At 37.7% G+C, this 126,351-nt stretch overlaps 10 protein-coding genes, 3 non-coding genes and 4 pseudogenes across 17 annotated transcripts; 10 read left to right on the top strand and 7 right to left on the bottom strand.

Moving 5' to 3' along the window:
- Window positions 1–2,300: 2,300 nt before the first annotated feature.
- LOC149017771 (putative polyol transporter 2) lies at window positions 2,301–4,281 on the top strand. The gene is made up of 2 exons (XM_089152099.1): window positions 2,301–2,621; window positions 2,724–4,281. The coding sequence occupies exons 1-2, from the start codon at window positions 2,465–2,467 to the stop codon at window positions 4,184–4,186; spliced, it is 1,620 nt and encodes a 539-aa protein (XP_089008225.1). The 5' UTR covers window positions 2,301–2,464; the 3' UTR covers window positions 4,187–4,281.
- Window positions 4,282–11,282: 7,001 nt separating this feature from the next.
- Window positions 11,283–13,291, top strand: LOC149017770 (polyol transporter 5-like). Its single transcript, XM_089152098.1, has 2 exons — window positions 11,283–11,574; window positions 11,685–13,291. The coding sequence occupies exons 1-2, from the start codon at window positions 11,436–11,438 to the stop codon at window positions 13,118–13,120; spliced, it is 1,575 nt and encodes a 524-aa protein (XP_089008224.1). The 5' UTR covers window positions 11,283–11,435; the 3' UTR covers window positions 13,121–13,291.
- A 3,446-nt stretch (window positions 13,292–16,737) lies between these two features.
- On the top strand, window positions 16,738–18,391 carry LOC149017769 (polyol transporter 5-like). The gene is made up of 2 exons (XM_089154221.1): window positions 16,738–16,871; window positions 16,952–18,391. Exons 1-2 carry the CDS (start codon window positions 16,739–16,741, stop codon window positions 18,358–18,360), a joined length of 1,542 nt encoding a protein of 513 aa, XP_089010347.1. The 5' UTR covers window position 16,738; the 3' UTR covers window positions 18,361–18,391.
- A 5,075-nt stretch (window positions 18,392–23,466) lies between these two features.
- On the top strand, window positions 23,467–25,056 carry LOC149017768 (polyol transporter 5 pseudogene; annotated as a pseudogene).
- Window positions 25,057–33,158: 8,102 nt separating this feature from the next.
- On the top strand, window positions 33,159–33,241 carry LOC149017767 (small nucleolar RNA R16). Its single transcript, XR_016173269.1, has one exon. It is a non-coding gene; the product is annotated as a small nucleolar RNA R16 (small nucleolar RNA).
- A 308-nt stretch (window positions 33,242–33,549) lies between these two features.
- Window positions 33,550–33,631, top strand: LOC149017766 (small nucleolar RNA R16). The gene has a single exon (XR_016173270.1). It is a non-coding gene; the product is annotated as a small nucleolar RNA R16 (small nucleolar RNA).
- Window positions 33,632–37,181: 3,550 nt separating this feature from the next.
- On the bottom strand, window positions 37,182–37,919 carry LOC149017765 (cytochrome b561 and DOMON domain-containing protein At4g12980-like). Its single transcript, XM_089153809.1, has one exon. The coding sequence runs from the start codon at window positions 37,917–37,919 to the stop codon at window positions 37,182–37,184; it is 738 nt and encodes a 245-aa protein (XP_089009935.1).
- A 6,625-nt stretch (window positions 37,920–44,544) lies between these two features.
- LOC149017764 (auxin-induced in root cultures protein 12 pseudogene) lies at window positions 44,545–45,219 on the bottom strand (annotated as a pseudogene).
- A 2,687-nt stretch (window positions 45,220–47,906) lies between these two features.
- LOC149017763 (auxin-induced in root cultures protein 12 pseudogene) lies at window positions 47,907–48,581 on the bottom strand (annotated as a pseudogene).
- Window positions 48,582–52,418: 3,837 nt separating this feature from the next.
- Window positions 52,419–53,093, bottom strand: LOC149017762 (auxin-induced in root cultures protein 12 pseudogene; annotated as a pseudogene).
- Window positions 53,094–59,243: 6,150 nt separating this feature from the next.
- On the bottom strand, window positions 59,244–59,918 carry LOC149017761 (auxin-induced in root cultures protein 12-like). Its single transcript, XM_089153094.1, has one exon. The coding sequence runs from the start codon at window positions 59,916–59,918 to the stop codon at window positions 59,244–59,246; it is 675 nt and encodes a 224-aa protein (XP_089009220.1).
- Window positions 59,919–63,727: 3,809 nt separating this feature from the next.
- On the top strand, window positions 63,728–80,685 carry LOC149017760 (uncharacterized). Of its 4 annotated transcripts, none has more exons than XM_089152093.1 (8): window positions 63,728–64,129; window positions 64,693–64,744; window positions 67,338–67,626; window positions 67,731–67,795; window positions 70,771–70,975; window positions 71,085–71,181; window positions 73,821–73,903; window positions 79,872–80,685. In XM_089152093.1, the coding sequence occupies exons 1-8, from the start codon at window positions 64,011–64,013 to the stop codon at window positions 79,877–79,879; spliced, it is 918 nt and encodes a 305-aa protein (XP_089008219.1). In that variant the 5' UTR covers window positions 63,728–64,010; the 3' UTR covers window positions 79,880–80,685. The 4 variants fall into 4 exon arrangements, with proteins under 4 accessions (XP_089008219.1, XP_089008218.1, XP_089008221.1 ...); XM_089152092.1 differs by having other exon boundaries at window positions 63,729–64,129; window positions 64,693–64,783; XM_089152095.1 differs by lacking the exon at window positions 63,728–64,129 and adding an exon at window positions 64,148–64,465.
- On the bottom strand, window positions 80,642–80,715 carry TRNAT-AGU (transfer RNA threonine (anticodon AGU)). The gene has a single exon. It is a non-coding gene; the product is annotated as a tRNA-Thr (tRNA).
- Window positions 80,716–85,837: 5,122 nt separating this feature from the next.
- LOC149017758 (Leucine-rich repeat (LRR) family protein) lies at window positions 85,838–91,649 on the top strand. Its single transcript, XM_089152089.1, has 3 exons — window positions 85,838–87,324; window positions 89,202–90,620; window positions 90,751–91,649. The coding sequence occupies exons 1-2, from the start codon at window positions 86,236–86,238 to the stop codon at window positions 89,463–89,465; spliced, it is 1,353 nt and encodes a 450-aa protein (XP_089008215.1). The 5' UTR covers window positions 85,838–86,235; the 3' UTR covers window positions 89,466–90,620; window positions 90,751–91,649.
- Window positions 91,650–91,737: 88 nt separating this feature from the next.
- On the bottom strand, window positions 91,738–98,304 carry LOC149017757 (ras-related protein RABG3f-like). Of its 2 annotated transcripts, XM_089152090.1 has the most exons (8): window positions 98,117–98,304; window positions 97,458–97,484; window positions 97,087–97,186; window positions 94,949–95,095; window positions 94,587–94,667; window positions 94,364–94,506; window positions 92,704–92,795; window positions 91,738–92,578 (listed from the first exon to the last, which is right to left on the bottom strand). In XM_089152090.1, the coding sequence occupies exons 1-7, from the start codon at window positions 98,167–98,169 to the stop codon at window positions 92,729–92,731; spliced, it is 618 nt and encodes a 205-aa protein (XP_089008216.1). In that variant the 5' UTR covers window positions 98,170–98,304; the 3' UTR covers window positions 91,738–92,578; window positions 92,704–92,728. The 2 variants fall into 2 exon arrangements, with proteins under 2 accessions (XP_089008216.1, XP_089008217.1); XM_089152091.1 differs by lacking the exon at window positions 91,738–92,578 and having other exon boundaries at window positions 92,703–92,795.
- A 2,401-nt stretch (window positions 98,305–100,705) lies between these two features.
- Window positions 100,706–104,599, top strand: LOC149017756 (proline-rich receptor-like protein kinase PERK5). The gene is made up of 9 exons (XM_089153089.1): window positions 100,706–100,762; window positions 101,294–102,146; window positions 102,249–102,791; window positions 102,884–102,970; window positions 103,048–103,118; window positions 103,435–103,511; window positions 103,628–103,775; window positions 103,883–104,044; window positions 104,333–104,599. Exons 1-9 carry the CDS (start codon window positions 100,706–100,708, stop codon window positions 104,597–104,599), a joined length of 2,265 nt encoding a protein of 754 aa, XP_089009215.1.
- A 1,948-nt stretch (window positions 104,600–106,547) lies between these two features.
- Window positions 106,548–124,979, top strand: LOC149017755 (coatomer subunit gamma-2). Its single transcript, XM_089152088.1, has 18 exons — window positions 106,548–106,751; window positions 107,250–107,347; window positions 107,482–107,532; window positions 107,650–107,763; window positions 107,845–108,045; window positions 108,125–108,226; window positions 111,388–111,495; window positions 111,594–111,827; window positions 114,919–115,169; window positions 115,265–115,436; window positions 115,564–115,719; window positions 115,809–115,859; window positions 121,705–121,854; window positions 121,966–122,163; window positions 122,265–122,396; window positions 122,494–122,667; window positions 123,931–124,170; window positions 124,613–124,979. The coding sequence occupies exons 1-18, from the start codon at window positions 106,706–106,708 to the stop codon at window positions 124,805–124,807; spliced, it is 2,673 nt and encodes an 890-aa protein (XP_089008214.1). The 5' UTR covers window positions 106,548–106,705; the 3' UTR covers window positions 124,808–124,979.
- The last annotated feature ends 1,372 nt before the right edge of the window (window positions 124,980–126,351 follow it).

Below are 126,351 nucleotides of genomic sequence, written 5' to 3'. Positions count from 1 at the left end.
TTATAATCCAATTTGGGTCTGCATTAAGTAGCAATAATTCTGGATGAGTATGAATGAGGAATTGATCTTCACCTAATATAGGTATGACATTCATCTTTAATTTTTTTGAGACGTAATTTCTCATGCAATAAAGAACAATGAGAGCAAGAAAGAGAAAGGAAATGCAAAGTTTACGTGGCTTAGCTTCTGTAGAGAACCTATGTTCACAATATAAAAGCTCTTATCTCATCAAGTTAACAATGAGGGTATCTCATTATTTGTATACAACCAATACAATTTAGAGATACCTCAGACCCAGAATCAAATACTAACTACATTTGTTTTGTTTTAGGAAATTGAGTTCTAATAAAACTTTCTTGAACTATAGTCTATCAAACAAATTTGAACCGTAAAGATTCATGCCTTTAATTTAGTGAACAAATGTGTAGCCAATATTGGAGATGAGTAGTAAATAAGTATAATCAACTTATATACAGTATTAAAATTTGTAGTGGGAAGGTATTATCAATTTTATACTATCTACTTTTTCATTCCTAATCGAATTGAACAAACTTTCTCTTTTCTATTCTTCATAGTATTTATTTATTGTTAATGATACTTTGATTCGACATCCACCATTTTGCGGAAGAAGAGATCTATATTGCTTAATTAGGTGAAGGAAGGTAAGATGTTTTTAAATTAATTAAGTGATCTACCTCAAGGAATCTGGATCTCATACGGTACGTATTTGTATTCAAATCATGTAGAAAATCATTAATTAAAATTAAAGTTAAAATAATTTAATATAATAAAAGAATGGTAGTGAAAAAGTCATTGATCGGTCATCAGACCATTAGACTAGTTTTTTGGGTCAAAAACAAGACCATACATGCGACAAAAATGGATAGGAAATATTAATTTAGGCCCATAATTTTATGTGTAAAAAACACGCAATTCAACCATATAATTATTTTCCCCTAGGAAATGCACTGTTTGTTTTGATATGATTACACCTATTATTATATGCATTTCACAAGAATCAATTATCATTATACTGTTTTAAATTCTATTATTTATCTGGAACCTTGTTCAAGTGTGCGTATAAAATGTTAGAAAATTCCTAGTTCGAAACAAAAAAAATAAAAAATTATAAGAAAATAATAATAATAATAATTATTACATCTACAATATCAATGAGGGTATCATTTCTATCAAAAAAAAAATCAATGAAGGTATCATTTATTCATATTTTTCCTTTTGGGTAGGTAGGGATCCTTAATCTAATTTAAATTAGAGAATCTTTTGTATTTTTCTAGAAAAAAAAAACTATGAGCAAGGTCTACTTTAAGAATTGAATAGAACTGTCCAGTTCAACTGGTCCTAGCAGACAGTCGTCGGTGTATATGTTATTTTAATTTTTCATAATTGAGTGCAAGAATCAATTTTTTGTTTCTTTGAAAAAATAAACAAAATGAATCATCCAAGAAATGGATTGAGATGGGCAAAAGAAGAGTTGCAACTTGTAAAAGAGTGAGGACCATAAAAGTAGTTTGTTATCCCTTGGATATTTTTTTATATGGTTTTCATATCATGTGGTCTTTTAAAAATTCAATGACTAAATTTTTTTTCCTTTTCCTTGTAATCACAATTGTTGAATTTTTTAAAACTCCAAACACTTCAATATGAAGACCGCGTAAAAGATACTATCTGTATGCTTAGAATCTTCTGAAACTCACACATGTATAGTTATAATGTGATCGCTACAAGACTAGAGAGGACCAGCCTACAACAAAAAAACCCAAATCAAACTCCTACAAAAAAGGGAGAATATCATCAACTAGCTAAGTGGTAATTGAAAAATAACGGATACGACACAACATTGAGCTGTTTACAGTAAGGATGGAATGAGTGGTCGAGGTCAAAATTTCGACCACTCATTTCATGTTTTTTTTTCAATCATATATGCCTGAAACAAAAAAATATATAAAATGATTGGTCGAGATTTTGACCTCAAGTCCTCGATTTGATCATGGTCATATGCAGCATTGAAGTTGAACCTGTAAACAACAGATAAGAGATGATCAGTTGTGTAAAAGCTCGACTTCAGTGCTATCAATTAATGCACAACACTCTCAACGACACAATCGAGATTTGAGATTTCGATCTCAACCACTCAATCTTGACTGAGATTTCGATCTTGACCATTGGTTTAATTGCAGAGCAATTTTAGTTGTCTAACGCTCTCATAGATTCACAGATAACTCATAGACAAGTTTATGAGGCTTGGCTAGAAGCTGACGTCTGATCTTTGATATTGTGACGTCATCAAATAGTCTCGGCCAGTCCAGCGCCCCTCATAATTGCTCTATTTAAACACTTCGCGTTGATCAGAATATTGTAAGTGCTTCACTGCCGGCGGAGAGCTGATCAGAGTGGAGTTCCTCCAGACTCACTTCACCTCTCTCAGGCTCTGCTGCCCTAAAAAATGGCAGAACCCAAAGATAGTCAAAATGGAGTTGCAACACATGAACTACCAGAAAATCCAGCGCCGGCGAACAAGTTGCCGATAAACCGTGGTGCTCGCAGATATGCTCTCAGCTGTGCAACCTTAGCTTCCATGTGTTCAATTTTACTGGGTTATGGTAGGTATTTAATTTAATGTTCTTGGTTTAAGAATCTTCAGCAGCAGTTGAGCAACCGTTAAATGAGTTTCTTTCCTAGTTTAACCAATTTGTGTTGTTCAGATTATGGGGTAATGACTGGAGCAGCAATATCCATCAAAGATGACCTTCACTTATCTGATACACAAGTAGAACTCCTAGTTGGAACCCTCGCTTTCTACTCTCTTATTGGATCTGGAGCAGCTGGAAGAACATCTGATTGGATCGGACGTCGCTACACCATCATCTTCGCTGCTGTGATATTCTTCATCGGAGCCCTAATGATGGGTTTCGCCACCAATTATGCCTTTCTCATGGCAGGCCGATTCGTCGCCGGAATCGGCGTTGGCTACGCTCTCATGATTGCTCCTGTCTACACCGCCGAAGTCTCACCAGCTTCTTGTCGAGGCTTCTTAACATCCTTCCCTGAAGTTTTCATCAACTTTGGAATCCTGCTTGGCTACATTTCCAGCTACGCCTTCGCTAGGCTTCCAGACTATTTAAGCTGGCGTTTCATGCTCGGAGTCGGAGCGATTCCGCCTGTGTTTTTGGGTCTCTCTGTACTCGCCATGCCAGAGTCGCCTCGTTGGCTCGTTATGCAGGGTCGACTCGGCGACGCCAAGCGCGTGCTCTATAAAACCTCCGATTCCGAAGAGGAAGCCGAGCTCAGACTCGCTGACATCAAGGAAGCAGCAAAGATTCCACCAGAATGCGACGACGAGATCGTGAAAGTGTCGAAAAAAAGCCACGGCGAAGGTGTATGGCGAGAGCTCCTGCGCCCTACGCCAGCGGTGCGGCGTGTCATAATCGCCGGCGTAGGAATTCATTTCTTCCAAGCAGCTACAGGAATGGGGCCCGTGGTGTTGTACAGTCCACGGATCTTCGAGAAAGCTGGGATCACGGGCAACAACAAGAAACTCGCAGCAACGATGGCCGTTGGATTCGTGAAGACGATCTTCATCTTGGTGGCTACTTTCTTCTTAGACAAGGTTGGACGGCGACCGTTGCTTCTCAGCAGCGTTGGAGGAATGATCATCTCCTTGTTTGGTCTCGGGTTCGGGTTGAGAATCGTTGATACCCACCCAAATGAGAAATTAATGTGGGCCATGGTGTTGTGTATAACGACGGTTTTATCTAACGTGGCTTTCTTCTCGATCGGGTTAGGACCCGTTACGTGGGTTTACAATTCGGAAATCTTTCCTTTGAAGCTGCGGGCGCAGGGTGCGAGTATCGGCGTAGCTGCAAATCTGGTGACGGGTGGAATTATATCGATGACCTTCATTTCTCTTTACGAAGCCATCACCATTAGTGGAAGCTTCTTCTTGTTCGCCGGAATAGCAGTGGTGGCTTGGATCTTCTTCTATACATTTCTACCGGAGACACAAGGGAAGACCTTAGAGGAGATGGAGGTTGTGTTTGGTAACTTCAACTGGAAAGACTCAATCAGTAACAAGTGCAGCAGCAATGGGAGCAGAGAAGACAAACAGACCATCCCTACCACTAATGGTGGTGACGTTCAGTTGGGCACTAGGGAAGGAGGGGTTTAGTTGGTTTTGTCTTTTCTCTGTGGTGGGTAAACACGTGAAACAGGAATTAAGAGTATACTTTAATTATGATAATTACACTTTCGTACTTTCTTTAATATTTTCATCTTTTTGAAGAAGAAAAAAGATTCCAACTTCAATTAAAGTAGCTAATTAGTACAAAGCAGGGCAGGGCGATCGGCGGGCGACAAAAGAAAGCAACGAAAAAAAAAGCAAACGCCAACGCCGGAAGAACGGAAGCAACACAGAACGGAAGGCCAACGCAGAAAAAAGAAACCGGGGACCGACGAAACAACGCCCAAGGACGAGCGGCGCGCCACCCCCACAATATAAAAAAATGTTAAGAAAGGGTTGAGGACAACACACCGAGATATTTATTGTTTTAAAACTAACAAACCCACCATCACGAAAAAGGGTCCACGGCTCCCCACCCGAAAAGCCACAAAATCACCCCCGGCGGGCGGGGACGGCCGGTCCACCGGTTCGTTCCTTGGTACAAAGAGCCAAAAGAAAAGGAAAGAAAAGTCAAGTGATGTGAACTGTTCATGACTTTTTGAAACATTCTAGAAGATATCCAACCGATGTAATGGTTCATACAGTGAAATACATGGCTGCAAAAATATTTGGAAAACCAAAATATCTGCTTGAGTTTGCTTACTTTTTTGTTGTATTGATTTTTTTGGTAAAACAGTCATAAACTATATTTTATTCTACATTGATGATATTTCATGTACATTGATCAAATATGAGTATTCTATTTCGATATACGATATACGATAGAGTGATATCACATCTCTCTCCCATATATTTAAGAAGAAAGCTCACGTTGACAAGGTGAATTAAAGGTGGACTCTCCTTATAAATATGATATGAAATTGTTAAAAGAAAATAATCATTTACTTACGAAGATAGAGAATATATATTCTAGCTTTGCAATCCTACCTTCTTTGGTGGATAATGCATGTAAACTTATTGAGCATTAACAAAAAAATAGTAATTTGTCATTGTCTAAATATTTCCCCCACCCATTATAAAACAATTATGAAGATTCGATTGTCATCTATTTTATTTTCTTTCAGATAAAGTCTAAAAATATTTTAATATATATAGTCAGCAATTTCGTCTAACTCTTTTTAATTTGTTTTCTTAAAAAGACTTAAAATATTAATTAAAAGAGCCAAAACAAAAGAAAAGAAAAGTCAGTGGAAAGTTTGCATAATATATTTCATTTTACGTGCATGAAAATTCATGTGGATTGATTTGAGACATAAGTATTCTCTTTAAAATTGTTGTAGAGGGATATCAAAATAGTGCACTCTTGAGCCCAAATCTTCTATTTGCAAAGGTAAAAAACTATGTTCTTCTCACATTTTTCTACTATACATTAAAAATAAAGTTCATCTCTAAATGTTGACAAAGTGAATTAAAGGTAGATTCCCCTCATAAATATATGATGTAAAAATGTTACATTAAAAAAAAAAAAAAAACAATCCTCTACTAACAGGGATAGAGAATATATTCGAACTTCGCAATCCTCTACCCTCTTAGGTAGATGCTGCAATATTTAGACTCATTAAGCATTACCTAAAAATGGTAGCTTGTCATTGTCCAAATATTTTTTTTTTTTTGCCCATTATAAAACAATTATGGAGATTCGATAGTCATCAATTATTATCCTCTTTTTAGATAAAGTCTGAAAATACTTTAATGTCGACAACAGTTTCATGTAATGCTTTTTGAATTGTCTATTTAAGAAGAGTTAAGAACCGATACAGCTAGTTTCATTATTTATTTTAAGAATTATTATGAAGAATTGTATAGATCTCTCTCTATACTCATTTTATGATTACACCCAAAATTAATTGGTCGTTCTCTTATATGACTCTAGGAGTCATATGGACCAAAATTGCATGGTTCAATTGTGTGGTTATTTTCACCCAAAAAAATTGTGGTTATAGATTCTCTTCAACTCATTATGTGCCAACTTGATATAGACCTAATTAAACTTGACAGATCATTTATGAAGAGTTAGGTCTAGCCTATAATGTAACATACTTGTCACACATGTGATACCCTAAAATAGGGGACCAAAACAGATATATGGGCATTTGATAAAAAAAAAAGTCAACCTCTGGTTGGACATTATCTTATCATAACATAAGACTGTAAACTATAAGTGTAGATTCTCTCTACTTGATTGATACGAGCAAGTTCTGTGTTAGGCTTTAGATGATGTAGAGGATGAAAAGACGGTTGTCTAGTTGAAAATGAGGGACAGGGTGGGGGAGCCTATTAAGTGAGATTACAGGTAACTAAATTCCTTAAATGGTGACATTACCATGTATCACAACTAGAGGTGTCAACGGTTTGGGGCTGTTTCGGGCTGGGCCTAACGGTTTTTGATTGAAAAATTCCTACCCCAAACATGGCCCATTAGCAAAATAACGGTTTGGGGCTGGTTTTGCTTTGGTGCGGTTTGAGTTCGGGCTAACTAACGGTTTAAATTCGGATTGACTAACGGTTTATGGTGTGTAAGAAAAAAAACAAAAATAAACAATTGAACATCCTACAACAAAAGCAAAAATTATATGGAAAGAAAAGTTGCTATTGGTCAATTTCCATTAAAAAAAACCCCACCCATTCTATAGAAATCAAAAACCTAGATATTAAGTAATAAAATGACTATTTGATCTTTGAATTCGTGCTTAATTTTCTTAATTGTCTACACCAACTACCTAATGGTAATATAATGATTCAAATATTATTTAATGTAAAATTACAAAACGGGTTATAACGGGTTGCGGTTCGGTTTCGGGTTTGGTGCGGGCTCCACAACCCTCAGCCAAATTATGGCCCATTAAGGTTCGGTTTGGGCCCGGTTTGGGCTATAACGGACCGGTGCGGTTCGGTTTTAACGGTTCGGGCTATAAATTGACACCCCTAATCACAACCCTAACTTTAACATGAGGGTTTGAGTTTCTAGTTAAGATGGAGATCAACTAACTATCCTGTGAGTGTGAAGGACTGATCCTTTCCACCTTCTCTCCCTGGTAAGGACAACCTCACATAACTAACACTCAAGTGGAACTATTATTTGGAACCCTTAAAAAGTTAAGTATTTTGAAGTTGAATCCGTTTAGGGAAGCAAGTTTGGCCCTGGCGGCCCTGACCCGCCCTGAGCCTGAATAGGGCTTGGGCTAAAGATTTTGGCCCTAAGAGCGAGTTAGGGCCAAAATATTCTAGTCCTGAACTAGGGCCAAGGGCGGGCATGGGATTACTCTCTGGCCCGCTCAGCCCATCCCGACCCATCCCTGATTTTGGCATATCTTGGCCCTGATTCTAGCATTGATTTTGGCCCTGATTCTAACCCTGATCTAGGCCTATGATTTTGGCCTTGATTTGAGTATGGACCCTCCAACCATATGAAGAGGAATTAATTATAATCCACATGGGTGAATATTTGACACCTGTCAAATTTTAAAAACATGATCATGTTTTGTAAAAAAATTAATAAAAATAAATTATATCTTCATTACCAATGTAGTAAACATCCACCTCATTTTGGCCTGATCCTGACCTTAATTTTGGCTATAGTCTTAATATTAATTGATCCTGATCATGTATTAGATTTTTACCCTAATCTTTACATTAACATTGATATAACTATAAGTCTCGACTTTGACCTTCAGCCATTTTGATAATATTAAACTATGAGTTCACTTTTTATATTATTTTTAAGATAATTTTTATTTTTTGAATTAAGTCATTTTTAGTTCAAAAATCATTGATTTTTTTTTTTGGACTAAGGCGAGATAATATATTATAAATAATAAAAGCTAGTATATAGAGAATTAATATCTAACAAACTACACGAACTTCTCATTATTAATATTGACATCGCCCAATGAATAAAAGAAAAAAAACAAAACAAATACATGAATAAAAATAAAAAAAAAAAAACAAACAAAAGGAAGTAAAAGGAAAGGAGAAAAGAAAAGAAAAAAAAGAAGAGAGAAAAAAAGAAAGAAAAAAAAAAAAAGAAAAAAAACAAACAAAAATTTGAAAAAATCATGAATAAAAAATAATTATATTTATAATTACATATAGGTCCAAAAAGACAAAAGGCAGGGCAAGAAGGCAATAGGGCACGAAGGGTAATAGAGGTCAAAGCAAGAAGCAATTAGGGCCAATCCATCCCGACCTGGCCCAATTAGAGCCAATTAGGGCGGGAATGGGCTTGGCTTGGCCCTGTAGGGCTTTGGGCCAGGAACAATAATCATTGGCCGTGAACTAGGGTAGGAAGGGGGGGGGCATATAGGGATGGGCTTGAGATTGCAAAAGCCCGGCCCAGTTGTTGCCCTAAATCCGTTAGCTGGATTTTTCATCTTGAATGTATAATTTTCCATTAAGAATAAGTTTAATATGACCATACATCAAGTTTGGAACTCATTAATGGACATGTGGCACACGGTGCTAAGTGGGAGAATGTAAGCTGATGTGGCATATGTTTGTCACATTAAAACAGAAATTAATACAAGTTAAAAGCGTGTAGTCAAACTTGCACTGAATATGTATATCTAGACTCCTATTTGTTAAAGTTTAATTAGAATTAATGTTAATGCTTCATAAAACTAATGATTAATTGATTAAAGCTTGATTATATATATGTTTATAATGAAGTTGAGCAGGAGAAGAAGTAATTAGGTACTCATTGTTGTACAAATTCTGGCTGGATTCGAAACTGGTGGTCCAGCTGCAGGGTCCATGGTCTTTGATCACTGAATCAAAGTCAACCAAGGGACTCAACCCTATATGTCCTCAGGATGGCACAATAGTGATAAGAGGTTAAGGTTACTCCAGCCCAACAAGGAGAGTAAGTTAGGGAAGCTGGTCCCTACTTGAAGAAGGGGATGGGGTCCTAGGGTTGGGGAGAAGAGACATATTTTTGTCAGAATAATTTAACCCGTAATACCAAATAAAAGGATTTTGCTTGAACATTAAATGTGCAAACATCCAAGCAAGTCATTTTCCTCGATCAGTTGGACTGAAATTTTGATTTCGATCATTGAAATTCAACAATTAAAATTTCAACATTGATCGAGATTTCGATCTAACGGGCCAAAATCTTGCTTGATTGTTAATGCGCATGACTCAAGCAATTTTGCAAATAAAATAGATAATTTGTCAAAGAAGCTTCCCAAATATTCTTTTTAATATAGTATTTTTGCGTCTGGTTATCACCCCAATTGACCTGTAAATGGCGGGCCTACCTTGGTTGGGCAAGGATTGCCTCTGACGATAAAGTTAGTATTTCGTACAACAAGAAGAAGACTTTATATGGTTGCAAAGCCTAGAGAATAATAGCAAATAGTGTGATGGAATTCAATTACTTTAATCTTGTGTGGGCATAAGGATTATATGGTATGTATTACCTGAGTTATGGATTGTGTCATTGGATTTGATTGGCTAGCTACTTTTTTCTATTGTTCAATCTTCATCAGACAAGTATATAGACTCGTCTTGGGTTATGGAGTCTGAATACGTGTCGTGCACGGGAACTTATTCTATTCGTTTGCATTCCTCCCATGATCAGGGCTCTCACCAGGTCGTTTATTGGGGGTGAAGAGCGTACAATCTTTGTTGTCAGACAAAACCAATTTGTTAGAATGGTTGGACCGATCGAGACCAGGTCGGTTCCCTAGAACCCTTTCGATTGGACCTGATAGCACAAATCAAGACTAATAGGTAGTTACTATCATGGCTTCTAAAGATTAAGTGGTCCAATATAAGTTGGAATCTTTTTTATCTAAAAAGTAAAAATAAATAAATAAATAAATAAAAGAAAAAGTGAATGTTTATCCTCACTTGTCCCCATGTGGATAGATAGATATATTCCTGACTCGTCAAGCACATCGAAAATATATTTACATGCCTACAGCAACAAATTATCAAAACCATCTTTGACACTCTATGCTTGTTGAACTAATCTGGCGATACATGAAGACACATTTCCACTTATTCAAGGAACCACTCCATCAGTGCAGCCGGAACATTAATTAATAATTAATCAAACCAGGTTATACGTTTCCATTTGAGGTTGGCAACCAACCCAATAGCACCAACACACGTCTTTTCCCACCTCTGCTGGAATCTCAAAATTCTAGAAGATAATTCTAAACTACTTAATTAGTGCAATTGAAGAAGAGATTACTTTGAAATTGAGTTGGAGATGGAAGACTGATGTTCCAAGCTTGACTCTATCAGTTTTAGTAGCTAGTCAAGGTCAATGCACGTAGCTTTCTACCAAGAAAAAAAAGCCTCTGCATGAGCGGTCCCAAACGAAGAAAAGCACTGATCAGCTTTAGCCCCAAGGTCAGATTCGGTGTGCTTGTGAAAATTGAAAAGCAAATTTCGTATTTGATTATTGTTTAGTACACCATTTAAGTAGTCAAAATTGATTACCAAAAAAAAAAAAAAAAAAAATTTAAGTAGTCAAAATTTGTCTTCGAATTTGTAATGATTAAGAGTGTTTATATTCAAAAATTTTCTTACCGAAAAATATCAGTATTCATCGGATAAGCAACCAAATTCGAATTCGGATGATTGTTTATCAGATTGGATAATATTTGGATAAAAATTTATCGATTTTACTAATCGAATTAAAATATTGATGCATCCGAGCCAAATCCGATCCATAGGTCTCCTCGTTAGTGTGTAACTGATTCTTTTTATTTTTTAGTCATTCGGGCAAGCTTGTGCACACCTTTGATTACATCTTTAGAGGGACTTTGATCGTCCGCAAGAATCGAACACATAACCTCTTCACTGATAAATATAAATGTTACCACCTTGCTTGGACATGTACATTTGCACTTGAGATGCCGTTCGAGTTGCACGGATTTTGAGGGAAAAGAACGTGAGGAAAGAATCTTAATTAATTTACGGACGTTTTTTCCCGGTCAAAAAATTAAATACGTACGTTTAGATTCCCCCTTCTCACTCATTGTTGTCCGGTACGGATGTTAGGAATTATGAGTCAGGATACTGATTTCTCCATAGTAGATTCTAAATATTTCCACAAAGTAATGCAAATTTTCAGAGAAAATCCAAGCGAAAATTACCCTTCTCTGCATATTTCCTCTGGAGCTCTATTTCTCCCTTTATAAATTCTTGTCTGGTTAATTGCCTAGCTCAACACTCCAGAGTCCACTCTCCCCTTGTCTCCTCTCGAAAAGAGCTCAAGGAAGTAGAGATGGCCGGAGTAGAAGCTCACAGCAGTGGAGGTTCTGCTGCGTCAGACGTACTTGTATCGCAGAGCAAACAGAAGAGAAACAAGTTTGCTATGGTTTCTGCAATTTTAGGTTCAATGGTTTCTATTTTACTGGGCTATGGTCAGTACTCCTTTAGTTTGACCTGATCAAGAACTGTATACTGTTGTTAATCTATCACTTCCTCGTTTAATTTCATCTCTTTTTTTTTTTTTCTGTTCTTCTTCATTCAGATACCGGAGTTATGAGCGGAGCTGCAATTGACATAAAAAACGATCTAAAGATAAGCGATACCCAGATAGAAGTTCTGGTGGGAATCATTAACGTTTGCTCTCTAATGGGCTCTGCCGCTGCCGGACGAGTTTCCGACTGGATCGGTCGTCGGTACACCATCGTGTTTGCTTCTGTAATCTTCTTTTTAGGAGCTTTACTTATGGGTTTGGCTCCAAACTTCGCGTGGCTCTTGGTGGGTCGAGTCGTCGCCGGAATCGGCGTCGGTTTTGCTCTCATGATTGCGCCGGTTTACACTGCAGAGATTTCTCCGGCGGCTTCTCGAGGTTTTTTAACATCTTTTCCTGAAGTCTTCATCAACACCGGAGTTTTACTTGGCTACGTCTCCAACATCTCTTTCTCTAAGCTTCCTGAGAATCTCAGCTGGCGATTCATGCTTGGAGTCGGAGGGATTCCTTCGATGATGTTAGCATTTGGGATACTCATCATGCCCGAGTCACCGCGTTGGCTCGTTTTGCAGGGTCGACTCGGTGATGCCAAGCGAGTACTCAATAAGACATGTAACTCCAAAGAAGAAGCCGAGTTAAGACTCGCCGAAATCAAAACCGCCGTCGGAATTCCAGAGACCTGTTCTGATGAAGTCGTAGCCGTACCCAAGCGCAACAGTGGTGAAGGTGTATGGAAGGAGCTACTACTCCGCCCAACACCATCTGTACGACGTGTCTTAATCGCAGCCGTCGGTATACAATTCTTCCAGCAAGCTTCCGGGATTGATTCTGTGGTGCTGTACAGTCCCCGGATCTTTCAGAAAGCAGGGATCAAGAAGAAGTCGCAACTGCTAGGAGCGACGGTGGGCGTTGGATTCAGTAAGACAGTTTTCGTCTTGGTGGCTACATTTCTATTGGACAAGATCGGACGGCGGCCATTGCTTCTTGGAAGCACGGGTGGTATGCTGGTGTGTCTACTTGGATTAGCATCTGGATTAACGGTGGTTGATCACTCGGAGAAGAGGGTTATGTGGGCCATAGTATTATGTGTGGTTATGACGTTATCTTTCGTAGCGTTTTTCTCGATGGGGTTGGGTCCGATTCCATGGGTGTACAGTTCAGAGATATTTCCTGTACGGCTGCGGGCGCAGGGGGTAAGCATATGTGTGGCGGTGAATAGGGTGATGAGTGGTGTTATAGGGATGACATTTTTGTCCCTTTACGAGGCCATCACCATCGAAGGGAGCTTTTTTATGTTCGCAGGGATAACTGCTATAGCGTGGATATTCTTCTACACATTCCTACCAGAGACACAAGGGAAAACCTTAGAAGAGATAGAACCATTATTTAATAAAAGCACGTTTAAGTGGAAATCATCCATGGAAAAGGATAGTCATGACCTTGTAGAAGATCAAAATGTTCATGTTGAATTGGGTTTACAATCAAAGTAATTAAGCTTAATTAGGTTAAGAAACGGACAATTAATTTAGTATGTGTGTGCTACTTGAAACTAATTTGGAATTTTGAATGGAACTCTTAGTTCTAAGTTTGTGTGAATGCTTGAATTAATGGCTTTCTTGTGATAATAAAATCATTTTGGTAAAAATGTTGTAATAAATTTCATGTATATATTTTCCAATATTCACAGTTTTGATTTATTTTAATGAGTTTTTTATACTTTAATGATTCTATAAAATAAGATTATATGATCATATACATATTTACAACTAAAAATAGAAGTGTACAAATAATCAACCATTCAAAAGGAGGAATAAATTTAAGTAGATTCTTTTAAATGGGCATGAATACAAATTGAATACAAGTTTTTGACAACTTGTTTACATCTCTACTATTTTATTTGTGAGGGCTAAGTTTGAGATTTAAGAATCCAAAGTAGATATTTTAGTAGAAAATCTAGAAAACTAGTCACATATCACAGGTAAAAAAAATTTTAAAAATAAGAAAAATAAATTTAAATAAGTAACTTAATCGGATAATTTTATCAAACGGATAATAATCGGTAAGAAAAGAGTTATACCATATCCGCATTCTATAAGTAATCATATGGATTCGAATACCCCTAAACGAATGTGTATGCAAATTCGGAAGCAAATTTTGGTTATCCATTTACACCTCTAGAATAAAATAGTCACTAGACTCCCAAATCTAAACTCTAACCCTCATCAATAAAATAGTAACCAAAAACTTAAGTGACACCGATATAGATTGCAAAAATATGGATATGAGAATGTTTCATTATGGTACGATTTCGTTTATAGGCATCATTTTTTTTTTTATCATACCATTTTACACCTTTAAGCCTAATTCTCTATCTTTGCAAGTAAAGGATCTGAACTCGTACTATTACAACCTGTTAAGATAGGAAAACTCATAAGACCCACTAGGCATGGTAGAAGACCCTTGCCCCAAAAATCTTCTTTTTGGCCCAAGAACTCAAAAGCTTTGAATGGCAGATTATGTTGGTGATGTTCATCGATAGAGCAAGAACAAGCCCATCCCTTAGAACTTCAACCTCCATTCCAGTTGCTGAACACAAAATAGTAACACTTTTTTTTTTCTTCTTTGGGTACACAACCCATATACTAATATTATTGTGCAAAGATCCCAACTCTCGAGCCCATAAGGCCCACTAGGTAAACAAACTAGATCCCACAAAACCCAAAACACCACCTTAATCTCATATATCTGCCATTTTTTATTTATTTATTTTTTTTTGGTAAAAGATCTCGGCCATCTACTTCACTCATCAAAAGGGAGTGCGTCAGATTAGATCCATTTATACTTAATTGCGCTTCAATCGGTATAGTTTTAGTAATTCGGAACGGTACAAACTTTGAATACCAAAAACCAGAATCATACAGTACTGAATTTATACGGTATGGTATGGTTTCGTATTTGCAAAAACGGTTTGATACGGTTTCAGTATTAAATTGGTGCGAAAAAACGGTTTAAACACAATATCCAGTTTGTGTGTCTATGAGAACATTCTTAATGAAGATCCTACAACCTTCAATTTTCCTTTTTTGAAAATTAATGGAGAAAGATCTTAAAAACTACTCTTCTTTGCTCATAAGTATACTCTATTTTTGCCCTAAGAATTTGTTTGAAATTAAGATCTTGAGCATTGATTTGGGTGATTTTGTATTAGAATTATTATTAAATTAACATGGGCTAGTTTGTTTCATTGTTTTTTTTTTCATATCAATCTTATGCATGAAAAATGATCGGAGCATGAAAAATGAAGAATCTGTCTACACAATCATTTTTCATTTCATGCTTCTGTCAGAGTTTGGAGAGATTTATACTTCTAAGTTTTTGTTAGTTAGATTTATAGTTGGGATAATTACTATTTCCCCCTTATATTTTGATTTTATTACTAATCAAACCCCCTTCTTTGTGAAATTACTATTGCCTCCCTCATTTCTAAAGGTGTTAAGTGACCGTTAACATCAAATATGAAATGTCTATTTTGCCCTTAAAATTAAGAAGTAAAAAATATGGCATTACCCTCATTTATAAAAACTATATTGCATGTCAATTATATCCTTAAAATCTTATATTTTAGAATTAGTTTTGGATTTGGTGGGACCACATACTTATTATTGTTGAAAATTTCACATTCCACTTAAATATTTCATAATCACTATGATGGAAGATTTACAAACAAATTAGCATATAAGATCTAATTGATTGAAAATTTGGTAACGTACATAATAGTCAGCATATATTAGGTGATTTTCAATTTTCAGTTTTGAATTAAATTTAATATTTCTTAATATTTTAATTTCTATTTAATTACATCTTTCCTTTATTTGGTGATTTATTTTTAGAGAAAAAAAAATCATATTTTTCCTTTATTTGGTGGTTTCTTTTTAGAAAATAAAAGTGAAATTAAAATTAATTTTTTCCTATTAAGGGTAGTATTATAGCTTGAAAAAAGAACAAATAAGTAAAAAGATAATTGCGGGGTTATTTTTGAGATTTTGAAAAAATATATAGATGCCACATCGATGGAGCTTAACGGTAGGGGGCATTAGTAATTGTTGACAAAGTTAAAGGTTGAAATAGTAATTTTAAAAAGTTTAGGGAAAAAAGTAGTAATAAAATCAAAGTACAAGGGGGCAACAGTAATTATCCCTTTATAGTTCTATCGATTCTTTGATGGATCACACTTCACTAGGATCTTAATGAAATAATAACAAAAGTGGTATGCGTTTGTTCATACCAAAATTGTCACACTAGATATCCTATTTAAACTGTTTTCCCGCACCGATACCGAAACTGTACTGAACTGTTTTTGCAAATATCAAAACTGTACTGTACCATGTAAATTCAGTACAATACGGTTCTGATTCTTTGTATTCAGAGTTTGTAGCATACCGAACCGTATCGATTGACACCCTTAAACCAACCCCATTTAGTTGGGAAGTAGCTTGTTTTTGTTGTATCCTAGTCTCCGAACTGTTTTTGATCTCTTCCATGGATTCAGGATATTCCTCGTAAAGGTTAACGTCGTATGCTTTCAAAAGAAAATCTACATTGTCACTTGCTTTGTAAATCTAAAATCTACTTTATTATCTGAATCCATTGGTGTTTGCTTCCCTCTTGGTCAGGAACGGATCACCCACTCCAAGGGAAGAGTGTGAGATGACTCTAAGCCACACAGTGGATAGAAGATCAGCATCTTGGATCTCCATGGTGATATCCCCACCTTTTGTGTAGTGTGGAAACTTTGGATAGCAAATCCAGATTCATGTTGATTTATTTATATTTTTAGTTTTTATTTTTCGGTAATAATTCATGTTGATTCCTTCTACTACTACTACTAAGCTGTAAATTAAGTGGGAAGTCCTCACAACTCAAACTGTGCATTGTACCGGTAGATTTTACCGATCTTATTGTTACATAGATGGAATGTACAGTTTTTTTAGATAAACTTTCCAAATCCAAAGAAAGAAAGTACACGATCCCATGACGTGTCTTGATAAGAAGTATAAAGCCTCTCCAAACGTAGAGAAGAACACAGTTAACAATCAGTAGCAGCAGACATGGCTGAAGCAGAGACTCACAACAATGGAGTTTCGACCAAGGGGATTGTATCTCATGGCAAACAGAAGAGAAACAAATTTGCTATCTTTGCTGCAATCTTAGGTTCAATGATTTCTGTATTACTCGGCTATGGTTAGTATTTCTGAGACTCTAAGTTGCAGAAGGTTTATACATTGTTTTTACTTTTACTTATTTTCTGATTCTTCTTTCAGATAATGGAGTTATGAGCGGAGCCACCCTTTTTATCAAAGAGGATCTAAAGATAAGCGATACCCAAATAGAGATTACAGTGGGAATCATCAACATCTGTTCCTTACTGGGCTCTGCCGTCGCCGGAAGAATCTCCGATCGTATTGGTCGTCGCTACACCATCGTCCTTGCTTCTGCCATCTTCTTCTTAGGGGCTATATTGATGGGTTTGGCCGCAAGCTTTGCATGGCTCCTACTGGGTCGAATCGTCGCCGGAATCGGCGTCGGTTTTGCTCTCTTGATTGCACCGGTTTACACAGCAGAGATCTCTCCGGCTACTAGTCGAGGCATGTTAACATCTTTCCCTGAAGTCTTCATCAACTGTGGAGTCTTACTTGGTTACATTTCCAACATAGCTTTCTCTAAGCTTCCTGTGAATATCAACTGGCGAATCATGCTCGGAATCGGAGGTATTCCGTCGTTGTTGTTAGCGTTTGGGATCATCATCATGCCCGAGTCACCTCGTTGGCTTGTCATACAGGGTCGACTCGGTGATGCGAAGAAAGTACTCCGTAAGATATGCGATTCAGAGGAAGAAGCCGAGTTAAGACTCGCCGAGATCAAGAGCGCCGTTGGAATATCGGAAGCTAGCGTGGACGAGGTTGTACCGGCGGCCAGAAACAACCATGGTGAAGGTGTATGGAAGGACCTTCTACTCCATCCAACACCGTCCGTTCGCCGTATCTTAATCGCAGCCGTTGGTATAAATTTCTTCCAGCAAGCTTCGGGGATCGATTCGGTGGTTTACTATAGTCCCCGCATCTTCGAGAAGGCCGGTATCAAGACCAAATCAACGCTTCTACTCGTGACTGTGTGTGTAGGAACTTGCAAAACGCTGTGCATCTTGATCGCAACGTTTCTATTGGATAAATACGGACGGCGGAAATTGCTCCTATCGAGCGCAGGAGGGATGTTTCTATCACTGGTTGGATTGGCATCAGGATTAACCGTAGTTGATCTAGTACATAAGGATGTTACGTGGGCCATAGTTTTGTGTGTGATCACAACCTTAACATTCGTTGGATGGTTCTCCATAGGATTGGGCCCCATTCCTTGGGTGTACAGTTCAGAGATATTTCCTATACGGCTGAGGGCGCAGGGTGTGGGCATATGTGTAGCAGTGAATAGGGTGATGAGTGGTATAATAGGGATGACGTTCTTGTCTCTGTATAAAGCCATTACCATTAAAGGTAGTTTTTTTCTATTCGCAGGGATAACTGGTATAGCGTTCTTATTTTTCTACACGTTCCTACCAGAGACACGAGGGAGAACCTTGGAAGAAATGGAAATACTTTTCAGCACAAGCGATTGGAGATCAGTCGAGAAGAAATCCAACGGAAAAGATGTTGAAGAAAACCAAAATGTTGGGTGACGATGACTTTAATGGTGTTCTCTATTGTTGTATGATGGATCCACTCAGTGTTTTGCAGAGAAGCTGTAAAGAAGTTTTTTATCATCTTTTTAACATAAAATTTTCTTTTATTATCAATTAATAAATGTAATAAATCGTAAATGTATTAACGACTATAAAATTTAATCAAATAAATCCTTGTTGAAGAGATTGAATCAAATTTTGTGTGAGTCCTTGAATTAATGGCATTCTTTTGATAAAAATCATTTTGGTAAAAATAATTTCATGCATATATTTTCCAATAATCACAGTTTTGATTTATTATAATGGATTCTTTACTTTAATAATTTTATAAAATAAGATTATATGTATGATTTTATACCTATTCAAAAGTAAAAGTGTATAAATAATCAACCATTCAAAGGGAGGAACAAAGTAGTCACTAGACTCCCAAATACTAACGTTATTGCTCAAAGATCCCTACTCTTGAGCCCATAAGGCCCAATAGGTAAACAAACTAGAGCCCACAAAACAGAAAACACCACCATAATCTCAGATCTCGGCCATTTTTTTATTACTATTATTATTTTTTGGTAAATGATCTCGGCCGTCTACTTCACCCATCAAGAGGGTAGTGCGTCAAATTAGATCCATCTATACTTAATTGCACTATAAGTAAGGGTGTCAATCGGTACGGTTTCAATACAGTATCAACTTTAGATATTGAAAACTAGAACAGTGCCATACCATACCGAATTTACACGGTACAATTTCGGTATTTGTAAAAAAGGTTCGGTATTAAATCGGTATGGAAAAATGCGGTTTAAACACGATATTTAGGGCGGTATACTTTTGGTATGAATGATCATATGCCACTTTTATTATTAGTTTATTAAGATCCTAAAATCAAACGATTGATATAATCTGATATTAATAGAGACAAAGCAAATAGATCTAATTAATATTAACTTAGAAATATAAATCTTTCCAAACTTTGACAGAAGCATGAAAAGAAGAACGCAGATTCTTCAATTTTCATGGTTAAAATTGATATGACAAAGTAAGCAACTAAACAAACTAGCCCATGTTAATTTATAATATTTCCAATATAAAATCATCTAAATTCTATGTTCAGGATCTTAATTTCATACCGGTTCTTAGAGCAAAAATGGAGTAAACATTTATGAGCAGGGACGAATAGTTTTTAGTGAGGGTGTCAAAACCTAACATAAACCATTAAAACTAGACCGAATCGGCCCGTTATAGCCCGAACCAACGCTTAATGGGCTATGTTTGGGCTGAACAACATGTTCGGGTTGGTCTAGGCCAGCCCATTTGTGGTCCGCTAGCCTGAACCATTTGGCCCGAAACCAACCCGAACAAACCCGTTAAACTCTTTATAAATAAATAAATAAAATAATATATGTAAAAGACATAAAAAAAACAAAAAGAATCCCAAAGCTATCCTTAATTGTTTTGCTTTGGAATATTCGAACAACAAACCTATTAAAGCCTTCACCATTTGGAAGATGGACTTAGTAAATATATAGCAAGTGTATTATCATTTGAAAATTTTTTAATGATTTATTTTGATCCATCTGTTACAAGTATCAAGAAGTGGGAGGAGAATAAGCAAACAACTCACTAGAATTAATCAAGATGTCATATTTCTTTTGTATATTAGTTGTATATTTTGTACTTCTTTGTAGAAAGAAATATATTTGTTTTGAACATACAACACAAGAGACAATGTGAATAAAGTGTAATTAAATGATATCATATATTGGAGGACCATAAGATAATTTCATGTAAGCATCAAACCAAAAGCACATAAGCACTCTGTTGGGAAGGAACAATACACTAGAACTCAGATGGATTCATGGTTAGAGTGGCGGCAAGTGGATTCCGACACTAACCAATGCCAAAAAAAATAGCACTCCCCACTCTCACTATCTTTTAAATCTAAAATTTTGAGATAACTTAATGCTTATATGCTTTCCCATGCTTTTGATAAATTCCACACATAAAAAAGGTTGACAAAACATACCGCTAGTAAACCCAAACACAAACCGTTAGTAAACCCAATTTTAAACCATAAGCCCAAACTGTTAGTCAACCCGAACCCAAACCGCAAATGCCCGAAACCGTTATTTTCTTAATGTGCCGTGTTTGGGCTGAGTGTTTTTTAGCTCGAAACCATTAGGTCCAGCCCGAATCGTTGACACCTCTAGTTTTCAGGATATTTCTTCATTAATTTTCAATAAAAGGGAAAATTGAAGTTTGCAGGATCTTCATTAAGGATGTCCTTATAGAGAGACAAGCTAGCTCAGAATTCTGGTTTATAGAAGCATCATCAATTCCCTTTTAGGATGTTCATTAGTGAGCAATAAACATCCTTTACCTAATTTGTCAATTGGAAGGTAAAATATGTCAATAGTATATAGCGTTGTCCCCATAGATTTAGCATCATAAAAGATACAAAGTCACATTCTATAGATGCAAGTACAAATACTAAAAAAACAATGGGTAAAACCATAGAAACTAGACTGCATATGAATTTTAATTTTTTCCCCTAATGATTGAGGACTTAATTAAAACAAAAGGAATGATCATCTATCTGTAACCATCGATGATTGAACTCGTCAAGGTGTCAACAAAGAAGAAGATCTCAACTAGTCGACTGCAAATGTCATGTGTGGCTTCAGATGGCAAGAAAAGGGGAGATAAATTATAATCAGAACTTTCTCTCCAAGCTCCGGTGCTCGCCTCTCGTTGTCTCATTGTTCTCGCAAAGTCAAAGAAGAGGAGTGTAGAACAAAATGAAAGATTGAAAGAGGAATTAGGGATAGGGTAAAGGTAAAGTGTTTTAATTGTAAAATTACATTTATATCCCTTAATTTGGTACCATACGTACCAAAACCAAGTTTTGAAACTTGATATGGCATGGTATGGGATTCAGGTGCTCATCAGTCGGTATGTACCGAAACCGTACCGAATTGGTACCGTACCAAATTAAGGGATATAAATGTAATTTTACAATTAAAACACTTTACCTTTACCCTATCCCTAACTCTTTCTCTTTCAGCCTTTCGTTTTGTCCTTAACTCCTCTTCTTTGACTTTGTGAGAGCAACTAGAGAGTGAGTGGCGGAGCGCCAGAGCCTAGAGAGAGAGTTATGCTTACAATTTATTCATCTTTTTTCTTACCATCTAAAGCCACACACGAGATTTGCAGTCGACTAGTCAAGATTTTCTTCTTTGTTGACACCTTGACGGGTTCGATCATCAATGGTCATAGGTAGATGATCGTTCTTTTTGTTTTAAGTCCTCAATCATTAAAAAAAAATTCATATGCAGCCTAGTTTCTATGGTCCTACATATTGTTTTTTCAGTATATGTACTTGCATCTATAGAATGTGACTCTGTATCTTTAAATGTAGACAATGCTACATACTATTTACATGTTTTACTTTCCAATTGACAAACCGGGTAAAGGATGTTTACTACTCACTAATGGACGTCCTAAAAGGAATTGATGATGCTTCTATAAACTAGAATTTTGTGGTAGTTTTTCTATCTATAAGGACATCCTTAACGAAGATCCTACAAACTTCAATTTTCCTTTTTATTGAAAATTAATGGAGAAATATCTTGAAACTATTCTTCTCTGCTCATAAATGTCTACTCTATTTTTGCCCTAAGAACCCGTTTGAAATTAAGATCTGAGCATGGATTTGGATGATTTTGTATTAGAATTATTATTAAATTAACATGGACTAGTTTGTTTCTTTGTTTAATTATTGCTTCAAATCAATCTTAAGCATGAAAAGGAAGAATCTTCCTACACGATCATTCTTCTTTTCATGCTTCTATCGGAGCTTGGAGAGATTTATATTTCTAAGTTTCTATTGATTAGATTTGCTTGTTTTGTCTCTAATAATATCAAATTCTATTGATTATTTGCTCGCAATTTCATTAGGATCTTAATGAACTAATTAATAAAAATGGTATGGGTTCATTTGTACCAAAATTGACCACACTAGATATTGGGTTTAAATCGTTTTTCGCACCAATTTAATATCAAACTATTTTTGCAAATACTGAAACAATAGATAAGGTATGGTAACTTTTCTAGTTTTTGATATTCAAAGTTGGTACTCAAACCGATTGACACCCTATATCTGAAAATTTATCTAGTCCGTTTTCTTGTTAGAAATGAACCATTTCCTAATAAACGTGTGACATGTGTCTCAACAATAAATCAAATGTTTGAAATCCATATATAAGTCACATCAATAAAAGTTACAAATTTTATATATGTCTACATTAACACAGGAAGTCATAGTCAATTTACTTATCAGAAATGGACATGATATTGGTCTCCGTTAAATCAACCGTCCCCTTTACACCATCCCCATTTTGTTTCATCCTGGGATGAAGCTTGTTTTTGTTTGTTGTTGTATCCTAGTCTCTGAGCTGTTTTTTGACCTCTTCGATCCATGGATTCACGACATTTCTCATAGAGGTTACCATCGTATTTTTTTAATAGAAAATCTACATTGTCACTTGCTCTGTAAATCCCATATCCGCTTTATTATCTGAAGCCATTGGTGTTTGCTTGCCTCCTCGATCGATCAGGAACGGATCACCCACTCCAAGGGAAGAGTGGGAGATGACTCTACGCCCACACAGTGGATAGAAGATCAGCATCGTTGGATCTCCATGGTGATACATCCCCACCTTTTGTGTAGTGTGGAAACTTCCGGAAGGATAGCAAATCCTGATTATCCAGATTCATGTTGATTTATTTTTATTTTTAGTAATAATTCATGTTGATTCGTTCAAGTACTATTAAGGTGGCCGGAGAGAGAGTCCTCGCAACTCAAACTGTGCATTGTAGCGGTAGATTTTACGGATCTTATTGTTACATAGATGAAATGTTCAGTTTTTCCAGATAAACTTTCCAAATAAAGAAAGGACATGATCCCATGACGTGTCTTGCTAAGAATGTATAAAGTATAAAGCCTCTCCAAACGTGGAGAAGATCGAACACAGTTAACAATCAGTAGCTGCAGACATGGCTGAAGAAGAAGAAGAAGAAGCAACTCACAACAATGGAGTTTCGACCATGGAGATTGTATCTCATGGCAAACAGAAGAGAAACAAATTTGCTATCTTTGCTGCAATCTTAGGTTCAATGATTTCTATATTACTCGGCTATGGTTTGTATGTCTGAGCTGAGACTCTAAGTTGCAGAAGATTTATACATTGTCTTTACTTTTACTTAATTTTCTGATTCTTCTTTCAGATAATGGAGTTATGAGCGGAGCCACCCTTTTTATCAAAGAGGATCTAAAGTTAAGCGATGGCCAAATAGAGATTGCAGTGGGAATCATCAACATCTGTTCCTTACTGGGCTCTGCCGTCGCCGGAAGAATCTCCGATCGTATTGGTCGTCGCTACACCATCGTCCTTGCTGCTGCCATCTTCTTTTTAGGGGCTATATTGATGGGTTTTGCCGCAAGCTTTGCATGGCTACTACTGGGTCGAATCGTCGCCGGAATCGGCGTCGGTTTTGCTCTCTTAATTGCACCGGTTTACACAGCAGAGATCTCTCCGGCTGCTAGTCGAGGCATGTTAACATCCTTGCCAGAATTTTTCATCAACTGTGGAGTCTTACTTGGTTACATTTCCAACATAGCTTTCTCTAAGCTTCCTGTGAATATCAACTGGCGAATCATGCTCGGAATCGGAGCGATTCCATCGTTGTTATTAGCGTTTGGGATCATCATCATGCCCGAGTCACCTCGTTGGCTTGTCATACAGGGTCGACTCGGTGATGCCAGGAAAGTGCTCAGTAAGATATGTGATTCCGAGGAAGAAGCCGCGTTAAGACTCTCCGAGATCAAGAGCGCCGTTGGAATATCGGAAGCTAGCGTGGACGAGGTTGTACCGGCAGCCAAAAAACAACCATGGTGAAGGTGTATGGAAGGACCTTCTACTCCATCCATCACCATCCGTTCGCCGTAACTTAATCGCAGCCATTGGTATAAATTTCTTCCAGCAAGCTTCGGGGATCGATTCGGTGGTTTACTATAGTCCACGCATCTTCATGAAAGCCGGTATCAAGACCAAGTCAACGCTTCTACTCGTGACTTGTTGTGTAGGAACTTCCAAAACGCTGTGCGTCTTGATCGCAACGTTTCTATTGGATAAATTTGGACGGCGGAAATTGCTCCTATCGAGCTCAGGAGGGATGTTTGTATCATTGATTGGATTGGCAACAGGATTAACGGTGGTTGATCTAGGACATAAGGATGTTAAGTGGGCCGTAGTTTTGTGTGTGATCACAACCTTAACATTCGTTGGATGGTTCTCCATAGGAATGGGCCCCATTCCTTGGGTGTACAGTTCAGAGATATTTCCTATACGGCTGAGGGCGCAGGGCGTGGGCGTAGCAGTAGCAGTGAATAGGGTGATGAGTGGTATGATAGGGATGACGTTCTTATCTATTTATAAGGCAATTACCATTAAAGGTACTTTTTTTATATTCGCAGGGATGACTGGTTTAGGGTTCATATTTTTCTACACGTTCCTACCCGAGACACGAGGAAAAACTTTGGAAGAAATGGAAGTACTTTTCAGCACAAGCAATTGGAGATCAGCTGAAAAGAAATCCATGGAAAAAGATGTTGAAGAAAACCAAAATGTTGGGTGATTTTAATGGTGTTCTCTATTGTTTTAAACTCAGCAGAGAAGTTGTAAAGAAGTTTTTTGTCTTTTTTTTATTAGGAAATTTTCTTTAATTGTTTTACAGAGTTGTAAAGAAGTTCTTGATCTATATTGTTAATAAAATTTTTCTTTTATTATCAATTAATAAACGTAATAAATGCCAATGCAAGGTTGATAGAGTGATGGAAATCCATATTTTTCAGTGGAGATGTCGTAGGTTCGTCCCTGTAGAGAGCATCTATCCCCTGAAAATGTAATCAAGGTGCGCGCCAACATCTAATTTAAATGAAAACCAAGATACACTTGTAGTGATCTTAGCGACCTCTTCAACAAATTTGATATATTAGTAAAGGACATTGTAACCCTCTCTAATTCTCACTCAATTGGTAACAAACATTGCTTCTTTATCGTCGCTGGCTTCTATATTTTCAAAGGTTGCATATTAATGACTCTACAATTCCGTTTGATTGTCTCCTGAATAATCAGATTAGAGGTCACCAATCTTAATCATACCATCTATGAAGGCTTGGAAGAACTATCTCCTCTTGGTTGGTGCTAAAGTTTGGCTCATACTCTGAGTCTTTTCGTTTGTGAAAAGTGATTGATTTGAGTTGAAAAATTCTTGCTTAGAGACCATGTCCTTGAAGAATTGGTGGTCAAACACAAAGAGAGTAGCATCAAAGTTCCTTATGACTTCTTCAAGTCCTTGATGCAACTCCCCATTAATCGATAACCAGTTCTTCAAAGACTTGATCTTGGGAAAGGATTTCTCAGTTCATCTACCTCATCTAGAATTCGACATCATTGGAGATGGTGGCCTTAGCATGAGTTGTTTTTTCTTCTTTCATTGTTGTTAATATTCGTTTTAATTAAAATTAAATGTTTCCTAATAAAATTTGACTCAATCTCCTTATTAAGGACTTAATCGATTAAAGTTATTAATCTTTATAGATTTATGCATTTAATAATTAATAATCAAAGAATAATTTCTATTATATAGATGATCAAAAATTTCTTTACAACCTCTCTACAAAAGCACAATTGGGTCCATCATACAAAATCATAGACAAATACTAATTAGGCTAAGTAAGGTCACTCAACATTTTGGTTTTCTTCAACATTTTTTCGCTTGGCTTTTTCCTCGGCTGATCTCCAATCACTTGAGCAAACTTAAAGAAAAGAAAGGGAACACCTCACCTTTTCTCGCAGGAAGCTAACACTTCATTGAAGTCACCAATCAAGAAGAAAGGAAATCTAGGTTAACTAAAAAGGACCTCAAGCTCTCCCAAGCTGAGATTCTATCATGGATCTTTGCAGGGGTATAGATACCAATCATTCAAAAGGAGCCTTAAATTGGGATGAGAAAGTTAAACACTAATTAAGATAGAAGAGAAAGAAACATCAGACATGGAAGGTCATTCTTTCCCAACAAACACATTCCTCCTTTAAGACCAACTGAAGCAGTGTTAGCCCTCCAAGCCATAGTTTTAAAGCTTTTCAAAAAACCATGGGGAACAAAAGAAATCTCTTTACATTCAGTTTCACACAAAAAATGATAAACAATTCATGATTGAAACACTGAACAATAGGAATAGGTAATAAGATACAAACAATATGTCACTGGCAAATCCAAAATGCAATAAAGCAAAGCAAGAATTACAAAGAGGCACTAAATAAAAAGAAAAAAATAAACAAAAACAGCATCAAGAAAAGAGAAATAAAGAAACAAAGTTCATGTTCAAGGATCAATCCCTAAACAAGAAGAAAATAAAAACCAGACACTAAATAAAGAAATAAATTCAGCAACATACAAAACTTGTAAAAAATATAATATCAAATCAGTGGTTAGGGTAAAATTCCTTAAAATTCTAGTCCGATAGCCCATCGTTATATGAGAGTAATCAACAATAACAAGAAAATGAACAAATTAACTGAATCAAACAAAAAATAACACAATAACTCACACCTCCATACCTGAGATTGGAAAATTCGATTCCTATGTTTTTTGAGCTAGGGTTTCCATAGGAGAAAGAAAGCTGACATCCTCACAAACAAAAGAAATTAGGGAGTCCACGGAAAAGGGTTAGGACCTCCATTCAACACAACTGTTGTCATTGCTTCAACCCCAAACTCTTCCTCTGGTGAGTAGGAAGTGACAAACATAATGAAGCCCAGGTTAAGGAAGAGATGGGAGTTGCAGGAAGAAAAAAACCCTAAGAGACTCGACCACCAATTGAAAAGATTCTGCCCAGCGAGTTGCATGTTCATATCCTCTACAATTTCCACTCTCTACAATTTCATGTAATTCATATCTAAGATACTGAATAAAAATTAAATCTAATGAATTCCTTAAATTTCTCCCAATATTGTCTCTCCTCTATTCTTGAGGCTTAATTTTAGGATTTTATTAGATTCAGTCCTTAATTGGGTTCTAATTAGGGGTGTAAATGGATAATAGAAATTCCCTCTCGAACCTTTCAGTGATATCCGAATCCGTCCGATTACAATTAGGATGTGGATATGGTATATCGTTTATCGTCTTCTTACTGATTATTATTTGTCCGATAAGATTATCAGATTAAGTTACTTATTTGGATTTACTTTTGTTGATTTTATAATTTTTTTTAGTTGAGATATGTGACTATTTTTATAGACTTTTTACTAAAATAACTACCGAAGTTGCTAAATTCTTAAATTTCAAACCTAGCCTCACGAATAAAATCGTAATGATGTCAATAGGTAGTCAAAAGTATACATGGTCATTAAAAGAATTTACATAAGAAAGTAATTATTCGATTATCAACGAATCCAACTGAATCCATCCAAAAACCGATAGGATATTATCCAAATCCGTCCGAATATAATATGTTGTGAATATAGTATTACCATTATCTTATCCAAATCCGATCCGTTTACACCCCTAGTTCTAATCTTAAACATTAGATTATTAACTGTCACAATCTTTTATCTAAATTACAGGAAATTATAGGGAGAGAGTTTCTCTCCAAAAGATCACCATTAGATGACACCATAGCTCAGCCGAAAAAACTTTAATCTCTTTCAAAACATTTTCCATTTTTTTAAATCAACATCCTCACCAAAGTCCATAGGTTCCTACAGAATATCTATGGAGTTTGTCTTCCATCAAATGAGACCAGATTGGAATCCACCAGCACCTCCAGCGTTTCAGCAGTCATCTCAGCCATGTTCCCAGAGTTGCCTTCGACCATCGATCCATTCAAAAAAGAAAGCAAACCGTTATTGTTTAACACCATTATCATTAACATCGAAACTAATTTCACAAATCCTATGTATGGGGGAAGAACCCAAATCCATTGAATCACCTGTATTAATTTGAAGTCCACATTCACCAAAGCAAAAATATGAACAAGGAACAATTTCGATTCCCCTTGCTGCCACCCTGAAGCTTTGATGAAAATCGATTTGACAGTAACGTCTGAAAACTCAAAAACGATTTCTTCCAACTCAGGATTCTTCTTCTTCTTCTTCTTCTTCTTCTTTTCAAGCGGCCAACATTTATGAGTTTCATGGAAAATTCTACCACACTTGTGACGCATAAGGTTGAGCTGATCATACTTGAGGTGAAAAAAGAAAACCCAAGATCAAAAAAGAGCAGCGCACAATCGCTCAATCCCAGGGAGACGAGAGAACCTAGGGAAAGGAAACTAATCCCATGAAGGCGGTTGCAGGAGAAAATCAAACTAATAAAGCCTAGAGATTGATAATAAGATTGGGCAAAACTAGAGCAAAGACACTAAAAGAGACATTGAAACCATAGAACTAGAAACAATCAAATCTAGATAGGAGAGGAATCGGCTCATAATACATGAAAAATGAGTTAAAATTAAGATCGACGAATGACTAATCCATACAAACTTACCAGATTCAGTGAACAAACCCAGTCATAATAAAACCTACCTGGCTAGCCCATGCATGCATAATGAGCTGAACAATATTTCTATCTTTTTATTGGGATTGGGAGGTTATTTTATTTACCATATAGAGTTATTTTTCCCAAGAGAATGTTATGAGATTTGTTGTATTCCCATATTGGCAATGTGAGAAACAATCTCTCTATTTATCAATTAATGTCATAAATAACATGAAATCTATATTTTCATAGAGTTATTTAGAGCATGTTTGGTTACATGAATCCAGAGATTTCAAATCTCTAGATTCATGAATCTAAGAATTATATCCGTTGGTTGTAAAAATCTCTAGATTCATGAAATCTAGAGATTCACATTTTTACACTAAAAACGTGAATTTGTAGATTTATGGGTAAATGGTAAAATCCAGAGATTTCAAAAAAACTATACATTTGCACATTCACAAAAATTATACCTGTTTGGTTATAATCTCTAGATATTTGAAATCTCCAAACTCATATAACCAAACAGGCGCTAAAATTTCACCATTTGAAATCTCTAGATATTTGAAATCTCTATAGATTTAATTTTTGTGAACGTGCAAATGTATAGCTTTTTTGAAATCTCTGGATTTCACCCCTTACCCATAAATCTATAGATTCAAGTTTCTAGTGTAAAAAGGTAAATCTCTAGATTTCATGAATCTAAAGATTTTTATAACCAAACATGTATAATTCTCCGATTTTCAAATCTCTAGTCAGGGTTTATTATTATTATTATTTTTTTTTATTTTCTCTAAGATAGTCTCTTGCTTTCTTGTGGGTTTGACGAACAAACTTTATTGGTTTGCAAATGGTTAGCGAAGTTTTAGTCTATGGTTTGAAAATTTGGTTTAAAGATGTGTGACAATTCAAAAGAATGTGAATGGTTATGGTATATATTTTGGTGTTTGAAAGCAAAATCATCTCAACTTTAGGGTTGGAAGCTCTATTCTTCTTGAATTGGGTTCAATATGTGAAAGTGGTCAAAGTATTAAAATTGGAGCATTCCCATATAACCTCTAGATGATCTCTGTTCTATTTCTCTTACATATGTATGCGCGTGTAGCCATAAATGAGGGTGCAAAAATATTTTAGATAGAAGAAGCGAGTAATATATCTCATATATATGACTTGGTAACTTATTAATTTTTAAATTATGCATGTCCACAATTACTAATAAATCTCATAATACTTTGTTTATAATTCATGCAAAGTTCGAATATTTGGTTATACTTGTAAAATTTAGTTTAAACTAGTTTTGAACCAAATAAACTCATTCCAAGTTATACTCGTAGGTAACCTTCAGTTATAAGGTTGTTGAACATATCATAAAAGCAAATATCGTTTCAAACTACTATGTGAAGTAGTTGATGAAAATGAAATAAAATGAACACAATGAATTGTTTAAAAATTGTGATGTTTGTTAAAAATGTGAATCACATGAGGTCTTTTAAGAGTCATCTATTTTCTTTTTTCTTTTTCTAGTGAATTAAATATATTTTTTTTATTAGCACAGTATGCATGATTGAGAACAATAAATAACCTTACAAAATTCCAAAAATAATTATAAATGTTTGTGTTCATTGTCATTTTTTATGGTTATGCTTATCTGGTTATCTTTCTTTAAATAATTAGCTTGAGATATTGGAGGCAATTGAAATATTACTAACATATAATAAGAAGTAAAATTCAGGTAATTTTCATAAATGAATGATTATTCAAATCTTTTAATTTCAATATTTTATATATTTTAATTTATAAATTAGGTGATTTTTAAGAATTTTTTTATTAATTTATTAGAATTAAATTTAAACTAGAGTCGTAATTTTGCAATTGTTGTGAAGTAAAATTATAGTATTTATCTTTTATCTTTTATTGTAACGAAAAATCATGAATAGTTGAGCTAAACATAATAATAAGAAATGAAAAAAGCATATCAAGGAGCATTATGAGTTATAAAAATTAATTAAAAAAAATAACATATAAAAAAACCGGCAGGATGCAATAGGGGGGGTGGAAGAATGAAAGTCAGTAACCTTCTTATGGGGCCAGCTAAATTATTTTATTAAATTAAAGAATAGACCCATATATATTTTGTGGGCCATATTTGAAAAAATGATAAATTATTGATAGTTATATATTTTTTTTCAACAAAATATAGGTAAAATTAAAGCAACAATATAAAAAAATATACACATGACTTCAATCCTAAAAAGTTAAATGCAAACCAAAATTTTCATTGGTAGGAGATGTAAACCAAAATTTTTTTTTAGGTAAGATGCAAATCAATGGTAGTTAGTTACCTACTAACTATAGACATTTTATTCACAATACAAAATCAAATAACAAAAATTGCTGAAGAAATAAAGAACCATAGAATATAAAATCAAATTAAAAAGAATAACAAAAGAAAAGAAGAAAAAAAAAAAAAGAAACAATGAATAAATTGAGAAAGAGAAAGAGACTTAATTGAGGAGTGGATTTTTTTCCAAATTTTCTTAAGCCACACTTATAGAAGGGGAAGAGAATAAATAGGAAAAAAGAGGATAGAAAATAGGGATGAAGAGTTAGTTAATTAGAAATAATATTTTGAGAAAAAAAGAAAAAAAAACGAAGAAACATAAGAGAAAAAAGGAAAAAAGACGAGAGAGAAGAGAGGGGAGAAAAAAGGGATGAGGATAGTTTTAAGGAAGACATAAATATTTACATTAAAAAGCAAAATGGGGAGAGAGAGAGGGGAGAATAAAAGGGATGAGGATAGTTTTATTAGGAAGACATAAACATACATAAAACAATAGGGGGCAAAAGGACATAGGGAAGAGAAAAATGAAAAATTAAAGGAATTAGGGGAATATGGAGGGGGGATGGCCCCTTCATAGGTCCGCCCCTGAGAAAGAAAATGGTTATCAGCTAATTTTGTATTAATTAAAATTATATTGTAATTAACAATGATTATTATTATATTATGAAATAAATTACAATATTTTGTATTATGTATTATTGTGTGCAAATTAAATGGTTAAGGACTCTAAGAAAATAAAGATATAGCATCTCTCTTATGTTTTATTGTTTTGAGTTTCGTCTTATAGTAGATAGTTTTATTCCATTCCCATGTTTTTTCTGAAACAAAATGAGAGAACTAATGATTATTTATTCTTCAAGAAAAAAAATCAGATGTTGCAAAAGATTAAGATTATGAATTTGAAAGTTTTAATAAAATTTATGAAATTTGCCGTGGTTATTTTTAGAGTGCCAAATTCCATAAATGGCCATTCTAAAACCATCTCCTTAAACTCAACCCGCATCTAATTTTACAAATAGTTGTTATGCCGAGAGTATTTCTCGAAGCAAATAGTGGGCTTCGACTTATGGGCTTTTTGGTCAAAAGCTTCATCCTTATGGGCCCAGACTAATGAAAACAGAAACAAAATTTATGGGCTGGACTCGACCATTACGGGCTAAGCCCATCCAAAATTCAAGGCTCGAGGAAACGCAAAGTTTTTAAAACCAGTCTACCAACGTGGCGTCAGCGGGACCCAATTGGTTCTTCCTTTCTATACTTCCGGAAACCCTAAACCCTAAACCTCTGTACCAAAAAAAAAAAAAACCCTAAACTCGTAAAATGATTCTTAGGGTTTTAGATGAGAGAATCCGCTATTTAAGTGCCGCAAGGTACTTTCTTACCTCTGAAGGTGTGATATCTCGTTCATGAATCTCCTGTTCTTCTAAATCTCTTGTTCCCTTCTCTGTTTTTTCCTCTCATCTAATTCAATCCGAGAAGGATCGGCGTGATCAGCAACACGCAGAAGTTTCAAGTTTTATCAATTTTTCTCTAATTTTGCATTTTGATTTCTTCTTAGAACATCTGCTTCGAAGTCTTGGTTGTTTACAGAAAATTTTATGCTAGATCGGTTTTAATCGAGGTTGTTGCTATTGAAGTCTTACTTAATCTCCTGTATGAGAAAAGATCTTCTTAACAGATTCAATTTTTATCAGTTATGCATCTGTTTACCCTCTTCTGTGTTTCTTATCTTTAATGGCATGGGAGATATAACGGGTGCGTATAGTTGAAGGTTGGCTTACCAACCCATTGCAGATTTTTCTTATTGCCTTGGTGCCAAATGGTCCGACCGAAACTTACGTATATTTTTAAGTTGATCGGCAGATGATGAAGATAAATCTTATCCTACACACCGAAATATTGTGTGGACTACAACTCCGCTTATTATCTGATGCCATTGATGTTTTGAGTTTTCATTCAGAGTGTGTATGTTTTTTTATTTTTCTCGTCATTTATATGTTACCTGTAAGGTTATATGTTAAATGTTAATGGAGTTTGTTTTCGATTTAGGGTTTTTCTTTTAAATGTTGAGTAGATGTTTATAAAAACAGGTGCAATTTTGGGAATTTCTTACTCTTCTGATTCAGTTTGGTTGCAGGTTTATGGTATATAGTACAATTTTGTTATTGTTAGTAATTGGTCTTCAATTTCTCTTGTCTCCGATTTTGCTTCTCTTTTTTTTGTTGGGTTGGGATTGTTAGTATTGCGAAGGCAAATGATGTTAATAATCTTATGCTATTCACTGAATGGTAATGTAGACATCAACTCCGCTTATTATCTGATGCCTTCTCAGATCTCCGCATCTGAATATTTGGGTTCTGAAGCTTTTTTTTTTTTTTTTTCTCTCTTTTTCTTCTTCTGTTCTTTTACGTGTTAGGTCCAGTGTGTTCTTGGGGATTAATAGATTCTCCTAATCGCGTTTCATAGATTACTTCTTCACAAAATTATGGATTGTTATTTTTTTAGTTTGTTCTGATGTTATGCTCTATGATGAGAAATATGCAGACGGGCGGTCAGAACCTGATGCCGTGTTGAATGTCTGTAAATTTCCCTTTGTGGAATAGCTCTGAGAAGCACTTTGGACTTGAAGCTATGTATAAGTGTTGATTTACATTGAGATATCCCAACTAGTACTTTTTCATTGATGCAATGATGAAGTAACTAAATATGTCTGGACATCTGAGATTTGTCTGTGATTGAATATAGTTCTTCTGAGCTAAATAGTTCATTTGAAATGTTAGTTGGGAAAGGATTGTTTTTTCTTTTAATCCTATGTGCAAGCATAGGATGCTGTAGATTCTGAAATTATTTTCATTTCAAAGTTCTTACTCTTTTTTGTTCCTAATGCTTATATAAAGTTCTTTGAGATCCTTTACTGCAAGTTGAGAAAATACAATTTGTTCTTTGTGTAGGTTCCAATGAACTATTAGTTCCCTCAGTGAAGAATCTATTAAATGAATTTATATGATTTAACCACCACACAGGATTACACTTTGATCAAGAATCTAGCTGTCAGAGCCATGAGCGAAGCAGCAACAGCCCGGGGGGGGGGGGGGGCCCCCCGCACGGGGGGGGGGGGGGGGGGGGGGCGGGGGGGGGGGGGGGGGGGGGGGGGGGGAGGCGCGGCCCCCGCCCGGCCCGCGCCGCCCGACACAGGGGGGGGGCCGGCCCAAAAAAAAAACAAAAAAAAAAAAACCAAAAAAAAAAAAAAAAAAAAACCCCCCCCCCCCAACCCCCCCCCCCCTCCCTTTTTTTTGAAAACTGTTACTGTTTTGGAGGACTTTGAGCAGCAATAGTGATTTGTGATTGGGTTTAGTTTTTCTTTTTGGACAAATATTTCAATGAGTGATAATATTCATTCATAAGGACAAGAGAAGTGATATCCTTTCGTGATCAAGCAGAAGGGTTGGTCTAATCAGGCACAAAGATTCAGAGGCGGAGCAGGAGGTTTGCTAGCGGAATCCTTCATGGTCAAACAGAAGTCATGGTCTACAATAGATTCAGATGGCGGATGCTTAGTGATGGTTGGAGTGGAGTTGCAACCATGAATGTGATGGATTTGCAATGCTTAGTGGCAGTTTTATTTTTTAACTGATGAGAAGGTGCGATATTTGGAACAGGCAATTATAGTCTATAGTTTTCAAAGAAAGAAACTAATTTTCCTATTCGAAATCTATATAGGTAAAATATCAATAGATGAGATAAAAAGTATAAACACAAGCTAAAAATGTTTTAGTTTCCTTTTCCATTTAGTATATTTTAAAAATATCTCAAACGCGACTGTAATGGTATCTCTGAAACTTACATTGGTTTCTCTGAAACTTTTATCGGCTTCTAAACTTGGAATTAGAGTGATCATTTGGTCTGCAGTTAAGATTGCCAAACCACACCACAAGCTGATCAAGACCCATATGGCTTTCTTTCTCAAGCCCTTGCCTTTACAGATAGCCAACAACTTAAGATCCATATGTCTTTCTTTCTCAAGCCCATACCTTTGCAGATAGCCAACAATTCACAAGATGGATGATTTTCTTGCCTGATGCAGCACCTTGTAATATGCTTGTATGACTATCCAGTCACGAGGAGGGGTGTTGAATTGCACAACTTAGGACCAGCATGCTGGCCAATCTATGTGAAACTTTGAAAATAGTGTATGTTACTGCTGTACTTTGTTTTGCCTTGCTGAGTCCAGCAAGGCCAAGATTTTTCGATTTCGATTTTTGTAAGGACAGTGTAGTGTTTTCACCGGGTAAGTTTATGATGCATCGTGAGATTACTCTTAAAAGGTTGTTCAATTGGTAATGGGATGGTGCTTCAGTGCTGGGATTAAAGTGGTGGTTGAGATTTGATTTGGAGCGGGTGGTTTTTTTTTTTTTTGTTTCACTCGTGTAGTTCAAAAAGTTAAAAAAATTCAAAACGGGTGGTTGAGATTCAATCTTGACCATAGGCAGCTCACTGTACTTTGCATTAATACTTCTTATCACTTACCAAAAAAAAAATTACTTCTTATCACATGTTTTAAGGGTCTGTTTGGTTACATGAGTCTTAAGATTTCAAATATCTCAAGATTTCATATGGAGTCACAATTCATAAAATTAACTCTTTGGTTGTTTAAGGGCCTATTTAGTTACATGAATCAGGGATTTGAAATATTTGGATATTTAATTACATGAATTCAGAGATTTGAAATATTTGGATTCACAAATGGGAAATTTATATCTGTTTGGTTGTGTGAATCACTGATTCATGAAATTTAGAAATTCACTTTTTTACACTAAAATCGTAAATCTATAGATTTATGGGTATGAAGTGAAAGGTAAAAATTCTATAAATTTGTAGATTTATGGGTATGATGTGAAATCTCTCTAGAGATTTCACCCCTATTATAAAAGCATTAAATATTTGAACCATGATTCCATAAATGTTTTTCAAAATGAATCTACATATTTCATTTCAAAATTTAGGCTAATCAACCAAACGGTTAATTTTATGAATCATAACTCTATAGATTTGAAATCTCTAAATTTTTGAAATCTCCAGATTCAAGTAACCAAACAAGCCCTAATGAAATTTGTGGATTCATCCTAAAAAACTATTTGGTCGTAACTTTTTTAAATGTGCAAATGTTTGACACTTTTATAATAGGGAGAAATCTACATATTCACTTTTTAGTGTAAAAATATGAATTTCTAGATTCTATAAATCTAAAAATTTTCACAACTAAACTAATACAACTCTTTTGAATTTATGAATCCAAAGATTTTAAATCTTTGAAATTTTTTGATTCATGTAACCAAATAGGCCCTAAGACAACTTGAGTCTTAGGCCTATCCATAAAATGACGGCCGCCACCACCCACACATGATAGGTAGAAAAATTCCAACACTCATCAAGTATGTCCCCATCAGCAACATATTAGCGTATTTGAGGATGCTTTCCCTATTGTGTCTAATTTTTTTGACATTCATCAAAATGTAACAATACAGAGTATACATAGTGACATCAACTATACATGTAATTCTTTTTTCCATTTCATGATCTTACTTGTGGCCTATCATAAGACACATGGATTAGCCTAATTCCACTCCTTGGATCTTTTCTCTTTAGAATTGGACTTCTCAATTGTACCTAGCAATGTTCTTCTATAAATGAAGTTCTTTACAAAAAAAAATAAAAATAATAAGACACATATTTTTTTTACAATATTGATACTATTTATATAGCAAATAACTAATTTAAAATTCAAAATTTAAAACTCAAATAATATCAGACCATGACCATGGAATTATTGATGGATGGGGAAATACTTAACTAAAGAGATAAAACACTTGATACGAAATCAAACTAAAAGGAACCAAAACACAGCGAAAACAGAGAAAACTGAAATCCCACTGAGCGCAGAGGCAACTGCTCCGTCATTGGCAGGGCCTGGGGCAGGGCTGCCGTTAGGTCCGCCGGTAGGGCTGGGAGATGGGCTGTGAGAAGGACTGTGAGAAGGGCTGGGCGAGAGCTTGATCAACTCAAGGGTACCCTTAGCGTCCATATTCTCCTTCTTCATCGCATGGGCTGCCGGAATCCCATTCACGACGGCGTTACCTACTTGCCAAACATGGTTAATCTTGGTCATGGTTGAAGGCAATGCTATGGTACCAAAGATGGTCATTGTGTCATTAGCACTCTCTGCTTCTAAATTCGACACCGAATAATCGATCTTTGAAGGTTTGATCTTGTAAGAAGTAATATTGAAGGTCTGTACTGTCATCTTGTTGTCCACCATGTAAGCGACCAACGCCTGAGCTCCGATCATCTCTGGTTCCTTAGGATTGATTCCCCAAGAAACCCATCCATCACTTTTCGCTGGAGCCACGAATGCAACATTCAAAGCTTTATGGGTTGTGTCGTAGGTCCAGTGAAATTGAGCGCCCAGTGTGGGAAGATCACTACACTGGTCGTAAACCCTGTTTCCTGTGAATTTTTGGGATGAGCAGCTGAGGGAATGAGAACGGTGGATTTGTAGAAACAGAACTGAAAAAACTACAAGAATCATAGATAGCCCAGATGGATTTGAAGACGCCATTAAACTCTTCTTTGTTAGGGATACAGAAGAAGAGAAATAGATCAAATTGAACGTGTACAACACACGAAACTAAAGGTGCAGATTTCTCCTTTTTAAAGACAAAGAGGAGATTCAACGGGGATGATTCTCACCATATTTCTTTCCCAGATTATGAATATTTTCTTTCTATTTTGAAATATTCGAGAGTTTCGAATCCCGTTTTCTATGGCTTCCTTTCCGTTAAAGGGTCAGCGGTATTAAGAAAGATATAAACAAACTTTAAACCTGAATCTAGATATGCAAATGGCATCCTCTGTATCCTTCTGGTTATCGCTTTGTGAGTTGACTTTCATTATAGTGTTATGGCGAAGGACCACCATGGGAAGCCTATTTTTGCAATTGCAGGGAGAGCTTATGAAGCTAATGTAACATTGTTATTACTTTTTGGATCTTTAAGTGTGGTCTACGGTGCTGCGCAAATTTTTTTCACACTTTTGAGAAATGGACGGTAAGATTGAAAATTGGCTCAATCTCAACCATTCGCAGCACATTATTGTGCATTAATTGCTCAGCACTCAAGTCGAGCCCGGCAGGGGAGGTAGGGCTGAAGTGAAGAGAGATTTGCTCTAATTCGATAGTTGCAATTCAAACTATTCTGGGGTATTATTGTTGGTCAATCAATCGGTTTCAACTTTTCCAGTGGAAAAAACTAAAAGAATAGTTCGTGTCAAGGATCAAGGGGAACCTCCAAGAGCACCAGATTCAGAAATAGGAGATTACATGGTTTATACTAGGGATGCAAATTGAGTACAAGTTATATGAAGTTTCAGAAAACACACAAACAATGCCTTTTGAATTTGGCTGGGTAGAGATCAAATAAATTTTTTTCCCCCAACTTTGAACTATCACAGAATGAGAATGAGAATGAGCTGCAAGCCTGCAACACTAGATTTCAAGAATCATTCTCCAAATTAATGATAGGTTTAGGATCAAAGCTGGCATCCTGCACAACCCTGTTTGCCACTACATCAATTGCCTCATCCACCTGGGATTCAGAAACTATGATTGGCTTCATATCTTCTAAGCTTTTGGCTTCAAGAGGAACACTAGAATTTCCAGAACCATCTTGCAGTTGAGTAATAGGTAGAAGAACAGTATCATTGCCTTCCCCAGCCCTCCTTTCCACAGCATCAGTTGCCTTGTCCACCTGGAGTTGAGGACACTTACTCACATCTTCTGGGAGTTTAGAGGCTGAAGGAGCACTAGAATGAACATTTTCCAATTCAATGATAGATGAAAGACCAATATCGGTAACCTGTACAATGCTTCCTGCTACTGCAACAGTTGTCTCATCTACTTGGCATTTTGGACCTATCCATGGCTTCGCATCTTCTGAGTTTTCGGCTTCAAAAGGAACACTAGAATGAGGATGAAAATGAGCTCTAGCACTAGAATTTCCAAATCCATCTTGCTAGCCCTCCTTTCCACAACATCAGTTGTCTTGTCCACCTGGTGTTGGGTCCCCAGCTTACTTGGCCTCATACCTTGTGGGAGTTCAGCGTCTGAAGGAGCACTAAAATGATCATCTTCCAATTCATTGATAGGTGAAAGACCAGTGTCAACTTGCATGGTACTTCTTGCCACTTCACCAGTTGCCTCATCCAGTTGACATTTTGGACCAATCCTTAGCTTCACATCTTCTGAGCTTTCGACTTCAAAAAGAACACCAGAATGAGAATGAGAATGAGCTCCAATAGTAGAATTTCCAGAACCATCTTGCAGTTGAGTAATAGGAAGAAGAACAGTATCGTTACCCTCCCCAGCTCTCCTATCCACAACACCAGTTGCCATGTCCACTTGGAGTTGGGAATCCTTACTTGGCTTCAAATCTTCTGGGAGTTCACTGTCTGAAGGAGCACTAGAATTATCATCTTCCAATTCCATGATAGGTGAAAGACTAATATTAGTAACCTGCACATCACTTCTTACCACTGCATCAACTGCCTCATCTACTTGGCATTTTGGACCTATCCATGGCATCACATCTTCTGAGCTTTTGGCTTCAAAAGGAATACTAGAATGAGGATGAGAATGAGCTTCAACACTAGAATTTCCAAAACCATCCTGCAGTTGAGTAATACTTGACCTCACATTTTCTGAGAATCGGGTATCAAGAGGATCACTAAAAAGATCATGTTGCGATTCAGTAATGGGGGAAAGAGTAGTATTGGTGCTCAACCAAGTTTTCAGTGCTGCTAGACTTGCCCTCATCCACTTGAGAATCTAGAAGTATACCTTGCTTCACAAATTCCACAAACGCCTCTCCTTGATCACAAGCTTTTCTAAATAATTGCAATCGTTTGTTAAGGTTCTCAACTGCAGCATTTTTGTCTATTGTTCTCTGACCACCAGAAGCTTTATTTGCTTCAAAAACACCAACCATAGCAGCCACGAGCTCCTGGTAAGCTTTGGCTATAGCATCAATGGTGCTATCCATCAGATGACAAGCAGCCTGCTTATGAATGCAAATTACAGATTTCAAATTAAGGTCAACAGCAAACCACTAAATAATTTTAATTTTGGGATGTGAGCCTGTAATAGAATTCCAATTCCAATTTTAAAGAGGCATAATTTCAATAAGGATAGGAATATAAGAAAAGCAAATCAAATCTTTCCTAGTATCATTAAGACAGGAAATTGTGAATTACTGATCTTCCCCAAATTCAAAATTAATTGTCTAAGAAGATTCTTCTCCAATAAATCTGCCATCATGGTAGGAATCACTACTAATCACAAAATATCTAGTAATCTCATGATTCTCATCCCAAAATACAACAAATGGTAGGACGAGAAAAAAGGGATTCTTATCACCTCAGGATTTGGTGCACTGTCTATTGCATTCTCATTGTGCATTCAAGACATGATCACCCTGTGCCATGCATTGAACTTTAGAAAACAATTTTTTAAGAAGTAATCAAGGTTCAAATAAAGTTGGCTCGGACGAACCTCAGTTAAAAAAAAAAATATTCTGAAAAATAGTTCTACTGAAAACCAAAATTGATCTTCTATTCCTAAGATAACAAAGAGCGATAAAGGGATTGTTGGATATTTAAAAAAAAAAAAGGATAAAAGAAACCTAAGACACAAAGTAATGAAACACATGAGAGATTTTGAGTGTACCTTACACCTTTGTGTGTTAATGGGAAAATCTTAAGATACTGAAAGAGAACAACTTTGTTCTAGGTTTTCTATAGCTTCTTCCCAGTCTTTGTTTATTTCTCTTCTTTATAGAGAAAGAGAGATATCTCAAACCTTAATTCACTTCCACAACGAAAAAGATGGAATCCATGCAAAATAAAGTAGTATGGATCTTCCAGTGGTAGAGGAGTTTCAAGATAGTGCTTTGGAGTCCGGATCACCTCTCGGTATTTTTTTTTTTGGGTAAAATGGATCACCGCCTCGTCAAGGAAGAACAACGTGTACTTCTCCACTATATAATAGGAGTGGGTCCTACTGGGGGGTCCCACTTATGATCTTTTCTGTCAATATTCAGAGGAGGGTCACATCCCTGTTGTATGGTGAAAAAACGTTAGGGGAGCACATATATAGTTTTTTGTGTCCAAACCCCATGTTTTGAGAATTCGAGCTTCAAAAATTCAAAAGGATACAAAAAGAATCCAGATCCTCTCCACTCAACAAGTCCATCCACCCATATAGTTGCACTCACATGTGGAGGACCCACATTCACAGTGTCTACCCCGTGTCAAACAAGGGAGGTGCGAGTTCCACACTCATGAGAGTGTGATTATTTGGGTGGAGAGCATCTAAACTCTTACACTACGTTTGGTAATGTTTTTGTTATGAGAAACTAATTCTTATGCAAAACCGTTTTTATATATTTCTATGTTAAAAGACCATTCTTTGTTTGGAAATGAGTGTTTGATAAACTCATTTTAGAAATGGAAAAAGAACACTTATAGAACTATGTTGTTGTTTGATAACTATTATGAAAAATATGTTCTTACAAAAATTAGGACTAAATTCATACTTCACACACAAAGTGACAAACTATGGACACAAAATTGAAATGTCCATGAGACAAATAAAAAACTTGGATTAGGTCACATTTTTTTCCCCAAAGGATTTCATGAACATGTCACTAGGATGGAATCATTGGAGGTGTACATATCTTGATGTGATCCTCATAAACTTTGATCCATTACTTTGCCTCTGTTAATGTTAATTATTCTGATCGAAGGAAAAAAAAAAAAACCATATTGCCTCAAGGTTACAACTAAATAAGTGTGCATTTGGAATGATCTCTTCTGAGAACGGTGTTCTTCGTGAAAATTGTTTTCTATCATTTTTATCAAAGAATGGTGGTCTAAGACAAAATTTTGACCATTTGGTAAAATTTGTGATGAAAACGCTTGAGAAAGCTTGTGGAACAAAATGACATTTGGTAAGTTTTATTCTTAAAAACGTTTTTAGCTATGTTTTCTTGAATTTTATATGACTTATAGGAAGAGAGACTCACATATGCAGTCATAAAGGAGTTAGAAGTTGTGTGTGAATGAAATTTAGGTAAAAAGGAGAAGAAAGAGTGGTTGGACTCTCTATGTGGCATAAATGCTATAGGTAAAAAGGAGAAGAAAGAGTGATAAGTCAGTGCATCTACTTATGTTGGCACATTTTGATTGCTAGAAATGATTGCATTTTTGGGAAGAGATGTTGGAAATTGGAGGGTGATTGAAAGGGCCCAAAGAGCATGGGCTGAATTCTGGGATATTGACAATCCTCAACAAACGGCTGCTGACGCCTCACATTGTCAAAGCACTCCCGTTAAGACCATGGAATCGACAACAACAACTTCAAGAGGTCATGTTGTTTTCTGTGATGTTGTTCTCCCTCAAGATAGCTATAAAGGAGGTGTGGGCTTTGCAATTTTAAATTACAAAGGTCAGGCATGCCATCTAGTCTTGAAATCTTTGGACTTCGGTGAGCCATTGGTTGGTGAAGCACTTGCAGTTCGTGCTGCTATGATCGAGTGTCAACACCAAGGCTTTCGTGAAATATCTATTGTATCAGATTGCGAAAACCTAGTCAACGCCCTTAATGATTTATCCTCACCCCCTCCAAGTTCAATTATGGGTATCCTGTTTGATGTTAGGTTGCTCATGGAGGAGTTTGAAAAATGTGTTTTCTCCTTTAAATCTAGGGCATATAATGGGCTTGCCCACTCCCTAGCCAGGAAGGTTCTCACCGTGATATCTCGTACTAAGTGGCCCTTTTCCTCCCCATGGTTGCATGAGGTGCAAAAAACTATTCCTTGACCCATTACCAAATGCGCTCTAAAGAACATACTAATGAACCCATGAGTCTTGATGCGCTTGAATACCATCATCTTTTCGGAGCAAATCTCGATGCTCTTCCAGTTTGAGCTAAAGACTCGCATGAAAAATTAATAATTAGCTTGAATGCATTTAGGAATAGCAAGTGTGCGTTTGAAGGCTTTCTCGACCTTCGGTTAAATGTAATTTTCGGTTGGATACATCACTAGCCTAAATTGTAAGCCACAAACTCCTTCACCTTAGTCCCTGATACGTGAAAACCCACAATATATGTTAAAAAATTAAATTAAATTAAATAAACAACCCAAACAATCTCTTGTTTAGAAATTCAAAATAAACATGTAAATTCATAGGCAAATAATAATCTTTTTGTAGCCATGGACAATAAAGTAATGTGGATCTCCTAGATGTGTGGTGGGGGAGTTTGAGGGTAATGTTTTGAAATCTGGATCATTTTTTCTTTAAGGGGAAAATAACGTGTATTTTTCCACCATATAACAGGTGTGATCCCACCCTCTCCTATTGTGTGGTGAAAAAAACGTTAAAAAACACATGATTCTCCCACAAAAAAAAAATATCTAGATCCCGTGTTTTAAGGGTTGAGCTTCAAAAATTCAAAATGTTCTCCACCTAATCTGCCTCTCCACCAATTTAGTCTTTTTTTTGATAGAAATCTCCACCAATTTATTCACACTTGAATAAATGTATGATCCACAATTATAGGTCTGCCCCATGTCAGATAAAGATGCTGAGGGTCCCAGACTCCCATACAGTGGTGGTTGGGCACGGTGGAGAGCAAGAGCATCTAACTCTTACAATTACTGTGTTTCTTTATTGATGGACTGTTGACCCTTCACCAAAAAGCAAACCATATCAAAGGAGATTAGAATCTCTCAAATATATCAAACTGAAAGAAAATAGTGATAATCTGGAATGTGGTGTTACTCATCTCCTTAATTTTTGAAAAGGAGAATTTTTTTCAGTTCAGTTTTGTGTGTTGATCTTTCTTTTTCACTCACAAAGAAAGGAAAGTGCTAAAAGTGAAACCCTTAAAACGTTAATGGCGTCGAATCCTGCTTCTACAAATCCACCATTCTCACACTGAGAACCCATTAAATGACCCATTCAAGCGATCGAGGATCATTTTCTTGCTGAGCAATGAACAAGAGAGAATGAATTTTTATGCACCAACACTAAATATTCAAGAAGATACAATCCGAAATTGAAATGTGATGCGAGACACAGTTACAGATTCAAAACTTCGATTACATATAAAGACAGAAATCCATAGGAAATCAAGCAAGAAGCAACCAAAACCCTGCAAAAATCGAGAAAATTGAAGCCCCATTCATGCCTCTGAGTGAAGAAGAAAACCCTTTATCTGAAGAAGTGCTGTTGCTGGTGGAGGAAGAGTTGGATTTCTCTGTCAAATCAAGGGTACCCTTAGAGTTCAAATTAGCCTTCTGCATCGCATGGATGGAAGGAACACCGTCGACGACGGAGCTACCAACCTGCCAAACCTGGTTGATGGTAGTCATGTTTTTGGGTAATGCGATGGTAGCGTAGATAGTCATTGTGTCATTAGAGCTCTCTGCTTTCATGTCTGAAACCTCATAAGCGATCTTCGAAGCTTCGATCTTCTTGTAAGAGGTAATATCGTAAGTCTTCACCGTCATTTTGTCATCCACCTTGTAAGCTATCAAAGCTTGGGAACCAAGCATCGTTGGCGACTTAGGATTGATCGCCCAAGCAACCCATCCATCGCTTTTTGCTGGAGTACCCACGAATGCGATCTTCAGAGACGAGTTTGACGAATCGTAACTCCAGTGCAAGTAAGAACTCAGTTCTGGAAGATCATTGCATTGGTCGTAAACCATGTTTGAAGACAACTTCTGGGTTGAACAAGTGAGAGAATGAGATGGGTTGATTTGCAGAAGCAGGAATGCAAGAAAGATCATGGAAAACGCCATTGCTATGCTTGAATTTTGAATGGATTCAGGAACACGCCGGCTTCCTAATTTCTTGATCTGCTATTTCTAGTGGAAAATTCCTAATTTTAGCTCAAGAGTAGCTGATCTAGCAACCAATTGGGTACTAACAGAATCAGAATCATATGGGACCAACCTCGAAGCGAGGAGAATAAGGTCCGTTGCTTTAACAGAGCTTCTGTGACATTTCAACAACCAAAGTTACCAAAAAAAAAAACCATTTCAACAAACAAGGTTTAAAGCATGGATATTAAGTATCGTATTGGTTAGGTGATTTTAAGAGGCATATCGTCCTGTATCGAGTATTGAATTGTCTTGGCTAATGTATTTTACTGTAATTTAATGGAGAGACGTACCGAGATGTATCGTATCGGTTGTGTCAAATATGGATACGTATAGGTTAGTATCGTATGGTATCGAAGAATACTTTAAACCTTGATTTCAACCCACCATCAAGTCTAATCATGCATTTGACCCCAAAAAAAAAAAAAAGTCTAATCAAGCAAAACCCACTATTCTGATCAAATTTTTTGATCCAAAATTTGAATTCAAATTCAATTGGCAGTTAGTTCTGCTAACTCTGAGTTAGATTTTAAATTTGAAATCTGCAATTTTTCATCACTAGTACCATTCATTGATTGTCATCCTTTACTAAAATTGATGTATCCTTACAACTCTTTAATGTGGGGTGGAGTATAAATGCAATGCAATCCTTTGCCCGGATCTAAACTTCTCAATTGGGTCCATCTTACGAGTTGTCTCCCCATCCACCACGTATGGTGTTGTATTACTATTTCATCTTATCGAAACTATAGTTTTCCCCTTTCTTTTCTATTGTGTATTTCACTCAGCACCATATGTTTGCTGGAATAAAGGTGGAGGGGAAAAAAATTTGAAAAATCAAAATTTCAAAAGTATAAGTTGTTTGGTTCATGGAGTGGGAAAGTTGGCAGATTAACTTACTCGGCTTTTTCAAAACCCCCCCCCCCCACAAAATAAGTAGAATCTTGTAAAAAAATGTGAAAAAATAATAATATGAGACCGACATTTAACAATATTTCTTATTACTCACTCCATTACAAATGAGGCCCACGGAATTATTTTTTTCACCTCTTTTTTTCCACCGCACCTTTAGAAACAAATTTAGAGAAGTTTGTCTTCAAGTTTTCCTACCTTATTAACCAAACAAACCACACTTTTGGATTTTATGAAAAATTTTGTTTTTTTAAATTTTTTTTTCCCACCTCACATTTATCCCAGCAAACAAATGGTGCCTTAAAGGACTTTTGTTGATGATCCATTACTTTTGAGGACTGAAATATTACCTTGTCCTTCAATAGCAATCTACCTATCACTTTTAATAGGATATCTTTTGGGTTGTTAAGCAAATAAGATTTGAAGTGGATAGTACACCCGGGTGGAGAGGATTTAGACTCCACGCAAATATCATCTAGATATGTTGAGATTCAAATCCCACAATTTAGAATACACCCTCAATTGAAAATTACGATCCCATCCATGTATTGAGGGCATTGGGATCAAGATTGCAACATGTGACAACGCAAGATAAGGTTGCGAACAATGATATGGTAGCATGTTGAGAAATAAGTTTTCTCCATTATTATGTTTCAACCAAGGTTCAATGTGTTGGGCCGGTAGGTGACATGAAACCCCCTCGCGAAACGACATATTTCAAAATCGCCCATATATTGCTGAAGAAAAGTTGATTTTCGGTGATATTGCCAAATTCATGATATTTAGCAAAATTTAGTTCAATTTTTCATTAATTTTTCGTTCGAATTTTGCCAAAGTGATGTAGGACCCGTGTTCGTTGACAACAGATTGTGAATCATGCATACTCAACATAATTGTATAATGAATTGTAGACCTTAGTACTTTTCTTCATTAGTTGTGTACATGTGTTCTCTTTTCATGTTTACATTATTTTATATGAGTTTTTTAGGCTTTAAGTTTTGCCTCCATATATAAATGGATATGTGTCAATCAGGACCTTTGGATTAAGTGATGTTTTAGGCCAAAATAATGCGTTAATGTGTTTATTGACCTCAAATTAGGCTACACAATAAAATTCAAGCCAAAACGATCTTAAATACCCTCCGAAACTTGGGACCGATTTTCCGTCGACTACTTGTCAAAAGTCGCAAGCATGTAGGAGAAATGTTGCCATGTCGCTAGTGTCGATAGCCTGCGACACACAACATTTTGCTCACATGTTGAACTAGTTTCAACCAAAGAAGTGTCTTTCTATTTTATGTTTTTAATCTGGAATGTGGTATTAATCATCTCCTTAATTTTTGAAAAGGAGAATTTTTTTAGTTCAGTTTTGTGTGTTGATCTTTCTCTCTTCTTTTTTCCACTCACAAAAAAAGGAAAGTGCTAAAAGTGAAACCCTTAAAACGTTAATGGCGTCTAATCCTGCTTCTACAAATCCACCATTCTCACACTGAGAACCCATTAAATGACCCATTCAAGCGATCGATGATCAGTTTCTTGCTGAGCAATGAACAAGAGAGAATGAATTTTTATGCAACAACACTAAAAATTCAAGAAGATACAATCCGAAATTGAAACGTGAATGCGAGACACAGGTACAGATTCAAAAAGTACGACTACATATAAAGACAGAAATCCCAGAGTCAGATAGGAAATCAAGCAAGAAGCAACCAAAACCCTGCAAAAATCGAGAAAATTGAAGCCCCATTCATGCTTCTGAGTGAAGAAGAAAACCCTTTATTTGAAGAAGTGCTGTTGCTGGTGGAGGAAGAGTTAGATTTCTCTGTCAAAACAAGGGTACCCTTAGAGTTCAAATTAGCCTTCTGCATCGCATGGACGGAAGGAACACCGTCGACGACGGAGCTACCAACCTGCCAAACCTGGTTGATGGTAGTCATGTTTTTGGGTAATGCGATGGTAGCGTAGATGGTCATTGTGTCATCAGAGCTCTCTGCTTTCATGTCTGAAACCTCATAAGCGATCTTCGAAGCTTCGATCTTCTTGTAAGAGGTAATATCGTAAGTCTTCACCGTCATTTTGTCATCCACCTTGTAAGCTATCAAAGCTTGGGAACCAAGCATCGTTGGCGACTTAGGATTGATCGCCCAAGCAACCCATCCATCGCTTTTTGCTGGAGTACCCACGAATGCGATCTTCAGAGACGAGTTTGACGAATCGTAACTCCAGTGCAAGTAAGAACTTAGTTCTGGAAGATCATTGCATTGGTCGTAAACCCTGTTTGAAGACAACTTCTGGGTTGAACAAGTGAGAGAATGAGATGGGTTGATTTGCAGAAGCAGGAATGCAAGAAAGATCATGGAAAACGCCATTGCTATGCTTGGATTTTGATTGGATTCAGGAACACGCCGGCTTCCTAATTTCTTGATCTGCTATTTCTAGTGGGAAATTCCTAATTTTAGCTTAAGAGTAGTTGATCTAGCAACCAATTGGGTACAAACAGAATCATCTGGAGCCAACCTCGAAGCGAGGAGAATAAGGTTTGTTGCTTTAACAGAGCTTTTGTCACATTTCAACAAAGTTTAAACTATAGTATCAAATCGGTTAGGTAATTTTAAAAGCGTATCGTCTTGTATCGAGTATTGTATCCTCTTGGCTAATGTATTTTACTGTAATTTAACGGAGACGTATTGATATGTATCGTATCGATTGTATCAAATATAGATACATATCGTCTAGTATCATATTGTATCGACGATATTTAAACCTTGATTTCAACCCACCATAAGTCTAACCAAGCATTTGACCAAAAAAAAAAAAAAAAATAGTCTAATCAAGTATAACCCACTGTTCTCATCAAATTTTTGGATCCAAAATTTGAATTCAAATTCAATTGGCAGTTAGTTCTGCTAACTCTGAGTTAGATTTTAAATTTGAAATCTGCAATTTTTCGTCACTAGTGCATTCATTGATTGTCATCCTTTACTAAAATTGTACTACCCCTACTCTTTAATGTGTGGTGGAGTATAAAAGCAATGCAATCATTTACCCGGATCTAAACTCCTCAATTTGGTCCATCTTATGAGTTGTCTCCCCATCCACCAGGACCACCACGTATGATGCTGCATTACTATTTCATCTTAGTCTTTTTTTTGTAACCACTACTCTTTCATCTTATCGAAACTGTAGTTTTCCCTTTTTTTTTCTCTGTGTATTTCACTCAACAGCGTATGTTTGCTGGAATAAAGGTGGAGTGGAAAAAAATTCAAAATTCAAAATTTCAAAAGTATAGATTGTTTGGTTCATGGGGTGGGAAAGTTGGCAGATTAAATTTCTCAACTTTTTCAAAAACCCCCCTCAAAATAAGTAGAATTTTGTAAAAAGAATGTGAAAAAACAATAAAATGTGACCCACATTTAACAATATTTATTATTTCTCACTCCATTACATATGGGGCCCACAGAAGTTTTTTTTTTCACCTCTTTTTTTCAACTGCACCTTTATAAACAAATTTATAGAAGTTTGTCTTTCAGTTTTCTCACCTTATTAACCAAACAAACCACACTTTTGGGATTTTATGAAAATGTTTATTTTTTTCAAACTTTTTCCCACCCCACATTTATCCCGACAAACAAACAGTGCCTTAAAAGACTTTTTTTTTTTTTTTTTTGGTAACAAACACACAGCTGCATGAAAACACAAGGTTCTCACCGTACCAAGGAGCGGAAAGCGACCAAACTGTCATATATGCAATAGATAGGGTCATCCTGAGTAAGGGATGGGTCAAGCCCAATATACCCTTAGAAATAACGCTGCAACAAATACAACACCAAATAAGCACTGGAACCCACAAAGGGGAACAAAATACACGCCTCAAAGGCGGACACATAACACGCCTCAAGGGTGGACAGACAACACGCCACAAGGGCGGACACAAAAGTCGTTTGGTTGTCGCAGTGGTAACATCAAAGGTGCGGAGGAGGGTCAGACCCACCATCCGGCGCTGCCGTATAGGCGTTCAAGCTTGCCGCAGAAAAGACTTGTATCCAAATTTGGAGTTTCTCGGCGTGTTCACCAACAATCGCTGTCAAGCTCAATGCAAAAGAAACTTGTACCCGAGTTGGAGTTGTTTTGCGTGTGTACCAAAGAAACTTTGCAACAAAAGGAGCTGTTATGTGAAAAAAGAAAGAAAAAAGCAAAGTACTACAACCAAAATCAACAAAGCAAAACAAACAGAACTAAGGGGAAACCCTAGATCTCGTTATTGAAACGGATACAGGAAAGATAGAAAACGGCAAGGAAAAGAAAAGGGGAGAAGGTGAGTAGTGGAGGGAGGAAACCAGAAAAAACAAAACGAAACACTAGATGGGGAAAAGGGAAGCAGAGACGGGAAAGAGGGAGAAAAGCCGAGTGGGATGCGGAAGCAAGTAGAGAAAACAGTGGAGAAGAAAAGAAAAAACAGTAAAATGGGAAGCAGGAGAGAGGGGAGGCAGAGAGGGGAGATGGGAAGCAGAGACGGGAGAGAAAGAAACGGAGGAAGCGAGACGGAGATGGAAGACGGAAACGGAGATGGGAGCAACAGGAGAGATGGAGGCGGAGCCGGGAAAGGAGTCGGGAAAGGAAAAATAGACACAGGAAGAGAAGAAACGGAATCGGGAGGCCAAGAGACTACCAAGTGAGTCTCTCCGCCTCGAACTGGGCGAGTGGTTGGGGCGGTGATCAAGGTGTTGCAAAGGCGGCGACTAGGGTTTCTCAAACGGGGCGAGCGATGGGTTTTTTAAAGGACTTTTGTTGATGATCCATTACTTTTGAGGACTAAAATATTACCTTGTCCTTCAATCTACCTATCACTTTTAATAAGATATCTTTTGGGTTGTCAAGCAAATAAGATTTGGATTTCTTCCGCCCATTTCCTATCCTACACCAGATTTTATGTCTCACAATTCATTTGATGCATACATCTTGGGCCCACTTATTGTCAAGTGGGCTATGAGACAAAATTTGAAGTGGATAGTGCACCCAGGTGGAGAGGATTTAGACTCCACGCAAACATCATCTAGATAGGTTGAGATTCAAATCCCACGATTTAGAATACACCCTCAATTGAAAATTACGATCCCATCCATGTATTGAGGGCATTAGGATCAAGATTGCAACATGCAATAACACAAGATAAGGTTGCGAACAATGATATGGTAGCATGTTGAGAAATAAGGTTTCTCCATTATTATGTTTCAACCAAGGTTCAATGTGTTGGGCCTGTAGGCAACATGAAACCCCCACCCAAAATGACATATTTCAAAATCGCCCATATATTGCTGAAGAAAAGTTGATTTTCGGCGATATCGCCAAATTCACGATAAATTTCGTTCAATTTTTCATTAATTTTTCATTCGAATTTTGCCAAAGTGATGTAGGACCCGTGTTCGTTGACACAGATTGTGAATCATGCATACTCAGCATAATTGTATAATGAATTGTAGACTTTAGTACTTCTCTTCACTAGTTGTTTACATGTGTTCTCTTTTCATGTTTACATTATTTTATATGAGTATTTCAGGCTTTCAGTTTTGCCTACATATATAACTGGATATGTGTTAATCAGACTTTTGAATTAAGTGATGTTTTAAGCCAAAATAATACTCTAATGTGTTTATTGACCTAAATTAAGCTACACAACAAAATTCAAGCCAAAACGACCTTAAATACCCTACAGAACTAAGGCATATTTTTCAGACTCCTTGTCAAAAGTCGCAAGCACGGAGGAGAAATGTTGCCATGTCGCTAGTGTCGATAGCCTGTAGAGTTGAAAAAAGTGTTATTCTATTTTATGTTTTTAATCTGGAATGCGGTGTTAATCATCTCCTTAATTTTTGAAAAGGAGAATTTTTTTCAGTTCAGTTTTGTGTGTTGATCTTTCTCTCTTCTTCTTTTTCACTCACAAAGAAAGGAAAGTGCTAAAAGTGAAACCCTTAAAACGTTAATGGCGTCGAATCCTGCTTCTACAAATCCACCATTCTCACACTGAGAACCCATTAAATGACCCATTCAAGCGATCGAGGAATGAACAAGAGAGAGAGAATTTTTATGCACCAACACTAAATATTCAAGAAGATACAATCCTAAATTGAAATGTGATGCGAGACACAGTTACAGATTCAAAACTTCGATTACATATAAAGACAGAAATCCCAGAGTCAGATAGGAAATCAAGCAAGAAGCAACCAAAACCCTGCAAAAATCGAGAAAATTGAAGCCCCATTTATGCCTCTGAGTGAAGAAGAAAACCCTTTATCTGAAGAAGTGCTGTTGCTGGTGGAGGAAGAGTTAGATTTCTCTGTCAAATCAAGGGTACCCTTAGAGTTCAAATTAGCCTTCTGCATCGCATGGACGGAAGGAACACCGTCGACGACGGAGCTACCAACCTGCCAAACCTGGTTGATGGTAGTCATGTTTTTGGGTAATGCGATGGTAGCGTAGATGGTCATTGTGTCATCAGAGCTCTCTGCTTTCATGTCTGAAACCTCATAAGCGATCTTCGAAGCTTCGATCTTCTTGTAAGAGGTAATATCGTAAGTCTTCACCGTCATTTTGTCATCAAACTTGTAAGCTATCAAAGCTTGGGAACCAAGCATCGTTGGCGACTTAGGATTGATCGCCCAAGCAACCCATCCATCGCTTTTTGCTGGAGTACCCACGAATGCGATCTTCAGAGACGAGTTTGACGAATCGTAACTCCAGTGCAAGTAAGAACTTAGTTCTGGAAGATCATTGCATTGGTCGTAAACCATGTTTGAAGACAACTTCTGGGTTGAACAAGTGAGAGAATGAGATGGGTTGATTTGCAGAAGCAGGAATGCAAGAAAGATCATGGAAAACGCCATTGCTATGCTTGGATTTTGAATGGATTCAGGAACACGCCGGCTTCCTAATTTCTTGATCTGCTATTTCTAGTGGAAAATTCCTAATTTTAGCTCAAGAGTAGTTGATCTAGCAACCAATTGGGTACAAACAAAATCATCTGGAGCCAACCTCGAAGCGAGGAGAATAAGGTCCGTTGCTTCGACTGAGCTTTTGTCACATTTCATCAAAGTTTAAACTATAGTATCACATCGGTTAGGTGATTTTAAAAGACGTCTTGTAACGAGTATTGTATCGTCTTGACTAATGTATTTTACTGTAATTTAATGGAGACGTATTGAAATGTATCGTATCGGTTGTATCAAATATAGATACATATCGGCTAGTATCATATATCATATTGTATCGAAGATACTTTAAACCTTGATTTCAACTAGGGCTGAAACTCGGCCGGCCTGGGCCGGGCTTTTGCAATCCCAAGCCCAGCCCTATATGGTATAATTTGATCCCATTCCCGCACTAGCCCTAGTTCAGGGCCAATGATTATTGTCTCTGACCCTAAGCCCTAAGCCCTACAGGGCCAAGCCAAGCCCATTCCCGCCCTAATTGGCCCTAATTGGGCCGGGTTGGGATGGATTGGCCCCTGATTAGCCCGGGCTCGATTGACCATGTCCTTAGCCCTGATTGGCCGCCCGACCCGATTGGTCATGTCCCGACCCTGATTGGCCCTGTCTCTGGCCCTGGTTGGCTCTGTCCCTAGCCCTGATTGGCCCATGCCCTAATTGGCATTGTCCCTATTTTTAATTGGCCATATCTTTGGTCGTAAATATCAAATGTAAGACAAATAGTAATTAAAATAAATATTAAAGTAATTAAATTCTTAAATTCCAAACTCAGTTCTGGAAAATAAAATAGTAAAATCAGCTTGGTTAAGCAAGGTTCCGGTATCGAATCCTTGTGGATGCAAAAAATCCCCGCTATGAGACTCACCCACCACAGCCAGGTGTGCGACTTGAGTCGAGTGGTTTATAAACCGGGGTTGGAAAAAAAAAAAAAAAAAAGATGTTAACAAATAATCCAAAACTTATATTCAATATGTATTTAACTATTTATACCCATTTAGATTTAAGAGAAATAGAGAAATCCTAATTTCTAGGGTTTTTTAATTTGTTTTTCGATGAAAATTATGGTTATTATATGTAAGCTCGAAGGGAAAAAGAAAAAGATTTATCTCAATTCTCAATTAATTTCTAACTTCTATGACAATGGTCAAACTTCATTCCAAATTTCCATATCTCTCTCTCTCTCTCTCTCTCTCTCTCTCTCTCTCTCTCTCTCTCTCTCTCTCTCTCTCTCTCTTATTCTGTTTTTTCCTTTGGTTTTTCTCCAGCAGCAAAGAGTTAAAATTATTCATGAAATAGAATAAGTAGAGATAAGAATTGTAATTAAATTTAGGCATATTTGAAAGTCAAGTCAATTATAGAGAATGTCACACAAACTCTTTTTGTAAACTTAAAAACATTAGAGATTCAGAATTCAAAAGGAATCTGATAAAGGAAAATTTTATCTTCAAAGTCAAGAACTTAAGCCGTAGGTAGGTATGTTTTCATTCACAACTGTTCAATAAATAATATCTTTATTCAATACAAAAAAATTCATATTCAAAACCTTGTTAACAAGTAAACGGACGATAATTTAGTATTCAACAAAAAAAAAGTTTTTTTTTTCATAGTTAAAGAAAATGATGTTTTAGTTACAAACATAGTTATATGTTTTTAATAAATTTTTTGAAATATCACAGTAAATTTGTTAGATATTCATGATGAGAAGTTGAGGTATAGATTTGTTAGATATTAATTCTTTATGTAATAGTTTTTATTATTTAAAATATATTATCTCACCTTAATCAAAAAACAAAATCAATATTTTATTGAACTAAAAATGACTTTGTTGGAAAAATAAAAATTACCTTAAAAATAATATAAAAAGTGAATTTATATTCTAATATGATCAAAGTGACTAAATGTCAAAATCAAGACTCATATCAATGTTAGTATGAAGATCAGGTAAAAATCTAGTACTGTAGTACATGATCATCGTCAAATTAATATTAAGATTAGAGCCAAAATTAGGGTCAGGATCAGGGCCAAAATCAAATATATGCTTATTACATTTGTAATGAGGTTATAATTTATTTTTATTAATATTCTACAAAACATGATCATGTTTCTAAAATTTGACACGTGTCAAGTATCCACCCATATGTATTACAATTAATTCCTCTCCATGTGGGTGGAGGGTCCAGAGTCTTTAGACTCAAATCAGGGCCAGGATCAGGGCTAATATCAGGGCCGGGATCGGGGCCAAGGAATCGGGGCCAAGGTCGAGGAATCAGGGCCAAAATAAGGGTCAGGATCAGGGCCAAAATCAGGGCCTGGGTCAGGACCAAGATCAGAGCCAAAATCAAGGCCAAGATCAGGGCCTGGGTCATATCCAAGATCAGGACTAAAATCAGGGACGGACCGGGATGGGCTGGGCGGGCCAGAGAGTAATCCCAGGCCCACCCTTGGCCCGCCCATGGCCCTAGTTCAGGACCAGAATATTTTGGTCCTAACCCGCCCTTAGCCAAAATCTTTAGCCCAAGCCCTATTCGGGCTCAGGGCGGGCTTATGGCGGGTCAGGGCCACCAGGGCCAAACTTGCACCCCTAATTTCAACCCACCATCAAGTTTAACCAAGCATTTGACCAAAAAAAAAAAAAAAAAGTCTAATCAAGCATAACCCACTGTTCTCATCAAATTTTTAGATCCAAAATTTGAATTCAAATTCAATTGGCGATTAGTTCTGCTAACTCTGAGTTAGATTTTAAATTTGAAATCTGCAATTTTTGTCACTAGTGCCATTCATCGATTGTCATCCTTTACTAAAATTGCACTACCCCTTACAACTCTTTAATGTGTGGTGGAGTATAAAAGCAATGCAATCCTTTACCCGGATCTAAACTCCTCAATTTGGTCCATCTTACGAGTTGTCTCCCCATCCACCAGGACCACCACGTATGGTGCTGCATTACTATTTCATCTTTGTCTTTTTTTTGTAACCACAACTATTTCATCTTATCAAAACTGTAGTTTTCCCCTTTTTTTCTATGTGTATTTCACTCAGCACCGTATGTTTCCAATAAAGGTGGAGTGGAAAAAAAATTGAAAAATCAAAATTTCAAAAGTATAGATTGTTTGGTTCATGGGGTGGGAAAGTTAGCAAATTAAATTTCTCAGCTTTTTCAAAAACCCCCCACAAAATAAGTAGAATTTTGTAAAAAGAATGTGAAAAAACAATAAAATGTGAACCACATTTAACAATATTTATTATTTCTCACTTCATTACATATGGGGCCCACAAAAGTTTTTTTCTTTCTTTTTTTCCACCTCTTTTTTTCTTCCACACCTTTAGAAACAAATTTATAGAAGTTTGTCTTTCAGTTTTCTCACCTTATTAAACAAACAAACCACACTTTTGGGATTTTATGAAAAGGTTTATTTTTTCAAACTTTTTCTCACCCCACATTTATCCCAGCAAACAAACGGTGCCTTAAAAGACTTTTTTTTTTTTGGTAACAGACACACAGTTGCATGAAAACACAAGGTTTTCACCGAACCAAGGAGCGGAAAGCAACCAAACTGTCATACATGCAATAAACAAGGTCATCCTAAGTAAGGGATGGGTCAAGCCCAATATACCCTTAGAAATAACGTTGCAACAAATACAACACCAAATAAGCACGAGCACCCACATAGGAGAACAAAATACACGCCTCAAAGGTAGACACATAACACGCCTTAAGGGTGGACAGACAACACGCCTCAAGGGCGGACACAAAAGTCGTTTGGTTGTCGCAGTGGTAACATCAAAGGTGCGGAGGAGGGTTAGACCCTGCCATCCGCGCTGCCGTATAGGCGTTCAAGCTTGCCGCATAAAAGACTTGTATCCAAATTTGGAGTTTCTCGGCGTGTTCACCAACAATCGCTGTCAAGCTCAACGCAAAAGAAACTTGTACCCAGAGTTGGAGTTGTTCTGCGTGTGTACCAAAGAAACGCTGCAACAAAAGGAGCTGTTATGTGAAAAAAGAAAGAAAAAAGCAAAGTACTACAACCAAAATCAACAAAGCAAAACAAACAGAACTAAGGGGAAACCCTAGATCTAGTTATTGAAACGGATACAGAAAAGATAGAAAACGGCAAGGAAAAGAAAAGGGAAGAAGGTGAGTAGTGGAGGGAGGAAACCGAAGAAAAAAACGAAACACCAGATGGGGAAAACGGAAGCAAAGACGGGAAAGAGGGAGAAAAGCCAAATGGGATGCGGAAGCAAGCAAGCAGAGAAAACAGAGGAGAAGAAAAGAAAAAACTAGAGAGGGAAGCGGGAGAGAGGGGAGGCGGAGAGGGGAGATGGGAAGTAGAGACGGGAGAGAAAGAAACGGAGGAAGCGAGACGGAGATGGGAGACGGAGATGGAAGACGGAAACGGAGATGGGAGCAACAGGAGAGATGGAGGTGGAGCCGGGAAAGGAAAAATAGACAGAGGAAGAAAAGAAACGGAATCGGGAGGCCAAGAGACTACCAAGTGAGTCTCTCCGCCTCAGACTGGGCGAGCGGTTGGGGCGGTGATCAGGGTGTTGCAAAGGCGGCGACTAGGGTTTCTCAAACGGGGCGAGCGGTGGGTTTTTTAAAGGACTTTTGTTGATGATCCATTACTTTTGAGGACTAAAATATTACCTTGTCCTTCAATCTACCTATCACTTTTAATAAGATATCTTTTGGGTTGTCAAGCAAATAAGATTTGGATTTCTTCCGCCCATTTCCTATCCTACACCAGATTTTATGTCTCACAATTCATTTGATGCATACATCTTGGGCCCACTTATTGTCAAGTGGGCTATGAGACAAAATTTGAAGTGGATAGTGCACCCGGGTGAAGAGGATTTAGACTCCACGCAAACATCATCTAGAAAGGTTGAGATTCAAATCCCACGATTTAGAATACACCCTCAATTGAAAATTACGATCCCATCCATGTATTGAGGGCATTAGGATCAAGATTGCAACATGCAATAACACAAGATAAGGTTGCGAACAATGATATGGTAGCATGTTGAGAAATAAGGTTTCTCCATTATTATGTTTCAACCAAGGTTCAATGTGTTGGGCCTGTAGGCGACATGAAACCCCCACCCGAAACGACATATTTCAAAATCGCCCATATATTGCTGAAGAAAAGTTGATTTTTGGCAATATCGCCAAATTCACGATAAATTTCGTTCAATTTTTCATTAATTTTTCATTCGAATTTTGCCAAAGTGATGTAGGACCCATGTTCGTTGACAACAGATTGTGAATCATGCATACTCAGCATAATTGTATAATGAATTGTAGACTTTAGTACTTCTCTTCACTAGTTGTTTACATGTGTTCTCTTTTCATGTTTACATTATTTTATATGAGTTTTTCAGGCTTTCAGTTTTGCCTACATATATAACTGAATATGCATTAATCAGGACCTTTGAATTAAGTGATGTTTTAGGCCAAAATAAAACTCCAATGTGTTTATTGACCTCAAATTAAGCTATACAACAAAATTCAAGCCAAAACGACCTTAAATACCCTACAGAACTATGGCAGATTTTCCGACTCCTTGTCAAAAATCGAAAGCACGTAGGAGAACTGTTGCCATGTCGCTAGTGTCGATAGCCTGCGAGTTGAAAAAAGTGTTATTCTATTTTATGTTTTTAATCTGGAATGTGGTGTTAATCATCTCCTTAATTTTTGAAAAGGAGAATTTTTTTTAAGTTCAGTTTTGTGTGTTGATCTTTCTCTCTTCTTCTTTTTCACTCACAAAGAAAGGAAAGTGTTAAAAGTGAAACCCTTAAAACGTAAATGGCGTCGAATCCTGCTTCTACAAATCCACCATTCTCACACTGAGAACCCATTAAATGACCCATTCAAGCGATCGAGGATCATTTTCTTGCTGAGCAATGAACAAGAGAGGATGAATTTTTATGCACCAACACTAAAAATTCAAGAAGATACAATCCGAAATTGAAATGTGAATGCGAGACACAGTTACAGATTCAAAACTTCGATTACATATAAAGACAGAAATCCCAGAGTCAGATAGGAAATCAAGCAAGAAGCAACCAAAACCCTGCAAAAATCGAGAAAATTGAAGCCCCATTCATGCTTCTGAGTGAAGAAGAAAACCCTTTATTTGAAGAAGTGCTGTTGCTGGTGGAGGAAGAGTTAGATTTCTCTGTCAAATCAAGGGTACCCTTAGAGTTCAAATTAGCCTTCTGCATCGCATGGACGGAAGGAACACCGTCGACGACGGAGCTACCAACCTGCCAAACCTGGTTGATGGTAGTCATGTTTTTGGGTAATGCGATGGTAGCGTAGATGGTCATTGTGTCATCAGAGCTCTCTGCTTTCATGTCTGAAACCTCATAAGCGATCTTCGAAGCTTCGATCTTCTTGTAAGAGGTAATATCGTAAGTCTTCACCGTCATTTTGTCATCCACCTTGTAAGCTATCAAAGCTTGGGAACCAAGCATCGTTGGCGACTTAGGATTGATCGCCCAAGCAACCCATCCATCGCTTTTTGCTGGAGTACCCACGAATGCGATCTTCAGAGACGAGTTTGACGAATCGTAACTCCAGTGCAAGTAAGAACTTAGTTCTGGAAGATCATTGCATTGGTCGTAAACCATGTTTGAAGACAACTTCTGGGTTGAACAAGTGAGAGAATGAGATGGGTTGATTTGCAGAAGCAGGAATGCAAGAAAGATCATGGAAAACGCCATTGCTATGCTTGGATTTCGAATGGATTCAGGAACACGCCGGCTTCCTAATTTCTTGATCTGCTATTTCTAGTGGAAAATTCCTAATTTTAGCTCAAGAGTTGTTGATCCAGCAACCAATTGGGTACAAACAGAATCATATGGAGCCAACCTCGAAGCGAGGAGAATAAGGTCCGTTGCTTTAACAGAGCTTTTGTCACATTTCAACCCCCACCATAAATCATAACTTCCTGCAATATAGCAGACATGAGTGGCCACTTTCTTTCTGGTAAAAGCATTGGTGGGTTCCATTGGGGAAAATCCACCACATGCTGTGAAGCAGAAGCATAACCCACCATTCTGATCTAACTGAAAGTTCAGTCAAGTCTAATCAAAATAAAATAAAATAAACTAAATTAAATTAAAAGAGTTTTTTTTGGTAGAAATTTTTGTAGAAAATTCAAAGAGAAATTTCAGATCAAGTGCACTTTTTCTCTTCTCTTTTCTCTTTTTTTTTTTAATCTATTCTTTTTTATCTCTACAATTGCTAAAATAAGTAATCGATCTTAATTTGGGTCGTGCTTCAGCAAATGCGCAGCACGGTGAAGCGCACGGTCGAGATCGAAATTTCGATCTCGACCGTCCGTCTCGGTGTCGAGACAGACTGTCGAGATCGAAATCACGGTCAAGATTTCGATCTTGACCGTGCGCTGCACATGCTACGCATTTAATGCACAGCATGCAAGTCACACTATCTTAATTTACCTTCACCAACTAAAGTTTATCATAAAAAATAGAAGCTTTTGAATTTGTTGCAAGAAGCACCATCTTATGAAAAGTAGTAAAAGATTCTCCTTTTCTAGTGGAATCATCAACTACAACACTTTTTTTATCCAAAATTTGAATTCAAATTCAATTGATAGTTAGTTCTGCTAACTCTGAGTTAGATTTTAAATTTGAATCTGCAATTTTTCATCACTAGTGCCATTCATTGATTGTGATCCTTTGCTAAAATTGCACTACCCTTACAAGTCTTTAATGTGTGGTGGAGTATAAAGCAGTGCAATCCTTTACCCGGATCTAAACTCCTCAATCTAGTCTATTTTAGGAGTTGTCTCTCCATCCATCACTTATGGTGGTGCACTACTATTTCATCTTAGCCTTTTTTTTTGTAACCACTACTATTTGATCTTATCGAAGATGTAGTTTTCCCCTTTCTTTTCTATTGTATATTTCACTCAGCACCATATGTTTGCTAGAACAAAGGTGGAGCGAAAAAAAGATTGAAAAATCAAAATTTTCTATAAAATTTCCAAAGTATAGATTGTTTGGTTCATGGGTGGGGAAAGTTGGCAAACTAACTTTCTCAATTTTTTTCAAAAACCCCACAAAAATAAATAGAATTTTGTGAAAAAATGTAACAAAAAAATAAAATATGATCCACATTTAACAATTTTTCACAAAATTCTTTTTTTCCATTTCTTATTTCTCACTCCATTACATATGGAGCCCAAGGAATTTTTTTTTCACCTCTTTTTTTCCATCGCACCTTTGGAAACAAATTTAAATAAGTTTGTCTTCCAATTTTCTCACCTTATTAACCAAACAAACTACACTTTTGGGATTTTATAGAAAATTTTGTTTTTTCAAACTTTTTCCCATCCCACATTTATCCCAACAAACGGTGCCTTAGAGGACTTATGTTGATGATCCATTACTTTTGAGGACTAAAATATTACCTTATCCTTCAATCTACCTATCACTTTTAATAGGATATCTTTTGGGTTGTTAAGCAAATAAGATTTGGATTTCTTCCGCCCATTTCCTATCCTACACCAAATTTTATATCTCACAAATTATTTGATGCAGACATCTTGGGCCCACTTATTGTCAAGTGGGCTATGAGACAAAATTTGAATTGAATAGTGCGCCCGAGTGGAGAGGATTTAGACTCCACGCAAATATCATCTAGATAGGTTGAGATTCAAATCCCACGATTTAGAATACACCCTCAATTGAAAATTACGATCCCATCCATGTATTGAGGGCATTGGGATCAAAATTGCAACATGCAACAACACAAAATAAGGTTGCGAACAATGATATGGTAGCATGTTGAGAAATAAGTTTTCTCCATTATGATGTTTCAACCAAGGTTCAATGTGTTGGGCCTATAGGCGACATGAAACCCCCACCCAAAACGACATATTTCAAAATCGCCCATATATTTCTGAAGAAAAGTCGATTTTTGGCAATATATTGCCAAATTCACTATATTTAGCAAAATTTCGTTCAATTTTTCATTCGAATTTTGCCAAAATGTAGGACCCGGTTCATTGACAACAGAATGTGAATCATGAGTCATATTCAACATAATTGTATAATGAATTGTAGATTTAATACTTCTCTTCACTAGTTGTGTACTTGTGTTCTCTTTTTATGTTTGCATTATTTTATGAGTTTTTTAGGCTTTCTGTTTTGCCTAAATATAACCTGAATGTGCCAATCAGGAACTTTAAATTAAGTGATGTTTTAGGCCAAAATAATGTTCCACTCTATTTATTGACCTCAAATTACGCTACACAACAAAATTCAAACCAAAGCAACCCTAAATACCCTCTGAAACTACGGGTCAAATTTCCATCAACACCTTGCTAAAAGTTGCTGACACGTAGGAGGATAAATGTCGCCATGTCGCTAGTGTTGACAGCTAGCAATACGCAACATTTCGCCAACATGTCGAACTGGTTTCAACCAAAGAAGTGTCTATCTATTTTATTTTTTAACATTTTTGAAACTGAAGTTCACTCAGGCTTTATTACCCAAAAAAAAGAAAAAATCACCCAGACCAACTTATGCACACCTTGACTATTTATTTAGTGGGGGAGCCGTTACATGTAATTTAAATAAGATGGAGTTTCGTCCCTAACCTTGACGGGAATTGAACCTTGACCTCCTTCTTGAAGGTATTTGCTTTTTACCAACTCCGCCATGCCTTAGGGTTAACCAAATAAGTGTTATATTGTAGCACAAAATATAGTCAATTATAAATAATATTTGAGTTAAATTTGGACATTTTGTAACATGCTAAGCATTGAGAAGAGCATTTTTAAGTGTTTCCAATGCTAAACATCTAGAACAAACTTAAAACATTTTGAAGGTAAGGATTAGTAGACAAAATAGCTTTTTATGTGGATCGTTTTTCTTTGAGCCTAAGAAAACCTCTAATTTTATTGAGCTCTACTTAGGTGCTACACAATAAATGCACAACACAGTGTAGTCTACGGTCTAGATCAAAGATCAAGACGAAATCTCAGCTACTCATTTTGCAATTGAAATTTACAAAAACTTCCCAAAATAAGGCAAATCGGTGGCGATATCTCATTTTGCAAGTTTTGAAATTTAGAAAAACAAAATATTTTACGAACAAAAGTAAGGTGGGAAAATCGAAAAGTGTGTAAATTTCTTACTTCCTTTAAATTTCATCTTGGGGTGGGAATCTGATCAAGTTTTCGATTTGGATTCAACTTGTCCAGACATATTGGTGGGAAGGTGTTATGCATGGGCCCCTGCCCCCCCACCCGGTACACTAAGACAATTTCGAATTCCACCTTCAACAAACGCCGACAATTTGAATTCCATTAAAAACAAAAAACAGAGAAAGAAGAAGGAAAAGAAGGGAAAACTATAATTTGGGGGCGAAGATGGTATTCATTAAATCATGGGCAAATCAGAACAGAACGGCTAGAATATGGCAAGTGAATTAATATGAATGTTGTGGGGTAATGATCACAAGTAATAATAAGCCGTATATCACAAAATCAACGTGAGATACTCTGCAAGGCCTGTATCGGTGAGAAGTTTGAAAATAAAATAAAATAAAATAAACACCAACGTAAAGATTGTGAATGCCTGAATGGTGCTTCCACTGTTCTACATCTGCTTGTAAGTAATCAATGCTGAAAATTCATGAATTCCATAGTCTCTCCTTCAATCTAGCCCCTCCTCTACTTTTGTTTACCGAAAAAATAAATCCTATAGTTTTGAAATCCTGATGTCTCGTGGAAAAAGAGTTGGCGGTCGATTTTAGCCATAATAATTATAATTTATAATATTATGAGTATGAAAGTTTTGATTTCACGCGAAGCTCATTCATCGAATTCTGCGGTTAAATTCTACCAGTGTACTGTACGCAGCGATGAACGTAAGACAAGCAAGAGACCATTGAAGAACAGGTAAGTTCGCTTCTTCTTCCGTCTACAATATATCCCCTATTCGTCACTCGTCGATGAAACCCTTGATTGACATTGAGATTTTCACTTCTTTTTCAGTGAGAAAGTCAACTTCCAGTTAGAAACTTTGTTTTATTTCGTTGTTTTCCTTCTATTCCCTGATTTTTCACAAAGGAAAGATCTGAAAGTGGTTGATTTAGGAAAAGGAAGTTAACCCTTTGACAGGGATGATGTCTTTCCTTGGGTTGCAACTGTACCATTGAACAAGAACCCAGTATTCAGTGATTACTTCTGCTCTTCTCAGTACACGAGTTCTCTTCTCTTCTAAGATAGATTCCTGTAAAACATTTCATCTCCTTAGTCTGAAACTCTTTTATGTAGTTGGTAGCATATTTGACTAATAATTTAGAAGGTCGTCTTAATGTTACGTTTTCGAAGTCTCGGACTGAGAGCATTCATGGCACAGGAACATTATGGCGGTTACTTTGCAAGTTTTTTCTCTTTATCAATTGATTAGTTATGTGCATGTGTGTGTGGTTTTGACGGATGTTATTATGTCTTCGCAGATTTATGGATTTAGGAAATGATATCCGGAGGGTTTTCAGATCAGTTGTACATGTAACTACTTCCCTTTACATGAGATTTCATTCTTTCCTGGTAAAATTTCGAATACTTCTTTCTCTGGTAGACATAGAGTTCCATTTTTAATCCTGTTAATGATATTTTTTTTCCTTCTTAATTTATTCTGTAAAGACCATTTGATCTTATAGCTTTACATCTCTAAAAGCATGGTTTCTTAACCTCCACAAAATAATATTTTCCATCTAAAAAATGCTTGGCCTGAAGTTGGTGCATCGAGTAGATCTATAACTGAATTCAATGTTTTGGCTGCGACATACTACTGTAAATGTGAGGTGTTAAGAAAGCAATAACCAATGGCTACTGCGAAAGAGATAAATCTGAGTCATCTGACAAACAGTGAAGTTACCTCAAGCTGTACCTGCCATTCCCAAACTGGTTCCAACTGAAACCAGGTCCAATAGTTACAACTTGCAGAACCATCCTAGCCCGAACTCTTCAATCTTTATTGAACACAAAATCTAGATCATATTAGAACCACAAAAGAGGGTATGCTACCTATTACAGCCAGGACACTTAACATAGACAGAAGATAAACTGAATCCAGCCTAGAATGGGATGCTTGACCACACTGGCTTTAACAACTTTTAAAATGCAAAAATTAAAAGTTCCTCTCATAGTGTAAATGAAAAACTCATGGCATATGTTTGAACTTTGAAGACCCAATGAAACATCTTAGTCCCACAGCTAAGGGCAGTTTTTGGTTTCAGGGGCATGCTACACTTGGCACTTATGCTATGGGGCATGGATAATTTGGGGACCAACTTTTTGACGAGAACAAAATATGAATAGCCAAAATATATTCATGTGAACAATGTCACAGCCCCTACTATAATAATGATTTGAAAGTATGAAGCTCTGTTTGGAGTATGTTTTTATCTTGTCAAGTAAATGTGATAAGAAGCGCTAGGGCCTTGATATGTTTTTCTTTTGTCCAATAAATGTGATAAGAAGTGCTAGGGCCTTGGTGTGAGAGCTGAACACCTGGGGTTAGCGGAACCTTGCTGTCAACTGCTAAATCCTAGAGCTGAAGGAGCCTTGCTGAGAGGGCTAAATCCACCTATCATTGCCTCCTTTTCCCTTGGTCAAAGTCTACTATTGCTGCTGCTGTTGAGACAATCAAGCTGAAGAGATTTCACTCCCTAGCTACTGTTAAAGCCTTCTGCTAATCCTTTAATTTAGATCTGTCAACTGAATACGAATTGAACTGCTTAAACTTTCTCCTTCATCCCTCCTCGTCACAGACCCAGTTGTTTTATTTGCCAAACATTCCATCTCACCTTCTCCTTCAGTCATCCAATCGATCCACCCTTCCATCACTCTGTTCCACCGTTAAAACCCAAAGATTCTATTCAGTCCACATCCTTAACTGAGCATCCAACCAACATCCAACAATTTAGTCTCAAATTTGCAGCATAGCATCCCCTATCTTGATGCTCCATTCAACTTAAGCTTGATAGTCGTCAACTGGTCAGTTTGTGCTACAGCCCAAGAGTTTCCATTTTGGTGATTAAGGCTACAACTGTCAATCCAGCCATTGGAATGGACTGAAACTTGCAGTGATTGTTAGCCGCTATACAACTTCATTCTAACCAAGGCTGGTCACAGTTTTCGTTGCTGGTTTGGTTCAGATCCTAAATTATCTATTGTCTTTGTTTCTAGTTCTCCAATGTGTGGGGTGATTGGGGCTTAAGTGTTCCTGGCCTTACCTTTACGTTACTGTAGTTCAAATATCAGTTTTCCGGATGATGTGTTCATTGAGTCCATAGTCGGTAGTCTATTTTCATCTTCTAGACGTCCACTGTTGATTGGCTAAAGCCTAAGTTTTCAGATAGATATAATAATCTAATAAGATGAAGTTCTGCATGCTAAATCTCGAACCCATCCATCTGTGATTCCACTCCTTGCGATAATGCATCTAAATCTAACTCACCATGTATGGACCCCAGTTATTGGGGATTGGTTTTATTTTTAGCTGTTTGCTTTAGGCATATAGCTACCTGGTAATATGTTTGGATTTAACATGGGACTATCAGCTAAGGGTCAACAAACTGTTTGAGAGCCTTCTATTGCTTTTTTTAATTCTTTCAATCTCACATTTTGTTTTCATTAGCAGTGTAACTTAAATAAATGTTTACTCAGCTCATGAATTCAATTTTCTCCTGGTTGGGGTAAGGATCTTATAAAATGTTCTATGTTAGATGAGCTATAAATAAACTTGAACTCATGCTGGATATGGCCACTGCCATATATGGACTATGTTTTATGAACTTATACCAAGGCCTGCTCATTTTTTGAAATGTATTTTCGTTTAGCAAGCCTTTTAAGTGGGAAAAACAACACATTTCCCTTCTCTTTTCCACAAAGTCATTCATGCTAAGTATTTTCTTAGACATCATGGAGTTTACCATCATTTTCTCACTGATTGTCAAACGTAGATGCTCATATCCAAATGTGTGCAATACTGGAAGAAGACCCCTTTTCCATATATTATATGGCTTACTGAGAATGTTATGTGCCTGAATTCCACTATTTGAATAAGATTCTCACTGTGGCTTTTGTGCCAGTACAGGCATCCTGTGTGCGGAACTTAGGCAAACTTTTGCTTTGCCTGCTCTGGCATTTGCTACACTTTGTGGTTAGCACATGGAATTTTGGGCTGGGTATATGTCATATACTGCAAAGCTATCTTATCTCAAGTGGGTTATTGAGGAATTACAAAATGCTTAATTTAAAAAGCCTTCGGTACCTAGCTATTGTGGTAGACAGTGAAGAAGCACAGCACACTTCATGCATTGTTGAGCTTTTGAACTGGTTATCAGCTATAGGCGTGAAGCATGTCTGCCTTTACGATATGGAGGGTAGGGGAAATTTTAAATGGTGTATTATTGTTATTGGCTGTAAATTTTTTACATATTGATTAATTATTTTCTTTTTCCCTTTTTTTGGGTTTTTTTTTTTAAAGGGGTGCTGAAGGAATCAAAGGAAATTATATTGAAGAAATTGGGTGATGCAAGGCCATGGGAGGAGGTAATGCTCTTTAATTCATTTCATTATAGAAGACTGTGCATCTACAATATTGAAGATTTTGGTTTCTATTTTCTTCTGCTTCTGGAATAGATTACACTTGGTTTAGTTTATAATTCTTTCTGTGGCAAATTATGTATAAAACCCTTGGAGTTACGAACAATTTCATAAGGTGCCCCTTAAATTTTAGATATTACCAACATACCCCCTCTCTACAGCAATATAATTACAACCTACCATTTCATTTTAACTGTTAAGTGATGATGCATTCACTCCAAACATTCCAAAAACCCAACGATACCCTCAATCAGGCTCTTGCTTCCCATGGCCTGCTGCTCAGGTGGACAAATCCTGCTACCCTTAATGGGTGGATCTTGTGACATTGGCTGAAGATGATTATCTTTCCTTTCCATGGCTCTTCACTGAGCTCTGAGATTAATAGCATCCATAACTGATCTCCTTTGTTAGTTGAGCTGAGACTTGACTAATCATCCTTTCCCTCGATAATCTGAGGAATATCATTCATAGCCTGTGGCACATGCCATTGTTCCAACCATTGGGCTTTCAGCCGACCGCCTCTCGCTTCCTCAGCTCTGGTTAGGCACAATACAACACAGATGTCCATCAGGGCCTCACCGATGCTTCTATAGGCTTCACAGAGTGCAATGTCGTTCATTAGTTACCCCTTCTGTGGTAAATCCTTCATCATGGTTGCGTACAGGTTAACTTTGCGGATCAACCACAAAACCAAAAGGGCACTTTTATCATTTTGGAACAACATTAACCCTCTTGCCAGAGCCAGCTTAAGAAAGATTCTGTAGGAATTTAATATGAGGTTAAGGATATGAAAAGCAGAGGACCCACCAGGAAGCTTTACCTATAATTTACAGTCTGGGCCTGAGAAAGAAGGCACTCATTTGTCTTAGGGTACTGTTCTGGGTCTGAACAGCACTATTCTAATTGATTCCTTTAAGTTGGTTTTTCCCCAACCAGCTTCTCTCCAGCTTGCCTTGCCGAACCCATCTCTTCCAACCCATTTGCCCCATATGACAATGATCAACAGTACGCATTAGCTCAGCTTTTTTCCTCCTCTTCTTTGGTTGCCTAAGATCAAAACCCTAATAGAAAACCCCTAGGAGCATGCCTGCTGTCATAGCTGTCAAGGCGTCCAGGCTGATTTACAGGGATCTTGTCGGTTGCCGCATTATTGCAAGGAGCCTTGGACTAGTTTAATTAGTATCAGTCCAAAATCTTTACTTTTGTCAAATATCATCAGGGATTTTGTTGGTTGCCACATTATTGCAAGGAGCCTTGGACTAGTTTAATTAGTATCAGTCCAAAATCTGGCATTTACTTATGTCAAATATCATTTAAGAAATTTTTTTTACATCTGATATCCCATTTACTTAAGATATTATTCATAAATAAGAAAATATCTTCTATTATAATCCAATAAAAATACTTAAAACAATAAAATTTCAGGAAAAAGATAAAACGTTCAAACCCCTAGGCATGGTGTATTTATGTTAAAAAAGAAGGCGGTAAGAAATGGAGGGGTTCACCCTTAAGTCGCAATACTCACCTTGACACTGCTTTGGCAGGCGCCTTACTGGCTAAGCGCTTCAGCTGCCCTAAACCACCTTAGATCGCTTTGGTGCCACGACAACCATAGGTGACTTTCTTCTTGATTCAGCAGAATGTGATCATCATTAATTTCCTCTTGGTTTGGGATTGTGAATACAGAAATTTAAACAATCAGGTTGGCTAATCCATTTTCAGTCATGCTTGTACTGGTGTGCTGACTTTCCCACTTTGGCAAACTTGCTTATAAGTATTCCCTGCTGAACTGGAGTAACCCCTTTAGATTGTTTTGTGCTCTGTCCTTGTTCTGGGTGCCTTGTAGTGAACATAGCCTGAACATCCCCATTGTTCCCAGAACACAACCCCTTCTTTCCCTTAAATCCCGTCTCTTCCCCATCCCCATCACTGGAGATACAACCCCCCCCCCCCACGGCCGCCTTCAGAGGGACCTGTCTGTCTTCAGTCCATGGTCACCCAACCACCTCCGCTTCCAAACCCCTTCACGGTGCTTTCAGATTGTCATCCATTATTGTGACTCATTTTTTATGTTCTATGTCCCAGCTCAGGCTATGATCATCTCTGAGTGGAGGTTTGAAGCAGGATATGGTGGAGTTCACAGGAAGCAGTAGGTTGTGGAGTTTCAGCTGAAGAGTACAAGGGGAACAAAATTACAAAAATTTCCCATTTAAAGAGGATAGCTGGTGTTCTTAGGGCCAAAAATATTGGTTACAACATATTATTGGTCTTTAAATTTCAATGTTCAATGAAGAATAAGCAGGGGCAATTGGGTACCTTTGTTTTCAAACTGATGCCATTAGTCTCTAGCTGTGTGTGTAATTTTCAAAAATTGAAGGCATCCTTCGTGTAATTTTCTGCAACTCCAGGGGGCTTGTCTATAATTCACATTTCTATTTCTCTGTATATTTTTAAGTCTCCTATTAGAGTTAGTAATCAGTCATGCAACTTGAAGTTATTATAAATACGTGTCTTGGAAGAGGGGGACAATCAAATTTAATCATTCTCAGTCCCCAGTTCTCAACCTTCCACTCTTATGGTCACTCCTCTCTCTTGGCTCTGGTGTCCTAGGGTCTTGAGCCTGTGTGTGAAAAATATTTCTTTAAGCCGATGGCTAAGCTTCTTGAGGGGAGCAGGAACCTACTTTGTACTATGTGGAGGCTGAGGCACTTCAACGAAGAGGAGGAAGAAAAAGAAAGTCATGTACCAGTAGTTAATGGTTTTCTGTTTTGCTGTTCTCTAAAGATGCTTAAGACACAAATAATATTACTTATTTACTTACATATAATACATAATTTATTTTTAGTATATGATTCTGCTATCAGGATTCACACTCTGCAACTGGCAGAAATTTGATGAACTTCATGCTTTCTATTTGACAGATAGCTGGTGGAAGGAGCTTGTATCTAGAAAGAAAGCATATGGTTCTAGAATTTGTTTCCTTCTCTGATGGGAAAGAAGGGGTTGCTAAAGCAGCTAGCTTTCTTTGTTCAAAGTATTTAAAAGGTGGTAGTCGAGATGAAGGTCAGGACTCTCAGGAGCCAACCTTCACAGAACCTGAAATGACCAGTGCACTGAGAACTGTTGGTTTGTTTCTCATGCTCCCATATGCTCAATTTGAATATGCATTTTGTATTTCAAGAAAGTTTTAGTTCTTACATTGTACTGTCTCGCCCATTATTTTTCTATGTATCAGGTTGTGGTGGGCCAGAACCTGACCTTCTTCTAATATATGGGCCTGCTAGGTGCCACCTTGGATTCCCAGCATGGAGGCTGCGGTACACAGAGATTGTGTTAGTGTTCCTACTCAATATTGTTTCAGATTAGTATTCCAGTGACCTGACCATACTGATATTCCAGAGAGACTTCAATTCTCTGCATTATGACCATTACTAGCCTTTCTACAGCAATATGACAGTAGCTCAACACAGCTCAACACAGTGGACCTCACCGTGTAAACAGTGGACCCACTATGTCTACTGACTTAGAGTCTGCCATATTGTTCCCATTTTTCTGGGAAAGCTTCCTCCTATACTGTATGCAGTTATCTCAGGGAGGAATTCATTGAATTTAACTGATGATGCAATGGCCAGCATAATGCTCCTTTAAAAACTCTAGTTCTCTAGCACAATGCTTTGAAATGATGGTTCAACAGTTAATTCAAGGTTGTCACCGAACTAAGCAGAATTTAATTCAGCAATGAACTTGGGATCTATTTGACTAGTTGAGTAATAAAGTCGTATTGATTTCCTAAATTTAACTCAGTTACTCAAAGAGAACTAATTTTTCTGTGATCTTAAAGATATGGTAAGAAAGAATTCTGTTTTCTTGCAGATATAGAATCCTTGGAATCACTAAATTGATCTAGTCCTGTATTGATATTTGATCAACTAGGAAGCAATTTTCCATGACCCTTAATGAGCAGCCAGGTCTGAATGAGTCAAAATTGGGCTTATTTTTACTAGGGATAAAGTTTGATATGTTTTGCTATGTTGGCGTGGGGGGATCTATTAGTGAAGATTTCTTGATGTTTGGATGATTGGTTGATGCTATGGGAGATTCGGGTCTTGGAAATGTTTCCTTGTGATGGGTTGAATTTCATGGTTTAGTCAATTTGGTGAGTCTGGTGGAATTGGGAAATTAGCATAGTGTCAGGAGATGTCTAGTATAACTTGGTACTTTGCTTGGGTCATTTGAGGTCTTGGAGAGGATTGTTTTGTTTTCGGATGTTAAGACCAACTCTTTCTTTCTTTTCCTTTTTATTCCTTTGGTCCCCCCCCCCCTTTTTTTGGTGGTGGGGGGGGGGGGGGTTAGACATAAGACCAACTTGTCAAGTTGGGTTCTCTTGGCAGTGATGTTAGTATTGATTTCTGGATGTGTTGAACTTATCAGGGAGGAAATCACAGTCTGAATGTATAAAGTCGAATAATGATTGAAACTTGATATTGAACTTGAACCTGAATTTTTAATCCTGACAAAAAGTTGAGAACATTCTTCAACCAATGGGAATGGGAGCTTTTCTTTCCAGATCTTCTGGGCTTCCAACTATTAAGGAGTTGATTGAATAGACACCAATGCCAGCAAGAACCTCTGGGCTTGCAAGATGTCAATTGGATCAAATACTGATTCCATCTGCCTTAATTCAAATACAAAGAAAAAAATGTTCACTGAAGACAGCGAGGAGCAATAAAAGCTTTTTTATTAATCAAATTCATGTTCATTGTGTTCCTTATTAATAAATTCTATAAAAGACTCAAAGTTAGACTCCTGTACCAAAAGGAGGCTTAACTCAGGTCTTAGCCTAATATGTATCTTAACCTAACAAGGAAATTAATGGCTCCAAATTTTCATAACCCTGCCTTACTGAAGACTTAGAAAAGTAAAAAGGAATATTCCCTCAAAAAGAGAATATCCTAATAATGCCCCAAAGGATGAATAGAGGCTAATCCCATATACAACCTGATTACCCCTACTTTAGGCCCCTAAAGATAACATATTAGCTATCACATTGATAACCCATGGGATCAAAGGCTCAACCTTATATAGAACCCGACTCTAGGCTTCCTGATAAAACAACTTGTTTTAGTAATGGATCTGCATCAGAAATACCTTTTGATCTTTTTAAAATCTCAATTTCTAAGTCCTATTTATATATCTTAGTAACATGGTGTACTCAGTGCAGGAGGCTCCCACCATTGCAGGATCTAAGAAAGGTCATTATGTATACAGCATTACCCCTACTTCCATATAGAGGCTGTTTCTAGACTTAAAACCCATGGCTACTTGGTGATAACAGAATAACATTACTGCTGCACCACACCCCACCCTCTTTGGCTTAATGGTTACTAGGTAATCGGTATTCCATTGATATTTTCTGAAACTTGATAAAGGTTAATCTTCCTCTGTTACTCAACATGGCTGATATGTGGATTGGTTACAGTATAGGTTTCTTAATGCCAAACCTGACGCTAATGCTCAACCCTAGAATACCGCACCCTGTCATGTATAAATGGGCCATACAATCTCAGGACATAAGTGCTTTATGGTGCCTGTGGACTCCTTTCGTTAAAAACAGACCTGACACTAACAATAACTCAATAAGGGTGGATGGTTGTCCTTTTGTTACTTTTACCTTCCTGATTTACTGTGTAAACAGTGGTAATACCATCATGGGCCTATTGTATGCAAATAAATCAACTTCAATAGACTTTCCATAGTTTATCGTTGATGACTAAATTTTTTTAAAATTTTTAATACAATCATCTTTGAAGACTAATTGCTCTAATTCTGACTTTTGAGTTGTTCTTTCAATGTTGACATAATGGAGATTGTAAACCATTCTAAATCTGTCTGTTTTTCTATTATTTTTTTCCATTAAAGTGTGCTCTTGAAAAAACGTCAATATAATAATTTAGGTGTATTTCTGTTGCAGGCACATGGGATCACTGCAATCGATGAATTATGGTGCCTTGATAAAATCTATTCATAAGTTCACTATGGTGCACCAGAACTATGGTAAGTGCTTCATTTCTATCCTCTTTGATCCATAAAAGATGTTTTAGCTTGAAAAAGTTATATTCATCTTTCCGATCTCTCTAGTACACTTTCCCTTTTTGTGGTGTTCTTTCTTATATTGTCCAAGTCTGAGGGCTTCTCTTCTTCTTTCTTTCTTTCTTTCTTTCTTTCTTTCCTCTCTTTTTTTTTTTTACTCATGTAACATAGTGGACTACTGTTGGTGCAACAGTTAATCTGCACTATTGCAACTTGTCAATTGCAGTTTGAAACTTGAAAATAGAGCAGGAGGCTGCCTACATTTGCCTTTTCCAGACCCTGCAGTAGTAGGAGTCTTGTGCACTGGGTTGCTCTCACAACATAAAGGGCCCATTGCATGGGTTGCCAGTGATGAGAGTGGCCAATTTGCATGACAAATGCAAATATTTCAACCTTTCTATTCCATTTTTCCAGGACCCTGTTTATGCAGGACGTGGACCACATAGTTGGGTTCACATGATAGAGGGCTTAGTAGTCTCTGAGAAGTCTCTCAAACTCTGGAAGCGGCTCAAAAGTCAGTTGGCAGTTATATCAAATTACAGATGGGCCATGGTGTTATAACAGAATTGAGTTACACTGTTAATCTGTGAAGTAGTCCAAGTTCTTAGTTGGGATCCAAAGCTGGTTTAAAACTAACCCATAATTTGGGGCTATTTATCCAATCTATTTGGTCCTATTCTCTCCATTGTGCACATGGAACAGCCTATTCCAGCATATTTTGAGGATATCTCTCATTGTTATTTGGGGTGGGAGAATATTATCCATCAACTAGTTTTCCTTGGAGGGGTTATTTTCCAGATATTGTGGGCCCTATGGTCAGCTGTATAGAAGTATGGTTTGAAGGTGAGTTGTGTGGAAGTTTTTTTCCCCCAAGGGATTGAATTGCCTGGAAATAAATTAATGAAGCCAGTCTTAGCTGGGGGAATTGGAATTCAGTCTTAGTTTGCATTTTTAGATTAATTGTCTAAGTCAAGGAAGTCAGCTAGTCTTTGTGTGGGAGGCTTTGGGTATTCAGTTTAGTTTTCATTGTTGTATCCTGCCCCGCTTCTTCTCTTTCCGAAGCCCCACTAGTGGTCCCCGGTTCAAGTACAGGATGAGATTGGACGTTCTCACCAACGCGTAGCTGGGCGGCCGCTGACCAACCAGCTAGTCTTTGTGTGGGAGGCTTTGAGTATTCAATTTGGTTTTCATTGTTGTACCATCTTCTTTAACATGAAATTTATTGGGTTCTCCAAAAGAACAACCATTATGTACCACTCAAAAAAAAAAAAAAAAAAAAAAAAGCTGTCCTCCTTATGACACACAAGTGACCAAAACTTCTTCCAACAAGAAATTATTACCTTCAGAAATTCCCAAGGTTCAAAAACTAGTCCCCATTTGCAGTCTCAATGAGGAGATTCTCAAGATCTTGGGGAAATGGTGCCTTTTTCTTTTTGGTTCCAAAGATGTTTTAGTGGGTAAATGTTCGTTGTAGTTCTGAGACTTTAACGGAAGCTTCTTCTCATAATGATAAACACGTTTAAGCCTTCAAATTGGAAAAGCACACACAAACTTTGGGTGATTTGAATAACCCTTGATTGGTAATAATGGCTGAATACTTACTGTAAACATGTAATATTTTCATATTATACACAGTTCAAAACTTTAAGTGAAATTGATGAAACATGAACTAAAGACTTGATAGCTTCTACTACAAAATACATAGAAAGTTCAAACTCTCCTTGATCAACAATTTAGCCAATATTATTACTTATGTTGTACTTCCATAGTCATAGACTCCATTATACCAAGACACTGAAGTAACAACCACCAAGTACCAAGCAACATGTGAAATTGTAACCAAATTACCTAAGTGTTGAGGAAAGCAACATCAACCTTTACACATATTTGATGATAACAAACACAATGTACTAATGTGTTAATCAAGTTATAGATGATCTAGGTTACACTCACTAAGTAGCAACTACCAAGTACTAAGCAATGAGTCAATATGGCTGAAAAGTGAAGAAAAGTAAGTTTACCCCTTCTCTAGATCAGAACAGCAACTTTGGAGCACAAAATGTTGAAATTTAGATCTCATGGTTCAAGATTTGATCTTTTTATGCATATGGCCCAAAACCTAAGTATCTTGCCAAGATATTACATTTTTATATTTCGTATTGATCTCATCTTGACTTGACCCAGATTTTCGAGATTTAGATCTCGATTAGATTTTGAACTATTAGTTCAATCCAATCTGCAATCCTGAGATCTCTGATGCAGATCAGTTTCAATAGCAACCATATAGGCACTATAAAAAGTGCCAAAGGAAGAACTTGAAGCATACTTGAAACACTTGACTTCATAGTTGTCAAGGCATTGCCCATTGACCCCCTTGTCATCCAGGTGCTTTGATTTCAAGTGCTTTGTAACTCCGTTGCATTCAGGCCCTTTCCAGTGCCTTGGTTCACCTACCTGCCATGAAAATTCTGCTCGACAGTTATTTCAGTGCTGTAACTGAGTTAACTATTTCCGCCCCAGCCTGTTTTGGAACACTCAAACTATTAATGTAGCTTGTAAGAACCATTATTGAGCTCCCAATTTTATTTTTTTTCTTCTTTTTCAGGTGTAGAAAAACTTTACTAAAACAAGAGAAAAGGAATGTACAAAGGATCCAGCCTTCAAGAGGGAGGCCGGAGCTTGGAGCCTAGACCCCAGGTAACAACAATAAGCTTGTTCCTGAGGGTATCATCAACAAGGGATAGGGGGACAGACAGGAGCCTAGAAGAGATGTCAAAGTAGATGGCTTTCCAAGTCACGTCCATGGAGCGAGATTTGGGAGTCATCTCATAAGATTACACTCCCACCACAAGTGTTGGATGATGGTACCAAAGATTAGCTTACCAACCTAGTCACAGATGGAAGAACCTGAATAAGTTTTCAAAATCCAAGACCAATCTTGAGCACAGCTGTGGGATAGTCTCGAATGGGGCCAAATGAAGGCAAGGGATTTCTCCCAAAGGGAACTAGCAAAAGGGCAGGTGAAGAATAAGTGGTTAGTGTTCTGTTCCAACTACAGTTAGGGTTGGTAGGGATATAACACTAGGAAACTCTCGGTGGGAAGGCCAAGCTTAAGGGCTCTCCAAAGGGTAGAGGCGTGATTGCGGATGTGCCCTTTGAACCAAACCAAGGGGCCCAAGGGACAGGCTAGAAGGGGAGCAGAAGAGGTTCCAAGCCGAGGAGGTGGAGAAAGTTTTTGAGGGGGAAGGAAGTCAAATGATGATGTCATGGGGAATTTCCAAGATAGGGGGAAGGGAGGACCATGCTTGTGTGAGACAAGGGTGAGGGGGGGGTTTCCAATAACCAGTAGAAATAAAAGAGGAGGGTTGATTTAGGGATGCATGACTCATACACAGTTCGGGGGCCCACAAAGGAGAAGAGAATGCCCATCAGATGCCATGGGTAGAGCTAGAAGGAGGTAGAAGAACTAGAGGAGGTGTGGGTGGAGATGGCAGTAAGAGCAAGTAGCCTCAAAAGGGGCTTTCTCAAAACCCATGAAGGGTTAGAGGGAATGGGGGCAGTCCAGATAGAGTCGGATTTGAGAAAATAGGAGTATAACCACTTGACCCATATGGAGTCATGCTTGGTAGCAATGTTCCTTTAAGCAAACAAGCCACATTAATATCACGAATACGGCGGATTCCCAAGCCACCCTTGGATTTGGGGCACCGTACATCTGACCAACTGATGGGATTATAGGATGGAGGAAATGGGAGGATTCTTGGACTTTCCAGAGGAAGGCACAAAAGAGGCTTTCCATGGCATGGATGGTGGCCTTGGGAATGAAAAAATACCGCACCTATAAAGATAAGAATCATAAAATGAATGGAGGACCGGACGGATGAGCAACAACACTCTATCAACAAAGGAGAGGAGTTTTTTATGGATGTGGTCAAGCATCGAGGTATAGTAATGGTTGGTGAGCCGACCAGAGATAAGGGGGAGACCAAGATAGACAATGGGGAAGGATCCCAACTTAAAGCCAGGGAGCTGCTGGATGGTGTCTCGAATAGAGTCGGAAACACCTAAGTGAAAGAGAGTGGATTTGTCAAGGTTCACCTAAAGACCCAAAGAGGGATTTAAAGGAAGAGAGGGCCGAGACGATGGAGGAGATGGAAGAGTGGGAGGCTTTGGAGAAGATTATAAGATCATTTGCGAAGGTAAGATGAGTGAGGTTGAGGGATTTGCATTTGGGGATGGGGGAGATGAGGAGCTGGTCAATTTTAGATTGGAGAATGCGGGAGAGAACCTCTAGAGACAGAGAGAAAATGAAAAGGGATGGGGGCAACCTTGGTGGATGCTAACACGAGAGGGAAAGAAACCTGCAAAGGAGCCATTAGTGATAATGGAGAACTGAGGCTTGGAGATCCAAACTCCAATCTAGTGGATTAAGGCGGGAGGAAAGCCCATGGCAGAGAGGACTTCATTGATAAGTTCTAGCAAATGGAGTCAAAGGCTTTGTGGGGATTTACCTTAAGAAGGGCGGCTGGGGAATGGGAAGCCCTATCAAAACCTCTGACAATCTCTATGCAAAAGTGAATGTTGTCCGCAATACTTCAGCCTAAAATGAAGGCCGATTGGTTTGAACTAACTAGGGAGGGCATGACTTTCTTGAGCCGGTTGGCAAGGATTGTGGAGATGAATTTGTAGAGAAATTGCGAAGAGAAATGGGGCGGAAGTCCGAAAGAGAGGAACCCGGTTGGCATGATTTTCTCAATGTTTTTATTTATGAATTAAGATAGCTTTTGGTTTTTTTATTCCATGGGATTTGTATCTGATTGGCTGCTTACAGAGGAATGGAGATAAGATGGCCCAGCAGCCACTAGGTCCCCAACCATGCTCATGCAAAAAGAATCACCCCTTGACAAATAGGAATACAGACTGCACCACTGACATTTGCATGGTTACCCCCCTTCTATAACGCATCTCCCACCCCATCTACGACATTCAAAACAATACCGTCAACACCATCTAACCTCCAAACCGAAAACCTCGACCTTAATGATCTCAACAAATGCCACTTCCAAGCTATATATATGGTCAATACAGCATAAAGAAAAAAGGACTGAATAAACACATCTGACCAAGGGAGCACAAATTAGTACCCACGAAAAAAGATCAGTCACTGCCTGGAACCAAACTGATTAGATAATAAAACCTAGTAACACAATCTCTTTGCTTTATTGATTTAAATGGTAGTAATTGAGGATTGCTTCAAGGCATGCATGAACTAGGAGAACTTACAGCAGAAAACTGGATGGATTGGCTTAATAAGAACTATGATCGATCACCAATCCATAAATCCATAAAAGATTATAAAAGGAAAAACCCATCGTCTAGATGTGTTTCCAGCAACTAAATTGAGTAAATGCACACCTATTTTAGTTCAATATATCATCTTTGACCTTTGTCAATTTCCATGGCAGATCTTCATAAAACAAAGAAAACAGTGGCTCCACAGGAATGAAAAAGTAATATTGAAAATCTTATTTTATAAACAAAGAAATCTTATAGCAAGCTCTACTCCTGCAGTACATAGACTCTGCTTATTGTTATCTGGGGCTGTGGCCAGACCGCTTACTGCCTGCTAACTGTTGTTTGGAGCCATTCAGGTTTAGCCGTACCCTGGCAGAACAATGGCTTCTTACTGCTGACTAATTGGAACGTTTTTTTCCTTTTTTTGGTCAACATGCCGACTCAGTGGAGCATCTTTGGTGTTCAGACCCCACAGAGTCTGTTAGCCCCTTTTAACGCTTGCCTAGGTTTTCATTTTCATCTGCAGCGAATTGCTTTCAATTTGATTGCTAAAATATTGCAGCTGGTCTTCAATTGAACAAATCTCAACTTTTGTTGGTTTATGTAATTTTATCATAATATGTTCATATGGCACCAGGTTCATGAGCTGAGTGCTGCTAACAGTGCATTCAAGAGATGCTGGATGGATAATGACAAATCATAGAGCAGTGATCAATTTGAACATTGAAGCATCCCTGCCTGCACACTTGTGGGGCAAGAAGTTGGGAAATCACAAGGCTAAAGTTGAATTGGCTAATGTCTCCATTTAGGTTTATAATCAGTGGTGACTTATGATTTTCCAGAAAAGAATTTTCTTCACGGCCTTCTCTGCGTTATCATATCACCTGTATAACTATCAATTCCCAGGATCCTTTATTGGAATCTATCCAAGTCCTTTCCTGCTTCATATATCAAATTCTCTGTTATCATTTCTCACATTCATCTGAAGAAACATGATATCTTGTCATAGCTTTACATGGCTGGGCTGTTAAACCATTTTGGAGTAGCAGGAAAAATACATATTTTCGTATATGCTTCACTCAGACTATATGAAACTCTTTTCAACATTTAAAAGTTACCGGGAGATTTTTCACCTGAAAAGCTAACACCAGTAGTTAGCACACCCTTCCCTTTCCTCTTTATCTCCTTATGGTGATGGTAAATTGACCTGTGCTTTGGATATCAATACAAGTGGAGAAGTTGGCTAGGTGGTTTTAATTTCTTTTTGGATGAGATCGCAATTTGAATGGGAGCAAATTTTGAATTCATTGGTGCTGGGAGGAGCCAGAAACAAGCCAAGATTAAGATGTACGTGGAGTTCCTTCTGATAGGGACAAAAAGTGAAAAGTTGACGTGAGAATGAAAATTTGCTTTCACTGAGAATTGAACTCAGGACCTCCCGCTTACTAAACGGGTGCTCTAGCCAACTGAGCTATGAAAGCTTGTTGATGTAAAATTAGTAATTTTATATTAACAAATTAACTCACCCAGTTTATTACAGTGTCCCTTATATTGTAACCTAGTATCATGGAGCATAGTTCAAATAAAATGCTTACATTAGTGCCAATGCAAGGTTGGTTGAGTGGTAAGATCCATACTTCTCAGTGGAGAGGTCGTGGATTTGATCTTTGCGGACAGCATTTCATTTCCAATATAAAATTTTTTTAAAAAAATGCTTACATTAATTATTGCACCACTTAATGAATATAAAAACAAATAACTTAAAAAGAGTCTTGACTTTTAGATTTTCTTCTTCTTTTTTTTTTTTTGGGTTGGGGGAAATCAAAGATTTAGATGGTATATGAGAAAAAGGAGCTTATGACATATTCTAAGATACTAGCATTGCCTCTCTTTTATACAAGGAGAAATACCCCTTAGAAACACCCATCCAAAAAAGCAGGAAAACGTGTGTAATTCTAGCAAAAATGATAGAAAATTAGTCACCATCGTTGTCCAAAATATATTGGTCAACATCAGTGAGGGATAAGGCACCAATTATTCGATGCTAAATATCGAGTTCACCATCAGATAAAGATTAGTAACACCTCTCAATTCAAACACGTTAATGTCAAAATTCTTGTTGAGTAATGCAGCTTGTTAATGGATGGTTTTGTTGCTCATTGTGTCAACACGAACAATCGTTGCTACATTTTTGGTAAGAATTGAAAGTCATCGCTCTTAAATGCTTCGTTAGTAGATGCGTCAATTTACAAGTCAATTTTGAATTTGAGTTGAATGTGATATGGTGAGAAATGTAGGTTTTCAAACTTGTCTAGATACAGCCTGCAAAGCCTCTTTAACCATGAAGACAACCTTGCTTAGTCCATTATCCAAGGCCCATTCAAAGAGACACCAATTGGCCCAGATTGCTCTCCTCCTTTTGGTCCACTAATTGCCCAATATTCAACCCATGGACTTTAAGCCTTATGCATTATCTTATCTCTCTTGGAGGTCTCTATACCCCTTTAAAAAGTAACTCATTACGAGACAACCACAAAATCCAGGAAGTGAAGAAGGTTAAGGATAATACCTCTTTTGCTCTAGCCTTGGACGGAAATCTTGTCTTCTCCCACTTAACAAGAAGATGATAGGCTGATTTTGTGCTAAACACACCCCTCTTGTCAACACCCCACACCATTGCATTAGTTCTTACATAAAAGACAATGGTATCTTTCTAATTGCAACAGCATCAACTGGGCTGAAGTAGGATACCCAACATGTCCTCTCTCCATATTCAATTCGGCCCATCAATTAAATCAACAACTTTGTTAATGGGACATGGATTGGGCTTGGCTTGCAAAATCTGAAAGTTTGATGAAGATGTTTCCCAATTGGTTCCCCAAATATCAATATTTTCTCCACTCCCCACCTTCCAAAGCAACCCTTCCTTTAGCACCTCCCTGCTTATGAACTTCCTTGGCTTGTAGAAAATCACAAGAAGGAAAACAAATGGCTTTGATAAATTGGGCCAATAATGCATGAGGTTCCTTCCACAATCTCCAAGCCACATTCCCTAACAAGGCTCGATTATGAAGAGATGGTTCTCTCAACCCCATACCCCCCCCCCTTCTCCTTGGACCTACACATCCTGGCCCATGAGATCCAATTAATCTTTTTTCATCTTCCTTTTGACCCCAAATGCAATTTGACATAGCCTTCCTAATCGCATCATGATGGCTTTGAGGCGGAATAAAATGTGAGGCAGAATATGAAGATAGAGAATTGGCCACAATTTACCTAAAATTACCTTCCCTCATTAAATAACAGTTGATTCTTCCAACCTTGCACCTTCCTACACGTCCTCTTTGTGATCTCTTTGAATACCTCCGCTTTAGATACCCCAGACTCTATCAGAAGTCCAAGATACTTCAACAGTCCCACAACATGCCTAACCTTCAAGATCCAAGCAATCATGCCTTCAAATCTCCTCGATGTATTAGGGCTAAAGGTGATGGTAGATTTATTGTAAATAATTGCCTATCCACTTGCTTTACAGTATATCTCCACACTTTCCTTCAACATATGAGCATGATTGAGGTTGACCTTTGAGAAAATGAGACAATCATCAGCAAACAACAAATGTAATATAGGGAGAGCCCTACCCTTGACTTGAACACCTCTAATTAAGGACCCTTGTTCCGCCGATTTAATAATGGAAGACAACTCCTATGAGCATAATACAAATAGAAAGGGGGACAAAGGGTCCCCTTATCTAATGCCTTTGGATGGGATGAATTCACCTCTTTTCGAACCATTAGCTAGCATATAGTATGATACAGTTGATATGCATTCCATGATAAGTACAACTACTTTCCTTGAAAAGACCATTTTAATTAGCACAACTTGTATAAAAGGTCACTCCATCATGTCATAGGCTTTCTTCATATCCAACTTCAATGCTAACAAACCCTTCTTGCCTCCCCCCCCCCCCTCTTTCTATGTTTAATGTAGTGGAACAATTCATGGGTAACAATAGTGTCATCAAAATTCAATTTGTCAGGAACAAAGGTAGACTGGAGGGGGGAAATTATACATGCTAAAAGACCTTTCAACCTGGAAGCAAGCACCATTATAATCACCTTAACTGCTACATTACATAGGTCTAGAGAAGGGCATTTTGGTATTAAACATATGAAAGTTCTATTGAGAGTACGGCTTGGTTGCTCCTCTTGAAAAAATTTGACAACAAACTTCACCAATTCATTTTTGGTAATGGACCAAAAGTGCTGCTATAAGGGGGGGGGTAGCCCATTTGGTCCTGGGGCTTTAGTGGGCCCATATTCTTCATAACATCATGTATTTCTTCGTCAGAAGGGATGGTACCCTACACAATATTGTCCTCCTCAGTTACTACTTGGTTCATCAGCTAACCCTTCACTCAACACAGCCTCCTTGAAATGATGCGTAAGTTCAGTGTAGACTTCCTCTACTTGCTTGGTCCATTCATCATTATGCAATTTAAGCTTCAAGATTCGATTGACCTGCCTCCTTTGAATAGTCAAAGTGTGAAAGAAATATGTATTTGAGTCACCTTCCTTGAGCCGTTGGACACGTGATTTTTGTTTTCAGAGGATCTCTTCTCTCTTAAGCTCCTCTTCTAGTGCTGCCATAGTCTCCTTCTCCCACTCAACCGAGTACCTACCTTCTCTGTCCTCTTGAATCATTAACAATTTTTGCTTAAGGTTCTTAATGTTTTGTGGGATAAATCCAAAGACCTCCCTATTCCACTCCCTTCAAGTTTCTTTCTAATGCTATTTCCTGTTTTGGATTCATAGATTGCCAAGTCATATTGACCACATCTTTGCATTGCCCATGACACACCCATGCTGCTTCGAACCTTAATGGTCTTGGACCATTAGCCTTCCCACCTTCCGTATCTAAGAGTTGAGGATTATGGTATGAACAATATGTTGGTCTCACATATACCGATGCATCCTCATTCATGGTTCTCCAACCTACATTAGCCATTCCATGATCCAACCAAACTCAAATGTTAGCGTTGCCACTTCTTCTTTTGTTCCACGTAAACACTGGTCCATTTTCCGCCGAGTCGAGAAGATGACACACATTCATCATGTTTCTAAAAGCCTCCACATCTTACACTCCCTCCCTATTCCTTCATATATTCTCATGCTAGCTCAAGTGGGAGTTAAAGTCACCTATACACGCCCAACTATTAACCCTTGATTTGCCCACCACCATGAGTTAAAGTTGTACCTAGAACTCGCACTTCTCAAATTTCCAAACATGTTTAGTACTCCATCGCTCAAGCAAGAGTAATTTGTTTGACACCTACCATGGACCCTCCTCCTAGATGTTGTTCAAATCCATGATATGTTGAAAACTGGAAGAAGAACCTACTTTCCTTCGATGGCATTGATTTAATCTCCACCAGGAATCTCATATTCCAAACCACACGCAGACGCTTCACCATTGCTTGATGACGAAAAGGTTTCCCCTCCAATATATGACCTACCAAAGTTGTTTCCACGTTTACATTCGAGTCATGCTTCGTTCCTTCCTCCAGAGAAACCTCATCATCAGAATCTTCACCTCTCTCATCCTTATAGGTATTAGATAAAGAAGGGTTGGGAGTAAAAGGTTGAAAGTATGAGGAAGGGGAAAGGGAGCTCGCTCGGTCTTTGGGTAAGCAGTAGAGGCCTTAACCCACCCCCCTCGATGGGGGTCTCATAATTTCAGTACACAAGGGAACACCAGAGAGAGAAATCCACAAACCAAGAAGCACAAAGGTCGGTAGACTCGAAGGCCAAAAAAACATGCACTAGTGGAGAAAATCGTGCACGTAGGCGGCGTAAGTCTCACGCACAAAGGCGGATGAACAAGAGAGAGTTATATTATATTTTGTGTTTTATGAAAGCAATTATGAACCCAAGTTGAAACTGATAGATGTCAGGGTGGTATGAGAAACAAGGACAAAGATACCATACAAACTGAAGTCACTGCTCAAAATTTAGAATACCATTGCCACAACATACGACCGAGTACCTGACCCCCCCAAAAAAAAAAACTCGGGCCTGACCGGGTTTGCCATCATGAAACCATTGGTTTGAAGACGGTCCAATCTTCAGCAATCTTTTGCCCACGATTTTGCCATTTAGAATAATTGCATTGGATCTTTTATTTTTTGGTAAATTGCAGTGGCGTTCGTCGGTTTGGAGATGGGAAGAAGGCTGCTGACGGAAATTGGAACCCAGCAATCCAGCATCAACTAATATAATGGCATATTCGCTATTTGTCGCCGAACCAGGGGCATTTTCATCACCTACCCCGATATTATCCAGAAGTTGACGTATTGGTCCTATTGGACGCGTCTGAAGCAATATGACTCTTTTATCCTTCCTATCCTTCATTCACCGCTCACCACCAACAAACACATCCAAATTAAATCTGCTCCGTTCACTTCCTTCCACGTCACCGATCCGCGTATTCTTGCATCCAACGATCGAGATAAATCAAACAACAAAGAAACACAGTCTCGAATTTTCTATGCGGCAGGGTCTAACCCTTCGAAACCCTTGAACCCGAACCACGGCTCGGGAGTCCGTGCCGGTTGCGGTGAAGCTCGAGCCTCTAGAAAAGGAAAGGAGGAGGAGAGACAAATGAGCGTTTAGGTTTTTCTGATTTCGCTTTTCTCTTATAGTACAACTGCAGCAGACGCGCAAGGGGTGAAGAAGAAGAAGGAAGGCTATCCTTTCTTGCAAACTAGGGTTCTTACTTCAGGGTTGGGATTAGGGTTTCTACTTCACTAATTTATATCTTATATTGTCGAGTTTAGGGCGAGCGAGGTTGTTTTCGTTTCGTTTGGATTTGGAGATGTTAAGGTCGATCTTCTCTGCCACAGAGACGTGATCCCTTGGGGTTACGTGATTTCCGAGCTATTTCGTCTATACTCTGTTTCGGTTTTTGTTCTTGTTGTTGAAATCTAGGGTTTCTGTTCGTTAATGGATGAGGTTTGGGAGAGGGCCGTAGAAACGGCGCTCGATGGCGTTACCGATTGCGCTTCTGCTCGTTCTTTAACCTTGGATGGCGCAGTGAAATGCATCCAGGGTCGTCTACCTCCTCCGGTATTGCTAGAGAAATTTGAGAACCTCGAGCATCTCTCCATTGCAAACGTTGGTGTCTCTTCCCTAGAGAAGTTTCCTCGTCTTCGAAATCTACAGAGGCTTATCTTATCTGACAATCGTATTGCTGGAGGCCTTGAATTTCTCGTTGAAGCCGGTCTGGACTCGCTGCGTGACCTTGACCTCTCTAATAATCGAATCCAATACCTGGAAGACCTGACTCCACTTGCGCAGCTCAAGCTTGTCTCCCTCGATCTTTATGAGTGTCCTGTTACGCGGATCAAGGATTACCGATCTAAGGTCTTTGGCCTGATCAAAACTCTCAAGTACTTGGACAAGATGGATGCTGATGAGAATGAGCGGCCGGAGTCTGATGAGGAGGAGGAAGAGGAGGAAGAAGAAGAGGAGGATGATCCTGGGAGTGGAGAAATCGATGGTGAAGATCGGTCGGGGAAGGTGGGTAATGGTAACAGCGTTGGAGGTGGGAGAGTCCTTGTCGATGTTGATGAGGATGAGGAGAGCGATGCCGATGAGGAGGAGACGGAGATTACCAAACTTGCTAATGGATCCAGTTCGCATCATCAGTCTAATGGTTATCGGGTGGCGGCCTCGACAGATGGAGACGAGGATGATGAGGATGTGGAAGACGAAGAGGATGATGATTTGGGCGAGGAGATTGATGAAGACGATGCTGAAGAGGAGGATGTTGTCGAGGTCCATGAGATTGATGATAGTGATGATGAGGAAGACGGGGTCGAAGAGGATGTGGGTGGTGAAGACGAGGATGATGAGGAGGAGGTTGAGGACGAGGAGGAAGATCCAGAGCCTGGGAGCACAGGAAGGCTGACTAGTACTGAAGGTGAGATTGATGGTCATGAACAGGGGGAGGAAGACGAAAATGGAGAAATTGGGGAGGAGGAGCAGGGTGTGGAAGAAGGGGATTATGAAGAAGATGATGGTGACGATGAGGTAAAAACTTTGCTTTTTACTGTTACTGTTATTCATTTATTCGTTAATCTACGTCCTTTATCTTTTGTTATTGCTGAATTTGTGTTTTCCCTATGGGTTGTTCTCTGATAACGACATGCGGCTTACCTAGGGTTTCCTGAGACAGTTTCCTTTTGTTGGTGATGGTTGATGCGATGTCTATAAGGTTGCTAATCATTGGTTATCTGGTGTTTCATAGTTTTTCTAATTCCATACAGTTTGTAGGAGGTCTGTGCTACAGTGCTAGCGAGCTTGTGATAGATCTTTGCATCTATGGGTATTAATTGCATGGAGCTGGAAAACTGCAACCATTTAGTTTGGAAGATTGAAAAAAACGTAGCCCCCACATCCATGAATGAAAGTTGTTGTGGCTGTAGCCTTTTATGGTTGGGGTTTTTGATCTTTCTGAATGTTAAGAAGCTTTGGCTTCTAATCTTAGAGCATCAGTTATTTGCCATTTACGAACCCGCTTCATTATTTTATAAGCGTTGAGAAGTAATAAGTTGTCTATAATTGAGGTGGCAAAAATATTTACCTCAAAAAATCAAGTTGTCTTTAGCTTTAGTGTAATTATTTTTCATGGCTATTTTATTTGTTGTTTCTGCAGCTTATGCTGTATGTGTATATGGTTACAGTATGCACTTTGCACTGTGTCAGTTAGAAAATGGACTTCATCTACTTTTATTTTTAGAATTTGTTAGTTTAATTCTTGACTAGATTTTTCTGCGTGCAGCTTTCGTGTCGGTTTGGATTTTCTTCATGCTATAATTACTCTGATGTCAACTCTATGCCTTCCCTTTTTCTTTTTTCTTTTTTGAATTTTTTTTAATGACAAATCCCTATTTACTATAATCTAGGCTTGGGAGTTAGTTACATGTGATTTGGTGCGGTAGGAATTTGCTGCCATATGTTTAGGGAAGTAGGGTGGTTGTTGGGAGATGAGAGCTTACTATCCTAATTTAGGTGGTTTTCCCAGTTTAAAGAAGATAAGCTTTGGCTGATGAGACTGATTTTACTGGTGGTATTATGGCTGGAAAGAGTTAAGTGTTTCAGTCTCTCTTTTTCTTTTTTTTTTTTTTTTTTGGGGGGGGGTGTCGTAAGATGTCGAGGATATGTTATTACATAATATAAGGCGGGGTTTTGCTCCTGGCCCCAAGGGGATTCGAACACTAACCTCCTAAAGAACTTTGATCAATTGTATTTTTATATCGAATTTTTTAAGGATTTATGATGTATTAAACAGTTTATTTTGGAGGGATACTGCCTACTTCATGAGGCCTTAGTATGGGTGGAGGAGCATCAGGTTTGGTTGTTTTATAAATGTTTATGTAAGATTATAGGTAAGTTAGTGTTTGGTATTCTATTATGATTAGTCGGTGTGGATGGCTGATCAATGGTTGAGTTTCTTGAACTTCTCGGTAATTAGTGATACATGTTTGATGCTATTATGTTCTATTCTTTCACTTGGCTTATTGGGGAGTAGTCCTAGGTGATATGTCTCATTAAGAGCTAGGTTTTCCAACAGAATGATTGAAATTACTCTGATTCTTCATGTTAAATCATTTTTATTATTTTGTTTAATATTTGATGCTATTCTGTACCTAGACGAGTTTAATGTTCGTTCTGTAGTTTCATTTTCCAAGTTGTTTAGATAATGCAATGCAGTAGTTTTTCAAGCAGGCATTGCTGTTGCATGTTAAATGGCTTGGGTGCATGTATCAGGACTGGTAGATATGAGCTCTGTGGACCTCTTCTGTAAACAAGAGTGTCTTTGTTTATGTTTGAGTCTTAGGGCATAGAGTTAAGTGTATTTTTAATCCATCCCTGTATTGCTGAGATGTTGTTCATTTTATTTGCAGGAAGAAGATTATGGAGCTGAGTACCTGGTTCAGCCAATTGGGCAGGCAGAAGATGCTGGATGTAGTGATTTGGAGGCAGGCAATGAAGAAGATGATGTTGAGGAGGATGAGGAGGAAGAGGAAGTTGCAGACGAAGAGGATCTGCACGGCAAGGTGAAGTTGCATCCAACTTCATCGCAGGGTAAGAGAAAGAGAGGTGAAGAGGAAGACGATGAAGATGATGAGGACGGTGTTGAAGATGCCAAGTCATCCAGGCACCATTAACAGTTAATCCTCTGTTTTCATGGATGCCTGCCTGCAGTGAAGGGAAGGAGGAGAGACTTAGTCAGGTTTCTTCATGGACAAAATTATGTTGTTTAAGTGGTAGACTTGGTTCAAAAAGTCGTTGGTGTTTTTGTCCCCACATACTTCCATCGTATATAGCCGTTGCATGTTTTTTCAAATAGCAGTTATGAACGGTTTGATGATGATGCCCTTCACAGATCCATCCCCGGGTTTTGCTTGTGAGTTCTAGGGTTTGGGTTTGGGGAGGGGGTTTTTTTCAAAAAATTGTTGATATGGTCACAACCTCTGTTTGAAACTTTCCCGCCTTCTGTTCAGGCTCCAACAGGAAATTTGAAAACTGTCTTGTATCATGGAGGCACCTCCAGGGTTGATGTTATGTTTGAATCGAGGTGGGAGGGAGAGGGGTGTTTCTCCGTCGTTGATTTGGTCCTCTGTTCCTAAATCTAACCACTATCATCCTTTTTGAGCCAGAGGATGCAGTTGAGTTGATCTGTTGGTCTTGAAAGAGTTTTTAATATGGTCCGCCTGATGGATGAAGTTGGATATATTAATGAATTGGAACAGAAGCGGGTAGGTCCACGTATTCGCTGGTCTGAGTACTTTGTCTATGTCCGAAGTTTAAAATTGCGAAAACATCCAAAGCGATTTTCCAAGGGATTCTGATTTGGTGATGACTAGTCTATACTGTTAGTGCAAGGTCCTGAAATTATGCGAATTGGACGGATGGATATGGATGGTTGAGCGATGGGTGGTGGCGGTAATCAATCTTTAAATGCTCTGCGAATCGAATCGAATCGAATCGTTCCATGGTTTGTGGCTTTGTGCGTTGTGTGGGTGACTGGGTGGGTAACCCGTATCGAAAGCATGATGGCGGAAGGGAGAAGGACCGATACGTGGGTTTGGTATTCGGTTTGATCACGTGTTGGGGAGCGGAACAATCGGAATATGCTGCTGTCAGATTAGGTAGGTGGGTGGGTGGGCAGGGCTGTAGGGCCCCTCACATGCGTGTCTCATTTCGTAACTGCTATAATGGTGGTGGATACGATTGCGACTTCAATCAACTTGTGCGGCTGTACCATGCTTTATGCCCTTTTGTCACGATACGAGATTTTTGTTTTTGTTTCTTCGGTAAAGGTATGCTTTTCGTAATTTATTATTTATTTACTCCCGATCTTTACTCATTTTTTTGTCATTTTTGTATTGACCCGTGATATTATTATTTAATTTTCTCTTGTTTTTATTGGGTGGTTTTCCTTTCTTGCAGGAGAATTTACCGTTATTTTCTTGGAAATGCACCAACATCCGTTGGAAAATCAAACGACAAGCGTGCCCTCCATTGTAATTTACCAAGCTGTTACTTCGGTTCAACCCTTTTATCGGGTGATCCCTGATACACGCTTTTATGTTAAATACAATGAATGAAGACGTTATACAATAGAATTTGTTTGTACCTCCCGTTTACATTCTGGTGGAGGGTGAAATAAATCTTAACCGTTCAGTCTCTTCTTTCGACCACATTCTGATGAGGGTAAAATAAATCTTAACTGTTTAGTCACTGTCGCTTCTTTCCACGCCGCATGTATACGGTATACCCATATCCACATCTACCTTTCCAACGACATTCCTACTTTTCTGCAACAACATTCACTTCGGCTCTCTACCTGTTCTCGGCGATCCGCAACTACCCCAACTTGAGAACCCTCTCTGCTAGCTGCTCCCCTTCTACACAATTCTACCAAACCCTGCGTCTACATCCTCCATTCGTCCTCGTTATTAATTCGCTGCGACTTTTGGACTTGGAGAAACTGATAGAAAGGGCCTAGGCTGTCGAGTGATACATATAAATTGATTACTGGCGGTTGTGTTGATCACCCCTTAAGACTCCTGTCGACACCATTTTAGGGTTATTTATATACTTATAATACTGGTAAATAGGGATTTGCAGAGGCTGGTAGTTTATTCGTTGAATCTATAATTGATTTCGGTGATTATTGTGATGAAGAGAATCTTAAGCATTATTATCAAGCTTGAGACAAAGGTTTCATGTCTTCGTTATCTTCAACCATGCAAGTACAGCATATATTTGTTTTCTTGGTAGTATGCTAGGGTAGTATAACACAGGAGGAGCCAACCACAGCTAAACTCCAACCTTGGGTGATCGATCACCTGACGTAATCGATCCATTTACTTAAGAAAGGAAAGCCATTTCATAATTTTTCTACCAAACATTTCATTGTTTGGGTATTGTATGTAGATGACAACCTCAAGAGTACACAAGATGGGGCTAAAATATTTTTGGGGTAAAAATTCAAAACGAAGGACATGAGTGAAGTCTACCATGCGTTAGTGAGCAATCGAACAAGAACTTCACAATTTCCCAAGAAGAATATATAACATTAAGAAAACATTGGAATCTCCGTAAATGAAGAATTGCTGTTTTAAGTGTGACGTCTACAATTCCAGTAGATAGAGGGACAATGTTCACAAATAAGCCACGGAATGAATAATTATCATGATATTGCACACCTGGAAATATGATAAGAAGGAACACGTCGAAGAGGATGATATGAAACTATTCTAATATCGGTGCAACAAAATGTCCTTTAATTTGACCATAAGATAAAAGCTCCTCTTACCCAGATCTCTTCATCTATCTAATTACAATCACTAAGAACCCAACCAACATCAAGAATCACAGAATCAATTAATTTATTTCTATTTCTAAAACTCAAAAGTACAACAGAATGAATTTTCTATGATACCGCACCGACTTTAGAACAACCAGAAAATAAATCATTTCTACAAAGTCCCTAGTGTGGTCCCTGCATCCAATATAACTACTCAATGTCTCAGCTTCTATTGGACTACTTAACGGTCATTAGAATCAGAGCAATCAAGCATGTAGCTTCTCAGGTTTTTCCATATATGCTGTCCATAGAAACATAGAAGTACTAAAATGATAGAGCCAATGCTTACCACCCAAAAAAAAAAAGAAAAAAATTGATAGCGTCCATCGAGGAGGCATTTGAAATAAATAAAATTTGGGAGTCATGAACAATCAATCCAAGCAAGCACAAAGAGAAGTTTATTTCCTGCACAAATAGTAAATTACAATTAAATTACATGGAGACTCTAAAATGGTAAAAATCCAAAAAACCAATAGACAAACATTTATGTCTAGCAAAAAGCTGTAAGACTGAGAACGAAGAAGACATACTTCACTAACAATTCGACAGACATATTTAACACTCGCAACCTGTTGACCTCTGCTGACTCCCACCTCCAACATCAATAGTGTCCGGCAGGTATCTTTCATCATTCCGGTCATGCAAGAATGAAACAGATTTGCATCAGTATTGATCACACAGCTTTGTTTCAAAACATTCTAGCCAAGGAGTTTTCTTCCAATGAACCTTAAAAACATGGATGTTATCCAACTTAACAAATTATATACATGGTACGCATTAAATCTAGCAACCTAGAGTGGCTCATCATGAATGATCAAATACTAAACTCTCTAAGTTTTTCCCACTTAATCAGGTTGGCTACATGAATCCTATTTTACTATTAAACTTAGATTAAGTCAAAAGAATATAGTAGTTCATAAATGGGTTAATAACCATAGTAATTTAGACAGCTCTACCAGCAAGGTCCATCGAGGAATCACTATATCTAATAAGCAAGATTGATGACAACAACATCTAAAATAAAAGCAAAATATGGGTGTTTTAATCATCGCAGGATTGCCCGATTGGTAAGACCAACACCTCTTAGTGAAGAGGTTGGGATTTTAACCCTCGTTGATGTACATGTAATATATATATATAAAAAACACCTTTATACCAAAATATGGGCATTTTTGTTTTGCAACTTTTTTCTATTACTTTTTTTTTTTTTTTTTTTTTGGGGGGGGGGGGGGGGGTTTGGCTGGCTATAATAATTAATTGTCACGGCATTCTAGCAACATCTTGACAACTATGGGTTGCCATGGCTCATCTCCCCCCCCCCCCCCAACCATTTCCTTTAATAGCAACTGGACTTATTTCAGAAATACTGACATTTTTCAACTACAACTCAAGTTCAAGCCCGAATAGAACAATGCAAGTAATTTATGCAGCAGTCGATCATCCCTCAAGAAAGACAACTATATCAAAACAAAAACAAAAACACCTTTCACTAACTCAGAATTTGAATCCACAAAAGCAACTGTGGATTTCAGAAGAATCCAATTCCCGTGAAAACCTTTAACAGGAGAATTTCTAACCCAATACATGACTAGTTCATTTTTACCAGAGGCCAATGACAGTTCATGAATAATAGAATTAAGTAAGAGAGAATAACATTATGTTTTAATTTACCAGGGTCACAGAATGAGAGTGTTACTTTTAAATCATTTCACCATGGAATTCTATATCATTTCATACAAGTGAATATGAAATGGTACATGACACAGCCAATGCATCTGAGGATTGTCCACTTGTCCTTAAATCAGAGTCTATGTTAACAGCTTATGATCATGCAAAAACTATAGGCACATCTGATGCACCTATACAGTCAAGTTACCACCTTAATACACATGTTGTACGGTTGCCAATTAAATTTTCACTCCTTCACATACACCACTGGAGATGCAAGCTTATTAAGAAAAGACAAAAGCTCTGATAAATAAGCAGAAATATTGATGAATGTCAGTCACTTGAGCATGCAGATTATTTTGACATCAAGTGCCTTAGACTAATAAATATTGAGTTAGATTGTCATGAGTTATTCCTAGGTCAACCAAATTCTTCACACCACTCTTAAGAGGTGGCTAACCATGCACATATTTTGTATATTAGTATCTGCATATGTGAAGATAGACATGAGCTTCAACTTACATGTCTTCCTCCTCCCCGTTCTTCAGGGCATTACTTGCTATGCACTGAAAAGCTTCTTCCACGTTAAGGCCATCCTTTGCAGAGGTCTCAAAGTATGGAATCCCCTTAGAAGCACACCAGGCTCGTGCTTTTTTCTCTGAAACCTGAAGAAATGCATGGAATAATATGTTGACAATGGAGAGAGAAACGTTCAGGAAAAAAATTCAAAAAACTAATGACGTACCACTCTGCTGTTTCCACCATTCACATCAACCTTGTTTCCCAACACAATAAATGGGAAATTTTCTGGGTCTGAAGGGCTTGCCTGCAAAATTTCCATGTCAGCTCTATCTTGCTTATCAATATAAATTGATAATATTAAAGAGGTTAAGTATTCAGAGTGTTCTAGATTGCACCAGTAAATCCATCAGATCACAATAAGGAAAAACTGCAAACAATCTGCTTATCAAAGCATAATCTATCTCCAAAGAAAAAGGCTCATTTGCTCATTCCTTAATTGCTTCGCATATTTTTGGTATGTATAACCATCCAAAATGAACAATGATGGTGATTATGATGACAATGAAAACAATAATGATAACATACCTGAATAAGAAATTCCTCCCTCCAATTGTTCAAATTCTCAAATGACTTCATCACATTCACATCATATACAAGAACACAACAATCTGCACCACGGTAGAAAGCAACACCCAAGCTTTGAAATCTTTCTTGCCCAGCAGTATCCCAAATCTGACAAAGCAAAGGCATTGACCCATATACATCAATTACAGAAGTTGCAAACCTCTTGATATAGTTTATCTGACCTATGGTCCTAGAATCTGATTAAATAACTGTTATTATAGCTTAACATATGAGCACTGGTAATGAAGCTAGAGCCCGGAGTTGTATCAATTTGAATAACTCAGCTACTACAGCAAGACAAATGGAAGACTAAAAAGGTTCTGATTGATTATCTCTGAAGTAAGTAAATACCAACAAGAGAACACTGACAAATGCAATCAAACAATCAGTAACTTAACATGAAGGTTTATGTGAAATCAAATACAAAGCTCTTAAGGAAGACCACAAAGAATAACATCTAGGGTATAAAACTGATGGGGTAATGGAAAGAAGGTGGCAGCAGCAGATAGCGAGCAAAAATAATTTAGTTGACTTACAGCATGTCTACATGATGGGGCTATTTATTATAAGGCCTTAATCCTCAGTCCTAGTGACTTCTAGTTGCAACAGGAAAATAGAGTTTATAGAAAACATAACAGTACCTCCCTTCCAACATGGGCAGGTGCGGGGACCTAGTTACACAACAACTTAAAATGAAGATGAATTAAATTGAACCAACTGGTTCAATTGACAAAAACATAAAATAAACCAAGTATTAGAATTATTCTCATACTCAACCGTTGGGACCCCTACTTACGGCACTTTAAAGTGGCCTGTTACAAAGAACCCAGGGGATCAAGGGCCCAACACATACGTGATTCAACCACAAACTTGTTCCTAAGTAAGAAACAAAAGAACCCATTTGAGTGATGAACCTGAAACAAGGTGTATGGATTCCCCATGCACTAGCACCAATATCATGAAAGTTTTTAATCTAGGTCTTATTTGGAGTAGTAATCCTGATTTGGCAGTGCATCCTAGTTTTTGTTCAAGTCCTTATTTTACTTTAAGTTCTATGTAAGCTATGGTAGTTATAAATACAATCTTTAAATGCTCAGTGGAGCCCACAATTTATTTGAATGACATTTTTGCTACAAGCATTGCTGAGTCTTGAGAGATCTATACTATTCCCCCTCCCCTTCTACAGAATTCTTCAAGCAACCCACAAGCCTGCCATGGTTGAACCCCCTAGCTTCAATTTCCTGGTCATTCTCTACAACAAATCAAGGACTTCTTCAGCCATTCGAACCGCTGTTCAAGAAGTTCTTTAACAAACAATAAGTTGAACCATCCCAAACCCCATTTTTCTTTCCTACTCCTTTAAATCATACACCCGTGCATTCCCCCATCTCTGAACTTCATCCACAAACCTAAAACCCCCACAGACCAAACAGCCATCAGAATTATCCCCTTTTTGAATTGAATTATCCTCTCACTGTAAAAGAGACCCAAACCAAGATGCAGCCCATTCTGACCATTAGAAACACTAGGTTCCTTCATCTTCATCTTTCCTAGAAACCCAGGAACAATCCTTAGTTTGCTGTTACTTCAATTTCAGCAATCTTCCACCAACAAAATATCATCAAACCTTGACTGTTGGACTCCCTCTCAGTCACTTAACCCTATCATCAAAACCCCATTCTTGACCTAACCAAATTTATCACAACTCAAATCCTGGTTACTGGCCTCTAGTCGAATCCTTTCCAATCTAGAATTAAGTCACACTAAGTCCGAGAAACAATCAAGCAATAGAAGCATATCGGAATGAGTAAACCAGGAAACTCAAGAGACTTTTAATCCCAAAATTTCCAAACTATGATGCAACTTTCGTTTTCAGAAGTCAAAACATAAATAGCCCAATTATTTAGTCAGTCCACCAACCATGACACAACCAAAGGAAGCTCAAGTTCAAGGCATAATTTCCCTCGATACTGTTGGGGGCAGGGGGAATACAGAACAAATATATAGCCTGACTGGATCAAAGGACATCCACCAGAGTTTGTCAAAAGGATCAAAAGTTTCAGCCCCATAAAAATTAAGCAACATTGAGAATCACTAACCTGTAAGGTGAAGAGTCTATCTTCAAACTGCACTTCTTTTGTTAGAAAGTCGGCCCCAATGGTTGCCTTGTACTGATTGCTAAACTTCTTGTTAACATATCTAAAATTGAACCATCAAGAGAAACAAAAATTTTCTGTGTACATCTACAACAACAATAAGCCTTGTCCCAACTAAATGGAGTTGGCTACATGGATTCTTGCCTTCCAATCAGTTCTCTTTGAGGCCATGTTAGATACAAGGCCTAAGCTATGCAAGTTGACTTGTTATTTAAAAAGGAAAAAGCAAGCTTTCTCTTATTTTTTCAGTCCACTAAATGAGAGTAAAGTAAAAGGTCTCCCAACATTGTCCAACAGGTAAGATTTAAGGATACTGATTCATCAAGGAAGTCTTTCCAACCCTGCAATTACATGAAATACAAATTCTGTCAATTACGCATAGTAGTAATCCGTAAGCAATTGTCAAAATGAAAGAAGAAATTGAAGACAAGGAACTTGAGTGAGCGAATCACATAGTCTGTCTGGTTGCAAGTAGAATTAGGGGAAGGAAGGAAAAAAATAGTAAAATTCAATAACCATTGGAATGATTTAGAGTAGTTAAATAACATCTAACTGATAACAGAAAATGCTTCATTTTCTTTTAACCATATTTCCCTTCCATTTATTTCCATTGCAATTTGCAGAAGCTATAAGGAAGATTATTCCAGTTTACGAATACTTCCTTCAAAAGTAATAAACCAGAGAGAATTCTTCTTTTTGTTCCGTTTCTTTTCGGCTGCATGACAACAATCACATTTTGTCTGTGCCTCATCAAATATATCTGTATCTAAACTAAAACTACTGAACCAGACCAATCTCGCCAAACTAAATTGAGTTTCACGAAAATTCAACTCACAATTCAGTAACGTAAGATCCTAACAGATCTACCTGGTTCGTCAGAAAACCCTAGAAATGGCGATCAAACAAGAAATGTAGAAAAAAGAAAAAAAAAACGAAAATCACCACCAACAGAGAACAACGGAAGCTTACTAACCCACTGTCTCCGAGGATTATGACCTTCAGAAGAGCTCTTCTTCGGGAAGGCATTGCTTTGACTTCCCTGGACTTTTCGTTATCTTGCTTTCGTTTCTGTTATTCCTTTCAGTGCTTTCACAGATCTAAGAAACCTGACGACTCTTTCGAGTTTCGTCTCACCTATTTCTTTTCGATCAGATCAGAAGATCCAGAACAGTTGCTAGAAAAAAATATATAACGGTATTTATTTAATTTTCTTCTCTCCTTTTTTTTTTTTCTTTTTATTTATTTATTTATTTTATAACTGTTGCCCAAGGCGTATGAACTGTCTTTCTTTCTTTCACTTCCACCGGGAACAAATTTATGGTGTATGAACTGGATAATAATTTCTTTCGAGAACTCAAAAAGGTTTACAGCAAAGCTTCCCGTATCTTCCAGTAAAGATTCGGTTATCCGATCCAACGGGGCTCATTTGACCCATCAAATTAGCTGACTTAGTGGAAGGATCCAAAGGCTGAAGGTCGTTGATACATCAAAAGATGATGTATTCTAAATTCTGATCCTACGGTTATGATTCCACCAATATATGCTTGACTATATTCATGTCATTTTAATCCAAATTAAAAAAAAAATATAGAATGAGCCAACCAGTGCATTAGAATGGAATATTTGGTAGGTGAAATTAGAGAATAAGCTATGGAGAAACTGATATCAAGTTAGAATTCCGTTTAAGAGAGAATTTTTTCGCACTCAAATTCGTGAGTGGGAGATGTACAATAAAATTATTTAAATTTATTTGAATATTTAAATTTGAATTACAACTTATTTACAATCAAACTTTACAACTTTTTGACACTTTAACCATAAATCAAACGCTGGGCGGGTACGAGCGGAGATTTCAAATACAAGATTTGAAATCAAGAGTATAAATAAAGGGGGGGGAATGAAATCCGACATCCTAAAAAAGGTCGCGGTTTTGTAAATGAACGAAATCTCGGCCCCCCCTAACCGCCGTTGGTAGGGAATCCGATTTCATGAATCTAGAGATTTTACAACCAAATGAGTATAATCCGGATTCAGAATCCGAGATTTGAAATCCGGATTCATGTAACCAAACAGGCCCTTATTGATCGGTTGGAGATAAGATCAATCGATGATAGAGTTAGTTACAGTGGATTTAAAATTGAATTTGAATTTAGAGGCTTATGTCCTTTTTTTTTTGGGCAGGCGGGGGGGGTGCGGGTTTTGCTCCCAAGGTTGGGACCTTGCTAGGCTGCTACCCTTGGCCAACCCGTGGTTTATGTCCTTTACACAGTGCATTAGAAGGGAATATTTGGATAATTTTTTATTTTTGATAATTGTAGTTTTTATTATATTCTAAGGTCACCTAATGATTTGGTGTTACCTTGGGTAGGAGGGTCTAATTTGTTTCAGAAAAGACTACTTGACTTATTTTCGATCCATGTTTGAAGTGTTTTGTATTGTTGAACAAAGAATTTCATTTCATTCTTTTTGACTGGATCTTCTACTCGATAGAGGTTTTTGTTTATCTTAAAGATAGGCTCATCTTCTTAATATGTGATTAAGAGATGTAAGATTTGACCATGAATCACCTCCTCGTCAAGAGAGAACAATGTGCTCCACTAACCCTTTTTTTTTTTTAATCTAAAATTCATCCAAGTCAATGTACTTGCGCCTGGACTACATTATCAAGAGAGTTTTATATAATTAATATATAAAGGGCTTCGCTACTACTGCCGAGAGGATTTGAACCATAATGTTTTTTCACCACATAGGAGGGTAACGGGTGTCAATCGGTACGGTTTCGGTAATTCGGTACAGTTTCAGTAGTCCAGTACCAACTTTGAATACAAAAAACAGAACCGTACCGTACCGTTTAAATTCGGTATTTACAAAAACGGTTCGATATGGTTTCGGTATTAAATCGGTACGGATAACGGTTTAAACAAGGTATCTAGTGAGGTACAAATTTTTATACAAATGAACTTATGCCACTTTTGTTATTAGTTCATTAAGATCCTAATGAAATTGTGTCAACCAATCAAATATAATTTGAAATTAACATAGATAAAGCAAATAAATCTAATTAATAGAGACAAAACATGTAAATCTAAGAAGAGGAGTGAGTGATGAAACGAAAAACTGAAATGGGGAATTAGGGATAGGGTAAAGGTAAAGTGTTTTAATTGTAAAATTACAATTTATATCCCATAATTTGGTACGGTACCAATTCGGTACGGTTTCGATACATACCGACAGTATGAGTACTTAAAACCAGAACCGTACCAAAAAAACATCTCTACCTTTAACATGTAGATGATTGGTACAGTATTATAGCGGTCCTGGATAAACTTCCAAAACGGGGATTCTCGTCATTTGCTTGGATATCTAAAATATCAGTGGTCGGAAAGGCCACGGCAAACAGAAGAGGTAAAACCAGTAACAAACTCAATCCAAAACGAAGGGTGGCAGGGGGAAAACAAGGAAGAAACAAAGAGAGGTGGGTAATCTCTTTAATTTTCTTTTTCTTTTTCTTTCAATTCTTTGTTTTTTTCGGTTAGAGACGGCTTTTGTGGGTTTAGGAAGCATGACTAAGCAACCCCAATTAAAATGTGATTACACAATCTTACCTCCTCCAAAGGAGGTAATGGATGGAACAGTGAGGTGCTAAGCAATCTAGATTTCAACCCTCACCGTCCAACAATTACCTCTCTTGCATCTCTTCCCTGAGAGAACTAGATCTTCCATCTTCTTCATTCAGGTTTTCTTTTTTTTTTCTCACTCTCTCCACCCTGTATAGATTATAGGCATTATCGATCATGTTGGATTAGTCTTGCAGGAATAATGCATATGGTGTGATGGGTATGAAATTCACACATCAGATTGGGTTGTTCTGATAGGAACGTTGGGCCATTTGTGTGATGGGTTGGTTGCTATCTTGAAGAACAATCGTGGCAATCAGGCTTAAATATAGTCCATTTACATATTCAATCTTCATTGCAGAGCTTTTGTGAATGTGAAACGATTTGATCAAGGCCTTTTGTATTATGTATCTTAATTAGATCAAATTCCATCTGTGGAATATAGAAAAATGGAAACCATTTCGTATATTTTCCTCGTGCGTGCGAATCTTAACTAGATTTGCTAATTTTTTTTTGCATTTGGGTTTTTGCAGGTTTTCCCAGTAGAAGTTTTCATTAGAAGAGCAGTTACGGGACGGGTGGAATTTGCCGGCAAATTTCGACGTTATTTTGGCCGGAATTTCATCCGCAAAATGGCTTTGTCCTCCCCTGTGACTGCTCCGACACCAGGCTCTAATGCTTCAGATTCAAGTCCTCCGCCACCAGTTTCACCACCGCCAGACACAACCTCCCCACCGCCTCCATCGACGTCGCCACCACCAGATTCATCTCCTCCACCCCCATCGTCTTCAGATTCTTCACCGCCACCCCCTTCAGAATCAGAATCATCACCACCACCACCATCGAAAGCAGGTTCTCCACCACCTGCTTCTCCTTCACCGCCACCACCATCTTCCTCTACCAAATCTCCACCACCGGATCAGACGTCTTCTTCCCCACCACCACCAACCAGATCATCCTCATCATCACCACCACCACCAACAACTAGTTCATCCTCATCACCACCACCACCAAAAAGTTCATCCTCAGAATCGCCGCCCTCTCCTCCTCCTTCCAATAACAACAATAATTCCACCTCCAAAAATAATAGTACTTCGTCATGGTCGCCTCCTCCACCATCCAAATCACACTCGCCAAGCTCATCAAAGGCGTTATCTCCTCCCCCACCCAGTCATAGTTCGTCGGATGATTCCGCTTCGGATTCGTCTTCATCATCAAGCAGCAATTCCTCCAGTTCTTCTGACAAGGTCCCCATTATAGTAGGAGCTGTTGCAGGGGTGGCATTGTTATTTATTCTCATGGCTTTGATCTTCGTGTGTATCAAGAGGAAGAAGCGAAAATCAAATGATGATATCCAATACTTCGGTGATCCTCCCCCACACAAAGGTTTGTATACTCTATTTAAATGAGATGAAGGCTTCCACATCTATCTTTTTCTTGTTCTCCTTGTTCTTAGAGCTGATCTTTGGTATTAATCATCTATTACAGTGAACACTGATTATTATGGTCACGGTCAAACACCAAGCAACTGGAACAATAGCCCACAAATGATGATGAACCATGTAGGAAACGTGCCGCCACCACCAGGAATGCTAGGGACTCCACCGTCGAAAGGAGGATGGCCTGCACCACCACCACCCCCTCACATGATGAGCAGCAGTGAAATGAGCTCCAATACCTCTCACACTCCAATCCCACCTCTATCTCCACCTCTTGGATTCAATAAGAGCACCTTCACCTATGATGAGCTAGCAGCAGCAACAAATGGATTCTCCAATGAAAACTTGCTGGGTCAAGGAGGATTTGGATTCGTCCACAAAGGAGTATTGCCTAGTGGCAAAGTGGTAGCGGTGAAGAGCCTCAAGATAGGCAGTGGACAAGGGGAACGTGAATTCCAAGCAGAGGTGGAGATCATCAGCCGCGTCCATCACCGTCACTTGGTCTCCCTGGTTGGTTATTGCATAGCTGATGGACAGCGGATGTTGGTCTATGAATTTGTTGCCAACAATACACTGGAATACCATCTCCACGGTACATAAGCTAACATCAACACTCACTTTCATGATCATATTATGAAAACCCTTATTTGAATTTAATTGCATTTGATCCCTTTTTTGATATAGGACCTGATCGTCCCACCATGGAATGGGAATTAAGGCTCCGGATTGCAGTGGGAACAGCTAAAGGACTTGCATACCTTCATGAAGATTGTATGTACTACTTATAAATACAATCAATACTTCCCATTGATCGCCACATAGTAATCTTTATGTTCCACTCCTTGCAGGCCACCCTCGCATCATCCATCGCGACATTAAAGCTGCTAATATTCTAATAGATGATAATTGGGAAGCCATGGTACGTAGAGATCCCAAGTGTTTCTGCTTCTAAAAGCACTGTAAACAATTTTTGTGGTTTCTAGAAGTAAAAACGCTTTTTAAGCATTTAGAAAACATTATCAGCAGGGATGTAGCTTAGTTCTTATGTTTAGAATATCAAAATTTATGAATACCTTTCTATAAACTCGTTCATTAAAACTTAGCCAGCTTGATTGAAACAAACAGATTTTTTTTTAATTTCTCAAAGCAAGAAACACTATAAGTTATTTTTAACAGATTTGTTGTACATCGTTTTCTGCGATAACTCACTCATTGTTTCAACAATACTAATCCAGGTGGCGGATTTCGGTCTAGCAAAGCTATCCTCAGACAATTTCACTCATGTATCAACACGCGTAATGGGAACATTTGGGTGAGAATCATCGACTATCTATTGAATCTTGAGCACTAAAATCGCTTGAGCTAACTTGTTAGATTATTTTGATCTTGATTTTGTTGTTTTAATTCTTGTTCTTGTTATCAAAACAGGTACTTGGCTCCTGAGTATGCATCTAGTGGCAAGCTAACTGATAAATCTGATGTCTTCTCATTTGGTGTCATGTTGTTGGAATTGATTACTGGAAAAAGGCCTGTTAACACTACTCGTTTATACATAGAAGATAGTCTAGTAGACTGGGTTTGTTCTTCGTTTCTTCCATATAAATCATCACATGAACATCTTTCCATTAATGGAGTTTCTAGCAGTAAGATCATCAAAACTAAGTCTATAAAATGTATGTGTAGGCTCGGCCTCATTTAACACGTGCATTGGAAGATGGCAACTATGAAGAGCTAGTAGATCCGCGCTTGAATGACAATTATATGCCTCATGAAATGGCCCGAATGATAGCATGCGCTGCTGTAACCATTCGCCATTCTGCAAGAAGACGACCAAAAATGAGCCAGGTACATCCAAAAACTCACTTTGTTTGGTTCACTGGGGTGGAAAATAATCCCAATATTTTCCTCTACTTCTCCCTTCTTTCTTTTCCTATTCCTGTATTCCTCTTCTAGTGAGTCTTACCTTTCTATCTTTTGCCACTCCTTTTTCTCTTGCAAACAAATTGTGTTTTAAGAAAATTTGCCAAACCATTCTTGACCAAACAAAACTTAATGTTCAACTAGAAAAAGAAAATCTTTTAAGTGGATTTGAATAAGTGACGGTCTTAACAAATTCTATTGAAATTTGAATAGGTTGTGCGAGCATTAGAAGGCGATGCTTCATTAGAGGATTTGCACGAGGGTGGCTTTAGAGCTGGGCATAGCTCTGCCTATAGCGATGGAGGCTCAGACTATGGTGCAAGTTCATATAACGAAGACCTAAAGAAGTTCAGGAAGATGGCGTTGGATACTCAAGACATGAGCGAGTATGGTGCTACAAGTGAATATGGGCTCAATCCCTCCTCCTCAAGTAGCGACTCTCAAGGAATGAGTGGCAGAAATTCATATATTAAAAAATGATGGTCGAACCAAAAAGGAACAAATTGATGTGGATCAAGAAATGAAAGATAGAAACATTAGCTTGAGCCTTGAGCACTCAAATGATAAAAAAAAAAAAAGAAAAAAAGAAAAGAGTATATTTCTTTTCATCCACCTAAAGAGAAGCCTTGTGTTATTATTAGGGACCTATTTGAAATTATAAATATACAAAATATGTATATGCTCTATATGTTATCTCCATACGTAAATTATCTATATGGAGGCAAATGTAGCTGTTCTTATTTGTTAAGTTGTTCGGGTAATATGTTATTTTAAATTGAAGAGGTTAGCTAGTTTTAACTTTTTTAAATAAAATTCCCTCTTGCCCTTCCACTTTTGTTTTTTCTTGCTATGTTTCGATATAATTAGAGAGAAGAGAAAAGGAAGGGAAGTGAAATTTATTCTAAAAGTAAAAAAGAAAATTTTTTTGTATTACCCTTTAGTAGATTACCTATGTAAAGTTCTTGCAATAGTGGGGAATTATGTTCTTACTATGTTATCCTTAGTTACAAGCAAGGAGATGGCCTTTGGCTACTAGTGTTGATTTCCAATACATTTATACGTAAATTGTTATTTGTAAAGGGTAATTTCATCAAAGCAGATTGTTCAAGGTCCATTTTGGGGCTAATCATGTTTGAATTACAACAACAAATTAAGTGCAAGGCCACCACCTAGGTTGTGTGTCATAGATTGTCACGATTTTTGAAATAATTAATTGTAGCTCACAATTGCCCAAGACATCTTTGCATTTATAGGTTTAAGGGTTCTCTTCCTTTTTGGCATAAATAGCTCTCTCATATGTTTGAGAGGTTTTTATAAAAATGTTCTTAGTATGTAATCAGTTTTTCATGTAAACTATCATATAATTACTTGGTGATACGGGTAGTTTTTGGATAAATTATACTAATCTTGCTTATGTATGTTGATGTAACATTATAAGGCATCCATAATTATCTATGCTGAGGCATCTATATTTATCTATGCCAATGTGAATTTGATTTTGATTCTTTGTTGCTTAGGTATCTTGATAGCTATGCTGCTAACCCAATGCTAGCTATGGGTTACTAAAGCGGTTAAAGGCCCAACTTCCATAGGGGAGGTCTTGGGTTCACACCGATAATATAAATATATATATATATATATAATATATATATATATATATATATATATATATATATATATAATATATATATATATATGGCATATAATTATATATATATATATAAAATCTTCCTTGAGAATGTAATCGTGGTGCGCGTTAGCTGGTCCGACAAATTTTTAGCGATTTTGTAGTGATAAAATCACCTCGTACTCATACATCTATAGATGATGTTTTTAGTGTAAAAAGATGAATCCCTAGATTTCATGAATCTGAGGATTCATACAACTAAATGAGTATACATTTTCCATTTATGAATCCAGATATTTGAAATTTATAGATTCATATAATCAAACAAACTCTAAAGATTGTGCCACTTGAGCAACATAATACATCAAATAACTATTATTCTCCTGATCAAATGATAAAATTTTACTGTTTCTGTTGTAAAATTGTAAAAATGATGCAAATCATTTTTTCCCCTTATAAAATTGATGAATATTATGTTCATTTGGACATACATTTAATATTATAGATAAAATATACAGACAAATATATGCACGAGCATATAAGCTATTGAACATCTCAAACCCCGAAAAAAGAAAAAAAAACATTCAAGGAGATCCAACGGCAGAATATATATACCCGTACCGCCCGATTTAAAATTTTACCCAGAAGAGCTCACCGGCAAATGCCGCGAAGTCTCGTGCCGGACAGATTCGAATCGGATCGGGTGGTACTGTTGTCATTCCGCGACGTGTATCGGTCCATGAGTACTCAAAACTGATAGGGAAAAAAAGAGAGGTATTTTTTTTACCAACGGCGAAAACATTTTTTTTGCTCCCTTGAAAAAACTAGGACAAATTGATTCTTCTAAAGCCTCAACTTCACTTGTTGAGCGAGGGAGCGAGGGAGCGAGTTCGCGAGCTCTCTGTCATTTCGTTGGCAACGTAGTATCTTAGATCTGTGCGTAGTCTTCTGATTTCGCCATGGCTCAACCTCTCGCCAAGAAGGACGACGACCGAGATGATGAAAGTAAGCCTTGGGATCCCAAGATTTCAACTTTCTACTCTGATTTCAATTTCGTGTTATGGCTTATCAGTTTCAAATTCGATCTTTGTGTTTATTCTCCATTTGATGAATTTGTCAATATAAATTGATATATCATTTTTCTTTTGTATCTTAGAAGTAATTGGATCCGTGATTCAAACTGTAGATCTATCGTTATTCTTTGATTTGTTATTTGATTTCGTATATGATGATGTTCAACCGGTTCAGTGCATGTGCTTTGACGGGAATTATGTTTATTCTTGCTAGATCTGGTGGTGATTATTGCTTGTTTGTTTTCTCTGCGGAAGTTCAGTTACTTCGTGTTGTTTAATTGCAATGTAGGTGGCTGTAGACATGATCTTCTAATTTAGTTGCTGTTCTTGTGCGAGTTTATAATTGTGTTGCTTGGAATAATTATAAGTCGATCTCATCTTACAGAAGATTGATTTTTTTAATTTTTTAATTTCTTTGATATATTATCAGTGGAGTACTCTCCGTTTACTGGGATTGAGAAGGGTGCTGTCCTTCAAGAAGCCAGGGTTTTCAATGATCCTCAGCTGGACCCCAGGAGATGCTCACAGGTTCTTGCTTCATGTTCTAGTGTTATTACGTGGCGCTCTCTCTCTCTCTCTCTCTCTCTCTCTCTCTCTCTCTTTATTTTTCCTTCCTTCCTGCGATGTGCATAGCAGGATTTACTGTATTTTCCCTTTTCCAGGTTATTACAAAACTGCTCTATTTACTTAACCAAGGAGAAACATTCACAAAGGTAGATTCCGTGTGTTGATTTATTTTCCATAGCATTTTTTTACTGGTTGCTGTTTTGGTGTCATCAATGATTGTGATATAATTTTGACGATTATGTGACTTCTATTGAATTGTATAGATTGAAGCAACGGAAGTCTTTTTTTCTGTCACAAAGCTTTTCCAGTCTAAGGATGTAGGACTGAGGAGAATGGTCTATTTGATAATCAAGGAGCTTTCCCCTTCAGCTGATGAGGTTTTTGAATACAATTATTTATTTATTTAAACTTGATATTTATTTGGAAAATGATGCTGACTTGTAGTCTTTTTTTTAAAGGTTATTATTGTCACAAGCTCACTGATGAAGGATATGAATAGCAAGACAGATATGTATAGGGCCAATGCTATCCGGGTTCTTTGTAGGATTACTGATGGTACCCTTCTCACCCAAATAGAAAGATATCTCAAGCAAGCAATTGTGGACAAGAATCCCGTTGTTGCCAGTGCTGCTCTTGTTAGTGGAGTTCACTTACTACAGGTATCACACATTATTTCTACTTTCTTGTTATAAGTATAGTTCTGGTTATTTTATCTACTAATGTTTGTTATTCAAATAGACAAACCCAGAAATTGTCAAACGTTGGAGCAATGAGGTACAGGAAGCAGTTCAATCGAGGGCTGCCCTTGTACAATTCCATGCTCTGGCTCTTCTCCACCAGGTAGGTTTGATCTTTTCTCCTTTCACATACTTTGTTTTATAGTCAACTTCAAAGTGAGTATTTGGTTTTGCATTACAATTGTGATGCTCCAAAGAACTCGATGACACTGTGTTTCAGTTTTTTGGTTGTTGAAGCAAGTGGCTGGTGTCTGCATTTAAATTGTTTGATTCATGAAAGCTTTTTCAAGGTTGATTTAAGAAAGCATTTAACTAAATCATAAAACTTTTGGGAGAAGTAGCTTTTATTTAACAAACACATAAAGTCCATTGTTTTCTACATTAATTTAATAATTCATTCACTAGGTTTTCATCTTCAGTGTATTGACAAACGATGGTAGGAAAAGAAATACATGTGTAGGTGTATAACAAATCCAGAACACAATAACTGCAATAAAGGATAGTGGAGGGAGAAGAAGTAAAGGAATTGCCAAGAATAACAGCTGATGGATGGCAATTCATCTCATCATATAATTACAGAATCAAACCTAATTACAAAGGAAAGTCCTATCCATGTCCATGTCCCAAGTCCAAGTTAGTAACGTAAAAACTTGTCTAAAAGGAAAAAGTTCATACGAACTTGGTGACAAAGGCTTTCACACAAGCAGAATGCATGGGGAGGGGGCAATTTTCCTAAGCAGTCTTACCACAGAAATTTTTTCTTAGAGGCTGTTTCAGTGTCTTGACCTCGGACTACAACTGTGGTCCATTGACCATTGCATCAAGGCCCGCCCCTTCTATCAAGAAAAAGTAAGCAAATAAATAAAGAACAACTAATCAAGAGAAAACCTCCTTTTGGAACACTATCTTTCCATTCCCCTCCAAGATGAAGAGTGTGTGGTGAGTGCAAATATAAAATCTAAGTTTCCAGCTTTGCCAAAACATTCTTAGCAGTACCAATCTTTAATTTATGTAGCAGTCATAGATGCCAGTGAGTACAAAGAACTTTGTCTTTGATGTAACCCTGAATTACAGGGCAGGTAGTAGGATCTTCCTAAGAAAGCAGCAGGCAGACTAGGGTTCAATATCAGAGAATCCGTTCCTGCATCAATATCCACACAGACCAGCTGGCTTCGGGTGCTGGTTTAAATTGGTCCTAGCTGGTTCTACATCGTCTTTCATAACTGGTTCTTTAATGTAATGCTGTCTAAGTGAAGTTATACGGGCATGACGGTCTTTTCTTATGTTTTATTTCAGTTTAAGTGTCCAAGTCTAGTAGGAGGCATACGTCTAATAGTTTTTAAGGTTCTATTTCTCTTAGGAGTATATTTCCTAGTTCCTCTAAAAGTTGTAATGCTGTTTAGCCTCTATCTATAGCCCCTTGAGGAAGAATACAGCAATGGTTCAGGTTATGTTGTTTCCAGCTTTGGCTTAGATTTATTTCTCTTTGTGGATTGTTGATCTAGTGCTTAAAGGCTAGATTGGGGGTTTCTTGGTGGTTGAAATCCAAGTACCTGCGTTCCTCGGTGTTCAAAGTCCAATGTGGTTAAGATTTTTGTTTTAGATTATGGATTCAGCCTTCCAGCCGATTGTATCCATTGAGCAAATATGGGTTCGATCAAAACTTGCTTCTCCAGAGTACCAAAACAAGCTTGACATTGTTTTGAACGTAAATTTGCAAAGTATGGAACCCGAGAAAGAGGCTAGCCCAACTTAAATGGGATTGGTGATGGGTGTAAATGGATAACTGAAATACGCCTCCGAATGCATCTACATCCGTTTAGAGGTATCTAAATCTATCTGATTACTAATAAGATGCAAATATGGTATATACCTCTTTCCTACCGATTATTATCCATCCGATTAAGTTACTTGTTTGGATTTCTTTTCTTATTTTTATAACTTTTTACTTGAGATATGTGACTTTTTTTTTAGATTTTCTACTAAGATAGCTACCAAAGTTGCTAAATTCTTAAATTTCAAACCTAGCCCTCACAAATAAAACGGTAAAGATGTCAACAAATAGTTGAAAACTTGTATTCAAATTGTATTCATACCAATTTAAAAGAATCTACTTAAGAAAATAACTATCCGCCTATCATTCGAATCCGACAAAATCCGTCCAATAATTGATTGGATATTATCTGAATCCAACCGAATACAATAGGATGCAGATATGGTATTACCACTATCCGATCCGAATCCAATCCGTTTACACCTCTATTCATCATTGGTCTAATATTCTTGCCAAGACATTATCCTCATTCTGCTCCTCCATCTTCACTTCATACTCTGAAGCACAGAAAAGATTGTTACATCAGAGTACAGAAACCATACTTCCCTTTCCTCTCTCCTCTTTCCATTCTGTTTTGTTCTAAGCCCCAAACTACCTTGGTGAACCCTTTCCCCTCCGGATTCAAGAAACTTAATAACTCTTGATTACCCATCAGTTTTGTGTCAGGTTTCAACCACAGGCTGCCCCCGTAAACTTAGATTTGATACCAGTTTTGAAGCCTTTCTAACTAGACAATCCCAAGATACATCATCTTTTTTGAATTTTCACACACTGAAATACCCATACAGCATTTGAATTGTCACACTCTTAAATACCCTAAAAACAGAACCCAGATCTAAACTAGTCTATCCGTACATTACTAAACTTGGAGATCATTTCCTTATGTCATTACTTACATTTCCTCGAAGTTTCTGCCCATGCTGAACCTATAAGTCCTATATCCCTAACTCTAAGGTTTCATCCAAGTCACCCCAAAGCAGGATCTCCTCTAACATTCTATACTTCAAATTTCTTTCCTCACCAGCCCATTAGGATATTGGATTCTGTAGCTCACAGCATTAATGTTTTAAGCTGCAAAGATCCCATTCCCACTAGATTGCATTTATAATTTCCTTACTTTTACCTGTAAAACCTATGAATTAAATTTCAAGAAGCCCTTCTTGAACCCCTTTCGGTTGGTTTTAACATCTTGGCTATCTGCTCCTCATTCTACTGAGACTACATCAAGGATACTGAATTTACTTATTGCTGGTGATGCTTCACTTGTAGTAGATCCTTCTGAGTTGAAAGCATATCTAAGGAGTGGACATAGACAAAATAATGGAATATAGCTTTGTCACCAGTGCATGATGAAATGCAAGGATATTTTTTCCTTATTTAAATGAATCTTGTTAACATGGTGCTTATCTGTATGGACTGTTATATTGCAGATACGGCAAAATGATCGGTTAGCTGTTAGCAAACTAGTAACCAGCTTAACAAGAGGAACAGTTCGTTCTCCTTTGGCCCAGTGCCTCTTGATTCGTTACACTAGTCAGGTGCTTTTATTTGTTGAGAATTGTATGATGCTTTCAATACCACATGTATTTGTTTAGTGTTGTCATTGTCAATCATTCTGAAACAATTGTATGCGCAGGTAATACGTGAGTCAGGCCAGAACACTCAACCTGGAGAGCGCCCGTTTTACGATTATCTTGAAAGCTGTCTGCGACACAAAGCTGAAATGGTGATTTTTGAAGCCGCTAGAGCAATAACAGAGCTCAGTAGTGTGACCAGTCGAGAACTGACTCCTGCTATCACAGTTCTACAGCTATTCTTGAGTTCATCCAAACCGGTGCTTCGGTTTGCTGCTGTTCGTACCTTAAATAAGGTTTCTTACTGATTCTCTTTTCTTTTAGCTATAAGATATTTTTTTGGCACTTTACCTTCGTTTATTATGCATTATTTCTTTAATTTCTTTCTTTACTTCTGCTCCCTCCCCCTCCCTTGAGAGTTGATTTAGGATTATTCTTTAAATTTTTTTTTTTTATATCTAGGAAGATGGCCAGCATCTTCTTTGGGGGAGTGTGGCCCTTGTGTGCAATGTGGGGGTTGGGGCAGGATGGGTGGTCATTTTGCCCCCAATCTGTGTCAGGAGTGGGTGATAAACTACCCCCTGAGAACTTACCTTCCTCAGAATATATTCAGCTTCAGATATGCTGTTAGTGATTCTTCAAATAGAATACATATTATGAATCTTCATTTTTTGTTTTTTGAGGTTATTCTGAAAATCAATAATGGATTTGTTATTGTTGTTGTTGGATTTCCTTCCATGTAATCCACACTTTACTGCTTTTGTGTTGTAGTCTTGCTGTGTCCTTTGGGCTTGGAGTGGGTTGCAGTTTTTGAGTTGTTTTAGCTGTGACTTTAGTTTAAAGTCATACTGATTTATAGAAAGATAAAAATAACAAAAGAATGTAGGAGCTATAGGTCAGCTTACAGTCTGAACTCATATCTTTGTTCACTAGCAACTTATGGTACCTGAACTCTCAAAAGAACAATTTAGCTTGTTGGATGCCTCAAGGTTAAGTGCAAAGTTCAATGGAGTTGGCGTACAGAAAAACAGAAATCCAAGTAAGAAACAGTGGTGGCAGTATATAGAAAGAAAATTTTCTCAGAATCCTGCAGCTTGATGGGGCTGAGATTAGAGTTAACTAGACCCTGAGTATGTTATTTCAGTCCCTCCTTATAAAGCTGATCCAATGTTTGGATGTACTGGAAACAATGCAAGACTGAACATAGAAACTTGAAGTTAGCAGTATTTATCATATGAAGCAAGATCTCTATATCCATGGGTGGGGTCGTATGAGACTCGAATCTGGTTGAGGTAGAGGGAAAGGAATGGCAGATAACATTGGAATTAGCAGCCAATGTGATGGCTGGATTGACTATACTGATAGCCGAAAACTGTGCAGCCAGATTTAGCTAACCACACAGAAACAATAAACTAACGATGGGGACCTGCAAAACAGTGAATAAATAAGGTTGAAGTAGCATTAGAATTGAAGAGGAGAGAGGGGAGGATATGTGGAAAATCTGGACCAAAAGATATTTATTGTCTTACAGTTACTCTGATTGGTGGACCATTTTGGGCTTAATTGATAATAGGTTTAGGTTTTAATTTAGACCTAAGTGCGTGAATAAGTGTGCTGGTTATAACTTAAAAAACTGAGCTTATTTCCTTCTATGTGTACTTTGTTACGCTGCCTCAAGGAGCTTCGTAATATCTCTTTTAGAGTGCCCCAATTTGTTTCACAGCATAAGAGATATTTCTGTGAAGGCAGGTTAATCTTTAATTTAAGGGATTGTTTTTTTGGGAGGAAGGGTGGGGTGTTTAATTGTCATCAGTAATTATAATAGCAGTTAGAGAGCAAGGTGACCTTGGTGCAGCAGTCAGGTTGCTCCTCTGTGACCTACTGGTCGATGATTTCATTGGTTGAAATTAGGCAAAATTTATGATGATTTCCTCACCTGATTTAAGAATATTACTGCTTTGTATGCTTGCTTTCCTAACCACGCGTAACCGTGTAGTGCTGGATTCTGAAGTGTAGAAACATCGCACAATGCTTGATGGGATGGTTATCGGTACATTATATTGGAATTGATGTGGCTTCCTTTAGTGGATTGTGATGCCTTTTATGGTTCTTGGTTAGGGATAGATACCATTATCAAGGTTTGAGAACTTGGTTTCAGACCCTGAATCACTCAGCCTACAAACTGAGTTGGTATGCTTCTTCCCCCCCTTCGAAAGTTGCTTGATGAGCTCGGTGGAATTTTTCACCTAATTTGGTCATGAAGCTTGGCATGCAGCCTATTTGGGGACATTTAAACATGATTTTGCACAATCAAATTTCAAGTAGGAGTTTGCCTTATCCTAGGCTGGAAGTCTACAACATACTATTGGCAATAGAAAAGCAATTAAAGTATGGAATAAATGTAAACAACTTAAATAAGCATTGGAAATTTAAAAATATAGATTCATCAAACTAAACAGACTTCTTCAACTCCTCCTGTACTCGAATCACTTTGCTTTAATACTTAAATTACTAATGCATCACTCAAATACCAGAGACTACAACTTCATCCGAAATTTCCAATTCTTAGTGCTTGCTGGATCAAAAACTTGAAACTTTAGTTAGCTTTGCCAAAGCAAGTTAGCCTTTGACTGTAAAATATAGGCTTCCCTTTTCCATAGTGCTGCCAAGGAATCGCATGTAATCTTCCACAAAATACATAAAAGTAGAGTCATCAACAAGCTGAAGGTATCCTATCTTAGGGTATGGAAGAGGTGGAAGCATTGGTTGCAATGGGATTGATTCACTGCTACTGTCACCATGCTGTTGTACTACCATCAGCATGTATTGCTGGGTTTGGACTATGAATATGTCAACTTTAGTCATAGGTTGCCAAAGTAGTGTAAAATATACCACCAAGATTTTTTAACATATTCTTCAGAAAAACAAGATGTAAAAGGAAATGCTTTATCTTGGAATTTTCAGGTTTCTTTGATTTGTTGTAGATCTTGCAAGTCCGATATTTTGGTTGAAGCATCTCTGCCAATCTGATGATTTTCTGTTGAAAAATGAGATAAAAACCAATTTTTTTAAATGTTTTTTGGAGCTTCTCTGCTGAAACGACTAAGACAGTTAAGATCCCAACTGATCTCAGTAAAGTTGAAGGACTATTTATATGGGTGTTTGGGTCAACCTCGATCGAACTGAGACTCAGCACTTGTCCCTTCTCGTATAGCATCTTGTCTCGGTTTACCAGAACATTGAGATATTCCCGAGATCTCTGCGAGTTCTTGAACCAGCAATTTTTCCTTCATTGAGCCAAACTGGGTTCTAAATTTTTTTAAATTTCTGGAAATTCCAACCCTTCAACATCCAGTTTTAAATGTGATGACCATCATTGCTGTGCAGGTTGCGATGACTCATCCCATGGCAGTTACAAATTGCAATATAGACATGGAGAGCTTAATTTCAGATCAAAATAGGAGCATTGCCACACTTGCCATCACTACACTCTTGAAGACAGGAAATGAGTCTAGTGTAGACCGTTTGATGAAACAGATAAGCAATTTCATGTCAGACATCGCAGATGAATTCAAGATTGTCGTTGTGGAAGCTATTCGGTCATTGTGCCTTAAGTTCCCACTTAAGTACCGTGCATTGTGAGTTTCTCAGATTTTATGGCTGATACTTTGTGCCTTTAATAGTAAAAATCAGGGTTTGGATTGTTAATTTTCCTTTTTCTGTTTAATTGTAGGATGAACTTCTTGAGCAGTATCCTCAGAGAAGAAGGTGGTTTCGAGTATAAAAAGGCAATTGTTGACTCAATTGTTATTCTTATAAGGGATATTCCTGAAGCTAAAGAAAGTGGACTCTTTCATCTCTGTGAATTTATTGAGGATTGTGAATTCACATATCTGTCTACTCAGGTGGATTTCTTAATGAAGTTATGGTTATCCAATTTATTAAGCTACTTGAAATTTTAAATGTGTTAGTTGACTCACTATTGTGCTCTGTGTTTTCTTTCCTGCTTGGTTATTCCTCTGATATTTCCAGATACTTCATTTCCTGGGAAATGAGGGACCAAAGACATCAGATCCCAGTAAGTACATAAGGTACATCTATAACCGTGTAATTCTTGAAAATGCAACTGTTCGGGCTAGTGCCGTTAGTACATTGGCAAAATTTGGTGCTATGGTCGATTCCTTGAAGGTAATTTTCTCTTCTACCAGTTCATCAATTCACTGAATGGTTGCTTTGCTTAATTCTGGTTCTGATTATTGTTGGACTATTTTATGCAGCCTCGTATTTTTATTCTGTTGAGACGCTGCCTCTTTGACAGTGATGATGAGGTGAGTTTTGATGTACCATATGAAGAATTTCTTGTTTTGAAAATATTCGTGAAATTTGTCTCCTAAAGCATTTATGTGGGTTGATTCTTGATGCATATAAGAAACTTAAATGGTACAATACTCTGCAAAATTTGTTTCTGAACTATAATTTGAACTCTCAGGATTGTTTCTGTAATTTTCCTATTAGAATTGAGGCTGGTCCTTGTTGGTTCATTGTCTGCTGTGTGTACTATTTTTATTTGATAATATATGAATTGACTTCAGTTTTTCCATGTTTCTCTTGTTTGCATCATTGTTCCAGAAAAGTAGCAAAATGCTGCACTTCGTTGGCAACTTTTCCTACTGATGTTTATGACTCCACATTGCTTTACGTCTTGAGTTAGAGTGACTGCCAACGGTGCCTTGAGTTTTCAGTTTCTTAATAACATCCAACAGGCAGCTACAAAGATCTTTGTAAGGCATAATTGAATTGAGTTTAGCTGGAGTCTATAACAGCCTATGATTTTTGGGAATGGTAGGGTGTCATTATTGTGTTTTGTAAACTTATTAGGAGTCAGCTCTAGTACTTTGTTATTTTCGGACTTCTTGTTGATGGAAAGGGGGAGGGGGAGGATTGCATAGTCCTTTTTTATTTTTATGGTACGAGTTTTTATTAATAGGAACATATAGTATTCAGAAAATTTTGAAATATTTGATATTCTTTTATACTTACTAGGGACCTAAAATGCAAATATTATTAAAGATATGTATGAGGGTGTGGTGACTAGTGTGAGATCTGGGAGAGGTCAGGCAACGGCTTCCTAATTATAATTAGCTTACATCAGGGACTGCATTAGGCCCTTATCTATTTGTGTCTATCATAGATGACCTAACCAAGAGCATTTGAAATAGGGTCCTAAGGTACATCGTACATGCTTTTCGCTGATGATTTTGGTGGATGGGACAAAATCAGGGTTTAATGCTAAGTTAAAGCTTTGGAGGTCAACCATGGACTCGGAGACAAGAGCCTTCATGATTAGTAAAATGAGAGTGGAGTATATGATGAGTGATTTTAGTTACACTATGATGAAACATTATATGAATTGAGGAAAAAGAGATACCACAAAGTGATTATTTTAGATATACAGTGTCATCATTATTGAAGGTGATATAAAGAATGATGTTTCACAAAGAATTAAAGTGGGATGGGAAGTGGAGAGGTGTGTCTTCAGTGCTATTTGACATTTTGACCAACATATTGGTTTAATACTTAAAAGGGAACTTCTGTAGGACTATCGTATGACTATCTATGATGTTTGGTAATTTTGGGCAGTTCAAATGTGTCATATTGAGAACCTATGTGTAGCAGAGATAAGTATGTTAAGATGGACGTGGAAATTTACGAAGGATGTGGTCTTGAGAGCAAGGTGTGAAATTTTGCTAATTTCGGTCATCTTGGTACCTTTCGAGATTACCAAAATACTGAAATTTTGGAATCTTCTTTTAAATTTTGACCCTTAATTTCGGTGGTCTTTTTGGGTTATTCTAGCTTGGTTTTCGGTGTCCAGCCTAATTTGAGGCCAATAAACACACTGGGATTGTTGTTTTTGCCTAAAACCAATCCAAAGTGATGTTCTTGATTAGCATGCTTGGCTAATGTGAGCAAAGCTGGAATTCTGGAACATGAATTTTAACCAATATAAATATGGTTATTATGCAAGACAAAGTAGACAACACTAATATTTTCTTTAAAATGCAACACCTAATACAACAAGTAGATTCAACATACAAGTATTGTCAAGTTGGATCCATCCACTACGTCATAGAGGATTACTCTGAATAGTGTACATAAGTATGCAAAACTGATCAGCTACTTATCTCTCCCATCTCCAAGTGCAAGTCCCTTAATCTCTCCCATCTCGCTTTTGTTGACGATCTCATGATCTTCTCTAAAGCGGACCATCTTTCTATCTCTTCCATCCTCTCGGCTCTCTCACAATTTGAATCTCTCTCTGGCCTTTGTGTAAACCTCGATAAATCCACCCTCTTTCTCTCTGGTGTCTCTGATCAGATCCAGAATTCCCTCCTCCAGCTTTCAGGCTTTAAACCCGGTTCCTTCCCTGTGGCCTATTTGGGTCTCCCGCTCATTCCCGGTAGACTTACCCGCCACCACTGCCTCCCGATGCTTGATCATATTTGCAAGGTTTAAAGTATCTCACGATACCATACGATACTAGCCGATACATATCCATATTTGACCCAACCGATACGATACATCTTGATACGTCTCTCCATTGAATTACACGAAAATACATTAGCTAGAGTGATACGATACTCGATACAGGATGATACCTCTCTTAAAATCACCTGACCGATACGATACACGATACCGATACTTTAAACCTTGCATATTTGTAAGAAGCTTCAACTTTGGAAGGGCAAGCTTCTATCTTTTGTGGGAAGAGTGGTTCTCATCCGCTCCGTCCTTCAATCTTCCTATCTCTATTGGTGTGGAATATTCTCCATTCCTAAGTCGATTATTCAGGCTATGGAATCCTTATTCTGTGCCTTCCTTTGGAAAGGGCAGGAAGCCTCCCGCTTCATCCACTCGGTGAGTTGGTCTTTCATCTGTCGGGCTACTTCGGAAGGAGGCCTGGGTATTTGTCGGATCTCTGATGTTAACCTAGCCTGTCTTCTCAAGCTCATCTGGAAAATTGCCTCAAAGCATGACTCCATTTAGGTTAAATGGGTATATTCTTACCTTATTTGGTCTGAATTCTTCTGGACTGCCCCGTTGCCCTCCAACCCTTCTTGGGTATGGAGGAAGATCCTCTCGTTGCACCCCGCGCCATCTCTGCTATTACTACCATCATCTCCTCCGGCTCCTCCACTTCCTTTTGGCTTGACCCGTGGCATCCGATGGGCATTCTCTTTAACTACTTTGGTCCCCGCACTGTTTATGATTCCTGTATCTCCAAGTCCGCCACCCTCTCCACTTTCATCTCTAATGGAGTCTGGTCCCCGGTCTCCCTCCCCTTTCTCACACAGGTTTGGGATTCCCTTCCCCCTCTTTCTAACTCCCCTAATGAGCTCACTGTTTGGCTCCCTTCCCCTTTCAAAACCTTCTCCACTTCCTCTGCCTAGAACCTACTCAGACCCCACAACCCCAAACCCCCTGGCCCGCATTGGTTTGGTTCAAAGTCTTCATTCCCCGCCACTCCCTCACCCTTTGGAGAGCCCTTAACCTTTCTTTCCCCTCCCAATCCTTCCTTATTAGCCGTCACATCCCCACCAACCCCATTTGCATCCTTTGCTGGAATGGTTCGGAAGACCTAGAGCACATTTTCTGTTCTTGCCCTTTCTCCAGATCCATCTAGGGAAAAGCCCTTGCCACCATTTGGCCCCATTCGAGGCGATCTTTCGGGTTTACTCGTGATTGGTCTTGGGTTTTGAGAAACTTTTTTGGCACTTCCATTTGCAATCGGATTGGTAAGCTAGTGTTCAGTGCCTCTATCCACCACCTCTGGTGGGAGTGCAATTTTCGGAGATGGACCTCTAAATCCCACTCCATAGATAGAATTTGGAATGCCATCTATTTTGATGTATCTTCTAGATTGATAGCTATCCCCTATTCGCCGGTTGATGATACCCCAAGGAACAGGCTCATTGTTGTCTCTTGGGGTCTTAGTTCTTCTTTTCGGTCTTCTTCTTAAAGACCTTGTTCCCCTTTTCCTCCTTTAATATTATTATTTATTCATCCAAAAAAAAGTATGCCATGACATGGTACAGATAAAGTTGTCCACATAGTCTGTCACTAGCTATTGTAGTACTGTATTTGATGGATCATAATAGTAACCAAATAGGATCTTTTTACGGGAAGGAAATTCAGATTTCATAGACTTAAGAATGAGACAAGTTTTAGTTGTGAAGCAAAGTAGCTGAAATCTAAAGAACTATCACAATGAAAACTATAGGATAGCATCAGAACAATAGGGACAAATTTGTATTTCAAGGTAAGGATAGCAACCGAAATTGAAGATTAAGGACTATATGATCTTATTGCTAGATGGAGAAATGAGGGAATAATATAGCAAAAATAAGAGAATAACAAAGACACCAAAGAAACACCCGGGCTTCACACTGCAAGGTAGATCAATTGGATCGAAAACCAACCTACCTTTATCAAACACAAGGTTTATCCAATAGAAGAATAGCTAAGAAATTAATTTTGATTTCAAATGATGAGTGTGTGTTCCACCCCCTTACATAAGTCCCTTTATATAGCCTTTCTAAAGAGACAAAAATTAAATGCAACATCAAACTACTAGCTAACACCTACCTATTAATGACTCAATTGCTACTTAACCCTTGACAAAAGAAAACCCTTTTTGACAATGGTTCCTTATCTTCAAACTATAGCCCCTTTTATTGACTTTGATGAAAATCTCAAGGACTAGACTTGGGCTTAGGTCTAAGCCCATGAAGGTCATAACAAGTGGGCTGACGTTAACCTACTAAAACAGTCTTAGCCCATGAAAACCATGGGCTAATTTGGGTCATATTCTTAGGCCTTTGATGGGCTTGACCCATTGGGCTTTTTCTTTCTTGTATATGTCTTCAATTTTGCATCATTGGCATAACTGGTTGTTCTGATCTTAATGGATATCCAAAGATGGAGTCTACAAATGATACACCTAATCCATCTCCATACCCGTATGTAGACATGCTATTACAATCAATAGATGAACCACCATATGCTCCACCAATATCCATATCCATAGCCATAAGCCCTGTATAGTACAACCCCTACAAATTTTAAAAATTCATTGGAATTTTCAAGATTTCAGTGTAATTTTCGAAATTTCAGCGAAATTATCGAAATTTGAAACTTTCTGATTTTGGTGGGAATAGTACTGAGATTGGTGAAATTTTGCTTAGTTTCACTGAAATGTAATACCTTGCTTGGGAGTTGCCCCGATCGATGACAAGCTGTGAGGGAGTTGGCTAAGGTGGGTTGGTCTTGTTCAAGGGAGGCCTAGGAAAGACATAGTAAGGAGGAATGATATGATTTGACTTGGAGGTAGAAGAACTAGGTGCACACCTAAAATGACCATAAAACGGGAGTTGTGAGTAGGACATGCATATCTGGGTCTGGTAGCAAGTGCGACTGCAGATAGAGCCTATTGGATGGTAAGTATTCTGGTGACATTTTGGACTGTGCCTTGTCACTCATACTTTCAACTTTCTTCGCATTTTCCATGTTTTTGTCCTTGTATCCAATTTCTTGTTTTCGTCCTCGTATCCAATTTCTTGTTTCCTATCTTATTTCCATTTCTTCATTACCATTTCTGTGTTGATCTCAGATCTTCATTTGTTGTTCTGCCAGTCCAATTAAATTGGGATAAGGGCCATAAGGCTACATTTGTTGTTACTAGAGATCTATGATGGAAATCTTTATGTTAATGAATACGTAAAACATTCATTTCAAGATCCAATCCCAAAGTTGTTATGCACGTTATGCTAAGAGTTGAATTCGCTAATTGATGCTTGTCCAATATTCTTACCTTGACTAGTCATAAGGATGCTCACTTACCTTACATTCAATTAGGTATTATGCTATTTAGGTTTTCATCTTGTTCTGTTGGAATTGGAAATAAAGAATCAAGGCTGTCTGATTTGTGTGCCTTCTGGATTTTTTGTTCAATTGTATTGGATCATTCGGTTTGTGGTGTTTATGTGCTTATGCGGTTGATTTTCAGTGGAAAGTGTGGCAATTATTAAATGTTCCATTGCCGGCCTTCCAGATCCGCAACCCCTTCTCTCTCTTCCTTTTTATGGTTGCAAAATTCCCCTTTTTTCCCCACAGGTTCGTGACAGGGCAACGCTTTATCTGAATACAATTGGAGGTGATGGGGGTGATGGGTCAGTTGGTGAAACTGACAAAGATGTTAAGGATTTCCTCTTTGGATCTATGGATGTTCCACTACCCAACTTGGAGACAAGTTTAAGGAACTATGTACGTGGATCTGCCAGACAACATTTGTCCTTTTACTAATTATACATATTGTGGTTTTTTATTTCTATGCTCAAAACTTAATGATCTCATATTTTTATTATCTTGATTCAGGAGCCTTCTGAAGAACCATTTAATATTGATTCTGTACCAAAGGAGGTTAAGTCACAACCTCTTGCTGAGAAGAAAGCCCCTGGTAAAAAGCCTGCTGCTTTGGGCGCTCCTCCCAGTGCTCCAACATCAACTGTTGATGCTTATGAAAAGCTGCTCTCTTCCATCCCTGAATTTTCAGGCTTTGGACAGATTTTCAAGGTTCTATTTGTTTTTGATGTCCACAATTTTGAAAGTTCATGTTTTGTTGTTTATTTATTATAGATTGGTTGATTCTTGTAACTCCTTTTTTGGTTTTCCAGTCATCAGCACCTGTGGAGCTGACTGAGGCTGAGACTGAATATGCAGTTAACGTTGTAAAGCACATTTATGATGAGCATGTTGTGTTCCAGTTCAACTGTACAAACACCATACCGGAACAACTTCTTGAAAATGTAACTTACCAGTTTTGAATTTGTCACACACACTGCTTTTCATGCACTCGGTGGTTCGTCACAATTTAATATTGTATTTTTCATTTGTTGACAACAGGTTGTCGTTATAATGGATGCCACTGAAGCTGAGGAATTTTCTGAGGTTGCTTCCAAGCCTTTAAGATCTCTACCATATGATTCACCAGGACAAACTTTTGTAGCATTTGAGAAGCCACTTGGAGTGCCTGCTGTGGGGAAGTTCTCCAATATGTTGAAATTTATTGTTAAAGAGGTAAGGACTACTGGTTAGCTGCTGTTCTCTCACTTCATTGACACCATGCCTCATGGTAGAGGGGTATTCATTCAACTTTGATACAGGCATGAGCTCTAGCTTATCAGGATGCTCATATAGCTTCTTCTGTAGAGTCGTTTCTATCTTTGTGAAGTAATTTAGCAAATATTGAAGTAGCTGAAGAATATTTAATAAGTTAAACCTGCTGCTGGGTGATGGTAATAAAGTTAACAGATTATATGATAATACTAACCCAACTTCAGACCTATTATTTTGTCTTTGCTCGGTGCTGCTCCTCCCCTCTGACCTTTCATTATAAAGAAAGAGGAAAAGAATGGTCACTTGAAGCTTTAACCAATAGAAGCATAATATACTAAGGTGACCCAACATTTTGACACCTGTAACCAACGGCTTGAGGACTTTAAATTGATATGGGTGCTCCAGTGGTCCTTGTTTTAGCTACTGCATCAGCAATTGAGTATGTGCCTGCATCTAACTATTATTTTTTATGCCTGTTGTCCCAAACTCTCATTATTGTTAATTTGTTTTCCTATTGAGAAATGCTGGCTTCTCAAAAAAATTTTGTTGGTTCCATTGGATTTAGTAATCAACAGACCCTAGCTGAGCAAGATATTGTACTCTTAGGGACCCACACTAGAAGAAACCAACAACTATGAGGTGTGGTCAATGTTTAAGTACCTGAACTGAGTTTTCTCAAGGTTTTCTTAGTTGTAAGTTGTAACCAAGGATCAAATTCTCAGGTTTGGACCTGGTTTTGTTCATTCAAGACAATTAACAGAACATGTAGCTTCTTGGGATCACTTGACCCTTCTTTCGTATCTGGTGACCGCACTACCATAGAGGGGAACTTTCTAGGTTTGTAGAGGCAAGTAGAAGCCTTAGAAATGCAATGGCATCTTCTCTTCTCTTGTTCTTTGGCTGCCTAGTCTGTTTAATTGTGTTCCTAAGTTGAGATAACAGCATCATATAGGCTAGGATGAAATATTTTATAAGTGTAATTCAGGTCGTCCACAAGCAACCCCCCCCCCTCTCCCCAAAAAAAAAAAAAAGAAGAAGAAAAGAAAGAGGGGAAAATGTTTGCTTTTACTTTGAATGAGTTGGTTTTTGCTAGTGAATATGCAGATTTGACTTTATTGTAATTAGTTGTTGATCAAGTAACTTTAGAAAACAGGGGACATCAATGGAACAATATACTTCCTAAACTAAGTATAAGATTTTCAAATTTCCATTGGTTTTCCTCAGGTTGATCCTTCTACTGGTGAAGCAGAGGAAGATGGCGTCGAAGATGAGTATCAGCTGGAGGACCTTGAGGTTGTTCCTGCAGATTATATACTGAAAGTGGGGGTCTCCAACTTTAAGAATGCGTGGGAAACCATGGGCCCAGATAATGAGCGTGTTGATGAATATGGCCTTGGCGTACGGGAGAGCTTGTCTGAGGCTGTGAATGCTGTCATCAATATTCTTGGCATGCAGCCCTGTGAGGTAAACTTTTTTTATCACTTGATGATACTAGGACAATACACAAAGAAAAAGAAAACAAGGAAATAAAATGCATTTGGTTGTACTAATGATTGAAATTTAAGCAGGCAGACATAAAATACAATTTCCTTCTGGTCTCTTGTTCTGTTACCATTCTTGGGCGGTTCCATTATTAGTACATGCACTAGTTTTTTGTTGTAGTTGTGTGACAATTGTTTCATTCAACTGCACTAGCTTTCTGCTGGAGATGATTGACCACTGTTTCATTCAATTTTTCCTATTCAGCAGAATCATAGGCTATCATTTATCCATTTATAAATTTGGCATTAAATTTATTTTTAATTTTGTTCAAGAGAGTTGGGAACTTGGAATGGTTGTTGCTCTCTCGAAGAAAAGGGAACAATAGTGTTGGCTGCTGAAAGGATTATGTGTTTGTAACATGCAGGGCACAGAAGCTGTCCCAAGCAACTCAAGATCACACACTTGTTTGTTGTCTGGCGTGTACATTGGCAATGCCAAGGTTCTTGTTCGCTTGTCATTTGGGATTGATGGGCCCAAGCAGGTTGCCATGAAGCTGGCTGTTAGATCCGAAGATCAAGCTGTGAGTGATGCCATTCACGAGATCATTGCAAGCGGTTGAGGCTAGAATAGGTTTTGTTGGCTTACCTTTCTGGGCTTCTGAAGACTTGGATGTCCAAGGTGTTGTATGTAGCAGGCATTGGTTTCAGATAAAATAGAGTAACTTTATGCAGGAATTTTTTTTCTTTTCTTTCCCGGTGGGGTTTCTTTTCTTTTAATTTTTTTCTGGTTTTTTTTTTTTTTTGGGGGGGGGGGGGGGGGTTGGGGGGACCGGGTCGAGGGTGGTGGTCTGAAATTTGTTTGTTGAGCTGTACTGTATACCCATATTCCGATATCTGAAACAGTTGGAAATTAGAAATTAAAGAAACGGTTAGCATCTTTTCAAATGGAATAGAACTTGACCAAATATATAGTTAGATATATCTTATTCCATGATAACCTTTTTCTTTTTTTTTTTTTTTTTTTTTTTTTTTGTTGAGGGATTGTTGGGGTTGAAATATTCCATGATACTTTAGATCTTAGATATCCTGGGCTTACTGTACATTAACCACCGATTCATTATCTTCTTCCCTAACAAATCCGCAGTTCACACAAATCTATTTTGAAAAATTAGATAATATCAATCAATAGGAACAGCTATAACAAATTGTGATTGGATAAACATTTTTGATAAAAAGAGAGGATGACGCCAATGAAAGCAAATAATGATCTTCGGATAGGGTCATCTCGCGAGTAAAGAAGAAGGGTTATTCTGTGGGTGGCATTAAGCCACCTTTGGCAAAGTAGTCCAAGGTGGCTGGCACCGAGCACGCACAGGCCACAAGGTACAGTGTCCCTAGCAGCGGATGCTTGCTAGCCGGAGAGCATTAAGAATTCAAAGAGAATGATGGAGTGTGTTTGGTACAACAAAATTATAAGAGTTCAATCACAAGATGAAATCATTATGGGGAACTAGTTGAGAAGCAATTGTAAATTGTGTTTGAGAAAAACTTATACTTAGATCTATAAATGGATAGTCAAAATCTGCCACAAAATTCACATTCGTATTCGTTTAAGGGTGTTCTTATCTAGAATTTTTCTTACCGGAAAATATTAGTATCCGTCCGCTAAACAATCGGATTTTGATTCAGATACGGATAATTGCTTATTGAATCAGACAATATCTGAATACAAATTTATCCGAATAGAGTAAAGTATTCAACATTTTTTCTCTAAAAATGGATGATGATCGGATTTGGAAACCGATAATGGGATAGTCGAAAATCAGGTTAGAGTAAAGTATTAAATACTTTTCTCTAGGAAATGGGTTAATAATCGGACTCGAAAAACAGTAATCGGTAAAAATTGGAAATAAAAAATTTAAAAAAAATGATAGTCACCAATCAATAATCAAATAGTTTACTAGATCGGATTATTATTGGATATCCCATAAGGTTCTAGATTCTAATTCAAATGCCTTCTCTAAATTTCTTGCAGATTCGGATGTGAATTTGAATAGCAATTTTGCTAATCGGATTTGGATACTACTGTATTTGAGCCGAATCTAATCCATTTACTTATCTACAGTTATACTTTTATTTTGTAAGATAAAAACTTAATTTTTAA

The sequence above is a fragment of the Hakea prostrata genome, chromosome 4, assembly GCF_041222555.1.
Source record: "Hakea prostrata isolate BN-2017 chromosome 4, UWA_Hpros_2, whole genome shotgun sequence".
Lineage (NCBI taxonomy): Eukaryota > Viridiplantae > Streptophyta > Magnoliopsida > Proteales > Proteaceae > Hakea > Hakea prostrata.
Note: the sequence above shows the minus strand (reverse complement) of the source record. Positions and strands in the feature narration are given on the sequence as shown.

Bases quoted from the DNA above. Each gene is read 5' to 3' on its own strand.
- LOC149017771 (XM_089152099.1), top strand. From the start codon at position 2,465: ATGGCAGAACCCAAAGATAGTCAAAATGGAGTTGCAACACATGAACTA. The intron at 2,622-2,723 runs GTAGGTATTTAA...TGTGTTGTTCAG, and splicing joins TTCAATTTTACTGGGTTATG to ATTATGGGGTAATGACTGGA.
- LOC149017770 (XM_089152098.1), top strand. From the start codon at position 11,436: ATGGCCGGAGTAGAAGCTCACAGCAGTGGAGGTTCTGCTGCGTCAGAC. The intron at 11,575-11,684 runs GTCAGTACTCCT...TTCTTCATTCAG, and splicing joins TTCTATTTTACTGGGCTATG to ATACCGGAGTTATGAGCGGA.
- LOC149017769 (XM_089154221.1), top strand. From the start codon at position 16,739: ATGGCTGAAGCAGAGACTCACAACAATGGAGTTTCGACCAAGGGGATT. The intron at 16,872-16,951 runs GTTAGTATTTCT...TTCTTCTTTCAG, and splicing joins TTCTGTATTACTCGGCTATG to ATAATGGAGTTATGAGCGGA.
- LOC149017765 (XM_089153809.1), bottom strand. From the start codon at position 37,919: ATGGCGTCTTCAAATCCATCTGGGCTATCTATGATTCTTGTAGTTTTT.
- LOC149017761 (XM_089153094.1), bottom strand. From the start codon at position 59,918: ATGGCGTTTTCCATGATCTTTCTTGCATTCCTGCTTCTGCAAATCAAC.
- LOC149017760 (XM_089152092.1), top strand. From the start codon at position 64,011: ATGAGTATGAAAGTTTTGATTTCACGCGAAGCTCATTCATCGAATTCT. The intron at 67,796-70,770 runs GTAATGCTCTTT...TCTATTTGACAG, and splicing joins ATGCAAGGCCATGGGAGGAG to ATAGCTGGTGGAAGGAGCTT. The intron at 71,182-73,820 runs GTTAGTGTTCCT...TTTCTGTTGCAG, and splicing joins CTGCGGTACACAGAGATTGT to GCACATGGGATCACTGCAAT.
- LOC149017758 (XM_089152089.1), top strand. From the start codon at position 86,236: ATGGATGAGGTTTGGGAGAGGGCCGTAGAAACGGCGCTCGATGGCGTT. The intron at 87,325-89,201 runs GTAAAAACTTTG...TTTTATTTGCAG, and splicing joins AAGATGATGGTGACGATGAG to GAAGAAGATTATGGAGCTGA.
- LOC149017757 (XM_089152090.1), bottom strand. From the start codon at position 98,169: ATGCCTTCCCGAAGAAGAGCTCTTCTGAAGGTCATAATCCTCGGAGAC. The intron at 95,096-97,086 runs GTTAGTGATTCT...TTGCTTTGTCAG, and splicing joins ATAGACTCTTCACCTTACAG to ATTTGGGATACTGCTGGGCA. The intron at 94,507-94,586 runs GTACGTCATTAG...GCATTTCTTCAG, and splicing joins ATGGTGGAAACAGCAGAGTG to GTTTCAGAGAAAAAAGCACG.
- LOC149017756 (XM_089153089.1), top strand. From the start codon at position 100,706: ATGACTAAGCAACCCCAATTAAAATGTGATTACACAATCTTACCTCCT. The intron at 100,763-101,293 runs GTAATGGATGGA...GGGTTTTTGCAG, and splicing joins TCTTACCTCCTCCAAAGGAG to GTTTTCCCAGTAGAAGTTTT. The intron at 102,147-102,248 runs GTTTGTATACTC...CATCTATTACAG, and splicing joins TGATCCTCCCCCACACAAAG to TGAACACTGATTATTATGGT.
- LOC149017755 (XM_089152088.1), top strand. From the start codon at position 106,706: ATGGCTCAACCTCTCGCCAAGAAGGACGACGACCGAGATGATGAAA. The intron at 106,752-107,249 runs GTAAGCCTTGGG...ATATATTATCAG, and splicing joins CGACGACCGAGATGATGAAA to TGGAGTACTCTCCGTTTACT. The intron at 107,348-107,481 runs GTTCTTGCTTCA...TCCCTTTTCCAG, and splicing joins ACCCCAGGAGATGCTCACAG to GTTATTACAAAACTGCTCTA.